At 45.3% G+C, this 143,587-nt stretch overlaps 5 protein-coding genes and 1 long non-coding RNA gene across 8 annotated transcripts in view; 3 read left to right on the top strand and 3 right to left on the bottom strand.

The window, feature by feature from the left end:
- Positions 1 to 13,084: 13,084 nt before the first annotated feature.
- PIGG (phosphatidylinositol glycan anchor biosynthesis class G (EMM blood group)) lies at positions 13,085 to 39,452 on the top strand (the record flags this gene model as incomplete). 3 transcript variants are annotated; one of them, XM_080924713.1, is made up of 13 exons in its annotated part: positions 13,085 to 13,238; positions 14,119 to 14,324; positions 17,147 to 17,356; positions 18,625 to 18,813; positions 19,678 to 19,819; positions 21,055 to 21,267; positions 24,945 to 25,138; positions 25,644 to 25,925; positions 27,662 to 28,119; positions 30,236 to 30,427; positions 33,193 to 33,502; positions 35,401 to 35,564; positions 39,049 to 39,452. In XM_080924713.1, the coding sequence occupies 13 exons, from the start codon at positions 13,085 to 13,087 to the stop codon at positions 39,263 to 39,265; spliced, it is 2,931 nt and encodes a 976-aa protein (XP_080780839.1). In that variant the 3' UTR covers positions 39,266 to 39,452. The 3 variants fall into 3 exon arrangements, with proteins under 3 accessions (XP_080780839.1, XP_080780838.1, XP_080780840.1); XM_080924712.1 differs by having other exon boundaries at positions 24,945 to 25,162; XM_080924714.1 differs by lacking the exons at positions 17,147 to 17,356; positions 18,625 to 18,813 and having other exon boundaries at positions 24,945 to 25,162.
- Positions 39,453 to 57,265: 17,813 nt separating this feature from the next.
- Positions 57,266 to 58,387, bottom strand: TMEM271 (transmembrane protein 271; the record flags this gene model as incomplete). The annotated part of the gene is made up of 1 exon (XM_080925832.1): positions 57,266 to 58,387. One exon carries the CDS (start codon positions 58,385 to 58,387, stop codon positions 57,266 to 57,268), a length of 1,122 nt encoding a protein of 373 aa, XP_080781958.1.
- A 20,254-nt stretch (positions 58,388 to 78,641) lies between these two features.
- Positions 78,642 to 121,050, top strand: PDE6B (phosphodiesterase 6B; the record flags this gene model as incomplete). Its single annotated transcript, XM_080925152.1, has 22 exons — positions 78,642 to 79,109; positions 91,268 to 91,420; positions 91,789 to 91,878; positions 109,025 to 109,165; positions 109,253 to 109,327; positions 109,849 to 109,913; positions 110,753 to 110,819; positions 111,024 to 111,071; positions 112,512 to 112,661; positions 112,905 to 113,048; positions 113,664 to 113,729; positions 114,583 to 114,729; positions 116,121 to 116,228; positions 116,451 to 116,560; positions 116,760 to 116,847; positions 117,273 to 117,373; positions 117,470 to 117,577; positions 117,882 to 117,945; positions 118,159 to 118,233; positions 118,820 to 118,903; positions 120,160 to 120,316; positions 120,989 to 121,050. The coding sequence occupies 22 exons, from the start codon at positions 78,642 to 78,644 to the stop codon at positions 121,048 to 121,050; spliced, it is 2,571 nt and encodes an 856-aa protein (XP_080781278.1).
- Positions 121,051 to 122,766: 1,716 nt separating this feature from the next.
- ATP5ME (ATP synthase membrane subunit e) lies at positions 122,767 to 123,870 on the bottom strand. Its single transcript, XM_080925201.1, has 4 exons — positions 123,779 to 123,870; positions 123,479 to 123,533; positions 123,237 to 123,335; positions 122,767 to 122,851 (listed from the first exon to the last, which is right to left on the bottom strand). Exons 1-4 carry the CDS (start codon positions 123,812 to 123,814, stop codon positions 122,826 to 122,828), a joined length of 216 nt encoding a protein of 71 aa, XP_080781327.1. The 5' UTR covers positions 123,815 to 123,870; the 3' UTR covers positions 122,767 to 122,825.
- A 4,412-nt stretch (positions 123,871 to 128,282) lies between these two features.
- Positions 128,283 to 135,808, bottom strand: SLC49A3 (solute carrier family 49 member 3). The gene is made up of 10 exons (XM_080924790.1): positions 135,665 to 135,808; positions 132,916 to 133,074; positions 132,452 to 132,665; positions 132,231 to 132,307; positions 131,689 to 131,826; positions 131,487 to 131,603; positions 130,978 to 131,130; positions 130,552 to 130,709; positions 130,129 to 130,238; positions 128,283 to 129,344 (listed from the first exon to the last, which is right to left on the bottom strand). Exons 1-10 carry the CDS (start codon positions 135,788 to 135,790, stop codon positions 129,067 to 129,069), a joined length of 1,530 nt encoding a protein of 509 aa, XP_080780916.1. The 5' UTR covers positions 135,791 to 135,808; the 3' UTR covers positions 128,283 to 129,066.
- Positions 135,809 to 141,981: 6,173 nt separating this feature from the next.
- Positions 141,982 to 143,587, top strand: part of LOC308427581 — a 2,202-nt gene continuing 596 nt past the window's right edge. The window contains exons 1-2 of the long non-coding RNA XR_013975260.1: positions 141,982 to 142,140; positions 143,215 to 143,467. This is a non-coding gene — a long non-coding RNA (uncharacterized lncRNA). The remainder of the gene's footprint in view (positions 142,141 to 143,214; positions 143,468 to 143,587) is intronic.

The following is a 143,587-nucleotide window of genomic DNA, read 5'->3' as shown; positions in this document are numbered from 1 at the left end:
TTTTAATATTTACTGCAACAACATTTCTTCAGTATGTTTTCTCTGAGTTTTTGATACGTTTGCTTTATTAATGAAGGATTTCTCCTGATGACTACAGATACTACAATTATCTCTAGATGGTATATAAAAGAGAGTAAGAGATCATCAAGGACTAGGTACAGGCCTTCCCACCCGCCCTTCTCAGAATGCACTAATGAGCCTGGGAAGCTCTAGTCTTAGAATTCTCCTACCATGGTGTACCTCTTAGTCTAGCTTGATGAAAGCCTCAGATTTTGGAATACAGTATCCTATTAATGGGAAATTATGTAAGGGTTTTACTACTCTGTATTATCCCCAACATCGGGACTTCTGATGCCAGGATACACCAGTTTTATTCCTCTATCTCCTTTCTCAATTCTCATCAGATCCCTAGGTGACCTTCTTTTAGATAGTCAATACTACTTTCTCCCAACCCCCTTCTTTGAGACAGATTTTCTCTGTGTTGCCCTGGTTGTCCTGGAACTTCTTCTGTAGACCAGGCTGCCCCTAAGTGCTGGGATTAAAGGTATGTGCCGCCACTGCCTAGCTTTCAACTACTGATTTCCAAATCATATAGCCAACAGTTACACAAACTCCGGCCTATATATCCATGTATTATTTGGTCCACTTTAGAAAATTATACTGCAAAAATCAAGTTGCCTAAAAGCAAATAGTCATCACTCTAAAGCTGCCTTTACTTAGGATTCTTCCTAAAATGACCCTGGTTTTCTTTTATATCTTAGTAAAAAGTTCTTTGTAATTTTTTTCACACAATTACATAACTTGGTACTCTCTGAATGCTAGTTCTTTATAGAAAGATGTGTTTGATTTATGTTGTTATCTACACAGCCACAAAACATCAATACCAATTAGTTATTCAATTAACAAGCACCAAAAGGATTTATCCAATGTATTAACTAATAAATGCTTGGGGGGAAAAAAAACTAGTTAAGAATAGAGAGCAGGTGCAACTGAAAATTTAGAGAAACTGACCAAGATAAAAATCTAAAAGCCCATGAGTACTTGAGGTCTACAAGTTCAAAGAAAATGGGATAGGATTGGGGGGTGGATCAGTGGTTAAAGCTGTTGCCATGAAAGCAAGAAGACTGGAGTTTAAATACATAGAATGACAGAAGTAAAAAATTATCTACCCCCCACCTGTATAGAAACAATGGCCCGGTGGCCCACCCGGCCTTGGCCTAAGGGACTTCCTTGAGTAAACAATTCTCAGGAGAATCGTAAAATGTGCTGACTGATAACCATCTGACCCTCTAGAGAGTCCCAGTTAGGGTCCTGATGTATATGCTCACTAACCAATAGGTTTAAACGTCAGTATGCTTAGCCAATGAATTTAAATTATAACCTTGCTGATGTAACCTTTACCCCTAAAAAGTATAAAAACTGTTTCTAACAGCCTTTTCGGATCGCCCCTCCTCTGGATGTAGGCCACCTCAGTGCACTGGAAGAATAAACTTCTTGCTTTTGCATCGATTCCTGATCTCTCATCTCACTCATGGGAGCCTCAAATAGTTAAGACTCAATTTGGGTCTTACAAGAACTCACATAAATGGTGAGTGGTCTAGTAGCATGCTTCTAATCCAGCCTCAAGTTGACTAGTAAAACCGGCCATATAGGTAAGCTCTGGCAGAACTTTCAGGGCAAGAGCTTTAACCACTGAGTCACCTCCTCAGTCATTTCCCCATTTTTCTTGGACTATTAGACCCCAGTTACTCACTATTTCGAAGGGTAAGTTGGGAGAGCAGCAGAGGATGATTCTCAACATCAGCCTCAAGCCTTCACATGCTTGCACACGAGTGTGTGCATATACACATGTGCCCCAATGTATGCATACACACAGGCACATGAAAAGCCAAAAAGAAAAAAGAAAGAAAGAAAGAAAGAAAAAAGAAAATAATAGAAAAATGGAGGTGATGAAATTGCACGAGAATCACAATAGAAACTATACAACTATGCATGAAAGTGGGAACTGGGACATTGCTGAGACAAGTGTGGCAGGACATCTGCTGCAGTAACCTCTCTAAATCAAATAAACCCGTGCAAAGAAAACACAACTCAATTAATATGAATACAAGCTGCGTGCCTAGATTGGGCAGATCTACCACTACACTACTCTCTTCCCCAGTTATGAGATCCCTTATAACCTGCAGTTTCTCCATCTTCTTCCAACTCCTTTTCCTCAGTATATCCCCTCCCTTCCCCTCAAATTTTTTAGCTCCACCTTCCCCTCCCCTGCCCAATCACTGGCTCTAGCCTTTCTTTTACAAGTTAAAATAGGGAAAGGTTCTGATGAAGTCCCCTGAATATTGAGTAGAGACTAGGCAGCCCTTCTTGGGGAAGTGGAATTAGCATCAAAATACAAACAGCTCCAAGGCAATCTTACTGGGCTGATCCCACAGCTTCCTAGCCTCTCCCTATAAAACACACTTTGACTCAAATGAGGGGGTCTCTGATCTTGGGGATCTTCTCCCATCCATGGCTCTGTTCCTTGCTCTAGCTTGACAATAGCTTCAGGTTTAAGAATACAGTGCCCCGTTTGAAGGAAAGAGTAAAGGACTTTTGTCAAACTGATCATTCAGGTCCCTTGAAGAATATGATAGTTTTAAGAGCTGGAGGATGAAGGGGCCAATATGAGCCTTTTGTTAAAGAGAGGTGACAAGATCTTAGATTAGAATCTTATACCTAAGTAGCACTAACCTCATAAGTATCCACATATTTACTGAGAAAAAACCAACTTGTTCCTGAGAGTTCCTGTAATTCTTACTTACTTAAGAATACAAAGTTTCTGTACATCTCTAGCATCATATCCCAGTCCAGGGTCCTCTGAACATCATCCAGGTCTTGCCACTCCTCCCAGCTAAAGTCCACAGCCACATCTTCAAATGACACCAACCCCTGGGAAAGAACATTTCTTGTCTACCAAAGTCATCAGCTCTGACTCATAAGAACATGAAACATTCATTTCTGGACATTCATTTTCTGAGTGTATTTGTGTTTTACTTAAGATGGTGTCTGTTCTGTGTTTTATATGGTCAGAGAATAGAAAGATACAGACACAGTAGAAATGGCCCACTTTTTTTTTCCTACTAATTTGTTATATCCTCTTAAGAAACTACCATGAGGGCTGGAGAGATGGCTCAGTGGTTTAGAGCACTGACTGCTCTTCCAGAGGCCCTGAGTTCAATTCCCAGCAACCACATGGTGGCTCACAACCATCTGTAATGGGATCTGATGCCCTCTTCTGGTGTGTCTGAAGACAGTGACAGTGTACTCATATACATAAAAATAAATAAATAGATCTTAAAAACAAACAAACAAACAAACCACTAACATGATAAAATTTCCCTTAGAGATCAGGAAATGTCTTTGTCTTCAGGAATTAAACATATAATTAAAAAAAATTCTTTTCCTCTTCAGAGCTCACAATCAGTTAGGACATTAAATATAAACGCAAGCCTGGAATAGAATGTTAGGCTCAATTAAAAACACGTTCACTACAAATTATAGTAACAATCAAGAAGAAAACATCTGTCTGTATAATCAGGTTGTATTCTACTGAAAAATCAAAGATGCCTAAACTTTCCACATGAACATGTTCTCAGAAACATGAGGTAGCCAGAGTCTAGTCAAAACATCACAACACATTATTTTTCTTTCATAGTTTATATATTCCAGCAAAATCTTTCAAGCTGTACAGAATTACAATGTGATTACATTCTATTTTTATTCTAGTGAATGATTATAAAAAATAGCATTCCCTAATACATTCCCATGAAAAACATTACATAGCATAGGTAAAGAAAACAAATCATTTCCAAGAACCTATGTACATTCATAAGTAAGTGATTTGTTACCGATTAACAAAGTGTCAGAAATCAAGGAAGTTTTCTCAGTCAGTTTCTCTTACTTGTAGGTAGCAATTTGTGGTTACGAAGAAAGGGTTAATTATTTTTATTATTTATCTTTAAAAGTAATGTTATAAGAATCTTAAAAGAATCACAATTCTAAACTTTTGTATAAAAAAAAAAAAACAGTCAGTAATTTCTACTTTAAGTCCTCAGAATGTTAATCTATTTATCAGCAAATCTTATTAAACTTTATCAGGAAGCTGAGGGCAAAGTGGGTCTAAGAAATAAATCACAGCCAGTCCAGCCTCAGGGAGAGTCACATCAACCAGCGCTGCCATTGTTTTTGTTCCCTGACCATAAAGGGTCCTTCACTTAACTGATAAGAGTGTGTCTTTCTGAAATTCAGATTGTTCCCTAAGATTTTCTACATCAGAGCCAGTAGCAAAAACATTTTAACTTAGCTTAAAAAAAAAAGATTTATTTACTTACTTATTTATTTATTTATTTATTTAATGTATATGAGTGCACTGTAGCTGTTTTCAGACACACCAGAAGAGGGTATCAGATCCAATTACAGAAGATTGTGAGCCACCATGTGGTTGCTGGGAATTGAACTCAGAAACTGCAGAAGAATAATAGTCAGCGCTCTTAACCGATGAGCCCTCTTAACTTAGCTTTACTAAGAATTTTATTATTTCAAATGCTTCTTAAGGGTGGTGGTCCTTACTGACCATCTACATTTCTAAATTCTTTCCCAGGGTGGTGACTGAATCATTAATCTGCTCTGGCATCGCTGCCGAGCTCCAGCACTGTACTTGTGAGTGCCAGAGACACTGCCCAGTGAGGGGCTGGAAGCCACTGAGAGTTTTCACAGTTCTTAGATTAAGGGGGATGTGAGGGCAGCAAGCAGAGCAGAAATCCACAACAGTCCTTGGGCAAGTAGTCCTAGGGGGCCATTCCTGTCTGAGACTCAGTCATGGGGGTTGTACCACATTCCATGAATTCTAAAGCCATTTGTCATTCCTCTTGCATGGCCCTTAGCAGCTGTGGGATTGTTAAATATTGCTTTGTGTTATGTGGAAGTAGGTCACCTGTATACATAAATTCTTTAGGACTTTTCTCATGAAAGAATTTGGGATTTTTATCAAAGACTTTTCTTTAGCCACTGAAATGATCACGTGTCTCTCTCCATTTACGTGTATACATGTGGTAGAGAGCATGGCTCCATTTGTTGATCTAATCTATGGATCTTTGGATGAAGCAGACTTGACCATTGCAAATGGTCTTTTTGATGTGTTATTTGTTACGCCCAAGTTGCAGGTACCCAAAGACCACCAAGGAGCTGATTCCGACATAAAATACCTAAGGGTCTTTATTACAAACTCTCAAGCAAAGTCTCTCAGATTCTTCCATCACAGCGGGTCAAAGTGAAAGGCCCCAAGTCTAGGTAGGGGTCAGGGTTTTTATTGTGGTAACAGCAAACTTGGGGAATTTCCATACGGGTCAACAAGTTAATATTTTTTAAAAAACTGCATTTCTAGTGTAATCTGCAGAAAACCAAACAGAAGGGCAGAACCACCTGACAAACGGGGTGGTCAGGTTATCTTTTCTCCGCAGAGTGTCTTAGGTTATCTCTATGTACCTTGGCCCTACAATTATAGCCTGGCTGTTGCTAAGGGGTGAAGAGGGGAGGAGATGTCATAGGATGTTTTTCTTCCTGGAATTGGAGTTTAGCTCCTGGTCTCACACAAAATGGAGTTGGTTGAGTTTTACATTATAGGATTACATTTACAAGTATTTTCATTGCAAGTTTTTCTGTCTCTATTCATCAGGGAATCTACCCTATAATTCTACTTTTTTTTTGGTTGGTCTTTGTGTTGTATTGATATCAGGTTAATATTTGCTTTGTAAAAAGACATTGGAAGAGTTCCTTGTCTTCTTTGAAGGTCTAGTAGAATTCTGTGCTAAATCCATCTGACTATTGCTAGGTATAGGTGCACATACATGTGTACATGAGTGTATGGGTGTGTATGTGTGTGTGTGAGAGTGAGTGTAGATTTTAAATTACTGCTTCTATCTTAGAAGATCTGGATCTGTTTAAATTATATATGTCTTTTATTCATTTATGTATTTATTTATTTCATGTATGTGAGTACACTGTCACTATTTTCAGACACACCAGAAGAGAGCATTGGATCCCATTACAGATGGTTGTGAGTCACCATGTGATTGCTGGGAGTTGAACTCAGGACCTCTGAAAGAGCAGTCAGTGCTCTAACCACACAGCCATCTCTCCAGCCCCAAATTATATATTTCTTAATTTTGATAGAAAAAAGGGAAGGAAAAAGAGAAAGTCACTGCAAAGAGTGGAGCAGGCTTTTGAGCATATGCCTTTCCCACATCACTAGCCTAGCCACTAATTTTGTACGATTTCATTTTCATTTATTTCAATGAATTTACTAATGTCTTTTTCTTCTTGAAACAGGGTCTCACTTTCCTTGCAGGAACTATTTCCTAAATGTATTTGTGCTATTATTTTCTAAGATTGGCTCCTTGTGGTTGGAGCTCATATTGTCAGGAGAAAGATGATGGCAGTGGCCAGGACCAATAACAGAAAAAAGATGTCCGGAGTTTTGGCATTAATGTTAGGAAAAAGATGAAGAGAGTGTGGGGGGGGGAGTATCCTCCATAGAGGTGTGGTGAAGCGTGGGGGCAAGGGAGATGCCTCTGGGGGACCCATGTTGGGAATCCCTCCCCCTTGAGGGGTCAGCCACAGGATGTGTAGTACAGAATAGTTTATTCCAGTCATGGGGAGGGAGGTTAAGAGGGTTGTAGGGACTGAGAGAGAAGAGGAGTAGAGAAGCAAAGGCCAGCCATGAGCACGTGGCGAGTGGAGGGGATGCAAATGGGGAGAGCAAGAGCAGTGGGAGAGGACAAGAGACTGAGAGAGGGTGGGGGGAAGCACCCCCTTTAATAGTTTCAGGTAACTGGGGTGGAGCATACCTGGCTATTGCCAGGTAACTGTGGGGTGGGATTTACATAATCCCAACACATACTGTAAATTATTTTTCTCTTGTATATATATTCTCATATATATATATATATATATATATATATATATATATATATATATATATATATATATATATTGTTTAATGGTGCACCATAAAGGTGTTAATAAAACATTACATAAAAAGCCAATTTTACCTCAAACAGTATTTTGGAGCTAAATTTGAATGACCAATGGCCTGAAACATATATTTGCATTAGTTCAAATTTCACCTATATGTTGTTATGTGTATGTGTGTGTGTGTGTGTGTGTGTGTGTGTGTGTGTGTGTATGTGTGTGTGTGCATATCCTATCTTATTGGGTTCTAATATCTAAGACCTTTCCATATCTTATTCCACCTCCATCCCTTCCAAGCCCCTGACACTAGGTTGGAGAGAAAGGTTAGAGGGGAAATGGGGCATAGATCTCTTTATATTACTTCTTGCTAGTTAGAGGATCTCTTAGTTAGTGAACTCTGAGACTGTGTTATTTACTGGGAAAAAAAAAAAAAAAAAAAAAAAAAAAAACCCTGTTTTAAGTTGTGGTGTGCCCCAGCCTTAGCCCACACCTTTAATCCAAGAGCGTTCTGCTTGAATATTGTAAACAGGATTCAATGAAGTCGACCATAGGTCAAGAGGCGGAGCAAGTAGCCAGTTGACAGGAAGTAGACATAGGATTATTAAGAAGAAAACCTAGAGAATGAGAAGAGTCAGGAAATAGAAGGGAGGGTCAATCAGCTTGAATGAGGGGGGGCTTTGAGATGGTTTTTGAGAGTGAGGGGGGCATTGCTGATGGGATGTCAGCTAAGGAGGAAGGTCAGGTGGGTGCTCTCTCTGTCTCTCTGAGACAGCAGGCTTTCACCCCAGCATCCGGATCCCAAGTCGTCATTGGTAAAATGAAATGATTAAGATTTTGTTTTAAACAACAAACAAACAAACACAAGCATTGGGTACTAAGGGGCAAATCAAATCTTCGTTGTCAGAATATCCAGCAATCCAGCAAATTCAGCAGCAAATTCAGAAGGAGACAGGAAGGACCAGTGGTGATGGGGGTGGGGGAAGAGCAGGGGTGAAACAGCTCAGGTGTAGTCCTCAAATATTATCTGATGACTATTCTTAGGCTTTGGGTGGTGAATGTTAGGTGTCTGTATCTTCCAAAGTATTCTTTTAATTGTCACAAAGACGTTGGCTCACATACAAAGGAGGGCAATGAATGGCTGGTGAGGGAACTGAGGATGGTACAAAGTGACAGGACTATGGACTTGTATCCTGGTCGGTTATGTAAACTTGGCACGAGCTAGAATTATCTAAGAAAAGGGACCTTAACTGAGAAAATGGTTCTATCAAGATTGCCTGTAAGAAGTCTGTAGTGCACTTTCTTGATTAATGACTGATGTGGGTTGATTCAGCTCACTGTGAGTGGTGCCATCCTGCGTGTATAAGAAGGCACAATTAGTGAACCAGAGAGACAGCCAGTAAGCAGCACTCCTCCACGGCTTTCATTTCACTCCTAGCCTCCAGACTCCTGCCCTGCTTTGTTCGCTTCTTGCCTTGAATTCCCTCAGAGATGAACTATTACCTAAAAGTGTAAGAAGAAATAAATCCTATCTTCCCTAAGCTGATTTTTATCACAGTGTTTATTGTAGTTTGAATCAGCTTGATCCAGGGAGTGACTCTATTGGGAGGTGTGGCCTTGTGGGATAAAATGTGTCACTGTGTAGGCCTGCTTTGAGGGGGGCTCCTGGTGCTAAAGCTCTGCCCATTCCAGAGAAGCCAGTCTCCTTTTGACTATCTTCAGAGAAAGTTGTAGAACTCTTGGCTCCTCTAGCACCATTTCTGCCTGCATGCTGCCATGATGAAAATGAAATGAACCTCTGAAACTGTAAGCCAGCCCCAATTAAATGTTGCCTCTTATAAGAGTTGCCTTGGTCATGGTGTTTCTTCACAGCGATAAATCCCAAACAAAGACAGTGCTTTATCGCAGCAAGAGAAACCCTAACAGAATTGGTACCAGGAGAGGAATGTGGCTATGGCAGATCTATTTTGTTAGGCTGGATTGTGAAAAGTTTGAGAACTTTTGCTGAAAAAAATCCATTAAGCATTCAAATCTTCACAGGCTATTTTTGTGGGAGCTTAAAAATAGACTGTTGAGGGCTGGAGAGATGGATGGCTCATTGTTAAGAGTACAGACTGTTGTTCTTCCAGAGGTCCTAAGTTCAATTTCCAGCAACCACATGGTGTCTCACATCTGTAATAGGATCTGATGTCTTCTTCTGTTGTGTCTGAAGACAGTTACAGTGTATCCATATAAATAAATCTTTAAAAAAAAAAAGGATGTAAAAAGAAAATATATTGTTGAGAGAAACACAGACAGGGTAGGCTTGGCTTGTAACATTTCAGAAGGAGACCCAAGACTCTATCAGGGCTGCTTGTGTAATATTTTATATTAAGAATTTATAGTGTCTGGTCAGCTGAAACAGAATAATCAGCTGTGATTAACAGGAGACAAGCACCAAGGGAAGCCTTTGCTTTATTGTGTTAATGATACAGTTGATGCGAGTTAGCTAGAGATGAAACATTAGTAGTGATTCAGAAGAACAACCCACTGAGGAGTGTTTCTTCTGGAGAGTGTTCTTCTCAGGTTCGGCACACAGAAACTGTGATCCAAGGGCTAGGGCTGTATCTCATGCTGGCAGCCAAACTTGGTAATGTGTAAGACTCAGCTAGATGGTATTGGTTTTGAAAGCATGAAGAAGTCATGAAGAACAGCTGTGTGGCAGGGCTGAAGGTCCCGAAGAAAGGCCACTTTGGAAGGTCCATCCTTAGTTGCAGTGGATACCCCAGCATATAAGAGATACTAGTTCCAGCTAAGAGGTAGTGGCAAATGCCTTTAATCCAAGTTCTCAAGAGGCAGAGGCAAGTGGGTCTCTGTGAGCTTGAGGACAGCCTTGTTTACAAAGTCAATTAGTTGCAGGACAGAGTGAAACCCTGTCTTGAAAGAACAAGAGATGGGGAGCGCTGGTCGAATGGACTGTGCCACCAGACAGAAAACTGGTAACACTGAGCAAGTCCAAACCTGGTAAACCTCAGAACTGAGTACTACATGCATGGGACGAGATCCCTGCCAAAACCTGCTGTGGAACACGTGACCCCACTGAGAAGTCAACAATCAGTCATGTAAGGAAAACACCAGAAGCCCTTTCCCCATGTGAACATCACTACCAACTCAAACGGAGACAATGGGAAGCATCTACCCCTGGATCCCATCCTACTCCTCAATGTTTATAAAGTCCCTATCAACATGGTAAAAAGTGTACAAATTATTTCACCGAGAATAGTCTGAGTGGCTGTTTTACTGAGCTGAAACACTTTGGGGAAAGATTTTCCTTCACGAAGCAGTCATAATTGGACCTTGACAGGCTGGGCTCACACCCCTGCTGTTCCTGTAGCTACTGCTGCCCTTGCCACTGGCACTGGCTGTGCCACAGTAAAAGGCAAGACCTGGGACCTGGAGTACCTGCCCTGCACTTCCCCTTCTGAAAGCTGCTTCCAGATGGCTGAGAGAACCACAGAACCTCTGAGTACAGGGAGGATGATGGTGGTGGCAATACTATGCTGTGTGCTACGAGTGGCAGAGCTAGAGAAATGGCGCCTTTGGAGCTCAGAAGACTATGAAGTCAAATTACTGCGTTATACTTTTGGACTCAGGGTTTCTTTTTTGTTTTATTATAACTGTTCCTGATTATTTCCTCTTGGAGTAAGAAAGTATAAAACTTAATTCTGATTTTACAGCAGTGCACCATTGAAAGACTTTGAGTATTTTTTAAGAGACAGAACATTAAAATTGTGTGAATTTGGGACAAGAGAGATGGCTCAGTGGTTAAGAGCACTGACTGCTTTTCCAGAGGTCCTGAGCTCAAATCCCAGCAACCACATGGTGGCTCACTGTCGATGCTGTCTTGTGAGTTTTAAAGTTATTTATGTCATATATTGTAATGTTAGTATTTTATGAGATCTTAGGAATAAACAATAAAGGAACAAAGTTGAATAATTATGTATTTGTGTATCAAGTTGTCAAGGGTCAACTGTCTTGGTTGTGAGGGTTTTTTTTTTGGTGGTGGTTGTTGTTTTTCTCTCAACCTGACACAAGCTAGAGTTATCTGGGACCAGGATAGTGGACTAATACTTCTGAATGTAAGCCAGCTCCAATGGAATGTTTTCCTTTTATAAGAGTTGCTGTGGTCATGGTGTCTCTTCACAGCAATAGACATAACTAAGACAGACTGTGACCCAGGATATTTAAGCTGAATAAGCCTTTGCTCCCAAAGATGTTTTGGTCATGGTGTTTTATAATAGCAACCCTAAAACAATGTGTAACATTCAAACTCTATAAAGTCTTTAACATTTTAATAAGCTAATCATTCTTGCAGAAAGTTAAATGTAAGGTGGTATTCTTTCAGGAACTTTTGTTCACAGAAGTTCATGTTTGCGTAAAATGAGAAGTATGTGTGCACTGCAGTTGGTGGTCTAGTTGGACAATAGAATTGTTCGTGTCTTCTGGTTCTTCTCTTCTGCTTAGTTGTCCTGTCTATTATTAACACTAGGATATTAACTGTCTAAAGGTTGTTCTTATATTTTCTATTTCATTCTGTATATATACATGTATATTCCTCTGCTACTTTCTTACTGATATTTTCATTTAATAAAACTGTGTGGTATTGTCATAAAAACACATAAATAAACTATGTAATCAACCAATCACTGACAATTTCAAGAAGGCTACACACACACACACACACACAGACACACACACACACACACACACACAGTAATTTGTCTATGTATTTATTTTGTTTTTTTTTTTTCTTTTCTCTCTGAGAAAGGGTTTCTCTATGCAGCTGTTGTCCTGGAACTTGCCTCGAACTCACAGAGATCCTGGACATAATATTTTTAACACCACTCGTGTTGGGTAAACATGTAGAAGAAAGTAATTGGACTCTTCCTTTACACAAACAGAAATATCAAGTCAAACTGGATTAATCACTAAAATTTAATATCTGAAACTATAAAACTTTTATGAGAAAAAGAAACTTCCCCAAAATTCATGCTTAAAAAAAAAAAGAACCAAAACATATGACACCAAATCCACAGAGGATTTAAAAAAAAAAAAAAAGTATGTGTGACTATGGCAAACTAAAAAACGTATTGGGAAAAAACCCCATGAACTAGATGAAAATTTAGATTACAAATTAAATATAAAGGATGCTTTCCAAGATATTAAGGAATTCATACAACCTAACAGCAGCAAACCCAATAACAGGATTTTTATATTTAAGTCTGGAAGACACACCTTAAAGTCCATCTTGTTCCTGGCTTCCTAGAAAAACAGCAGGCGTGAGAAGGAGTTCGGGCCTTTTGACTTACAGAAGCAAGGTCCTGAAGTAGAACGAGTGTGCGCAAAGGAAGACAAGGCAGGCAGGTGTGTGGACTGTTCAACGACTGGCTTCTGTCTCATTGTATGAGCCCAGGAATATTCCTGCAGTGGTCCCTCCAGAGAAGGGCAGCTTTCCAAAGAAGGGGAGCTCACTCACATCGCCAGTCACATCAGGATCGCTTAATCTGCAAGCCTGCCCCAGACCCAGGAACGAGTATCGACTTGTCAGAAACCTGGAGCCATAATACCAAGAGGAAGTGGCCATGACTAACACCCGTGAAAAACAGCCTGACAAGAAACACCAGCAGCTAAAAACTGCACGGTACTGGACGGCGCCAGATGCGTCTAGCTCGAGGTGCTGGAGTCAAGGGGTGAAGGAGCCGAAATTTGGAATCCTGAGCGGGCGGGGCAGGTGCGGGGACTCCCGGTGGCACCGGAAGCGAGACTCCCGAGTGGACCAGCGGGGGATTCCGTGGGCCTTTGGGCTCTGGAGTGAGCGGGGACTCCCGGGAGGATCACCCCTGGGCGGGTTCGCGGGCAACGTCGTCAGGGAGCGACCGCCGGCGCTCGCCACTTATGACGTATTTCCGGTGCGCTGGCGCTGGCCAGGCAAGCTGGGAGGCAGAACTTGACAGTCCGGGTGTGGGCTCTGGGTGCGGGTGTGCGGCGCCCGCTGTTACCCTAAGTTTCGGGCGGTCCGGCCCAGTGGCTGGGCAGAATGCGGCTGGGCTCCGGGGCCTTCGCTGCCAGCTGCGTAGCGATTGAGGTGATCGGGGTCGCGATATTTATTCGGGGATTCTTCCCAGCTCCCGTTCGTTCCTCTGCCAGACCAGAGCACGGTGCAGAGACCCCAGCGCCCGAACCCGTAGCAGGTATACCCCCACTTCTTCGGTGGTCCCCACTTCCATTCCTCCCCACCCCCGAAACAATTTGTTTTGTTTTGGCGTTGTTTGTGTGTCATACACCTTTTGAGGCTTTCGCAGCCTCCGGCCCTATGTCTACCTGCGTGATGATCAGAGTAAATCCTAATTCCGGAGTTGCATCTTGTTTGCTGCTATTCAGTGATCCGTACCCCTTTTCCTAATAATCCTTTCAATCATTCCTAATTTAGGTTTCCAATTTTGGATCCATAGTACATAACAGGTGATAGTTCTAAAGACCTCTTTCAGCTTTCTACGACTCTCCTCCAGAACACTTCCCGACTCTCAGTGGTTAAGGTCTCTCTGCATTAGGACCCTACTGTCCTCACCAACACAGAAATAAACGCATGATAACGACTCTGCTGCTGTGAAACAGGTCCACATAATCGAGGCAACTGGACATGCAAACAGTTTGTAAGCCCATAGGTTCACTGCCTGCGAGGCTAGGTTTTAGGCCAAGCTCAGGAAGGCACAAGTCCCAACTATATGTCAACTTATGTAAGAGGCCTCTCCGTCCTGGACTCTTCACCATGCTAAGAGCAGTTCACTACACACTACTGGGATACCTACTCATTGTTAACATACTGTCCAGCCTAGTCAGGAGATGCCCTTCTTGGTAGTCTGTCATCTATAGGCTGGTTACAACCCTTGCAGGAACAGTTGTCTTGTTTGGTTTCTTAGAAAATTAATACAACATTGGCTACCAAAAATGGGCCTTCTTTCAGGTTAAAATAGATGTGGTATGTGCTAATAGAACAAAGAAGACATTGAAGGCAATGGGGGCACTAAATAGAGTTTAAAGTTTAATTTCCCCTTTTCTAAACACTTTTAGGAGTCAGTTCGAACTGGACCAAACTGCCACCACCACTCTTCAGTAAAGTGGTTATTGTGCTGATAGATGCTTTAAGAGATGATTTTGTGTTTGGGTCGAAAGGTGTGAAGTTTATGCCCTACACAACGTATCTGGTAGAAAAAGGAGCATCTCATAGTTTTGTGGCTGAGGCAAAGCCACCCACAGTTACTATGCCTCGAATCAAGGTAAATTTAACTTGGTTAAATTTTATGAATCATGATTTGGCTCTTTTGGTTATTGTACCTGCCTGGAGATCTTATTTTAATAACATGGAAACTATTTCAGTGTTGTCAGTGTTGTGGGGCAGTGGGATGCTGAAGGAATCCTATAACAAGATGCAGCCATCTTTTTACCCCTTGTTGGGTAGCTGACGTTTATACCTCATGGAAAGGATAAGGGATTTAGAACCAGATTGTCCAGACCACCATAGCTCAAATGATACCCTCCTCTTTGGGGGACTACTGTGTTCCTTAGTCATGAGGGTTGAGGGAGCCTTTGGGGATATTCAATTTAGTTTAGTAATTATATATGCAAGAAAACATACTCAGTCAAGTTAAATTATTTGTCTAAGTTATATGATACAAAATGATCAAACAAGTATGAAATGATCTGAAGAGCTGTTACTTCTGTATACTTCATAATTAATTGTTCAGTTTGGTGAGGTAGTTCTGAAATGCATGGTGCTTTACCTAAGAATCATGGCTAAATTAAAAAAAAAAAAAAATGGAGCCCTTTCTGTAGATCAGCTTGAAGACTACTTACTGAGCAAGTACTAGGTGCTGATAATGGGTATATTTTGGGGGAAAACTGCTTCCATGGGGCTTTTAGTCTCTATGGATGTACAAAGGCATTGGACAAAAGCAAGCATTCAAAGAAACATATAGATACATTGTGCTGAACACCTGACAGGAAAGGCAGAGGTACAGTTCTGTTGGAGAGACAGAAATGCAACTGAGGCCATGGGTCTGAAAAGCCTGTTTGAGGAAATTACACCCAAAAAGACATTATTAGGAGGAGCAGGAGAGAGAATATTGCAGAAAGGACCAGAAGTGTTTGGAAACCTTCGGCTGCATTAAATAAAAGACTGCATTTTATGTGTATGTGTGTTTTGACTGCATACATGTAGGTGCACCACAGAAGGCAGAAAAGAGTATTGTATCCCTTGGGACTGGAGTTACAGGTGATTATGAGCTGTCCTGTGACTGTTGGGAAGATCCAGGTTGTCTGCAGGAATGTCAAGTGTTCTTACCTACTGAGCAGTCTCTCAAGGCCCTAGAGTTTTGTGTGTATATGTGGTCCCCCCGCCCCACAATTCTTACTTTTACATTTAAACCAGTATTCTAGTGGGCTTCTCTGGTTCAGTGTAGTTCAGGGTCAGACAATGATTGGGAAAAGTTGTGATTGAGCCTGTCACACATTAAGGAATCTACCCAAGGTTCATGTGATTGTCTGGGTAGTTTTCAAGCCTGACCTGCCTATCACAGTATAATCGGAAACTCCACCTCAGCCAAAAGAACTTTTGGTTATTTCTGAGCCTCTCCAGATCCCCAGAAATACATGCATGCTTAAAAACTTGTCCATAGGGCTGGAGAGATGGCTCAGTGGTTAAGAGCACCGACTGCTCTTCCAGAGGTCCTGAGTTCAATTCCCAGCAACCACATGGTGGCTCACAACCATCTGTAATGGGATCTGATGCCACACCAGAAGAGGTGTGTTTGAAGAGAGTTACAGTGTGCTTACTTATAATAAATAAAAAATTAAAAAAAAAAAAACTTGTCCATAGTTGTCTTCCTTCCCAGAGCCCTTTTTCAGATGTCAAGTTGGTTTGTTTGCTTGTCACAGCCAACTGTAATGGAGCCATTATGAGATCAAGTAGAGAAGGAAGGAGATAGGAAAAACCACAGGTACAGTGTCTCCTTGAGCATTCCTGTACAACTTATTTCATGATTTTGGTGACAGTTAAAGTTCCAAAGTTGGCACTTTTGATAGTTTTTGTCAGTTTTCCATTGTTCTTGGTGTGCAGGGGTGGGGGGGGGGGTGTTGGGAGGTGCCAGGCTCCTTGATTCTGCCATTCTGGAAGTCTGGTTGATTTAAATTTACATTTTTGGCTAGTGATAAAACTCAACATTAGAGCACTTGTCTAGCATATGTATAACACTGAGTTTAAGTTCTAGAACCTTAAAAAATGAGAACCTTGCATTTATTTGCCACTGAAAAATTCTTATCAGAATTGTGTAGGCATTACAAAGATTCTTGTTCCTTTTCACCACAAACCTATGGATATTTATATTTTAGGTGGTGGTATAACTCCAAATCATAAAGATTCAGTACTGTTACTGTTGCTTGGTAAGGCTCTGTGGTAAGAGTGGGGGAGAATATTGACCCCTCTCTATATCAGAAAGATAGGATCTCTCACACCCACCATCTATTACAGGGACAGTGTTGGAGGTGTGATCTGATGGTCCACTAACATTCTTGGCCCAGTTCACTTTGAGAACTGTATACAAGCAGGGTTCCTTCTTAAAAAACAAAAGAACTTAGAGAAAGATACTAGATTTCTAGATTGTTAGGGTTTGTTTGTTAATGAGCTTGCTTGTACAAAAGGCAGGTTAAACTTTATGTGAACCGCTGACAAGTATGAATTTACAGGTTTATTTATCAATGTCTATGCACATGAGCAGTGACCTTGTCAGTAGGTCACAGCTTTGTGGCTGGCACTGTGTCCAATTGTTATTTGCCATCCTCTTCACCATCTTACCAATGGAAGAATTGCCTGATTTATGTTCATTAAATAATTAAGTCTTCAATACTGAGTTTGATATATTGGATCAATGTCTGTGTCCCATCTTTTCCCCTCACCTGTCTGCTCGCTGTCCCAGCTCTGACTCTCTAGTGTGGGGCCTGCTGTAGGTTTGTACCCACCTGTTTGACCCCCAACTGGTCATCCTGTCTCTTGTGCTGCAGTTCTGGATCTGTAATCTAAGTGTTGACATGTCTCTTTCTACAGGCCCTGATGACAGGAAGTCTCCCTGGCTTTGTTGATGTCATCAGGAATCTCAATTCTCCAGTGCTCCTAGAAGACAATGTGATAAGACAGGCAAAAGCTGCTGGGAAAAGAATCATCTTTTATGGAGATGAAACATGGGTTAAATTATTCCCAAAGCACTTTGTGGAATATGATGGGACAACATCGTTCTTTGTGTCAGATTATATAGAGGTCTGTCTGTCTCTTTTTCTCTCCTTTTGTCTCCCTCCCTTTGTCTTGCTCCCTTCCTCTGTCTCCCTCCCTCCCTGTCACTCCCTCTCCAAACTCTCATGCTGCCTAGGTAAGGGTGGAACTTGATACTTAGCAGAGGCCGTTCTTGAACTCTTTATACTCATGACTCCTTCTCCAGAGTGCTGGGATTACAGCTATGGACCTTCATGCCCCATTTCAGAAGCATTATACCTTAGGCAGACTCTGGTACTATCACTTAGAGGTGATGGTATTTTTTAATTTATGAAATGGTATGGCAAGGTTATAAAATCATTCATTCCTGTCATTAGTTGACACAAACTGGTGCAGGAGTGAACCAAGTAGGCCCCCAAATGCAAAATAGTCATTCCGACATTGAGGGAGGGTGCCACAGCAGAGGAGATACGTCATTGGATGAGTGAGGACTCGCAGGCAGAGAGAGGCAGCAACGTTATAAGAGGCAAGTGCACACCCATGATATTCGAGACAGGTATCTGACAGCCGGGCCTGCGGCAGAGCGGGTAACACGTGCTATTTGTGCAGCACTGCAGTGAGAGTCGGTTTAGTTTGGGGTTGGGGCCAGTCTTTGAGTGTATGTAGTCTCACCGATGCCTTTTCTAGAGTGATGAACCATTTCCACAATTCCTCAGGGCAGGCACAGTGTGGATGTTCAGTAGCGGCAAGTTTCATACTATGGTATCAGGTGGAAATACTTTATTTTGTGGTACACGTCTTAGTGGGGAGAAAGTAAGCTTACTGAAGACTCAGCGCTATTCCGAATACTAGCTCTATTAGTTGCTGTTTACCTGCTCATATCGCCACGATGTTTGCTCAGAAAAAGATGTTATTAATGTTGTTCTATTTTTTTCCCCCAAGAATAGCCTTTATGTAGGACTGCTACTTATTTCTATCTGTACTGTACTGTCTTGGTGGCTGCCTTTTACCCTTTATTATCTCATGGCTTCTTGGAACTTGTTTAGTTTGTTTATTTCTTCAGCTTTAGTTAAGACCAACAATGGTCTTTGCTAATTTAAATTAGCTGTATAATACATTTGTTTACAAGCTAGAGACACTAAAAAGAATAGGCGTAAGAACTTAGTCTAATACTAATATTCATTTATTCTTTAATAACTTCAGGGCTTTTGCTTTAATTTTGTTGTTGTTCATCAGTTTCCATGAGTTGCCTAAGATTAACTCCTGATGATCCATTGGATGCGCCTTTTATATGTACTTCCTCCTTCCTTTTGAAGGTGGATAATAATGTCACAAGACATTTGGACAAAGTATTAAAAAGAGGAGACTGGGATGTGTTAATCCTTCACTATCTAGGGCTGGATCACATTGGCCACATTTCTGGGCCCAACAGCCCCCTGATTGGTCATAAGCTCAGCGAAATGGATAGTGTGCTGATGAAGATTCACACTTCACTGTTGTCAAAGGTAAGGGTCACCACGGACCATTGCATGGTGATGGAATTCCGTGTGGCCAGTATTTCCTAGGATGGACAGAAATGACTGGGGGCGCTCCATGCCCGTCATCAGCCAGCCAGTCATGCTTTTGCCGTAGGCACCTTCCCGACCTCTGTTCAAGGATGCTACTGTAGGTAGTTACATGCTGGCCAGGAGAGGAACATGAGAAATATAGCAGACAATACAAATGTGCCAAAAAGTAGTTGCTGTCGAGAGAAAGCATGGGCAGGAGGAACCAGCACCCCTGTTTTAGGGGAGGGTGGGGACTATGATTTTAAATAGTATATCCAGGACCATGTTCCTAGAAAAGCATTCCATGTAAATAGAGAAGTGAGGGAGGGGCACACTGTCTGAGTAGATGTGTGTCGGGTACAAAGCACTGAGGGTCAAGAGCCTGCCCAGTAGCACTAGAGCAGATAAGATCAAATGGCTGCAGCTCTGGGCAGAGAAGCCCCATGACCTGCCTAGTGCCCTCTCTGGATGCCATGTGTTACCTTTAAACAATCCTGTAAGATAAATGCCTTTAGTTTCTCTCTTGACAGGAAACTGAGGCAGGAGGAGTCATATGCCCGTAGTTTGGAAATGACAGATACCCTGCTGTTAGTGGTCATAGGCACAATCCTGTGTACTCTGAGCACACTACTCTCAATTCACCTGGAACATGATTTACTTTGACCCTTTGATATGACTGCAACTTCAGTAGAAGAGATTTAAGGCTTTAAGGTGAAGGTCCTATTTGTGAGCTCAAGTGAAGCTCTGCAGTTGTTTCCTTTGCAGGAACACATATTGTCTTAAGAGACACATAGAGCTGACATGTCCCTTTTTACCTTACAGGACAGAGACACTCTCTTACCCAGTTTGCTGGTTCTCTGTGGGGACCATGGAATGTCTGAGACAGGGAGCCATGGGGCCTCTTCCACAGAGGAAGTGAGCACACCTCTGCTCCTAATCAGCTCTGCATTTGAAAGGAAACCTGGTGAGAATTAGGAGTGATTAACATTTAAGCTATAATCTGACACAAGTGATGGCAAACAATGTAAAATAAAAATTGAAGGTGTGATGAGCAGTAAGGACTTATAATTTATATTCTTTGCTCTGATTCTCAAAATTATAAATACTTTTCTGTAAGAATTCTGTTGCAGAAATATTACTAGATAAGTATGGAACTTTTCAAAATTTGCCTTGGGCTGGTGAGATGGCCCAGTGGGTAGAGGCACTTGAGAGCCTGCTCACTAGTTTGTAAAAGATTAAGGTGATGGGCAGAAAGGTCACTGGGCATACTTAACTTACACCATAAGGTTTTTGTTTTGATTTTTTTTTGAGGCGTGTTTTGAGACATGGTTCCTCTGTGTAATACCACTGGCTGTCCTGGACTTGATTGTAGACCAGGCTGTCTCAAACTCACAGAGATCTACCTGCCTCCTGAGTGCTGGGACTAAAGGTGTGCACCACCATGCCCAGCTTCATAAGGTTTTTTAAATAAGATTTTCAAAATTAAAATTACACGGTTCTCTCCCTCTTTTGTTTTTTGCCTTCAATCCCTTCCATGTTTCCCCTTGAAATCATAGTCTCTCTTTTTTTTGTTATTGTTTTAAACACACACGCACACATTTTATGTGTCCTTAAATGTACAACTACAACCTGCTCAGTCTGTTTGGTCTTACATATGTCTATATAATGTGAATGCTGTTAAATAGCTAACTAGGGGTTGATTCCTAGAGAGGACTGTTTCTCCTTCTGAGTATTCCTTAGTTTCCAGTAGGGCTTTGTTTGTGGAGGCTGTGAAGTCTGTTCCTTCTTTGTTGGCATGTCTATTGATATTTTACTTCTTTGGGTCTTGTTTAGGCAACCACATTGTTGGGGTGTCATGGGTGAAGTCTTCCTGTCATTTTTAGGAGACATGATATTATAGCAGACTTCCTGATCCGTGGCCTTTGTCTGGCTATTTGTCACTTCAATGCCCAATGCTATAACCACAATAACTGTATTTTTAAAAATTAGACTCTCTTGCCAGTTTATTATAAGTTATTAAGGGAAAGTGGCATTCAATACATTTATTGACATAAAAATCAAGGAGGTAGTTTCTGTGAATCTACATTTGAGTGGCTTGAAAACATGGTAATTTCACTTATATTAGCTGTTGTTGCTCAAATTCACCATTTTCTGCTTTGTAGAAATCTATTGCTTAAAATGTTTTTTTTTTCCTCCTAGGGGATATTCGACACCCAAAGCATGTCCAGCAGACTGACTTGGCTGTGACACTGGCAGTAGGACTTGGTTTGCCAATTCCTAAAGACAGTGTGGGAAGCCTCTTATTCCCAGTTATAGAGGGAAAGCCGATGAGAGAACAACTGAGATTTTTACATTTAAACACATTACAGCTTAGCAAACTGTTGCAAGAAAATGTACCATCCTATGAAAAAGGTAAGGTAATTAATTAGTAGTTCCAGCTTCTATAAGGGCTTCATGATTCCACGGGCCTTATGTTTTCCAGATGTTTTCTGGTGTGCAATTTGTAATGGAATACTTTGTAGTTGTTACTCTAATGACTGATATTATCTTCCAGTTTTCTTATTTCCTTAACTGTCATTATTAGCAACATCTTTCATATATTTATCAATCCAACAATTATTTACCAAATTTTTGTTTATGAACAAGGGGCACCAGCTGGGCTGGGCATAGTGGTACATGCCTTTAATCCCAGCACTCATGAGACAGAGGCAGGCAGATTTCTGTGGATACAAGGCCAGCTTAGTCTACAGACTGAGCTCCAGGACAGAGAGAAACCCTGTCTCAGAAAACCAAAACATAACAACAACAACAATAAAACAAATCAAAACAAAACAAAAAATCCAAACCAAAAACAACTCAAGATAAGGCACCAAATTGCTGTCCTCAGAAAATCTCTCAGGATGAAGAGAACAAAAGTATTGTGATAGATGGCAGATGGTGACCAGAACTCTAAGAAAAGATTGGATATGGAAGCATAGATGGGTTGATACACTAAGACAAGCCTGGCCTTAGAATCAGGAGGATGTTTTGTAGGTTTGGGGACAGAGGGCACGGGAGATGAGTTCAGACACATTTGTCTAGGTAAGGAGGATACAGTAGTTTCCTGCATTTTTAAAGGTTCCCCAGGCTTCCGCTGTGAGTTCTGCCATATCCTGTGGCAGAGCAGGCAAGAAGCAGCTGCAGTGTTTTGGTGTGAGGTAAGACAGTGTGAGGCTCAGTGTGGTAGTGAGAATTAGGAAGTAGATGTGTTTTGGAGGTAGCAAAACAGTATTTGCTAGCACCGTGGGATATAAGGCACAGAAGTCCTGAGGCCAAAGAAACAACTCCAGGTCTTCACCCAAACAGTGAAGGAGTGGTGACCATGCAGTAAGGTAGGCAGGAGCTCATTTACAAAGCAGCCATCTTGGTTGTTTTTCTATTTCTGCCATAAGGCATCATGACCACGGCAGTTTATAAAAGAAAGAGTTTATTTGGCACATAGACTTTGCAGAAGCATAGAGTTCATAACCATTAAGACAGGGGACCTGGCTTCAGGCACGTGCTCAGTCAGGTAACAGCTTACATCATGATCTATAAGCCTGAGGTAGAGAGCTACCTGGGGATGGCTAGGCTTTTTGAAACTTCAAAGCCACCCCCAGTGATATCTCTAACAAGGCTATACCTCCTAATCATTTCTAAACAATTCTACCTGCTGGGGACCAAGTATTTAAATAAATGGACCTAGGGGACCACTCTTATTCAACCAGCAGGGTAATGGGAGATGGGGGATGTGGGGCAGGAAACTATGAAAAGAGATCAATAAGGAGAAAGTAAGCCACTATGTTGATGCTGTAATCAGGAGCTAACTATTGCTTCTGAGGATATGGAGTCATTAGGGATCGCGGGAGCAGCTCCTGTGTAGTGTTGGGAGAGAGCCTGGTTAGACTAGGTACAGGTTAGGATAGATGGCAGAGTGCTGAATTTAATGACAAAAGGATGGACGGATGTTAGGCGTGTTTTATACTTTATAAATTACAGAATGGTAATAGTTATGCTCAATTTATATCTGAGAGAATAGAGTCTTTTAATTGGACAAAAAAAGGGGGAAATGAAGATTGCTGTCTCTAAACAGGCGAGGGCAGGTGAAAGACAAGGCTGGAGCCTGTGATTGAGCAGTAGAAAAGGAGGGCGGGCTGAGAGCTTTTGAGAAGCAGGAGAGATATGAGGGAGGGGAGGAAGGAAGATGGAGGAAGAGAAAGACAATCCAGATTCCCTGTTGCTTGCTTTATTTATTTATTTAAAAGTATTTTTTAAGATTTATTTTATTTATATGGGTATATTGTAGTTGTCTTCAGACACACCAGAAGAGGGCATCGAATCTCATTACAGATGGTTGTGAGCCACCATGTGGTTGCTGGGAATTGAACTCAGGAACTCTGGAAGAACAGTTAAGAACAGTTCTTAACCTCTGAGCCATCTCTCCAGCCCTCCGCCTGGCTTTAAATAGCCACAGGTAACTATGAATATCTTACAAGGGATGGATAATTATAGAACAACTTGTCTTATGTAGATGGACAGCTTATATCACTTTATATTAATTGGCTTTGAGTTCATTGTGTAGACATTTTGTTGAATGAGGATTTACTGATATAAATCTGATAAATCACAAGCCTCTGGAGTTTTGATTTTACTGGGTTATAGGGATTTGTGACTATAAACATAGTGGGTGGATGGTTGGGTATGTCAGAAGCAAGAGAGCTAGGAGATGGGCTGTCAATGCATGGGCTAGCCATGGAAGTGGTGAGACCGTTGGAGCCAGAGAGTAGCCGGAGTTAACATGGGATGATGGGTTTATTAATATTTCATGAAACAGGCAACAGGATCAGAAAGGTGGACTGTGGTCTAAGCAAATGACTTTGTCTTCAAGGTGAAGATAGTAGGAGCTGTTTCTATGACAATAGGTACTCCATGTCTCTGTGACTTTCTTGTGGAGCCATCAGGCTTCTGTACTTCATGTATAGAGGCAGTGAGGTATAGGTATAGGTGGCCCAAGTCTGTGGCTCCCTGGAAGAGAGGCATGGATTATGAATTGAGGAGGCTTGGGGTGTAGACACAGATTCCCCTACTTTGGAGCGATGTAGCACTGAGGGCACCAGCTGTGGACTTACAGGTACAACCTCAAGTGTTCAGATTCACATTAAGATGGTGTCAATGAACCCTTGTCCTCAGCAATACAATGTCTGCAGGGTTCTGTGCTGCTGCTGTGATGGCGATGCACATAGCTCTGTGCAGCACTGTTGAAGGTGATACATGGATCTGTGGTCCTGATGGAGTACAGGATGCATTTTAAAGAACAGTATCTCAGGAAGAAAAGTCTTGCTTTTGGAACCATTCAGTCACAAGCAAGCACAACACAGTAAAGAATAACAGAGGACTGGGAAGAGGACTGTTAGTTCCTTGCCTTCAGTAGGACTCCCTGTAGACCTAAAGGCAAAGTGCAGCCTTGAGCCTGGGCCATGCCCAGAAGCCAGGCATTCCATACCAATATTGTCACTGGCCGTTGTAATCACTGGGGGGACAAAGGCTACTTAAACCTTTGCATGGTAGGTGGGTAGGGGCTTTTGGGGTGAGTGTACATCATTGACTAGGGCCAGGGTACTGGAAATGCCTCATTAGCATAAGGAGGAATTCCAGGTGCTTCTGGACATGACCTTATAAGGGGAGAGGAAGTTTAACCTGGCTACTAGGCTATGTAACCTCCTGGTTGGGGGCCGATACTTGTGTCAGGACATGCAGGCCTGGGGCAACAGGGGAGTGAGTCTACTCCTGACAGTCTCAGTGCGACATTTCTGGGGTTTGGACATGCCTGGACCAAACTCTTGCTCCCAACCAGCATCCCACCTCTCCCTATCCCTCCCCTACACCACACTCAGGCTCTGGCTATGTTGACAATGGATGAATATACATTATTGGCTGTAACAGTATTACTATGGTGTTGCTGACCCTTCTTGCCTGGGAACAGACTGCCTTTATTAGGTATCAGTTCTAAAGGGTGTCCTAGGAGTAAGTGTGCATAAATCATAAGTCTGTGTAATCTTTTTGTCTGGTAGATCCTGGATTTGAGCAGTTTAAAATGGCAGAAAGGTTGCACGGAAACTGGGTCAAACTGCACTTGGAGGAAAACCATTCAGACATTCTGCTTGGCTTGGGGACCAAAGTACTCAGGCAGTACCTGGGTGCCCTGAAGACCCTGAGTCTGTCCCTGAGCACACAAGTGGCTCACTATGACATCTACTCGATGGCAGTGGGGACGCTCATGGTTTTGGAGGTACACATGCTTGTATTATGGTTCAGGTGTTAAGTTGATTATGCAACTCAGGCAAAATGTGATGGTTTTAAATTTATATATCGTTACTGCTGGGCATGGTAGTATATGTCCGTAATTCCCAAATTCAGTCTACTAAGATGGGCAGATGGCTTCCTCATGCCAGCCTGGGCTACAAGACCCCGTGTCTGAAAAAAGAATATTGGTGTAACCCAGAAAATAGGAATGTTCTTTATTTTTCCATTGTGCATCCAGATTTAAGATTACATGACATATTTGCATGTGGCAAATGGCTTCATTCAGCATTGCTATAAAAGATAAAAATATAAATCAAGCTATGCAGTTTTGACAAGCGACTAAAACTTATTTTTCCTTGAGTCTTTTGTTGTTCTTGTATGAGCAGCAGGTTAGGATGGGTTGGGCTCATTTCAGTGGGCTTTCCTTTACCCGGGTTTCCATATTCACCCTTGATCTTCTTTTTCAGGTTCTCACCCTGTTTCTCCTTAGCACTCCACATGTGCTGTGCAGAAAGGCTGAACTAGATGTTCCTCTGTTGTCTCCTGTGTTTTCTCTGCTCTTTTACTTGCTATTTTTGGTTCTTTCGGCCATTCATGTCCTGGTGTGCACCTCTTCTGAGAGCTCCTGCTACCTCTGTAGCCTCCCGTGGCTGGCAGCAGGGGCTGTGATGGTACTTATTTCTGCACTGTTCTGTGCAATTTCATCTGCTCTCATCAGGATGGTCATTGACGGCACCCTGCTGAGGAAGGTATGGCTAGTTCCTGGGTATGTAATGTGGTCCTTGTGGGTGGGCTCTTGTTTTGTTTTGCTAGCCAATCTTTCATTAATATGAATTGGTTGAAAATCTTGTATGTACCAGCATTGCACATCAAATAGACCGCAGGAGAAAGACATAAGGATGTCTTCCCAGACTTGTGGGCATCTTGTCTGTGATATCCTATTGTGTAGTCAGGTCAGATGGTCTCACTCAGCTGGAAAGAGCTGGACTGGAACAGAGGTGGTAATGGGGCTTCTGGGTGTGGAAGACAGGGAACATGTGTACCACAGTCTCAGAATCTCTGGCTGCAAATGATGGACAGAACAGGTGGCTGCTCAGGAGGTTCCTCAGGAGATCCCCTATTAGTCTGCTGTGCCTCACGGAGCTTTCTTTTCAAGGCTTACGTTTTTCTATGAAATTCTCGGTCTCTGGCAACCTTTGCTTATTAGGTAGGTGATGATGGAGCAGTGTGAAAGAAGTGTGTGGTTGTATTAGAGGCCACAGTATCTAGACCCTGGATTGAGAAATCCTGTGCAGTGACTAGCTCCAACCCAGAATAACTGCCTTTCTCTCCCCTTTCCTATCACAGGCTCTTTCAAGATCCCTTGTTGTGTGTCTGGGTCTAGGCTCAGTGTCAGTCTGTCCCTTTAGGAACTTTCTGGATTCATAGTGTTTCTGTATACATTGCTATACACTGTTAACAGTTACCAGAACAAGAAGTGACAAGAACTTCTTTATATTGAACTGGTGTGTGTGTGTGTGTGTGTGTGTGTGTGTGTGTGTTTGGATACCCCATAGTGCACATGTAGAAGTCAAAGAACAACTTGTGAGACTCTGTTTTCTTCTTCTATCTTATGTGTCTTGGGAAAAAGACTCCCATCAGCAAGCTTGGCGGCAAGTGCCTACACCTGCCAAGTATCTCACCAGCCCTTGAGCATTCTTAAGTTAATAATTTGTGATGCTCATTTCTTCATCAGTGACAAAACAGCCCATATCAGTAATTTAAGGGGGGAAAGATTTAATTTAGCTCTTCGTTTCAAAAGTGTTGGTCCAAGTCTGGTCGGCTCCATTACTATGGGCCTGTGTTAAGGCAGAAACATCATGGTGGGAAAAAAAGGCTTAGCTAAAAAAAGGTCCTTATTCATCCAGCTAAAAAGCAGTGAGAGGACAGAAGAGAGCATGCGAGAGTTGCACTTTCTTATTCTAATCACCTTCCATAGTAGAGGCCAAGCTCATCACACACGGATTTTTCCCCCTTTGTGAGAGAAGTAGTTCATATCTAAATCATAACCTGTTTTATAAGACTGTGTTCTGTTGCTGTCATTTTGTAGTGGCAACTGTATAGTTCTGGGGAAATTGATGTTATACTGAGAATGTGACACCTGGGCCAGGATCTTTTGGGTAATTCTTTGGGCTCAACCACTGCATCGAGGACCTGCTTTCAGTCTCTGACACTGAGCTTGGGACTTGGATTTCTTGTTGAGGACAGCTGACTGACATGTCCGTGTCCTCCTGGTTAGCATAAGAACATCTGAGCTGTGCTGCAGGAAGAGGGGCCGTGCTTCCAATGCCAGAGGTTCCGTCCACAGTAGGCAGTTTGAGTTAGATGGGAAGACAGCAGTGTCTGTCCACGAGGCCTTTTCACTGTGAGCAAGGACATCAGTACACGTAGGATGATACACATAGCTGTCACGTCATCGCTCACATACTGCATTTGCTTCTAACAGAATGCAGCTGATGCCAGCTCACGGTGGTCAGAGATGAACCTCCTTCTTCTTCTGGGCACAGTGGGCCATGTTCTGAGCCTGGGAGCCAGCAGCTTCGTGGAGGAAGAGCACCAGACGTGGTATTTCCTTATTAATACTCTGTGCCTGGCTCTGAGCCAGGAAACCTGTAGGAGTTACTTTCTGGGAAATGAATGTGAACCTCAGCGTCACTTCCATGTGGACCAAAAATGTGTGAATATCCTTGCCTGTACTCTGCAGGACAGCACAAGCTACAATACCCCCGAGTCTGACAGAGCAGGTAAACGGGTCTCCCTATTGGAAGCACCAGGAAGCTGCAAATGGTGGACGGTGCTGGCCAGTCCATGGCTGGTGCTGATCTGCTGTCGGTTGTTGCGGTCCTTGAACCAGACAGGGGTGCAGGGAGCCCATCGCCCTGACCTTAGCCACTGGCTTACCAGGTGAGCATGACCCAAGGGCTGGAACCCTCTGTGACTGAATAGTCTTACAGAATCTTCTTTCTACATTTTGTCCTTTTAAAATTATATATTGACTAAGATAATACTTGAGATCTAGAGAAATAGAAAATATACCCAACAAAGGTGAATAGAGATTAAGTTAATATATTTGATTTATTAATGCTAAATCAGAATGATTGTTAATGATTGAGAACCTATGAGTTTTAAAATGATCATTGTAAAGATGTAATTCTGGGATCAAGTCCATGCGGTTCTTTGTATACTGCTTCCTGGAGACAAGAGGACAAGGTCAGTGGGCAAAAGGTTCTCTCTGGAGCACCTTTGCCTCTGATTCTCCTTCTCTTCAGTCATGCCTTTCTCTCTTCATCCTCAGAGAGCAAAATGTATAGCAGATCTCTCAACATCTCCTGAGCCTTCTACTGGGGGTTACAGAGCCAGAAAGAGATGTAGATAGGGTAGATGGAGAGGGTTTGAAGAGGGACTTGAAGTAAATGAAAGAAACTGAGTCTGACAGAGTCAAGACCAGGCTCTTTTAACTGTCTGACAACAAAGACTCAAGCTAAAGTAAAAGCACAGCAAAATGTTCAGAGGAACAGACAGTTGCAGAACTGTATAAAATCACAATGCAGAGGGTGAGAAGGACTCTTTCTAGTGCTTGGGAAAATTCAAGTTGATATTATATTGTGATTTTCTACCTATATAGTGAAGAGACAAAAACATGATATTGCCCAGACCTTACAAATTCCAGTTTTTCCTTTATTTTTTTTTAAATTTATTTATTTTATGTATGAATACAGTGTTGCTGTCTTCAGACCCACCATAAGATGGCATCAGATCCCATTACAGATGTTTGTGAGACACCATATGGTTGCTGGGAATTGAACTCAGGACCTCTGGAAGAGCAGTCAGTCCTCTTAACTGCTGAGCCATCTCTTCAGTCCCAATTCTGGTTTTTATAACAAAGAGGTTTTTGTGGAGAATTCCACCAAGTATTAACTAGCTTATCAAACTTTTCGTAATCCCACAATTACGACAGGCATCTTTGAAGTTTCTGCCATGTGTCTGTACAACAGCACTGGAAACATACCTCTGTGTGCTCCTTACTTTAGAGTTTAGGGCTTGCTAATAGACCATACTTCCTCAGCCCAGGTGTATGAAGCATTTGATAAGTTAAGGAGTTCCAGGTCCTAGAAAAACATAGTGAGCACTTGTTATTTCTCTGAAAATTTGAAGCATTTAGTGCATGTGTGCCCTGCATGCCTTCTCACGTGTGCTAACGCCCGTTGGTCACCCACTCCAAAGCTGTCTTAGTTAAATATCACGCACGTCTGTATAGAGGTTTGCAGCATGCCAGGGGTGCCTAGGGTGTGCAAGCATAGCAGAGGCTTCCAGAGTGAGACCCATAGTTTTAAATTAAATCATCTCTTCTCAGCCTAGTACAGTCATATCTGTCTTTGTTTGTTTTGTTCCCCCCCCTCTGTGTGTGTGTGTGTGTGTGTGTGTGTGTGTGTGTTTTGAGACAAGGTCTTGTTCTGTATTCAATGCTGACTTCAAACTTGTGATCTTATACCTAAGCCTTCTGTTTGTCAGTATTACAGATATATATCAATCACCATGACCAGTTTTTCACATTTTCTGAAGTCTTTCAATTTTAATGTATATCTTTCTAGGATATATATTTAAAAATTACTATCCAGGTTTTATGAGCATGGACTATGTAAATAATAAAAGGGAGCTGGCCTTGCTAAAGTTCTTGGCTTTAGCAGTGCCTTTACAGCTCTCCTCAGCAGGACAGCCCCTGTCAAGGGTGTTGAGCTGTATGAGACAGCAGCAGGCAGGGTGAGAAGGAAGTAAACCAAGGATGCTGGAGGGCAGACTGTAGAATACCAGCCCTGATACCATCTCAAGAGTAAGAGAATGAGACCTCAGCCTGGTAGTCTTTGTGACATTTTAAGATCCTTGCTTTTTGTTTTGTTTTGTTTTTGGCTTTCTAGGAAAAATCATTTGATTTTATACAATTCTTTTAAAACCCTTTAATATAATTGTAAATTACCAGTTCCATTTGGTAGTAATTTGGGCATTTTCTATCTTATTTCAGCTCTGACCACAAAGTACAGCTCTCAGGCCTGGCTGCCCTTTCTCTGCTTGTAATCTTCATGTTAGTTCAAAAAGGGTGCTCCCTTGTATCCAAGGTGGCCCTAGCACTGGGACTGCTGGGTGTCTTCTGCTACAGGGCAGCCATTGGGATTGTGCTGTTCCCATGGCAACCAGACAACAAAAGCATTTCAAAGTAAGTGAACTAGAGCTATGAAGGTTTACTTTTATATGTTTCAGTGTTTCTGTATTAAAAATGCCATATCAGTCCTTAAGTACTTGGGTCTAGTTTTTATGCATGGTGATTTCATTTGTAGCTATTACATCTTGGTCAAGAAAACCGTATTTGTTGGCACTTTTTTGGGAGATAAGTACTTAGAAGTAAGGTCATTGTCTTTATGTTTTAAATTAATAAATAATTTTAAAATAAGTTAAGAGAAACCTACATTTACTAGGACTTGGTTTTGCTAAGATGTGACTTTAAAAAAAAGGATACTCCCAAGTATAGTAAGTAGATACTCCCAGCGGTTAGGAAGAAGTGAGCTTCCCTCTATTCTGCTTGTAAGACCCAAGAATTCTTGTTGTGTGAATCAAGAGGGCTCAGCCCTGCATCTGGTATTTATGATAGAACTGCTGGGTACCTGGTCAGGGCTGCAAAGGGTGGTTAGCCTTTTCTTCAAAAGTACCTCGAGAATATAGGCAGCTGAAAAAAAGCACCTTCTGTCCTTTGAAACATCCATTACAGTTTAACAAAAACAGATAATTTGTAATTGTTCATCGGTAGTGGGACAATCCTCATAGATACATAAAGCTCTGTTTTCAAATAGAACACAGAAGGGGTCTGTGAAGCAACAGGCTATAAAATTCTTACATGATGACTTAACTTGATAAACATTAATTGTCATATTTAGGACCCACAATCATATATAGGTACCTTATACCTATATATCTAGATTTAACAAATATTGAAAGCCAAGGGCTATATCCAGAGGCTTAAGGGCTTACCAGAAAACATCTGCTGATAGGTATGAGGTGGTACTAAGTTTCTGTAGCTGGTAACAGCAGTGTAGTTGCCTTTACCTGAGGCAGGGAGCCAGAGGAAACATGAAGATGGTGGTTGAGACTGGGAACATTTTCTAGAGACAAAGGCTCCTTTCGGCTTTGGAGTCTGGAGTTCTGGGCAGATAGCAAGGTTAGATAAAGGGCTTTGCTTAGGCCCCAAGTACATTGTGTGCCTGCATTTCTGGTTTCCACCCAGATTGTGCACTTATTTCTGCATTGCTAATCTCAAGACTGCGGCACCCTTGCCTTACCTTCTCTGCTGACAAGCAGCTGGTCTTCTTTCATGTCCAGAAGATAGCCAGTGTGCTTTCTTTTAAGCATTCTTCTTCCTATGGAGTCATCCATCCCTCACCTTGTCTATCTTGATTTTTAAAAATACACTGGTTTCAGATCTACCTGGCTTCAAAGAGGCCCAAATTCTGAACTCATCCTGATCTATCTGGTTCTGCATCCACTATGATTCTATATTTACCAGATATTCAAGACCTTTAACCTTTCCTTTCTCCTACACTCAGAAATCCAAGCATGTCTAGGATTGAGATTCATATAGTAGCTCTAGGAATGACAAGTAGTGACTGATCAGCGCAGGGAACCTGTCCAGACATTCTTCCTACTGCCCTTTCCTGTTGACTGGCCCTGGTGTCTACTCAGATGAGCTTCTTCTTCAAAACATTTTGATGGCTTTCACATTTGCTGGATTCTGCTTTATTGGAATCCACATGGACCTGACTTTAGCTTTTATGTTAGGAATCGCATGGTCAAAGATGTACTAGGTTTTTAACTCCAGATTCTCAGCCAGGGCCACACCTCCACAAGTAACACACAGTATCAACACTGAATTAAGATAGTTGTCCTAAATGGGTGGGTCCTCTGCCTCTACCTCCTGAGAGCTGGAGTTAAAAGTGTGCACTACTGTATGCTACCATCTATAAAATCTACTTAAAATACTTATTATGCATAGTCTTATAGCTTATATCCTTTATATATTTAAATTGAGTGACTTAGTTCATAGCAGTACTTAATATTTATTAATCATGTACTGTGTGTAAATACTTTGTGTCTATTTTTATACATATATAGTTCCTAGGATAACCATGTGATATATAGAAACCACTTTCTGTTTTCAACTTAATGAAGTTGATTGTCAGAGTGTTAATTAAATTGTGCAAACAACAGAGCTCGTGAGCAGCAGAGCCCAGGCTTGAACAGTTTGGACCACTGCACACTGGTATTGTCCATTTTAGACATGTCAGCATTCAAGTTCTTTCTAAATCCACTTGACTGAACATGTTCAGTTGCGGTTAGCATTCTTGAACTTGGGAAATGTCGGATACTCAGGCCTTCAACCAGCATAAATGCGTTCCACTTAGCTGTGCAAAGTGTTGTTAAGAGTATAGCTTTGGTCTTGCTGTCAAATGGTTCTTGGATCACATAAGCAAGTTTTCCCTAAAAGCTCCATCAGGATGAAACATTCCTGCATAGCTGTTGGCCTTACTGGCTGCTTCTCAAGGGCACAACTGTAAAAGCAGACATGCCTTTTTTTTTTTTTTTTTAAATTAGTCATGGCTTGTTTAGCTATATTGTCGTATTTAGGTATTCTCCAAATGTTTTAAACACTTCTTTAAAATATTTATTTATGTTATGTATGTGAGTACACTATTGCTCTCTTCAGACACACCAGAAGAGGGCATAGGATCCCATTACAGATGCTTGTGAGCCACCATGTAGTTGCTGGGAATTGAACTCAGGATCTCTGGAAGAGCAGTCATTGCTCTTAACCACTGAGCCATCTCTCCAGCCCTAGATACATCTTTTAAATGGGAAAATATTTACTTGAATTTTTCTAGATGGTACAAATAAATGTAACATTTTACTTTTTATTTTTTAATTTTTTTTTAGGGGAATTACTGAAGCTCGTTTTGTTTATGTCTTTGTCCTTGGCATTCTGTTTACCGGTACCAAAGATTTACTTAAAGCACAAGTCATTGCAACAGACTTCAAAACCAAGACTGTAGGCTTGTGGGAAATACATAGTGGCTTAGTTCTTCTGGCAGCTCTGCTCTTGAGACCACACAATCTTCCCGTGTTAGCATTTAGTCTCTTGATTCAGACTGTAATGACTAAGTACATCTGGAAACCCCTGCGGCATGATGCAGCTGAGATCACTGTAATGCATTATTGGTTCGGTCAAGCATTCTTCTATTTCCAGGTAGGTTTTCATTATTATCATGGATAGAAGGCTACTGTGATGGTGTTTATATATGCTTGGCCCAGGGAGCATCACCTTGTTGGAGTAGTTGTGCCTCTGTGGGCTTGAGCTTTAAGATCCTCATCCTAGCTACATAAAAGTCAGATTTCTCCCAGCAGCTTCCAGATGAAGATGTAGAACTCTCAGATCCTCCTGCACCTTGCCTGCCTGGACACTGCCATACTCCCATCATGATGATAATGGACTGCACTTCTGAACTTGTAAGCCAGCCCCAATTAAATGCGGCCTTTAAGAGGCCTTGGTCATGGTATCTCTTTGGAGCAATAAAACCTAAGATGACTAGTAACTTTTTATGTCGCCTATCTTAGTTTTTTGCAAAAAATGTTGTAAAATAGAAAGGTATATGTGTTCAGTGAAAGAACTTATGATGCATAAAAAATTATACTTAACTCTTATGTGTATTTTATTAGATAAATTACAGTCTGTCATTTTTAAAGGGCATGCTTGACCAGGATTAGTGGTGCATGCCTTTACTCCTGGCACTGGGGAAACAGAGACAGGTGAATCTCTGTGAACTGGAGGCCAAACTGGTCTACACAGTGAGTTCTAGGCCTGCCAGAGGTACATGGTGAGACCCTGTGTCAAAAAACAGACATTCTCATTGTGGATACATCTAGATATTCATATGACAATAGGTTGTTGCTTTGCAGGAAGGATTAAATAGGAACTGATTTATTACAAATGGTAAAGGAAACACATTAGGTTTTTTTTTGTTTGTTTTGTTTTTTGTTTTTTGTTTTTTGTTATTGGGAATGTCATAATTACACTTCCACGTACCTTTGTCCCTGGTACTGAGACTGTCCATGCTGGGAACTATTGGGTATCTCTAAAGCTATTATTCCCCTAAGGCCTGGAGGATCATAGGACTTTTTTCCTAGGACTTAAAGAGCCAGGCCTGCCTTAGTTTTGGTGTGTAGAAAGATGCCTGGACAGGTAGTGGACCTTAGAAGGATCTAGTCTTCTTCCCAGCCATCCCAAGGAGGGTGTGTAATGTATTACCATAGCCTCCTCCACAGTCCACTTCACCTCTTGTGTGTGTGTGCTAGCCTCTCCTCTTATCTGTCTTGTCCTCATAGGTCAGGCTCTTATCTGTGTTCTTCCTTTGTTCTTGGTTTTATATGTCTCCCAGCCTCACCCAAGAAGCAACTCAAGCTTATATGTTTGTCCTTTTGACCCCAAAAGCCGAGAGTAATTGGCTTAAATTAGAAGAATCTGTAATTCCTTAAGTACTATGACCAGACTGAGACCAGCCTTGGGCTCAGTTGGCTGTGGTGATCTGACTCTCTTAACCCTTTCTACCCTGGTCTCTCCATAGACTAGCAAAGCTCTCCCATAATAGGTTTTAGACCTGTGAATTGCTTGGGCACGTGGATATACTGATAGAATGTAGGCATCCCCCAGATTGTGTACTGTGTCCCATGGGTCCTCATGTACCATGTGCATTTCAGCAGGTCTAGGATATATAGCTAACCTCTTGGCTGCAGTAGAGAAGTTGGTATTTAATCTGACAGCGTCTAGGAGATGTGCTCTATGTTGTGGGCCTCCTAGGGCTCCATGCATCATCCTCAAGTAGAGGTCTTCAACAAAAGGTCCTTGCAGCTGATATGTCTGGGGGAAGGTGTGAAATTGGTGTATTGAGTCAGAAGAGTGACATATGCAAAATTCTTCAAAAGACTCATTCTGTATAAGTATTTTTCTACGACTTCCTGGTCTGGAATAAGATGGCACAGAGAAATATGACCCATCCAGAACCAGCTGCTCAATGCCTCTTGCACCTCTGATTATGTATCCATGTTGGCATGCAGAAAGAACAACCTTGTTTTTCTTCTGTGTTCCAGGGTAATTCCAACAACATTGCTACCATCGACATTTCAGCAGGCTTTGTGGGCTTAGATACCTACATGGAAGTTCCAGCCACACTCCTCACAGTATTTGGAACATATGTAGGGCCTGTGCTTTGGGCCAGCCACCTTGTGTATTTCCTGAGCTCAGAAGGAAACAAGTAAGGCTCTTACTTTGTCTTTCAGAACAAATGTGATTGCAGTTTGTCTGTTTTTGAGAGTAGTAATATCATTTTATATACAAAGCATCTTAATTCCAAAAGTTGGAGAGTCTTTTTACTGACTATAGATTAAAGGCCTGAGTCAGGTCTAAGGGACCTGTTGACAAGGTTTTTCAGTTCAAATAACACAACAAGAAAAAACCTATAAAGAAAGCCATGTGGCAAAACCAGAGGAGAAACAGAGCCAGCCACCAACTGGCAGAGGCAAGAATGTGCAATCTTGAGGTTGCTGGGGTCAGCAGAGGAAACCTAGAGATAGCCCACAGCAAGAGACACTCTTCTGACCTAGTCAGGAATGGGAATGGGGACTGGGAAGCTCTAAGCTCAGCTCGGAGCCACTTTACCTTCTACTCAGTCTTCTATTCTGAGGGCAAGGAGACTAAGGACATGGGCTGTGGCCTCCCAGGATCCCTTTTGATGATGCAGGAAGAATGTGTTAGGAGGAGCTGCTGACTGAGTCAGTGAACAGCCAAGAGTGCTGCCTCTTGACAGAAATGATAGCTCAACAGGAGTACAAGGTGGGACACAGATTCAGGTACAGGTGAGTGCCACTCTTTGCTTAAGCCAGTGTAGGCTCTTGTGCCCTCCAGTAGTATGGAGGCCCTTCCCAGGGTCTAGCTTGCTCAGGGTTCCCACTGTTGGGGTATGTATAGCTCTCCAAGCTTGATCAGCACATTCTAATCTGTCTCTGCCAGTTTCCTCTGTAGTATCCCACTGTCTCATTTTTGCTTCTCGTTGTTGATTTATGTGTTGTCCTTCTCTGAAAGAAGGTTCCATGAGAGGTTCAGTGTTATCTAGAAGTTCACTACCACTGCTACTAGCCATATATTCTTGGACCCAGCTGTGCCTATTTACTTCTTAATGTGCCTGAATCATAGAAGGCTACCCTCCTTCGGTGACCCTGGGCCTGCCTGTCATACAAGGGATGGACATAGCTCTATCAGCACAGAACCTTACTCTGTCTAAAGGTTCCAGGCTTTTCAAGTCCCATATCCCAGCATACAAGTGAATTTGGGGCTTCCCAGTTCCCACCCTTTGCCTGTTTGGATTAGAAGTGTGGTTCAGCTGTGGTGACTGTCAGGGATAACCCCTCCTGGGCTGTGTCTAGGCTTCTGCTCGCCACAGAGAAGTGCAGGCTGCCTACCCTTGCCCCTGCCAGTGTCACTGTGGCTCTGCTTCTCCTCTGGCTTTAATCCTTAGCTTCTCTTGTGGATTTGTTCTCAGTCATTCATGTCCATGGCCCAGGGTCTCTTCTCAGCTGCATACTCAACATCTAACCTCCTGTTGGCATCTCTGTGGAGGGACCCAGATAGCACTGAACTCAGCAAGCCCAAGAACAGAGTGACATACTAATCCACTGGTTCGAATTTCCCTCAGGTAAAGATGCTCAAGCATTAACTACAGAAATCTGTCAAGCTAGACAAGAAACTGTAGTGACCTCAGCCAGAAAGAAAAGCATCCTCCTTTGTAAACCACATTTGGGTTGTAGAGAGAAACATAACTTCCCACAACTTGATACTTTGCTATTCAGAGAAGGATACTTATTTTATTCAGACTGTGAACTTGAGAACAGGAATGCTTGAACTTTACCTGGAGATGTTCCACGCCTGTACTTTGAGGCAGTCTATAGACAGTCCCTCTTAAATTATACAACCTAGATGTGGTTTACCAATATAATAATATACATTACATGAGGCTGTTGGGAACAGAATTTGGAAGTTGTTCATTGAGCTGCCTGCTTGCAACAATGCAGAAATGCTGTGCTGATATTATAGGAGCAATATGTATAGTATTCTACATGGATAATGCTAAAATCTGTCCTACAAGTCAGTGCCTTGTGGAAACCCAGTCCCATGAGCTGTCACATAAGAAAGAAGTTCCATTTATTTAGTAGACCATTGGCTCAGCACAGATGTTCAATTTATGTTCACTAGAGGGGAGCCAGTGCTCTTTGTCCACAAGGCTTGTGCTGAGTACTTACTTTTTGCTACACTGGTGTACTGTTTATGAGACAATGGCAGACACTTGGCCAGGTACCAAGGAGGGACTAGTAATTCAAGCATGAGGAGTAAAATAAAGGAAGTGCTGGAGCCATCTACAGAAGGGGCCAAGTGTGATCTCTCAGTTGGAGAACTAAACAGGAGATGTATCAAGACCAAGATGGAAGCCAGTGAAGACTGGTGGTGTTATGGAAGAGAGGGTAGCTAGAGCAGTGTACCAGTGACCCCAGATGAAAAGAACGGGGGTGCTTGGTGCTCAGCACTGTCTTGTCTTGCGGCCACTGAGTAGTTCCTGGTGCCCAGCACTGGATAATGAGCATAGAGATGAGTCCTGAGATAGTGGAGATGCCTGACCAACAGGACTGAACATGCCTTACAGAACGTGCTCACCCCGGTGCACACACTTGTCAATGTCTCTGAGCGCACACCCTAGTAAGGCATGTCTTGCCACTTGTGTGCTACGTTCAGGCACATCATTCCTAACATATGAACGTTTCCTTTTTCTTTTAAACTATCAATTACAGGCATTTCATGAAATACACTTTATTCTCATAAGTCTGCAATAATCTAAGATTTTAAGTTCCATAGCCTCTGATCATTCTGAAAAGACTTGTATGCATCTTACAAATCCTCAAAGGTCAGGTTTTCTGTACCCTGCCACAAACTCCAATTTTGCTGCCTCCTACGACCCTGTATTGAGTTGCAGCTTATCTGTGGCCTTTCAGATTTGTTTAGTTCACGTTGCTGGTTAGTTCCTCTGGGGCATGGACTCCACTGGCCACAAGCAACTTCCAGTGTGCTTACATCAGATGATCCCCATAGGATGCAAAGGTGGAGAAGAGAACTGACGTGAGGTAACAGCTTTTAGTAACTAACATAACTGCACAAGAAATGAGCCCCTGTGGTTTACAAGGGTTTGGTGCCATTTGTAAGAGCTCGAGGGGCAGATGTTCCCTTTACTCTGTTACATTTACTCTGTTTTGTTCTTGTTGCTTTCTGTATTTTACGAATTTATTAGGTCTTACCTCTCCCTTCTAAAGGAATAATTTCTAGTCTTAAATTTTGTTACATTTGTTTATTTTGTGTGTGTGTGTGTGTGTGTGTGTGTGTGTGTGTGTGTGTGTGTGATTTGACACACACATAGGTTAGAAGACAACTTGTTAAGAGTCTGTTCTTCTACTATATGGGTTCTAGGAATTGAACTTTATCAGCTTAGCAGCAAGTGCCTTTCTCCCTAGTTTTGCCTTTGCTTGTACACAGGTAGGACAGTTACCCTCATGTCTAGTGACCCGACAAGCACGCAGCAGAGCGGTTGTGATGCCTGCCAGTCAGGAAGCAAGTGTCCACTGTGGTTTTTAAAGCAGAGGTGTGGGTGGAGTGTTCTTGTGACATGTTCTGATGTGTGTTCTCTGTTTTGTTAACAGTGCTCCAGCACTGAGCCGTGCCTGCTTCTGCTATGCCCTGATTTGCTCTGTTCCCGTGGCCGCGTACATCGTTCTGGTGACAGCTCTGCGCTACCACTTATTCATATGGAGCGTGTTTTCCCCAAAGCTTCTCTATGAAGGAACACATCTGCTCGTCACGGCTGCCGTTTGTGCTGTGTTCATGGCCACAAACCAGACTCGCCACACGAGGGCTTAGGTGGAGACAGAAGTGTGGAGCTGATGAACTTTTCAGTAACTGTTTGAGTGCTAAGCTGCTTACACACATTATTCTGAGGTGGAACGAAAAGGATGTGAAGCCCGTGAAATGACTGGATAACTTAGTTTTACTTAGATTTAAATAAAAGATCATTTTAAATACTTAGGTATAAACTTTTCCTATTGATAATCACTCTGAAATTTCAGAAATTTCAGTTTCCTCTGATTTGTGACTATATATGCTTAAACTGATGGAAGAAAAAGTTCTGGACTTTATCATATGTTTATCTCAGAGAGCCCAGGAGCCCTGTAGGAGGAGGTGTGTCTGCTACAGGGCTACATCAAAAACCTCACAATTCTTAGAACTCTTAAGATCAGAGTTAATAGCATTTGAAATGAAAATTAAATCATTTAAAAATATTATTCATGTGAAAAATAATCTGTTAGTCACAAGGTAGAGCACACTTGCATTATCCTAGTACTCAAGAAGGCAGAACCAAGAATATTATGGTTTCCAGACTGCTTAGGCTACATAGGATGACCAAATCTCAACTCCTCTCCACCCCCAATAAAAACTACTGCATATTAATATAAAAATTATTTTTTTCAAAACAAATATTTAATGATAAAATATTTTTTCATGTTTTTAAAAGTGTCTTAAATGACTCACTCAATTGAAGATAGTTGGAATCTACATTTGATCTATTGTAATTTATGTTGAAAAACTAAGGAATCTATCTTCACTCAAATCTGTTGTTGGAAAAGTGTGAAGTATCTTAATACCACCTTTTCTCTGTCAGCTTGAATACTGTGCTTTGATACCCAAACAAAAATTAGCAAGTAGTACATAGTCCTTTATTGTTGTTGAGACAAGATCTCTCAAATTTTTTATCCTTCCTCAGTTTACCAAGTGTTAGGATTACAGGTATGCATTACCATGCCTGGTTTCGGATGTTAGCTCTTCCAAGTTAGTTGGAATGAAATTGGGGAGGGAGATAGTCTGTGTGTGCAGGTTAAACTAGTGATCTGGTTAGGGTCTTTCTCACAGTTAAGACGTATTTCAGTCATGTCATATTAAAGAGGTCTATCCTTGAGTCAGTAGAATTGTTTCTACATCATCAAGGACTCTGCTGACACAAATCTGATCTGCCAGGCAAGATATGCCCCTAATACAATAGTGGCATGAATGTCATGGTGGGAACTAACCATTTATGGTTGGATTTGAAGACTCATCTATATTATGCTGTGAACCTGGTCAAAAGCTCATGGCCAGAGAGGTCATAGGCTCAAAGAAAAAACTTACTAGTGTTTTTCAAAATGGATATGTTGTCACACTGTCTTTGAAATGTTTATTTTTGCCTCTCACAGATTAGGGCTGCTCTTAACCTTGGTTAGAAAAAGCTGACAGTGGTTAATGCAAAGACATAATTTGTTAGTGTGTGCAGAATGATTGACTTTGGAATCTTCCGCCCAAAATGAGCCATCTGTCTCTCTGTTTCTATCCCTCTCTGTCTGTATCTCTCTCTCTCTCCCTCCCTCCCTCCCTCCCTCCTTCCCTCCCTCCCTCCCTCCCTCTCTCTCTCTCTCTCTCTCTCTCTCTCTCTCTCTCTCTCTCTCTCTCTCTCTCTCTCTCTCACACACACACACACACACACACACAGACACACCCCAATAATCAAGTAACATTGTAGAAGAAGAAACAGAAAGAACGAAACTGGAGAATGAAGATAGGTGTTAGGAAACCGAGGATGTCTACCTAAGACCCGCACAGAATTTACATCCTCGACATTTTAACATGAATAGGAAGGGGCCCCTGGGGTGCCACCCCTAGCTGAAGAGCTGTTGTTAGTTAATGGCTGCTGGAGGGGGAATCATTTTTAAGTTGCCTATGATCTTGTAAATAACCACATATACATCTCAGTAACCCTTCTTAAACCCTGTTACTAGGGGGAAAAAGCAGGAGGAAGAAGAGCTCCAGAGGAAGTAGGAGGGTATAAGAGGAGGATGGGGTAAAAATGACCAAAATGTATGATATAGATGTATACAATTATCAAAGATTAAATACTATATTTTAAAAGGGTAAGTTATGTTAAGTCCATGTGTATATATACTATAGCTTGTGAGTTTAAAGAGGGAAAGAAAAATCAATGTATTTAGTTTCATAAAAATTATAGTTTTATTTTCTATAGAAAATACATAAAATGATTTTTTGTTGTTTAGACATTTAAATTCCTTAAATATTTCAATAAAAACAAGCTGTATAACCCCAGTGACATTAACTTTTGTCTGTTTTCTTTTGGCAAATGCTAGGGGTCAAACTTCAGACCTTGCTCATGCCAGATGAGCACCAGACCTAAAGCCAGGGCCTCCAGGAACAGTGGGGTAACTGGGAAGTTGAAGAAGGCTCGGGTGCCCCAGTCAAACAAAGCTATTCTGACATGCTCAGTGTCTAAACCCTCTTCTTATTTGTCGGGAACTTCAGGATCAGCCTTCCTAAAAGATTCTTATATTCAGCCAACTTCAGGGTTTTTTAGCCAGGGTAGAGCGTGAGCATCTCCTCCTTAGGCCCGACAGACTCTCCCTCTCCTAATCAGGCCGGCTTCCTCCTCTGATGCTCTGCACTGTTGCATAGCCTCCATTTCTGCTTCTTTCTTCTTCACTGTACCTAACGCCGGGCTTTTGGAGATAATAGCAGGGAAGGAAGTTTTAGGTATAAAAGGACAAATTTTGGTAGAAGGAAGAGGTAGGTGGAAAAGCACCCATAGCTTTTGTTCCTGTTCCTTTCGGTGTGTGAAAATGAGAAGTAAACACGTACCTCTGCTGTCCTTTCTTTTACACCGCCATGGCCACACTCTGCCTTTTATTCTTGTGAGCAGGGACACACAATAATGGTAAAGCTGGGTGTGTGCTGTACGCCTGTAATACCAGCCCTTGAAAGACCGAAGTAGAATACTCAGAGTTTAGTTGCTTTTAAAGAGTTCTATTGCCTTTAAAATGATTTGTAGCTGTGTCTATCTGTCCGTGGGTTTGTGCGTGTGAGTGCAGGTGCCTGTGGAGACCAGACGGTGTTGGATTCCCTGGAGCTGGACTTGAAGAAGATTGTGAGCCACCTCATATGGGTACTGAGAACTGAACTCGGGTCCTCTGAGTTACCTTTTTAAACTCTGGTCAAAAGTTGTTTTCTTTTTTTGAGACGAGGTCTCGTTATGTAGCCGTGGTTCGTGTGTAGACCAGGCTAACCTCAATACCGTACAGATTGTGATCATAAGCTCTTCACTGCCCCTCAGCTCCTGGAAACCAGCTGACGTCATGAGCTTGCTATAAAACTGAGCTAAAGGTGAATCCAAACAGATAACATTACAAAATGTAGGAAAAACGCAGTATTTAATCTTTAAACGTTGCTTTCATAATACAGTTTATTTTTAATTACTTTCTTCGCATATGAAATGGTTTCCATTTTGACATTTCTACAAATGTCACAATGTGCTTCCTTCATATCCATCCTCATTGCTTTCTTTGCTCCCTTCCCCTCTCCTGTTGGTCTCTTTCCTTACCACAAGATAATCTCCTTTATGTCAACCAACATAACTTAAAAATAAAGGCCTTAACAAGTGGGGTTCCACAGACCTCCCCAAAAATAGTAGGCTATTGCCATTGCTTTTGTTGATCCCTCAGAACTTGATAGTAAGATCCCATTACTGATGATACCACATATTTGAGTCATAAACATGGAAAAATCAAGTGTGTAGTGACTAGCTTCCATAGTGCTGGAAGATGCTATGCGTGCTACTAAAGGAGAAAAGTAATTATCACTCTCACCTAGCCATGAAAGCTACAGTAATGACTAGCTTGGCCCACTGGTGCAACAGCGGCATGAACGTTTCAGGAGTAACAAACCTTGTGCTGACTACACCTAAGGCCTGCACCACAAGATGAAACCCATACCCAGCATGATTAATGAGGCCAAGAACTGTGGCTAAACAGGTTTTGGTCCTTAAGGGAGAATTTACTATGATTATTTTGTTACATGGACTTAATGCTAAAACAGTCCCTGAGAACTTATGCTATACCCATAGATCAGTACATCTCTCAACACGCAGTGGAGAACCCGCTTGTGATAGATGACAGTTAACACAGAAACCCACAACTGGTCAGTGTGCAGAGACTAAGACGCGGAGTGCTCAGCCCTAAGTGGAACATCAGCATCATACCCCTCTCCCCAAAGTCAGGGTTCTTCATGAAAAGGGGTTGGTGACCTTTGTTAGCTCAAGCCAGATGAAATGCAAGTGTGGAGGACTGAAGGGGACCCAAAGTTCCACCCGTAGGTGAGCGTTGAGGCTATTGATGTTTGGTAACTTCCAGGGAGGGAGACTCATCTTTACTGGTGTCACCTTGAGTCAGTCAGACTCCAAAGTAGGACCTACTCCCAAGGATAGCTGGGTAATATAAATTAGACTTTTTTTTTTTAAAGTAGGGGGGAAAAAAACAAAAACATGAAGTTGGGTGGGAAGAGGGTAAGTGTGGATCTGGGAGGAGTGGGGGTGACTGTAATCAAAATACTGGAGTGGAATTTGGGGGACTGGGGAGATGGCTCAGTGGTTAAGAGCATTGGCTGCTTTTCTAGAAGACCCAAGTTCAACCACATGAAAGTTTATAACTGTTACTCCAGTTTTAGAAGATCTAACACTCTTCTGGCCTTTGTGAGCACAGTACGCATGTTGTACACAAATATTTGAAGGCAAAACATTCATACACATAAAATAAAAATAAGTAAAATTAAAAATAAAGACATTTACAAAGACTTAAAATAATACTTTTAAAAAATTAGGCCTTAGACAATTTTCTCATGAATGTCATCACTGGAGATTAAATTGTACTTTTTTGTTATTCTGTTACTATAATAAATAAATAAATAAATAAATAAATAAATAAATAAATAATAAATAAATAAAATAACACCCAAATTCATTAAATAAATGGAGGAATGGCTAAGTCAGTAATGTGCTTGCCCTGCAAGCATGAGGCCTCGAGTTTGATCCTCACAATGCATGTGAAAACACCAGGCATGGTGGTACACATCTGTAATCCCACTGGGGAGGGGCAAACAGGGTCTCTGCAGTCTAGCATGATTGATGAGCTTCAGGCCAATATGAGGTCCTGTCTCAAAGAAACTGAGCAACCTACCTGAGGATGGCATCCAGGGTTGATCTTTGTCTCTGTGTGAATGTCCATATGCATGTGGCCCACAGGAACATACCCACACACACAAACACCACTGAGCTGGACAGTAGTTATGCAAGCAAGCAGATCTCTGTGAGGCTAGCCTGGTCTACAGAGTGAGTTCCAGGACAGCCAGGGCTACACATTGAAACCCTGTCTTTTAAGAAACAAAACAATGACAAAACAAAATGGAAAAAATATTGATAGAATTCAAACTCAATTTCTATTTCTAATTGGCAATAATTATGTTAAAACTGAGCAAGCTAACGTCAGAAGAAACTTCCTCAATTTGTTTTAGAGGGTCATGATGGCTAACCTCAGTGACCTTGGGCCTGCATACCCTTGCCCTCTCTACTCTGGTGGGTGTAGATTCTAGCAAGTCCAGTGAAACTAGAAATACACTGAGGGTTTGGAGGGCAAGAAACAACTATTACTACTCATTAGGTATAGGGAAATCGATTATTAAGAAGACATTTCAATAAGGCTGCTTATAAAATCTGTACAGTCTTCAAATAGCACCAAAAAACAAAACAAAACACCGACAACAAAAACACCATAAGATGTAAACAGTGACCTAGATAACTGCAGACAGAGCTATGGAGAGATGAAAATGTTCAAGTGTCCAGAAGGCATTTTACCCACAGTAGCTTAGGGCCCACTCAGTTCCAGGTTGCCCAGACAGGGGACCATGAAATTATGGCAGTCTTGTCGATGTAGGGATGTGCCAGGATCTCTAAGAACTCTTCAAAGTAGAATCAACTGGATTTCATTAACAACAAGTCTAAAGGAGAAGATGGCACAAGCAGCTTAGAAATGAGTTTTGTATTTGTTTATTTTGTTTTTTCAAGACAGGGATAAGGTCATGAGGGCTAATCCTAAGACTTCATTGCAGGAGTGCGTTATTGTTGAGATGGAATATCTCAGCATGGGTTAGTTATTTCAGATGGGCTAGTTATGGCACAGGTGAGCTAATTGACATAAGGTGTGGGGTTTACTTACTATAAGATGTGAGTTAATTATTACAGAACATGGAGGTTACAGTGTTGGTTCGTTATTATGGTGTGGGTTACTCACCACAGGAGTGAGTTCCTGATAACAGCAAATTGGCCATTTGCTGGCTTGCCTTTCTTCTGTCTACAATGGATTGAGGGCCCTCTTCAGTAGCTGGTACCTTGATCTGGGATTTTCTAGTCTCCAGAACCAACTGATCTATTGATCTATTGTTTAGAAAGCACCTCATCCTAAGTATCCTATCCAAGAAACAGATTGAGGCAAGTTGCAAATCAACCTGTGGTGGTTTGAATGATAAATGCCTTAATGGGGAAGACTATGGGACCTTTACAAGATGGAGCCTTTCTAGAGGAAGCATGTCACTGAAGGCAGGCTTTGGGGTCTCTCTCTCTCCCTCCCTCTCTCTGTCTCTTTCGTTCCCTCTCCTCCAAACCTTCTTCCCTCTCTTCTTCCTATACGCACAATACAATGTGATCAGCCAGCTGTATAACCTTGCTATCATACTAGGCTTCCCTGTTATTATGGACTCCGTCATATAACTGGCACTGTGAGCCCAGATGAAATTTTCCTTAAGCTGTTTTTTTTTTTTTTTTTTTTTTTTGGTTTTGGGGTGGGTTTTTTTTTTTGTGTGTGTGTGATATTTCTTTTAATCACAACAACAAAAAGGATATAACTGATACAGCAAGTTCTATAACTACTACAGAAGTCTTATTTATCAAGTGGAAAGAGAAGCAGTTTTTAGAAAGCTAGGAAAAGAGTATAAAATACACCAAGTGCTCAGTGAAGGCATTTCAAAACACTTAGACAATAAAAGGAGGACAAGACACCACTTCATAGCACCCAACAAAATGGTAAAGTTGCTGAGGCCAGGAACACCAACTTCCGAGAGAGGTAGGAAATAGCCTTTCCTATGTCTCCGTGTAGAAAATGTCACTGTGCACAGCAATCCTGCAATACCTGGTGGAGACAAACCATACACACCCTAACCCTCAGCTCAGTTGTGACTCAGGAGAAAGCTTGGCTGTAGCAAGACCGTGAACAAGAGTTTTATTGTCTCCTGTTGCTATGGCAAAATGCCTAAGGCTGGATATTTTATGCAGAAAAAAATGGTTTATTTGCTCACAGTTTTGCAGACTCAGGAGTGTGGTACTAACATCTGATTAAGGCTTCGTGACTCCATCACAGTGTGGCAGATGGCTTCACGGTGAGTGAGTATACAAAAGGAAGAGGTCCCATGGCAAAGCAAAAGCGTCACATCATCAAGGACCACACTTGTAAACATAAAACTGAGAGACACTAATCACATCCAAATCCCAGTGGTTATCTACGGCTTCTTTTCTGTCTTCTCTTTTAGTTCTTTAAGATTATTTTGAGGGGATGGAGAGATGGCTCAGTGGTTAAGAGCACTGACTGCTCTTCCAGAGGTCGTGAGTTCAATTCCCAGCAACCACATGGTGGCTCACAACCATCTGTAATGGGATCTGATGCCCTCTTCTGGTGTGTCTGATGACAGCTACAGTGTACCCACATAAACAAACAAACAAACAAACAAGATTATTTTGAATGCTCTTTGAAGCAATTTAATAAATGTCCATTTATTTGACACCAGTTACCCAAGAATTAATGCATTCCTTTTGAGGGTCAGCCTGTATTCTGTTAAGAATTTTTGCATTGAGGTTGGGAAGATGTCTCTTGCCAAAAAATGCAAGAGAACCAGAGTTCTCAGGATCCATGTAAATGCCAGGTGGGCATGGCAGTCTGCCTGCAATTGCTTCCTTACAGACAAGAAATCTCTAAAGCAAACTGACTTGCAAGACCCTACCTGAGAGAAGAAAGTAGTGATTGAAGATTCCAAGCATCAACTTCAAACTTCCACATGTGCATGCACATATTTGTACCCACACATGAACACATACATACATATGCACACATACACATATAAAAAGAAGAGAACTTTTGCATTCATGAGTTGTACATGTGCACTTTTCTTTCTTGTGATGGATGTATTTATCATGCTTTTCTCTGCAAGTAGAGCTAGCCCCAGTGAACATGTTAGGTTGTGTTTCCCATTCTGAGATGCAGAAGAAAATCACACTTGGTTTCTCTCACAATACACAATGCTTCTGTGAGCCTCAGGTGTATGTGGGATTTTACCCACACCCCCAAGCAAGCAATACCTTGTGCAGCAGAGATCAGCAGACTGTCCTCTGGTTCAGCTCAACTCTGACACTATCGTCTCAAGGGATGACTCTATAAGTATGTGCATTTACAGCTCTTGTAAGGAGCTATGTTCAATTCCCAACACCCATGTTAGTCAGCTCACAACTGCCTATAACTCAATTCCAGGAAATCTGATACCCTCTTCTGCATGCACATACATATACACATACAATTTAAAACCCTGAGGCTAAGCAGTGTACAGGGAAAGCTGGCACCATGCCCTTGTCATAGAAGTTCAAGGGCATGGTGCCAGCTTCTCATCTCTTATGAGGCTCCTTGCAGATGGCCTTAACATAGCAGGAGTGCAAGAATGCTCATATGATGAAACAGGAAGCAGATAGCAGAGGACCCACTTTTGCTCTTTAATGATAGCTCACTCTTGTGGGAACTAATTCATCCTGCAAGGCCAGCATTAATCCTTTCCAAGGGCAAATCCTATTGACTTCTTTATCCTGCAATAAACCTGTCTCTTAAAAAGTTTCCTCACCATTTTGATGCTATTTTGGGAACAAAGCTCCTAACCTAGGAACCTTCAGAGGATGCACTCCAGCTATATCCAAACTGCAGCAGCAGGTGAAAGGACTTTTCCTACACCACTGACTATAATAGAGAGAAGAGAGACATAAACACTTCAGCGGAGGAATCATAAATGGGCTATTGCCTACCGATGCAATGGAACAGAATGTTAGGAAAAGTGAGCCAGGTTAAATACTGTCATATGTGAATCTCAGAAACATGAGAACAAGAAGCATATTCACAAAATCTAAATACAGCATGTTTATGTAAAACTTTTAAATATGCAAAAGAAGATACCATACTGCATATGGGAACGTGTGAAACTTTGTACTACCCCAAAAACATGCTTAATCACTGTTCTGTTGCTGTGAAGAGACACTACAGGCAACACTTACAAAAAGAAGCATTATATTGGGGACTGGCTTACAGTTTTAGAGGGTTAGCCCAGTATTATGGCAGGGAGCATGGCAGTAGGCATGACAGGCATGATACTGGAGACATAGCTGAGAGCCACATCCTGATCTGCAGGAAGAGCAAGAACCTGGGCCTGTAAGGGCTTTTGAAATCTATCAAAGAGTTCTACTCCCTGGTAACTAAGCATTCAAATATATGAGCCTAGGAGGGGCATTCTTATTCAAACCACCACAATGGTAGGTTTATATGTTTAAATACTTTGTCATCACTTGGTGGAACTATTTGGGAAGGATTAGGAGGTATGGCCTTGTTGGAAGAAATGTATCACTGGGGTGGGCTTTGAAGTTTCAAAAGCCCTCACCACTCCCTGCTAGCCCTCTCTGCTTCACACTTGCAGATGCAGTCTGAGCTCTCAGCTATGGCTCCAGTGCTATGACTTGCCTGCCTCCTATGCCACGCCCCCACTGTGATGGTTATGGACTCTCCCTTTCAAACTGTAAAGCCCCAGTAACTCTTCTTTAAGTTGCTTTGGTCATGCTCTAACTTCACAGCAATAAAAAGGTAACTAAGACAGGGATGACACACCAGGTTCAGGTAATTGGTGTCTCAGAGGATCAGAGGGAAGAGTTACAGAAGAGCTCTGAATCTTCCTGAAAGTTTATGTAGGAATAAAAGAAAGAAATAAAGGTGGACTGAGATGAAGGAAGTAATTTAAAACCAAACTTTAACTGTTTCTTCTCCATTTTTTTTTTTTTTTTTTTTTTTTTTTAGTTAAACATTTAAACATTTTTGGGCTGGAGAGATGGCTCAGTGGTTAAGAACGCTGACTGCTCTTCCAGAGGTCCCCAGTTCAATTCCCAGCAACCACATGATGGCTCACAACCATCCATAATGGGATCTGATACCCTCTTCTGGTGTCTGAAGATACAGTGTACTCATATACATAAATAAATAATTCTTTTAAAAAGTAAAATAATTTTTTGTGCTGTAATATTGATGGCAGTGTAAATAGGACTCAGTAGGTATATTTGTGCTGTAATATGTTCCACACCTGTCCTAATTTTCAGTACAGGAAGCATGTAGAAAGGGGTGGTTCTAATCTCAGAGGCTGTCAACACTACTATCCAGACCCCTAGCGTCTGTCTAGACTGAGCTGTGCTAGAGCTGGCTGGCAGCTGCTGCTGACTTGAATGAGCTCAATTAGAAGTGGGCCACAGGGGGTCGAGCTGAGGTATGTAATTTGAGAGAAGGGTACATTTGAGAGAAGGCGTGAGGGACCTTGAACACATGCTGTGCAGACAGCTGTACGGCTGACCTTAAGAACAGTCGAGGCTGTCCTACTGTCTGTCTACCCGCAATCTGGGCTGAAAAGCTCCCACACTTGTCATACAAAGACCCGGGTCCCAGGAAGACCACTGACTCCCCAGTGTGTTTCTGGAGGGAACAGGCAGCTCTAATCTGAGTCCAGAAGTCCTCAGAGTGGCTGTTTTTAGGATGAAGGCCTGTTCACACACTACCACCACCTATCTATGACTTTAAGACCAATTAGCCTTCACCTGAAGCAAGGCCCCCAGCTAGATCTACACCTTAACCGGGTGACAGGTAACAAAGGGATGACCATTTCATCCCAGACATGCTGTTGTCTCCAGAGAAACATGAGGTGGTTCAAGGTGGGAGCCCAGGAGCTCTGAGCCCGCGCCACCCTGCAGCAGCGTGAGTAGGTGGTTGCACAGTGGCAGCTTCAGTGTGGGAGAGGCAAAGTCACGCATTTAAGGAAAAAATAACCTGAATTACACTTTAAAAAGCAGGAGGGGCTGTCATGGCCAGGCCCCCGCAGACCCTCCTTCAGGGTAGTTCCTGTTCCTATGGAAGTATGGTGTGTGTGTGTGTGTGTGTGTGTGTGTGTGTGTGTGTGTGTGTGTGTGTTGTGGGGGTGGGGTGCCTGAGGATTGAGGATTCAAAGACGACCTCTGCTGGGCAGAGATTGAGGTGAGCAGGAGGGAAGACCTTCCAAGGTCCTGAGAAGAACAGCTAGGGAGGTGGTGTTCTGAAGGTCCTGATGGAGCAAGCGGAGAGAGCTAAGAAATTTGCACATCACCTTTCCTGTAAAAGCAAGTCTCTTCTCTAGACAGGCCCTTTGAAGGCTGTGTAGGACAGCCCCTCTAGAAAGAGGAGTGATAAGTACCAGCCTGAGTTGTAAAAATACTCAGTTCTGTGTGGCTGTCTTATCAGCATTGCAGAAAGACAAATGTAAGCAAGTTTCAGAAAATGTCCTCCCCTCCCCCACAATTGCTTTTACTGCTTTTCCTTCAGGCTAGTCACGTGGCATGACTTTTCAGACCTGTGAGCACACATGACCTACTGTGCGCTTGGCCTTGTTGCCAAAGGCTGGGACAATTTCCTTCCTGTCTGTATCTCAGAAGTTGGCTGGTTCTACTGGAGGGAAAGAATGCTTCCTATGGAGGGGCGTGGCCCAGTTCCACAGAGACGGAAGTAGATGTCTGCTTCCTGTGCTGACCTTGGTCATCTCTATACTCCCACACCAACACTGAATCTGTACTGAGTAAGCACCCCACAAGTGCCCTCCATGAATTCATAAAGGGGGATGCTGCCAGCAATAAAATTCCCCAAGTCCATTAAGCACTTGAGAACATCAGGAAGTCCATCCCTTGTCAGTGTTTGTCCACAGCCCCGCCCATCTCTTCAACCAACCCCCACATCTTCCTGCACATTCCACCTCCTAGGTGTTATTATGGGCGCACCATTGTGTGGGCTCTACCGTATGCAGTCATTGGGGATATTCGAGATACATGGCAAGTTCTGCTCATGCAGAAAAGGGGCCCAGCCTACTTCTGGTTCAGGTCCAAGGCTGGTCAAATATCAATGACTCCACCATTTCTGCCTATGAGGTGATAATTGCTGTGACCACTCTCAGCTGGGGTGCAGGTGCACGTGAGAACATAGCTCCTCAGGAGGCATGCTTAGGCTGACTTGGAACAGAACGTTCATGTTTCCTGGATGAAGAGCATGAAAGGTACTCTGAGTTGAACAAGGGGCAGTGGAGGAGGAGCTGGACGTAGATGGCTTGTGTTCCGGGCTATAGGAATATGACTTCGGGAAGCAAGCCAAGAAGGGCTGTGTCATGGTGGTCCTGCTGTGACAGGTAGACATATGATAGGGACCTTGTCTGTGCTTCCTTCAGGGGCGTGTGTGCTGGGGTCCCTAAGTGCCTCTGTCTTCTTTCTACAAACCAGATGTTAACAGTATCAGGGCTCAAGAGGATGTGTGGTATAAATGCTGTTCTCAAGGCTCTTCCTGCCTCCTAACTACACTGCTCTCCCTAATGCATGCCCCTCGTAGAGGAAGATGAAAACAGCCCCTTGGGATGCCATCAGGGCTCAGGCTTAGCCTTAGCAACAACCCACTATCTCTATCCCTTCCTCAGCCCCCAGATGCTGTGATTCCTCCTTTGACCCAGATGCTCACATCTGATAACACACATGGCCTTCCCTCATATACACCACCGGCCCTTTATTTGCCAGGAATATCGTTGTTGGTCCCCACAGCTATTGAGAAACTGGATTGCCCATTGAAAACCTGCATCAGCTCTTCCCCAACCCTGGGCAAACAAAGTCAAGATGTTCCTCTCCTTCTGAACTTCTGAGTAAAGCAACATGACATAACACAGTTTCAGGAGTATGTTGCATCAAAAATAGAGACGAATGCCAGCCAGTTGGTGGCCCACACCTTTAATTCCGGCATTTGGGAGGCAGAGCCAGGCAGATCTCTGATAGTTTAAGACCAACCTGCTCTACAGACTAATGTCCAGGACAGTCAAAGCTACACAGAGAAACCATGTCTTAAAACACCAAAAATAAATTAATAAATAATAAATAAATACATAAATAATAAATAAAATAAAAGAAGAAAGAGAAGAAGAAGAGGAGGAGGAGGAGGAGGCATCTAGGTGACTCAAAAACTACTTCACAGGATTATCACAGAGGTTGCTGGCACCCGGGGACTGGAGAAGCAGGCCTGAAAAGCAGGAGGCCTGCCCTGCTCATTGCTGTGAGGAGGCCCAGTGAAGGCCCGGGAGAGCCTGTGACCTTCTGCCTTCTTATCCGGCTCCTTCCCTTATCGGAATTGGCCATGAACAAGAAAGTGGCCAAAAAAAGCATACGTTTTGTGGAGTGTCCTGTGTTTTAAAAGAGATTTTATTGATCCAACAGTGACATTCCATTGAGGATCAATGGCTGATAAAGTAAAATAGTACAAGATCTGAAATTTTCTGAGGGACAACCTCAAGTATAAAATATAAAGCACAGAGACTGTGTTGAACATCTCTGCCACAGGACGACTACCCTTGACTGCCCTCCTAGCCAAACAACTTGCGTCTTTGGAAGTTTGTCTATTTCTGCTTGCAAAAGACCATCTCAGTTGGGCTTGTTGACTTTGTCTAGTTACTTCATACTGCCCACAATATGTAATTCTGCCTTAACTGCACACGGCCCCAGGGAGGGGCTAGACTATACAGGCCAGGGAAGATTGGCGGGGGGGGGGGGGGGGGGGGATGTCCACTGATGTGACTCTGGGAAAGCCGGCATCCCTGCTGAGTCAACACTTTCCAATGGGGCCTTTTTGTGGGAAGCACCCGTAACTTTCACCTACGCTTTAGAAACTCAATAAACTTGTTGTTTCCTCAGAGTGAGCTCTAGTAAATCATACCTCAGTTTGTTGTTGGGACCTTAGGAGGAGAAGACATTGGTTTATGTCTCCCCCTGGGAAGGAAGTTTAACAACAGAGTCACCAGGTGTCTCCTCTTATTCCAGCACTTGCTTAGAATTCAATTTTGAGAAAATAAGGATAGTTGCTTGCTGCTATTCTAAATTAATTTCTTCCTCCCTTTCAGGATTCCCCACCCCACTGTTGATTAGGCAATAAACCAAGCTGGGACACTGGGCCCTTGGAAATTACACCTGTTGACTTGAGACTGCAGCAGGCCCAGGTGGAACGGGAGTATAAGCTGCTCGTTCTTAACCACACGCGCGTGTTGGTCATAAGGTCTCGGGTCTCTGCCACTTATTAGTCTTCGCTGAGATCTTAGTAAGAAGAAATACTTTGGATGATGATGACTTTGGGGGACACTGTAGGATGAGCCCATCTTCACAAGGAGGTGCCAAGCGGCCAACACTGGAGTTGCATGCAGCACCAGGCTCTGAGCCTGGGAATTCAGCCTGAAAGCCTAACCCTTGCCCAGGTTCCAGAACATCCCACCATGAGCCCACTGAGGTGCCCTGACGTTGGAGATGGTCCTCTCTGTTTGCCTGTTCCCACTTAGCTATGGCCTCAGAGGGCCCTGCATGTTCATCCTAGAATATAATACAGCATCGGAGAGAAAAATATAAGATCGGGGCCAGCCCACAAAGCCAAGACTGGATTCCACTCTGTCTCTGATGCTGCAGACTTCACTTATTTGGCCTGTCCCTCAAATATGCAAGAAACTATATGTTCGTGTTCATGCAGATATGCACACGTGTATGTGCACTCATTAGTGAGTACGAACACTTATGCACATATGACTGTATGTATTACTCATGTTCTGTTGTGCGGTATGTGTATACATACCTATTGTATACATGCATGTACATATGTGTGTGTGCATAAGGATTCAAGGTTTCCTCCTTACTGCATCAGGTTCTCAGGCATCAGCACTTTGAAATTCACAGCCAATCATTTGGCTGGTTAAATGGTTGTTAAGTGATTGTTTAACTGAATTTTCATCCAAAGGCTCAGCTGTGTAGCATTACTTCATGTCACCCAGAACAGAACATCCTTCTGAGGCAATGCATAAAAACCCAGGCACCAGTGTCCACTGATTCTATAATAAAACATGGCTTGTTTTGCATTGGCCCAAGACCATGCCGTGTCCTAGCCTCTTAAAACTAATCCCCTAGCCCTAAGGGCAGCGAGCTTCTCCTGCTAAACAAATACTTAGTGTGAAAAACACTAAGATATGATTGTGTCTAACTTTGGAAGAAAGGCCAAGATGCGACTTATTTCCCAAGTAGCACAAAGAATTAACTTTGGGCAACTATTTAAAATTTCATCAAAGGAGAGCACACGTGACTGAAACCGCTGAGTCGGAATGCAAAGTGAGGCGTTTACAGCTTCAAGATCCTCTGCTCATGACAGGGTCCCTGACAACTGTTCTTTATAGGAAACAGACTTTTAACAATAGTGGGGTTCTTTTTCTTCAGTAAACTTTGAAAGTGAAACTTTACTACCCCACATATCTCATATCCACCTTGGAAAAATGAAGCTAGCAATATTTATGTACTTGGGAGTTAGGAGCACCAAATCTTGAAACACTCATCTAAGTCATTAGTCTTAAGAGACTGAATCACCTCACACACCCCTGTCCCCCTGTTGCCCTGGCCAGTCAGCATACACAAATGTCACAATGCTCTGCCTTCTCTGGTATCTGGGTTTACCCACCCCAGTCCTCTCTACTAAACTTCTGTTAATTTTTTTTTTTTTTGAAATGTAAAGAGGCTACTAACCTTAATAGACAATTTAAAAGACTCCCGAGGCATCTAAGATTTAGAGCTATGTGAAATGTGCATGACTGAATGTCTCAGGGGGAAGAAAATCAAAGGTCCTATTTGGATGTCAGTGCCTTTATGCAGCCCAGAGAGCCACTCCATCTTGGCTCCTTGTGCTCATCCACAAGGCTTCTGAGTGGACGCAGGAGAATGGCCAGTAGCCACCCGAGAGTTCTCTGCTCTCAGTTGTAAGCGTCCATCAGTAGCACATGTTTGGGTCTGGGTAGATAAGAGAAAGCATCTTAAGTCAATGTATGCTGCCCTTTGCAACATTCTGCTTAAGCAGGAGAACTGGAGTGAACGGACAACAGCAGGAGGTTTAGCCTCTTTTTCCCCTTGCCCCAAGACATCAAAGGTCAGATACAGGTGAGAATGGGAAGAGCTAGCCATGAGTGAAGGCTTCCTTGTGGGTGCTTTAAAATACAGCTGCCAGGGCTGAGCTTGTTGACGATTTGATCAGATCCTCAAGCTTCGATGGAAATGACTAAGCCGAGGTTAGACCAGTCCTCACTACCACAGCTTGGCCCATGGCTGGTGTCAGACCTCACTTGCTCTTCATGGAAATGGGACTGGGCACCCTCCCCCTCTAGAGTCCTAGCTGTAGAGGGCAGCTAGCCAGGTTGTAACAGGTAGGATGCTTACAGGTCACCAGGGATACAGGGGAGCTCTGGGCAGGGCATTTGAAAGTTGAGGAAAGGCCTTATCACACAGCCTGTGATGGGAACTGTGCCTCCTCCTTAAACAGTAGGTTTCTTCACAGAAGTAGCATTTTGCACACTGGAGACACTACCCAGGATTTCCATTACTTCTCTAGTGATGCTTGATACATGGGTATTTGCACATCTGGAGGAACTGTTCCCCTCCTCCACATGCAAGAAGCACCTTTTGGGTCAGAGCTCTGCTCCCATCTAGTCTGTGAGTGACTACCTGTCTGGTCAGATCATCTTTTCCCAAGACTTAAAGCTGCTTGGCTCCCAGCCAGCCCACCAGAAGGACGGAGACACTCCAGTCATATAGAACTCATTTCATATTGTGTGTAAATGGTTACACGCATATTATACTCACTTAAAGGTATGTCCTTCACATTCATTAAGGCTATTAGAGTGGTGTATTTAAATGAAATGCTATATAGTTAAAACCACCAGATTATTGAGTTAACAGGAAAATTATTTTGCAGAAAAACTAAGACTTTGATTTTTTTTTTTAAAATAGGATTAAGCTGTTCATATGTATTAACCAAAAATAAAGCCTACTGCTTTGCAGTAGAAACCACACAACCAGTCTCCAAAAACTGAAATGCAGGGGTCTGGCATCAGTGTCTCTCCACACAGCTGTTAGCTCAGAGACAGGCTGGACCTAGTCAACCAGCTAGCAGAACACAGCTGTTCTAGCTCAGCATTTGTCTGTCCCAATTCAGCCACTCTCCCCCATGCTGATTTGCATGTAGACATCCTCCAATTCCAAGCTGATGGACATTCTCCAATAACATAGCAATCAATTTAATAAAGGAACTCACCAATGTCAAATTGCAATAAATTTACCAAACATTTTCACTGTTTATGGAGAGCTTTACAGTAAGAAAGTGTCGACAGAAGCAGGCACATCCGGGTACAAAGTGTTGCTGTTGGTTGTTCTTTACTTCTGTTCCTACAGTTCCAACTGCTTTGCACTCTCAGTCAGAGGTCCTCTACATGAAATCACCTTTGCTAGGCGTTCTGTTCTTGCCCATTCGACCCAGGACCTCCAAGCACAGTCCTGGGGTTTGGACTTGCCTAAGAGAAGTGTGACCGGCGAGCCCACCCCAAACATTTATTGTAAACTTTAAATGGAGTCCGGATATGAATGACACAGAAGGGAGACACCTCCTCACACAGAAAGGAGAATACCATATAGTGTCCTAGAGTCTCGCAGATATCACAAGGCCGGGCCAGAATAAGTGCCAAGCCTCACGCAGGCACAACACCAAGCAAAGCCTGATTGCTACCCTTTGGGTGTCTCCTTGGGGATCGGGCCTGAACTCAGCAGGCTCGGCTAGGCTCCCAAGGGCGCGCCATCTCACAGGGCGGCCGGCAGCAATAGGGGTAGGAGGCGTTGAGGTCGGGGTCCGAGGGCGCATACCCTGGCAGTTCCACCGACGGGTGCCCGCCACAGCACACCTCCACGCCCGCCTCGTCAAACGCGTGGAAGACGCCCACGTTGATGTAGGACACAGCGTGGTGCGCCGCGAAGCTCGCGCAATCTCCTGGGGTGGTGAAGTCGGACTCCTCCGGGGATAGGATGGAGGCCTCGCTGGGCCGTGGCTGCAGCCGCCGCCCCCTTTTGCCCCGGCGGCCGCGCCGGGTCCGGGAGGCTAGCGGTTGAGCGCGGAGCCCCGGTCCGCCCCGCGGTCGCGCCAAAGATCGGTTTGCCCTCCGCCGGCCCCGGCGACCACGCCGGGCCTGCGACGACTTGTAGTTCTTGACCAGCAGGAGGCTGAGCAGGCCCAGCAGGCACTCGAGCGAGTTGAATACAGTGGAGAGCACCAGGCCGCGCTGGTAGTCCTTCAGCTGGCGGCATTTGGCGTCCGTGGTGTTGTCCTGGTTGCGGGAGCGCTGCGAGCTAGTGCCCGGGGCTACAGAACCAGTGGCCTGGCCAGGGCTAGCGGCCGGCGTGCGCGGGGGCAGGCAATAGTGGGAGTACTTGCGTTCCACCAGGGACACTGTGTCGCCGTCGATCACTGCTCCCGCAAAGGCGCTGAGAACCCCGAGCATGAAGACCAGGACGCCTAGGAGCAGCAGGTTTTGGCTGTTCACCGGTCCCGAGGGCCCGGCAGCCACCCGCGCTTCTCCAGGAGAGGGCTCCGGAGCGCCCGCTGGAGATGCGGGGACCCCTAGTCCCGGGCCCGGCCCGGCCCCTGGCCCGGCGAGGGGCGCCTCCCGGGGCCCGCAGCACAGCAGGGCGGCGCCGAGCAGAGAGAGGCCGGCAGCCAACAGCAACCCCGAGTAAAAGGCTCCGGCGGCTGCCCCTAGCTGGAACGGCTCCCCGCGCAGCTCCGAGCCCAGTGAGAAGCACTTGAGGCCGACGGCGGCGGCGCTGAGCGCGCAGGCGAGCAGCAGGCAGGAGGAGAGCGCGGCGCAGGCCCCGCGGACGCTCCACTTCATCCTCCGCGCCGGAGCCGGCCCGCACCCAGCGCGCCCGCCGCCGCCCGCCGCCGCCCCCGCCGCCTGCGCCTCCTCCCGGCGCCGCGCGGCCGGACCGCCGGCCTCCTCTTCATCCTCCCGCGTCCTCCCGGGCTCGCGCCGCTGCCGCCGGAGCCCGCATCCTCCGCCTCCCGCCGCCGCCGCGACCCCGCACCGGGAACCAAGCCGGCGCGGAAAACCGCAAGGTGCGCGCGCCCCCTCCCCAGATCGCGGCGCCGATCCCCGGACGCGCGGCCCCCCCACCCGCGGCCCCGCGCGCCTCTCTCCGACACCACCCTCCGCGGCCCCCTCCCGACCCTCTGGCCCCCAGGACGCCCCTCCGGCCCTCCCCTAGGAGAGGGGGCCCTCGCCAAGTCTCCGCCTTCCTGCCCTCCCCCCGTCAATGCCGCTGTCCAGGGCTCGCCGCCTTACAACGCTGCTCCACCGGGGCCTCCTTCTCCTGGGACCCCCTGGGCCCCACCCCCAGGACCTCCCACCTCTGCAAGCCCTGAGTTTGCTTTTCTGCAATCCACGGGGCAGCTCGTCTCTACGCCCACCTGACTGGACTCGGAAAACCGAAGAAGTTAGTGGGGATTCAGCAATAGGAATAGGTATGACGGAGAGCCTGGAGGAAGACATGGGGAGTGGGGAAAGGTTCAGAAGGAATGGAGGAGAGCGAGCAGGGTATTCGGGGATAGAGGGCCAAGTGTGTTTCTTTGCGAAGTGCTGGCGTGTAGGGGTGTTTGTCGCGTACATGTATGAAGGGTATGCATAGAATGTATAGTAAGGGGTTTGAGAGGGTGATGTACACGTATGTGTTGTGTGGCGGGGAGCGGTGTGCATTCCGAGCTGTGCGTAGGGTGAACACAGTGTATGTGCAATGTCCAGGTGTGCAGTGTGTGTGTGATGTGATGAATGTGCAGGAAAAGGCATTGACTTGAGGTGTGGGTAGGGTACTGTATGTGCTCGGGGATTGTGAATAATCATGGAGCAAGGCCAGAATGAAGTCTTGGGGAGAACCTCAGGTGAGTTCAGCTTTGAGTCCAGTGCCGTTTTCAGATCTGGCAGAAAAATTCCCCACACTCAGGTGAATAAATTCGGCCTGCGCTCGAGTGCGCCAGAAGGGAGAATGCTGTGGTGGCCCAAATCCGGACTTGGACCACTGGAGGCCTCCCTCCGGCAACCCCGCCCAGACCCACAGTGCCCGGGTGGGTGATTCAGACCGCCTGCGCAGCAGCCTCGGAGCCGCCGGTTGCCTTGGCTGCGCCTTTAGCAGGGGCTGGGAGAAGCCGGGTCCGAGCGAGGGAAAGAGGGAGCGGTGGGGAGAACGCGCCTGCGCACCGGGCCTTCCCCCACGGCAGGTTCAAGTCAGGAAAAGGCCTAGGGACTTTCCTATTTTTTGCTCCTTAAAGTCAAGAGACCCTCCCCAAACGGAGCGCTGTATTGCCTGGGGAAGCCGCGCCCATGTGCCCGAGGCAGCTCGGAGGCTCTTGCCCACCCTTCCGGGAAGCCACTTGCTAGTGGGTGTATGGAGGCTTTCCAAAGACTCCCGGACGTTTGCGTGGGTTTCACTTCGGGCCATAGCTTCAGAAAGAGCGAGCCTGCCTCTCTGTATTTTTAGCAGGAGGAGCAGAATTTGAAACAGCAGCATACCGTCCTGCGCCTGGTGAAGGATGACTCGCCAGAAAGCAAAGGCACAGCCCTACCTCCGCGAGCTTGGCGCGTGGCCCAGGAGGCTCCGCGAGCCCTCGTACGTAAGGATCGCGGCGCCCACGCTTGAGAGCAGAGCTCACTGCAAACTTCCAACAGTTCTTCCAGTTTCCAGGGAAACGAGATTTGGAGCTACTGGGCGTTTGCAGAGCTGCCTCTCTGCTCCCCCCACCCCATGGGACCCCTGTGGCTGGCTGGTCTGGGGGAGGAAGGAATTGAAGCCACCTCATCCATGAAGACTTGAGGTCCGATCTTAAGATGGAAGAATTGGGCAGGGTTATCTTCTACCCCCAGAGCACTCATAGAAGTGCTGTTCTGGGTTGTTTCTCCTCTAGATGGGCACAGTCACCCCTAATGATCTTTCCATTTCTATACTCACCACAGGGCCCATGAACATGACGTTTCCTCTTTAAGGATATATTCACACTCCGTAATGATCCTCACCTGACACTGCCTCCTCGTTTCTCAAATTTTATTGTTATATTTCTTAATTGCCTCGGTTTTGTCTGAAGTCTGTCTGATCCGATGCATCTAGTACTGAAAGCTTTCAGGAACTTTCTTTTACTCACTTCTCAGGACAGCCTGTGAGGTAGGTCCCCTGTTATCCCCAGTAGGACTTCCCATTAGTAGATCAGTGACTGGGATTCGGACAGAAACCCAGGCTCTGTGCACAAGCTACGCTTCCCCCCCTCACTCCCGCCTTCCTGATTCCAGTCCCTGCAGAGTTTTTCCTGTAGTACAAATATGCCTTTCCTAGCAGGTGGTACTGGAAATGGCCGGGTAAGGGCAGTTCCAACTATTTCTGGGGGTAACTGAGTTTGTACATGTGTCTGTGATGCAATAAACGTCTATCTAGTTCTTTGGGGAGCATGGGGGCGGAGCCTGCAAACAGGGGAGCTATCTGCTCAGTGTTGGGGATCAAGAAAGGAGCTCAGAGAGGGCTTAGACAAGATGAACCAATTCAATTTTATTCTGAGGGAAGGAGCACAGAGATTTCAGGAGAGCATCCCAGTGTGTAATGAGGAGGAGCTCTGCTGCTTGGAATCTAGGGGTGCTAGAGGAGCTCTCTCTGTTTGCAGTGTGAAATCACAGGTACTGGGAATCACCCCTCAGCTTCCTCTCAGCAGTCTTTCTGAAAGGATGGGGAGTCAGCAGAAAGTGGGAGGGGCAGTCTGTGGTCCCATGACAATGAAACATTGAAACTAACCCGTGTAGGAGATGAGAGCAGATTGAATTGCTTTATTCCAGGATCCTTTCACCAAGGAAGAGCTCACCATGTTCTGCTGTGAGCCATCCTCAGCTTCCACTTGCAGAGTCCTCTTAGCCTTCCATGCATACCAAGGAGGGGACCAAGGGTAGCTGCAGTCTGGTCACGTGATCTGGAAGGGGTCAGAGGCAGGAAAGGAGAGAAACTCCGGAAAGAACCTCACCAGCTGGGAGTAACTTTGATACTTTCCCAGGAAAATCACATCATTAGCTACTGAGCAAGTTCCTACAGAGGTCTGGCAGTCTCCTGGGGCAGATATCACTCTCCCACACTAAAAACAAGGAAGCGGCTCTAAGCCCAGAAAAGGCATGGCAGAAACGCAATAGCAACAATGGGTTATGCAATATTGTCACTTTTGGGTCTTATTTTAATATTTATGTGTTTACTAACATTCAAAACTGCATCTCCTAGAATGATGATTTAATTAACTGAGCTTTTAATTTTTCTAATCCATCACTGTTTAAAGAATTTTATTCTTCATTAACATACATCTTAGTCTACCTTCTCTTCCTGTAACTGAATATCATAACATTTACGAAGAACAGGGTTTATTTAGCTCACACTGCAGCAAGAAGTGCTTGCAACTGTGAAGTCCTTGTGCTGCATATGGTATGTTGTAGGGTATCACGTGGCAAGACGACAACCAAAGAGCTCCTTCCACGACAGAACTAATTATATCCCAAAGGTCCCACCAAACACCATGAACATATGACTTTGGGGGGTCATGTTTCTAGCCCATGATGGGGACAAGCATTCATGCATCATAACTGACCGAATAGTTGAAGTTTTCATTGTTAATCCTCACCTCCCCCTTCCCGTTTTTTTTGTTTTTGTTTTTTTTCCTTTAGGAAGAGCCGTGTTAACCTGTCCCTTCATACAGGCAGTGCAGGTATCTCTGTGCAAAACAGCCAACGGTGAGTCTTCCAAAGAATTCATGAAACCACAGCTGAGTTCTCAGAGATACAACAGTGTTTCTTATCATGTCAAAAGCTTTTGTCTTATAGAATGTAATCACAGAAAATATTATATATGCATGTGTTATCTTCATGACATAGAAATAAGCATTTGTCTAGCTTATGGAAGATGGAAGAGGACACAGCCCGGAACCTGTCAGCCCACCAGAGCTGTCTTTCTACACTTGCTAACATATCTGTTAGGAGGACTCCCGCTCCTTGTTGTTATAGTTGGCTCGGTCTGCTTTGTTTTGTTTGTTTGTTCATTTGGATTTTTAATTTTACAGAGAGTCAGAGAGCATGGTTCTCCATACCTGGCTTCTTTTGCTCCATGTTTGTGAAGTGTGTGTACACAGCTCTTGCTCACTCACTGCTGGTGACGAAGCCCTGCCACAGCCATTTTACTGCAGGAAACGCACACTGCCTTTTGTTCTCAAAATGTCTGGAATCATTGAGACATGCAGTTGAGTAACCTGGGGATGAAGTTGCCCTGTCTTTACTTTTCCCCTCCATTTTTGTGTTGAGGTGCAATTTATGTACAATAAGAACCATTGGTTTTAACTGTACAATTCCGTGAGTGCTGTTACAGCTTCTGCAAATGCTAAGCTCAGCCTTTCCCCACTCCAGGTCCACGTGGTATAGCTTTCATTACAGCATCTCCTGTGCATGGACTCACGCAGTAGGCAGTCTGTTCTGTCTGGTTTCAGATTTGTCCAAACTCCTGCACGGATCAGTTGATTGTACTTATTGCTGAATAGAATTCTAGTGAAAAGTGTTTATCCATTCACGACATGATGAAAGTTCTAGCTTTTTCTACGGGGTCACTGGGCTACTATCCAAACGTGGTATCATGCAGGTTTAAGTCATGAGTGTGTTTCCAACTCCTTAGGTGTGTAGACCACTGGGCTGCATCACACCTGAAGAACTTTAAAGAAAACAGAAGATTGTTAACTAGAATCCTTTCTCATCCCCCCATACCATATGTGTACACTCCTGGGTTGCGTTCTTAGCAACACAAGGTGCTGTCAGCACCTAGTATGTTGGCCAGCGTGGCATCCATAGGTGGGTTCTCACGGTGGCTTTAATTTGCATTACCCAGTTATGAATGCTATTAACACCTTTACTTATCTTTAGTAAAGTGCTCACACACACACACACACACACACACACTGTTAGCTTTGGAAAACATTATGTGGTCTCTTTCTAATTTTCATTTTATCAACAGTGAATGGAAGCATGGCTGGTGTGTACATTGGCCCAGTGGAGTCTCCTGTAATCGCCCCAGCACAAAATGTGCTTCATTCAGCCTTGAAAACTCATCACTACTCAACCTGTCAGTTCAGCCAGACAACCATAAGTTCTCCAGTGTGGGTCTAGATTTGTGTCACAGAAGGACCTCACAGTCTTATAATGTTCATTGCTCCAGAGAGTTCTACCCAATAAGCAGCTGCCTTGGGAAAGATCTTAGGGGTTTTTAAAAAAGTATTCACTGGACAGCGTGCCTCTAATAAAGATCTGCATTGTAGTGGTTCTGGGCATCCTATTGTGGGATTTGGAAGTCAGATTCCAGCTTGCTTGAAACAGATAGGGAATCTGCCTCAGAAGTGTCATCTCAAAGGGGTCTTTAGAGGTTGAAGTCTTGGGTGAAGCTGGTCATGCCCCGGTAAAAATAAGTTATATAAATCTGCAATTAAATATATTAAAATACAAATACTTAAAGCAACCATTATCTGTCTTTACCATCTATCTTACCTGTTTTCTGAAATTGCATCAAGTTAAGCAAAAATGTCTATTCTGTCTCTCCCAACCCCTTGCTCAGTGGCTCTGGGTGATGGCTCGTGATTTGCATAGCAGGAGAATTTATACCACAGAAATGAGTAAGTGATGCAAATCTGGCCAGGGCTGCTTGTTTAGCTCCCTTCTAAAGGGAAGGGCAACCTGCGTGGTGCAGGCTGGATGGACACTAGGCGGCTATGACCGTCATTTCCAATTCTGAACACATTTCTTCCAGTGCTTTGGGAGCCAGCACCTGTTCAGTGTGCGCATTGTACGTCTCCAACGACATGAATCCCTCTTGTCCTCCACAGGCCTCATCAGCTCATGTGAGAACAGCACACACCATCCAAATCAGAGCAGCACCCTCTTGTCAGCGACGGGCGCAAGCATTCTGCTGAGTCAGATGTAATCAGGCTTTATTCATGTCCTAATTTTGCAATACGGTTGTCAGTGGTAGAGTCACAAAACAGTGGGTTTTTGCAAGAAATAGCCAGTCACATTGAAGTTATAAAATAAAGGGCAGATAAGTGCTCTCGTCTGAAATGTTATTTCCAGACGAGCATAAGAAAATGCTAATGAAATATTTTCCACTTTTAAAATTGCATTTACTTGCTCATTGTGCTGTGCATTCCCATGTGGGAATGTGGATCTAATGGGGAAGTTGTAGAGGTCAGAGGACAACTTGGAACACTTGATTCGCTCCTTCCACCTTGGGGGTCTAAGGGACCAAATTAAGGTCATCAGTCTTGGTAACAAGTGCCTTTACCTACTGAGCCTTTCACTGGCTCATTAAATAGCTAATAAAAAAAATTATGTTAGCTAAAGTAAGCACACAGCTTTAATAAGGTTATAGAGCTGTTTTTCATATTTTGATCCACCAAAACAATACTTTCTCACCTCATTTTACATGCCAGACAAGTGAAAATAGATACCAGAAAGAATCATGTGACCTTCGGTCCTGTGGCTGCTCATTTACTAGTGACTTAGCAGACCACCAAGATGCTCCAAGTGTCTGGGAATAGTTAGTGGGGAAGACATGGCTCCTGCTTCTTGAAACCGTTTGGCAGGAGAGAACAAAACATCCTTTAGGTAGCTAAGGAAATGGCTCACTACAGGCTGAGGTCTAACACAACAAACACGGGTCTGTGGGAAGGGGTGTTGAGTCAAGCAGATGCTGACAAGGCTCACCTCTGTCACCCAGCCTCGTGGTTGTAAGAAACAAGCTGTTTACTGATAGGTCCCAAGCTATAGTTCACATCAAACCTTTCCCTGGAAGCCGAGGTTAGACTCCAGCCCCGTCTTCATCAACCATACCAAGGCCTCATTTTAGCACATCGAGATTTTCTTTGTATCTCATCTTTGAACAAAGACAAGCCTCATCCCAACCTCTGCACTCAGCTGACAGAAACTCCTTCTTGCAGCTGCTTTGCTAAAACTGTAGCACTGTCCTCACTGTCCACACCCAGACCCTATCCAATAGCAGACGGATGGGAAGCAACTGCTCTGGAGCCACATTTCCTCTCTGTGCCTACAGCCATCTTTCTAGTCCTGAAGGAACAGCCAACCTTCGAAGTGAGAGTCACTCACAGCAGCTGATCCTCAAAGTGGTTTTGGTTTCCTTCAGAGTGAACAAAAGCAGTTTTGTGTGGTTATCCACTTATGTCTCTTACTCCCTGGCTTACTCTGTTCCTGTAACTTTGTTCAGGGTACCTTCCTGTCTTTTCTCAAATATGTTTTCTCACAAAAAGTTGACTTAAAAAATGAGACAGGGTTTATCAATAGCCCAGAACTCACCAAGTAAACTTAACTATTTGATCATGGAGTCTCAGGGACCCAAAGATGGGGACCTGTTTGTTTATTTATTGTTCTCGGTGCCAAGAGTAGCATCAGACACACCAGTAGATGGTCCATGAATATTTGTGTAGCTAGTTTTAAAATTTTACTTTATTAAGGTTTAAAGAATGTAAACTATGACTTAATCACCACATGGTCTATAGTTGTGGCTCCCAACCTGTGTGTTACAACTTTGCATATGAGATATTTACATTATAATTCATTACAGTAGCAACATTATAGTTATAAAGTAACCATGAAAGAATTTTATACCTGGGAGTCACCGCATCATGAGGAACTGGATTCAAGGGTCACAGCATTAGGAAGGTTGAGAGCCACCGGGCTATAGCTTGGAATGTTCTCAGGAGTTTTGCTGCACTTGAGTCTGAGCGTGCTAGATTTCCTTCTCACAGTGTGAGAGAACATTGGAATGAACAACATTGGGAAATTATACAACCAGATGGGTCACTTTAGAAAAGGTTTCTGGTCATAGAGTAATATAGTCTGTGGTGAAAGCTGCTCAGGGTTTAGTTCAGAGAGGGAGGGGGAGGATAGGAAGAGGGAGGGAGGAGGGAGAGAGAGGGAGAGGGAAGAAGGGAGAGAGAGAGGGAGGGAGGGAGGGAGAGAGAGAGAGAGAGAGAGAGAGAGAGAGAGAGAGAGAGAGAGAGAGAGAGAGAGAGAGAGAGACTAGGCCTGGCTTAGGATTTTGAAACCTTAAAGCCCACACCCAGCAACATATTTCATTTCCTCCAACAATGCCACACCCTAACAAGGTTATGTCTCATAATCCTTCTGAAAAAGTGCCATTCTCTGATGACTAAGCATTCAAAAATATGAGCCTATGAGGGCCATTCTTATCCAAAGCACCACATGGCCCCTGCCTGGGTCCCTAGGGCATTCTTGGTTTGATTTCGGACCAGCTAGTGAATTCCTGCTGCCCTCCCACAGATCCTCTGACAACATCTTTTGGGACTTAGTCCTTTTAGTCGGAAGTTGAATGCTGGAATTTAAGAGGGACATACCAGTGCCACTGGTATTTGTCTTTCTCTGTAGAGGAGGCTTTCCTCCAGTGTCTCAGAGAATGATTCCTACAGTCTAGTCACATAGCTCCTGCCCTAATGGAGTACACTTCCCACCAAAGGACTGTCCCCAGGGGCCATATGCCCTAGAACCCTTCAAAACCTCCTTGGCTTGTTATTTCCCATCCTTGAGCACCAATAGCTCTACCTTGCCAAGAGCTACCTGGATAGCTCTTAGCAGGGGTTCAACAAGAGCATCCAACACACTGTGATGGATTCAGGAGATGCTCAGGTGGCTGTAGGTCTTACCTACCAAATACAAGTTCATGTTTGCCTTTTGAAAGTTTTCACTTAGACCAGTCAGTTGTCCTGCCTAAACCCACCAGAATGGTCTCCCAGAGTCATGCAAATGTAATCATAACCATCTGTTGGCTGTCCTGGGCCAACAGGATGGCAGATTAGGATCCTCAGGGCAAAGTCTCTGTGGTCCTTAAACTCATATAGACCATGATCTTTCTGTCTCCTGATCCAGGCCTCTCACTGGAAGGCTGCCATGTTTGCCACAGCTGCTTAACTAAACAGTCATTCTGCAAGGTGGAGCCATGGGACATATGAGTTCATCCTAGCACTAACTCTCAACCCACAACAAAATCCTATACACGAGAGAGACTAGGACAGTAACTTTTGAGGTCACTGCTTCACCAAGCACAGGTGGAATTTGGGGAACAAAATATTATGTCCAGCCAATACTGTTGCCAGTCTAGGGACACAGAGACCTGAGCTTTGGATGCTATCCTAGGCCCCAGACCCAGGCAATAAATCAGTAGAATGAGTCACACCATTTATGAGTAATGCCAACATGGAAGGAGATACTGTCCTGAGAAGCATGAGAAACTCCTCTTGAATGGACCTCACAGACTTTTCACATGTCTTTCAGGGTCTCCTTTGGAGTCTAGCTGAATTGCTTAATGGGAATCCACCTAATTCTCTTTTGACTTCTGTTTATGATAGTAAAGAGCCCAGGTAAGCCATGTCAGGGGTAGACAGGGCTGCCAGTTGTCCATATCTTAATGAGATCCGGAATCAGTGGGACATGTCTGTCAAGAGAGAACTGTTATTCTGCATCTCTGTCATGAGGACAGTGCTGGACCACCGCTGTGGGAGCTTGCACTGATGCTACAAAGTACAGAGACCCCCTTCTCTGCTTTGATTTTCTTCAGAAACCATCCTGGCTCTATCTTCCATTACTCCAACTGGGGTGAATTTTCCTTCTACCTGTAGAACACATCAAAGAGAGTTCTTGTGTTTCCTGTGCTCATTTCCTCATCTGAAACCTGCAGCTGCTGTTTACCACATCATCTCCTTGTATTCCTAGACTTCCAAAACGAGGGCTGGACAGTCCAGATGGAGCCCTTCTACCTTAGCAGACATTAGTGGGCACAACAATCCTGTAGGTCGAACAAGAGCATGGTGGTTGGACAATCGCTGCAGATTTTCAAATACACCCTCACAGAGATGCTCAGGGATGCTCACAGTTTCGTCTGGGGCAGGAAGTCGCAAGCAAGAGATATCACATTCCATATGTGGCTCCAGAATGAAAAATGACATGTCACAGCCATCCTATAATGACAAAACATAAAGAAACCCAGAGGGAAACAGAATAATGGCTGTTATAAGCCAAACTCATTTGAGGTTACAATCTCTGCACAAGGCAAACTATTGACTTCCAATTTTTATTCTAGTTCTTGTGATATCATCTGTGGTCAAGGAATAAGGACAATGGCCCCACACCAATACAATTTAGAAGACACTTTTTGGCTTTCCCCTAAATTATTGTAACAATGCCACAGGGCAGTAGCTTAAGGACAGTTGCATGGTAGCAGTGACTCCTCACTGAAATGTCAGCACTGCTTCAATCACACCTTAGACATAAGCCTTTTATCCAACCCTAGAGCCTGAGGTCTCCTCAACCCCGACCTTGGTTTTCCTCATAGGGGGTGGAGTCAGAGCATTTCACCTTTCAGAAAGCTCCTCTTGGTCTTGGTTATTGTGATGACTCTACATTTCTGTATCACTACTCAGTGTTACTCTGGGCCCCGTAATTCTTTTCTTTTCTTTTTCCTTTTCTTCAACATAGTATTTTTATTGATTATTTAAGATTTTACATCATGCACCTCAAACACACTCACTTTTTAGTCCTCCCATGTCCCACCCTACCCTTGTGACCTCCAACCCCAAAAGAAAGAAAGGAAGGAAGGAAGAAAGAAAGAAAGAAAAGAAGGAAGGAAGAAAAAGAATAGGAGGAGAAGGAAGAGAGGGGAAAGTAAAGGAAAAGGAAAAAGTCCAATTTTGTGTTGCCCAAATAATCACTGGAGCATAATCACACTCTCGGGGGCCAGTCCCTTAAGGAAAACTAAGTTCTTTCCCACCCACACATCTGCCAGAAGCCGTAAAATGGGGAGAACTATACTTCAGCATCCTTATCACAATTTTTAAGAGTTTTCTTTGATGGCTTCCTTTCTAGGCTGTTACTTTGGGATGGGTTTGGGGGAGGTTAGGGGTTGTCACAGAAGCCTTCTATATCCCTTTATCTCAAATGTCCATGTGCAGTTACTGCAAAAGTAGCTTCTAGCCAGTGGTAGCATCAATACTGGGCCTCTATATGGCTCCTAGCAACAGCATGGGCCACAAACATCCACATGGTCTCCAGGATCATCAGACAGCAAGAATCTCTGCGGGGCCTCTGGCGGGTACACAGACCACAGACATCAACATGGCCCTCTGCTGAAGCAAAGGCCACTGATACCATCATAGCTCTTGGTGGCAGCACAGGCTAAGGACATCAACACGGCCTCCAGGGCCACAAGGGCCATGGACACCAACATGGTGTCCGAGCTAGCCCAGAAAATAGACATCAACATGGCCTCAGACAGCAGCACAGATGGACCGCAGACATCAGTATGGCCCCACGTGGTTCCACCAGCCACCCACATCAACACGGCCCCATGTGGCAGCACAGTGAACACACAACAAAATGGCTTCAGGTGGTGGCACAGACCAAGAATATGTGTAGGGTCTTAGGTGATAACATGGCCCCAGCCACATCAGGACCACCATGAACCCAGACAGGGCCCATGAAGGCAGCATGGACCACAGATACTAATGTGGCCTCAGGCAGTGAAACAGACCAAAGACAACTGCACGGCCTCTGTAGCAGCATGGGCCTCAGATGTCAACACAATCTCTGCATAGATGGACACCCACATGGCTTTTGGGCTTCATCATGGCCAGGGACCCGCTGTACCTGGAGAAGGAAACTCCAGATACCTTACTTTAATGCTTTACCCAAACCCTGTATCAGCACATGCTGCCGAGTTCTAGCATAACCCACCAGTTTTGTGCAGAGGATAGGTTCTACCCTCAAAGCCAGGGAGGCTCCCAGCCTTCGACTTTAGAGACAAGACACTGTCTCCAGATTAACAGAGGCCGCAGGCACACTGGCCCTTTGGAAACAGGCTGTGTGCAGCTAAACCTGCATGGATCTGGAGCCACATTCTGCTTTCCTGCTGAACAAGCTGCAGGCATCCATCCATTCCAAGTCCTCACAGTAACAACCTGGCTCTGAGCAGTGTTTCCTCACCAAGAGAGAGAAAATGAGCTGACAGCTCTGGGGTCATCTTGGGGTGGGTTCAGAGCCAAGGTCTGGCTACCAAGGCACATGTGACCTGTATGGGTCCTTCTCAGAGCATCGGAGAGTTTCCTCATACTGACCAGGTTTCCTGTTGGTGGTTAAGGTGGTGGCAGCAGGATTATTAAACAAAAGTATCTCCTGAATCTGCAGTCCACATGCCAACTGCCTGAGGCTGAGCCCACTGAGTATGTCTTAGCTAAGGCTTTACTGCTGTGGACAGACATGATGAACAAGGACATTTAATTGGAACTGGCTGACAGGTTCAGAGATTCACAGTACATTGTTATCAAAGCAGGAGCGTGGCAGTGTCCAAGCAAGCATGGTGCAGGAAGAGCTGAGTTCTACATCTTCCTCTGAAGGCTGCTAGGAGAAGACTAGCTCTCACATGAGTAGGATGAAGGTCTCTTAAAGCCCATGTCCACAGTGACGCACTACCTTCAACAAGGCCACACCTACTCCAACAAGGCCACACCTCCTAATAGTGCCCCTCCCTGGGCCAAGCATATTAAAACCACCACAGAGTGGCTCATCCTGAGGGAATGGATACCACCCAGGGACACAAACATCACCTAGCCATGAGTATATAGAGTTATATGTCACAGGATCAGTGTACTATTTAATTTCAATTCTCAGTTCATCATAACCTGACCTCATCTGAGAAGGGAATCTCAATTGAAAGATTGTCTAGATTGGCCCATGAACACATATGTGGAGGGTGGTCTTGACTTTAACTAATACATTAGACCCAGTCCACCATGGGCAGCACCATCCTATAAGCTGGGCCCTGAACTATATAAGACTTAAGAAATCTAACAAGCAGGCTATATGCATATTTAATTTCTTTATCTTAACTGTGGATGTGATGTGACTAGCTTCTTCAGTTCCTGTCTTGATTTCTCTCAAATGATGGACCGTAACTTGGAATTGTAAGCTAAAATAAGCCATTTCTCTCCTAAGTTTCTTTTTGTCAATATATTTCATCACAACAACAGAAATAAAACTAGGACAGTCAGCAAGACACTTGTTCCCACTCAGGAACTTGGTAGAAGCTGATCACAGCTTTTTGCAAAGTCCTCTCTGTCTCACAGCAGTGCAACTGGAAAAGCTGAAGGACCCACCAAAATCATTACAGCTTCCATCAAGAGCATCTCTGACCATCAGCAAGTCAGCTCTGGTTTCAGCTGATTGACTCAGTCAGTCATCAACACCTTCCCTGCTTTTCTTCCATCTCCACCTCTGTTGTGGCTCATGCCTAGCCATCGTACTGGCTACTCAAGGGCTTTATTGAGTCTATAGCCCTTTTTCTTTTTTTTTTGCATAAATATGATTATTTATTGTTGCAATTTTAGAATTTAGATAAATTTTTATTTTTAAATCAATTTTTATTTTGACAAAAATGTTTACAGATATGTTGGGATTCATTTTTTTCCATCTGGTTAGTAGGTATTTTTCAAACTGTAGTTTTTATTATCATCATTATTATTATTATTATTTTAATTAATTTATTTTTTTAAATGGGAAATTTTATTTATTTACATTTCAAATGTTATCCTCTTTCCCGGTTTCCCCTCTGCAAACCCTTTATCCACCCCCCCTTTACCCTGCTTCTATGAGGGTGCTCCCCTACCCCACTCCTACCACCTCACTGTATCAGCATTCCTCTACACGGAGGCATCAGGCCTTCACAGGACCAAAGGCCTTCCCTCCCATCCCACCGGGAGAGAGCTGGACTCCCAGGAGTGCTGATACACCCGAGTGCACAGGTAAGACCACCACTGCTACAGCCCTTTCTTTGGGAACCATTGTCTAAGTTATTTTTCTGTGGCTGTAAAGAGGCAAAATGAGCAACATATACAATTTATAAAGGGAAACATTTAATTTGAGGGCTTATGGTTCCAGAGGATTAGAGGCCATGATCACCATGGTGGGAGGCATGGCAGTAGGCAGGCAGGCAAGGAACTGGAGTAGTAGCTGAGAACTACACACTTGATGCACAAGACAGGCAGAGAGGTCTAATTGGTAAAGGGGGGTAAGCTTTTGAAATGTCAAAACAACCAACACCTCCAACAAGGCCATGCCTCCTTATCCTTCCCAAACAGTTTCATCAACTGTTGACCAAGCATTCAAATATATGAGCGTATGAGGATCATTCTCATTCAAACCAACACAATCATTGACATAACAGACTCAGCAGACCTCTCCCAAGTCAGTGTCTCGAGAGGCATCCAATTCCTGGACACATCATAGCTCTTACTCTTCACTCATCAGATGTCACCATCGCACACATCAGTGCACACATACACAGACATAGGGATGTTGTGCCTGAGGACTCCTCTGCTCTGTTCTGTGCTGTCTCCTTGATGAACCTACTAGACCAAAGACATTAAGCGTGCATATCCTATAGTAATAATTTCCTACCTTCTTTCTTGTGTTTCATTGACTCTGATCTTCCTAGGTCAATATTCTTCCCAACTTGATGTTAACTACTGGGATTCCAGCACTGTTCTCTTGTTTTCTTTTCTTTTTCTTTTTCTTTTTCTTTTTGTTTGTTTGATTGTTTAAGACTCCAGCACTAATCTTAAAGCCTGCCAGTTCTAACTTAACGGGATATAAATCTTCAAAATAAGGGAGGGAAAAAACTCTCCTACATTGGCAGGAAAGGAATTAAATTCTGTGTTGACAAATAGGACCTCAGGGGCATACCTGTAAACCTAAGTTCATACAGAAGTGTTCACAGCAGCTAGAGTGTGGAGGCAGCCCAAATATTTGTTGAAGGATAAGAAGAGGGGCCAAGTGTGGCCCATCCACATCATGGACTATTTCAGTCTTGAAACAGAATGAGATTCTGACACATACTACACAGCATGCATGTGAGGATACAACGCAGGGTGAACTAAGGACACATAATTTGTGGGCACTACTGAAATGAAGGACCTAGAGTTATGAAAATCACAGAGACAACAGTAAAACGTTGTCTGGGACAGAATGGGAATCGGTGTTTAATGGGAATGGAGTTGCAGTCTGGAAGGCGAGGTACTGCTGCAGATAGATGGTAGTGATAGCCCATGATATTCTTAACCATGCCCCATAAGGGAACTCCATTTCACATGGACAAATTGCACTTTGTGCTCATTTGTGAATTCACACTACAGAGGAGCCCTAGACAGCTGTCTGCATCACAGCTGCTGAAGCTGTGTTTTCCCAAATGCCAAGCTCATTCACAGTCCTTGACATTTGAAATGGACTTTTTTTCCCCACTCAAGTTTAAATGACCGTGTATCTTCTTTAAAACCAAAAGGAAAACAACAACAACAACAAACCCCACTGTATGTATAGTGATGGTTGTAACTGCAAAAACCTCTTAATTGCAAAATTAAAACAACTCCTTCTGTTGTTCAGTTCCCTGTTTCTTCTGGATGCTGGTGCTATAAGGCCCCATCCCAAAATGCATGGGACCAAGAATTGTGTATGAACTTGAAACTTCCCATCTGTCCCTAGGCCTTGGCTCCACCCTTCCAAACTGTTCTTAGTGGCATTTGTCATCATCTGCACAGATCACAGCATTGAGGCCCTTGGTTCCTGGAACATCTGTTTCTTGTTCTGTGCTCATCCAAACTGAGGCCATCATTTTGACCTGCCTGTCTTCCCTGCTTACTGCAGTCAGAGATAGCCTGTCCATGCCATGTGAAGCTTACAGATGTTCTTCCAGGGCCTTCTGTGCTCCCAGGGTATCTCTGCTGAGCTCAGGGTCCTTTCTGTACTTTCAAGTCCTCTGCTACAGAAAGTTCTGCTCTGTTTCCCAGGATGAAGCCTCTGTGGCATGCATGAGGAGACCTGGTGGTAGCTGCACAGGTCTCAGCCATGTTGTTCAGTTCATAAGGAGAGTCCATAAGCTCCTGAGGTATTGAAAAAGACCCCCTCAAGAGCTCAATCCATCAGAAAAGGACGTAAAAGACAAGATAATTACTTTCTTCAGGAGCTATGTGAAGAGGTGGGGCGTAGCCTAGCATATCAGATGCCATCCCTACTCCACCGAGGGGAGTCAGTGCTGTACTTAACACCAAGACTGAGACCAAACAGGTTGCTCTTACCCACAGATGACCCATGACTATGAAGGGTCAGCAACATGTCTTTTACTTACTTGAGGATCAGCCCCCACCAGCTCACTTTCGGCCCTACTTTACCAGCTTCAGCATTTCTATCTCCTTCCTAGGCAATTAAAAAGCCACAGGAGGGCCACCTATCCTTAGAGGTGATGCTTTCTGCTCTCCTGACACCTCTGTTGTTCAGAGTAGGATGAATTCTCATGAGGCGCCCACCAGGTATCTCCATTCTATCGTATTGGTTTAATGAGCAGTTCTGGACACATCTGCAGAATTCTATAATGCACATATGTTAACCCATTAGATAAATGGGCCACATGAGACCAAGGACAGTTAGTGAATGTTCAGTAGGAAATTCTAACACCTTGGCCCAGAGTTCCAGATAAAACAAAACTAATGAATGAAGGGTTCCCACCAGGGAAACATTGAGAAGCTTTCTAAGGGGAAAAAATGTACAAATATATGTGCACAGAGAAACTTCCATATGGAAAAAGTCCAGATGCCAAGGACCCCAGCATGGCTTCTAAGCTCCCCTTGGATACTTGGGTGGACAAAGGACCCAAGACCAGCAGTAAACATGCACTATGCTTCTTGCCTTGTGTGATCCTCCTCACTAGCAAGCATGTCCTGGCCGGGCTCAGGAGGAAATTCATCAGAGGGACCTTCCTAGTGCCACCAGCCTGTTCTGAGCCCTGCAGCTGTATTCGAATAGCAACATCCAGTGCTGGCCTTCTGTGTCACCAGTAGGAGTATGAAGTTGATCCCCCACCTTTGTAAGAAGCAGGATTACACTGCACTTGGACAGCTAAAGAGCTGTTTTCAGGACACTGTTCCCCAAACAGCAAGCAAGGACCTGCTTTCTCCATTTTCATGATCTAACATTTTCTGTCCAAACCTGCTTGTTATGAAAATACCTCCTACAGATCCATTCCAGATCTCTGATGGTGACCTGTGTTTTTTGGATACTGGCTGGTGCCTATGGTCTTTCTTACCTTGCCCCCAGGATCTCATCCTGAGACGCATATATCTGTTCCTCTGTTCACAGACATGATTGGATTCTGGCTGTGAGCTCTAAATTCTCCCCACTGCTATCTCTTGCCATTTTCTTTTCTGACTGTTTAATTTTAATTCCAGAACATACTGCTCCTTGTCTAATTGTATCCTTTCCACAATTTGGTACAAGAAGCCAGATTCTCTTCCCGTAACAGCTGGTGATGACACATTCCTGTTCTAAATGACTCCCAGGATGTGTGACTCATTTTAAAATTCCACATTATGATGAGGCAAAATTAATAGGAGACTGGTAAACGGAGCTGTCCCATCTCTCCTTAAGCATCCCCCAGTTGCATGTGTAGAGGAGTCACCCGGTGAGTCTAGTGGCCCCTTGAGCATGCCTGCATGTTACAGGTGCTGCTCACAGGTGTAGCTCATGGGATGCACCTGACGGGTATGCACCACAGTGATGTCTTACTGGTAGGCCTCACAGGTGTGTCCCACAGGTGTGCGCTTAGGACTTTGCCGAGTCCATCCTGGTCAGAGACCCCAAGGCATCAATAGTAGATGTTTAAGAAAGTGAGGTGGGGATGGACCATCAGTATGGTCCCTTGAGACATTTATGCAGAGGTCCTATCCACATGGGCCTAGGCTGCCTCTGGGGATTATTGAGTTCCTGACACCCCTAAACCAGCATGCCTATAGGCTCCACGGCAGCACCACAGGTGGGTGTTAGATGGGTTAAGGTTAGAGTAAGTGAACTATAAGCTAAGTTTTTCCTGTGACCATTTATCCTTTCCCTTGTCTATGGTTTCTTCCATGGGCCCCACAACTGTACAACTTTTCTGTGCTACTGGAGCAAAATGGTGGGTCTCAAAGTGGAATAATACAAACTTGTGGGCATTTTCCCTCATCCAACATAAATAACACACCAGGCCGGTTCCAGCCATTCCAGGACTGAATGCCAGGCAGGTGGCGTGTTACCCTGAGCCCAAACCTCAGCAGAGCAGTGTCTGCCCACACACCTGCCTTTGTCCCAAAGTCCCTCCCCTGATTCCCTAATCAGGATTCACTGCTTTTAGAAAAATGGCAAGACCTCCAAGCAGATTCATGAAGGGACACTTGTCTGTGACTCAGCAGAGACAAGAATTTGCGGGTACAGGGCCTTGTCACACTCAGCTAGGCCCAGTGCATACACACAGCTGTGAGGTTAGTTGGCCTCTCTGGCCTGAAAACTTGCGGGTGCCAGCACGAAGCCAGAGAGAAATAAAGACAGAGTTTTATGCTGAGAAGTCACTAAACACGGACACCAGCTACACCTTGCTGGCTGATGTAGAAAAGTCAAAGTTACCTCCAAACATCACACCCCAATGGAGGGTGCACACGGAGGCAAATGAAGAAGCTCCAGGTAGTCCCTGGAAGTCCATGGCCTTTTCTGGTCTCACCTGGAGTGAGGCCCAGAAATCCTTCCAATTAATGCATCCACTCTCATCTCTGAGGTTGGGCTGGATGCCCTGGACCATCTCACACAATGGACAGACTTCTTTATCCTCTGATTTCCCTCCGTCTTCAGCCCTGACATGTTCTCATGCTTAGGTGAGCGTACCTGCGAAATGCAGACAGCCTCTGCAAGATCCTCAGTGCTTAGTGACCAGGGCTGGCTACGGCAAACTAGACAATGACCAGTAATGAATCAGAACTATACATCTTTCTTTATTTTTAAAGATTTATTTATTTATTTTATGTGAGGACACTGTAGCTGTCTTCAGACACACCAGAAGAGGGCATCAGATCTCATTACAGATGATTGTGAGCCACCATGTGGGTGCTGAGATTTGAACTCAGGACCTCTGGAAGAGCAGCCGGTGCTCTTAACCGCTGAGCCACCTCTCCCACCATACTTCTTTCTATCATTACATCATGACCACCATAGAAATCTTCACCAGGACACCTACTGTTACCCAGATTCATGGGTCCTCACCTGCCAAACAGGTTTGCAGGGCTGTAAAAACGGGGCTCACAGCACAGCTGTGGATGGATGGATACAGCACAAGAGTCTAGCAACACGAATAAATGTGCCCAGAGTAAGTTTCTAAATTCAGGAAAGTAAAAAGCATTCCCATGTATTTGACTCACTCAACACTCTTGAGCAATTCCACTGTGTCAAACGAACTTTATGGACCCTGAGGGAGAATCTCATCCATGAGAGAGAACATGTGGGTCCAGGAGCCTGTTAGCTGGTGACATCAAAAAGGAAAGTCCCGAGTCTATAGCAGGCAGCTGCTCCTTGAGCCACAAGACTGCAGAGTGCAGTTACTCCCAACCTGTGCCCCTCATAGCAAGGGAAGATCAAGAAGTGAGAAGCGACTTCTATCCAAGTGTTCTAGGGACAGTCTGCCTTAAAATCTTTGTGTTTGTATTTCTCCCAGGCAGGGACTCCATGCCTCAGAAGTCAACAGAAGCACCAGAGAGCCAATGCCCACCACCTTCCCAGGGTACCTGAGCCAAGGAAGACCAGGGACTTTTTATTGGACCAACCCACATTTTTCAGCGGCTCCTCAAGCAAAGAGGGTTATAGTTGTGTTTTGTGGAATTACCTAGTCTCAGGGCCTGTTTCACCAGAAGTGACATTCCTTCCCTTAACTGCCCATAACTCCTGCAGCAGGCAGGAAGCCCACCTAGCTTTACCCCAATAAATACCCAGTATTTCCAGGGAGCTGGGACTTCCGGGCCTCTGAGAAGGGAGAGGTTGGGCCACTCATGTGGTATGAGTCACCGGCCTCCCCTGGGCTCCCTAATCATCCCTAAGAAAGACTTTGCTGACACAGAGTTTGCAGAATCCATGTGTACCTGGGGGTGGAGAAAGCCTTGGGCACAGCCGCAGGAACATCATGAGCCTCAGTGAGGAACAGGTACGCAGCTTCCTGGATGGGAACCCCACCTTTGCCCACCAATACTTTGGGAAGAAACTGAGCCCTGAAAATGTGGTCGAGGCCTGCGAAGATGGTTCGCTGGTGGACTGCGGCAGCCTGCGAGAGCTATGCCAGGTGGAGGAGAGCGCAGCGCTCTTCGAACTGGTGCAGGACATGCAAGAGAGCGTCAATATGGAACGCGTGGTCTTCAAGATCCTGCGGCGCCTCTGCGCCATCCTGCATGCTGACCGCTGCAGCCTCTTCATGTATCGCCAGCGCAATGGCATAGCTGAACTCGCTACTCGGCTCTTCAGTGTACAGCCCGACAGTCTCCTGGAGGATTGCCTGGTGCCCCCTGACTCTGAGATCGTCTTCCCACTGGACATTGGGATTGTGGGCCATGTGGCTCAGACCAAGAAGATGATGAACGTGCCGGATGTGGCGGAGGTGGGTGTCCTCTAGCTAAGGTGTAGAGGCGTGCTCTGCCTCCGCATCCAGACATTTCACAAGGACTATGGGGGCAGGGCCAAGGTTCTTGCAGCTCTCTCTTCCCTGTCCCATCTCCTAACATTGCTTTGCGACCTATCTTTCCCTTCCAGGACTAGACTTTCACTTTTCCATTTTAAAAGGAAGGAGGGGTTCCAATGGGATCCCTCCGTTTCTCCCCCATACTGCCTAATTGCGGCAGAAACACTATTTAAGAGATGTTCAGACTCAGCCTCTGGCCTTGCCAAGGTCAGGCCTCCTTTACGCATGATAAGCGCAGTGAGGACCCAGGGCGGCTTCAGTGGTCTTCAGTCGTGAGGAGTCTCCCATGGATGACTATGGTTGTCCGCATAGCGGTCTGAAGTGGTTAGGCCGGGGCTGGTGTCGAGGCCGGATGCCCCAAACACGCAGCCATGGCAGAAGCAACTTTACCCACAAAGGAAACCACACTGGTCCTGGGTGGGAATGGAGTTACAAGAGATGCAGGGTCCAGGATGGGAACGGACTTGTTGACATAGACGTCATGAAAGCTGCAGGTTTGTGGCAGGTCTAACCAGGACAGAGCTTCTGTGGGTGGGAAGCACCTTAGGACACAGTGAGTGAGGCACCCACTAGATATGGGTGTGACAACAACCGCGGAAGCCCGGGAAGGGTCAGAAAGTATTCCACGGATTAGGAAGCTCACGGAAGGCTTGGAGGATAGTCTTCCTCCCTCCCCCAGCCTGTTCTGTTTCTCTTCCTCGTTCTTCCCCCGAGGTACCCAGGTAGCCTCAGCACCCGCAGTGGGGGAATCCCAGAACGGGAGAAGGTCCCCTCCTGGATAGATTCCCCAGAGGCAGTCTGCTACCTTCCCTCCTGGCCCAGTGGGAAGGTTGGTCAGGAGGGTGCCACAATCCTCTTAGCCTTATCTGTTATAAACAGGCACGGCCAGCGACCTGGATAGAATAATCTGCAGGATTATCTTGGTCTTCATTTTGCTTCCTTTTAAAGAAATGGGTCATCCATGAGCCAAATGGAGCATACATGATCAACAAAGCAAGAACTCTGGTATAGAGGGGAGGCTGTGGCAGAACATTAATACTCCAGGGCTCAAGGTCCACCCACCCTTCCTCACTTTTCCACACTGTCTCCTGCCTTCCTTCATTCATACCTGAGCTACCCTTTCTTCCTCCCTCCCACCCACCTTCAGATAACCCTCAAAGCAATGCCTACTCATAGCCCTGAGCTTGGGGCAGGTTCTTTCCTTCCTATTGCCCTGATCCACACCAGAATAATGATGCTTCTTGGAGGTAAGATCAAGTTGCAGCCTTGCCCTTAATCCTATTCCCATGCCTACCCGTGTCCCACAGCCCCTCTCCAGAGTTTCTAGTCACTCTGTAGCCTAAACGATACATCTTCAGAGGCAGGGACACCATGCCTACTCTTAAGATGGTTCTGTAAAGTGCTGCCAAAGTCAGCAAAATGCAGATTTCCACCAGTGGCATCAGGACACTCCACTTCGCCAAGGGTGTCACATGCAGGTTTTCCGAAAAGAAACGGACACAGTCAACAGGATCTCCCCCAACACACTTGTAAATGGTGAGCCACATGGTGAGCCTGTGCAGGTGGCTGTGCTGTTTTATAGTGTGATGGATGCAACAACACAGGACTGATCCAAAGTTTCAGTTGCCCACAGGTACCACTGCACCTGGACTCACTGGTCTCCACCTCTTGCTGGGGAAAGGATGTCTGCCTCACCATGTGGCTGCAGTACTAAGCTTAAATAGACCGTAAGCATATATACATACTGAACACATTTAAACCATGAGCTTAGGAACAGGCACACCATGAATACAGGAAGACCTTGGAGACCCAAGGATCACGAGGACAGGCAGAACATGAACATAAGTAGGACATGCACACAGGAAGGACATGATCATAAGACAGAATACACATAAACTCTGCTTGGAGCAAATGCTAGCAAGTAGGGGGAAATGGGCTCCCTTGAGCCATGAGTGTATCAGACTGCTAACATTTCTGATGTGAAGTCTGTCTCTGAAGCCTCATCTTCCTGCCCCCTTCTAACCAGAAGCATGTCCCGGGATGTGGAGGGAAGCTCTGCTTGAGACTATGGTCCCACATCCAGCCTGTAGGGCATGTGGTAGTATCGGGATGTGTAGAACATACCTATGAGCAGAGAAACTGAATCCATGGTCTGTCTCATGACCCCATAACTTCTTCATATGTAACACATCTTTCCTCTAGGAACAGAGGCTAAAACCTGAAAGGCAGATATTTTACTAGGTCTCAGGGTCATCGCAATCTCTCTGGTAACCAGTTCAGAATAGAATAAGCCCTTGTATTTCAAAATCATACATCCAAAAGCCCAGAAAACCTGAAAGATAGAAGCTGGGCTCTCTGTATTGCTCTCAATATGTCATAATTCAACAGAACAGCATGATCATTTGTCCCGCCTAACTGTCTTCTAGAGGGGTCTGTTAGCGTGGAGGAGACCAGGATTGCACACAGGATGTCAATCCAAACTACAAGTGGGGAGAGATTCACCAGAGAATAATATTTATTTTACAATAGCAAATTACTACAATAAGTATCCCTATGTCTTGGCAAACTATTAACATATTTAAGGAAGTTGGAGCAAGAGGTAGATTTCAAAACCAAAAGAGAAAAAAAAAAAGTAAGTTGCTTCCATAAAAAGTTCACTGGTCTTAGGGATCAAAGGCAGGAAGTGACAGCAGCTCTCTGGTGGAAACACCATGCTGGACAGGTATTCTCTTCAGAGTGTGATAAATGAATTGTTTATATCTTAGGGACCATTAGAGATGAACTGAGTAGGTGTGGTGGTGCATGTCTTTGATCCTATAACTTTGGAAACAGAGGTGGGCAGATCACGGTGAATTAGAAGCTACTCTGGCTCCAGGATAACCAGGGTTATAGGTAATAGCCAGGCTCAAAAAAAAAAAAAAAAAAAAAGATAGATTTTTTTGTTATAGAAACTTTTGCATAGGTTGGAAAGCATGGCAGAAGAAATATCTCTGGGGTCTTTGGAAAATCCTTTAAAAAGTATTTGTCACCTGGATGGCATTGGCACACACCGTTAATCCCAACATGCAGGAGGCAAAGGCAGGTGGATCTCTATGGGTTTGAGGCTAGCCTGGTCTAAAGAGCAAGTTTAAGGACAGCCAGGGAAGTTATACAGATAAACCCCGTTTTGAATAAAATATTTCTCAAAAGTATTTATCTCAGAGAAGCAAACTTGAGTGTGCTCTCCACCCTCATATTCCTTCATTACATCCTGAATTATTTCTTGGATATATCAAGAATTATTCATTCTTTAATCATTAATTTTTATGTTTTCCCCTCTGATCAAGAACATTCTTCAAAATCATTGCTGATCAACTAACATGCAACTAACACTGTATCCCTTGATGCCGAGAGTCTGTGTGTATGGGTGAGTTGGTCGGCTGTTGAAGGAGATTAACAGCTAGACCTCAGTGTCAAGACCATTTCGGTCCTCTTTAGCCAACAGAAATCCAGAGGGTCAAGCTCTCAGGACTGGTGCATGTACTCTGTCACCAAACTCCTCAGGTGATGGATATCACCTCACTGGGACAACTGCCATTTTGTTAGAAGCTTAACTTCTCTCTACTCTTGACAGACAGCAGGTACAATTTTAAAGTAATTAATACAATGTATTGGTTTGTTTTTTCTTCTTTTAGTTGTTTTAGATTTATTTATTTATTTGAGTACACTGTCACTGTCTTCAGACACACCAGAAGAGGGCATCAGATCCCATTACAGATGGTTGTGAGCCACCATGTAGTTGCTGGGAATTGAACTCAGGACCTCTGGAAGAGCAGTCGGTGCTCTTAACCACTGAGCCATCTCTCCAGCCCTCTACAAAGTATTGTTAACAATAATGTGACAACTTCTGGTTCATGTTTTTTAATGGAGAAAGGTTTATTATTTTATTTTTAATAAAATGCAGCAAAATAAATATGAATAGGACAAAACAGACCAAAGGAAAAAAAGAGCTGAAGAAAAGGCACAAGGGGTGCATTAGATAGAGACAGATGTGTTTGCACACACAGGAGTGCATTAGAGACATGTGTTTGCACACATAGGAGTGCATTAGATAGAGACATGTGTTTGCACACACAGGAGTGCATTAGATAGAGACACATGTGTTTGCATACACAGGAGTGCATTAGATAGAGACATAGGTGTTTGCACACACAGGAGTGCATTAGATAGAGACACAGGTATTTGCACACACAGGAGTGCATTAGATAGAGACACAGGTGTTTGCACACACAGGAGTGCATTAGATAGAGACATGTGTTTGCACACACAGGAGTGCATTAGATAGAGACACATGTATTTGCACACACAGAAGTGCATTAGATAGAGACACAGGTGTTTGCACACACAGGAGTGCATTAGATAGAGACATGTGTTTGCACACACAGGAGTGCATTAGATAGAGACACATGTATTTGCACACACAGGAGTGCATTAGATAAAGACATGTGTTTGCACACACAGGAGTGCAATAGATAGAGACATATAATATATATATATAATTATATAAAGTCATAATATATATGCAAAGGACCTGTAAGGTTAAAAAATAGATTCTGACTTAACATTATGAAACAAAGAACCCCCAAAGAAGCTGTTGGGTTCATTTTCCATTGGCCATCTACTGCCAGACATGAGGCCTACCCTTAAGAATGGTTTGCTTCCTCGGCAAGACTCCCTTGGAGAAAACTAAAAATAATTTTTCATTTGCAGTGGCTATCACTTGGAGATAACTTCTGGGCTAGGAATGAAGGACTATGTCCTCTTCTCCTTTTAGCCCTAGGACTCCACTCAGGAACAGACCCACACAGGTCCTGTGCATGCTGACACAGTCTCTGTGGGTCCATATGTGTGCCAGCCCTGTTATGTCTAGAAGGTCTTAATTCCTTAATACCCACCATCCTTTCTGGGTATTACACTCTTTCTACCTTCTCTTCCACAAGTTTCCTGAACCCTTGGAGGGGAGGGATTTGATGGATTTAGAGCTGAGCATTCCAAACACACACACTCTCTCTCTCCCTCTCCTCTCTCTCTCTCTCTCTCTCTCTCTCTCTCTCTCTCTCTCTCTCTCTCTCTCTCTCTCTCTCCCTCCCTCCCTTCCTCCCTCCCCCCCTCTCTCCCTCTCCCTCTCTCTCTCCCTCCCTCTCTCTCTCCCTGCATATTGTCTGTGGGTCTCTGTATTTGTTTCTATCTGCTGCAGTTTTCTCTCATAACTGCTGAGCAAAGTTCAGGTCCACAAGTAAATCAGAATATTGTTCAGAGTCATATTATGCAAACCTAAGCTTAAAGGTAGCCAGTCAACACGTCAGACCACAGAAGAGTGTGTGGGACTTACTATGGTAACTGAGTCTTTCCCTTGTTCTGTGTAGTTGGGTTTTAACTCTCCTGAGGAGAAATCTGGAAACAGACTATAGTCTTGGCAACAGCACAGACTTTCCCTCATCCAACCAATAGCTGGTCTAGCACAAATTTACCATTCATCATCCTATAATTATGGAGGTATCATTTGAAAGGGTGAGTTGTGTAATTTTGAGCAAAAACTTGTCTTGGCGATGTTGCCAAAGTTACTCACTAGATAAACAAAGGTTCCTTGTATCAAATTCTGCCAAATTATCCAAACTGGCTATTGACTGAATGTATATCTTAACAATATCATCACCTTTCTGACAAGTAAAGTAACGTTAAAAGCCAGAATCTTACAATATAGTCTTATTCTGCCTGTACTTTTTCATTCCCTTTGCCATTTCTGCCTTTGCCCCTCCCATCAGACCATCTTAAAGACTCTGTATTTGAAATTTGCATAAAGTCGTACATCTTTAGCTCATAGAGCATTAGAAAAGAGTAATTGTTAACTTCAATAATTAAAAGCTGTATTGAGACATGAGAGAAAAAAAGAATTCACAATCTAGTCTAATCTACAGGTAGTCAAAAAAAAGAGAGAAAGCAGTGAACAGTTATCTATGATAATAGATATTTTGTTTTTCTTCAGATGTAATTCTTTAGTTACACTGATACCTTTTTCGAAAGGACTTGTTAGGTGAGTTTCATTTTATCAAATTTGACTTACACAAATACACAAATTAGAGAAGTTATTTCCCATATAAACAATCTCAAACATAGAGAGCGTGAAGCAAGAAAGCCAAACAGAGACAGAAACTAAATATAACTATATTCCCCAAACCCCTGGTCCCCAGACCTACACTATAACTTGTAAATTGTAAATGTAGGGTCCTCAAAGCCAGAATCCTGTGCACAATTTAAAACGTGTCATTCAGTGAAAAGACAATTTCTCTAAGAACACATTTTACTGACCCCATGCAAAACAATCACAGCACCAGAAGAAAATAAATACCTACAGGTCCTTTTTAAATTTTGGAGAGATGGTTAGAGGCTAAAAGCACTGACTGCTCTTCCAGAGGTCCTGAGTTCAATTTTCAGCAGCCACATGGTAGCTCACAACCATCTGTAATGGGATCAGATGCCCTCTTCTGACCTGCAGGCATATATGCAGGCAGAACACTATATACATAGTAAATAAAAAAATCTTTAAAGAAAAGAAAATTGGAGGACCCAAATGAGGAAAAAGAAAATGCCTCCACCATTGCTCATAAAAAGTCGTTCTATCAAATTAAGAAAGTTTTCTTAAATCTAGAAAAACATCTAAGAGACAACAGTGTTTCAAATAAGACATAAAATCCACTGGAAGTGTTGGCACACACCTTTGGCCCCAGCACTTAGGAGGCAGAGGCAGCAGATCTTTGGGTTTGAGGCCAGCCTAGTCTACAGAATGAGTTCCAGGACAGACAGCCCTATGCAGAGCAAGAGAGACCCTGTCTCCAAGCAACAACAAACCTTGCTAAAAAACTGTTTTCCTATGTAATAGAAAACTAAAAATGATACAAACACACACACACACACACACACACACACACACAGAGAGAGAGAGAGAGAGAGAGAGAGAGAGAGAGAGAGACAGAGACAGAGACAGAGATAGAGACAGAGACAGAGATAGAGACATAGTCACAGAGACACATAGAGAAATTGTCTTCACAAAATATAAGATCCCTGTTTCCTAGAAAAGCTATGAAAGGAGAAAAAGATCCTGCAAAGTTGGCTACATGTTGACAGGAAGTAATTAACAGCACAGAAGATGCACGGTGGAGTGGTATGGGAGTCATTAGGTGCTGGAGGAGCACATTCAAACTGCATGTTTCTACCAAGGATGCAAACCAAGGTCAGTTGCCTTGAGCAGGGATGTGGTAGGGCCGTCTGGCTGCTCAGGGTTCTCACATATTAGGGAAAGTCCCAAAGAAAAACTTGCATTCTGGACCTTTAAAACAAACAATTTTAGCACCCCGCTACACTATCAGTCAGAATTGAGGCAGTGGTGGGGAGCTGATGGGAAGCTGAGTCAGTCGCCATGTTAGTTATGAACTTAGAGACTTAAGGGCATGGAGAGAGACAGACAAAAAATGATCCAAATTTTAAGAAACAATTCAGAACTAAAAACTAACCTCCTGAAAATCTGTACCAATCAAATCAATAGTGCTAGAAATGTGTTATCTTAACGTTGTGGGTTAGACTCTGGTTTTATGATGTCTTTTAGGGAAATCTATCAATGTTTTAATGACAACCCACCTGTTGACACAAAGTTTATTTGTAAGATTAATCTATCAGAAACCTGTAGACTTCTTTAGCTCTTGGTCCTCCAACAAAATTCTTTCTCATATGAAAAGCTTCCTTTTGGTATTCTTTGCAGATAAAACTAAATATAACCAAGATATTTTACCCTTACTTTACTCTCTACTAAACTAAAGAGGTAATCTATGAAATAAAATATTTTAACTGTTTACCATGTACTCATACTTCATGAGACTTTTAAAAACACTTATTGTCTATGTACATCTGAATACAAGAAGGAACACTTTTTAAAGAAGTATTTATTTTATTTATATGATCACATGGTAGCTGTTTTCAGACACACCAGAAGTGGGCATAGGATCCTATTACAGATGATTCCATGTGGTTGCTGGGAATTGATCTCAGGACCTCTGGAGGAGCAGTCAGTGCTCTTAACCTCTGAGCCATCTCTCAAGCCCAAGCACATGTTTTTACACACATACATACACACACAGACATACACACACACAAATGTGTGTGCATTTGCATGCAAGCAGGAGAGCATGTTCACACACACAAATGTGTGTGCATCTGCATGTAAATAGGAGCAATGTTCCTCCACACAAAAATAATGCAGAAATGCATGTCCAATATGATGAAGATCAGAGGACAACTCGAAAGCATCACTGTCTCCTTCCACCATGTGGGTTCCAAGGATCAAACACAGGTGGTCAGGCTTGTTAGCAAACACCTTTACCCACTGAACCATCTCACCAGACAAGGAAATATTTTAGAGTTCCAGAAACATGTCCCCTCATAGGGCAATTGATGTATTTGGTGTTTTAAGTTACTCAGAAATGACTTGGACATTATATTGGAGTGCCAATTAAATCCAGATTGCATAGTGTAATTTTGGAATTACATTGAAAGCTCTTTATTAATTATTCCTTTTACCTAATTTATTTATTTTTTGCTCTTAAATCTAAATTGCTTATGACAACTGAGGTATTAGTCTAGTGTAAGGCTCATCTTTTGTTGTTGCTTGGTTTGTTTTCAATATATTCCAACTGCACTTTCCCCTCCCTCCACTCCTCCTAGTCCTCCCCCTCTTCCACCCCCCCATCCACTCCTGCTAGTCCTCCCCCTCTTCCACCCCCCCATCCACTCCTCCTAGTCCTCCCCCTCTTCCACCCCCCCAGATCCACTCCTCCTAGTCCTCCCCCTCTTCCACCCTCCCATCCACTCCTCCTAGTCCTCCCCCTCTTTCACCCCCCCATCCACTCCTCCTAGTCCTCCCCCTCTTCCACCCCCCATCCACTCCTCCTAGTCCTCCCCCTCTTCCACCCCCCCATCCACTCCTCCTAGTCCTCCCCCTCTTCCACCCCCCCATCCACTCCTCCTAGTCCTCCCCCTCTTCCACCCCCCCATCCACTCCTCCTAGTACTCCCCCTCTTCCACCCCCCCATCCACTCCTCCTAGTACTCCCCCTCTTCCACCCCCCATCCACTCCTCCTAGTCCTCCCCCTCTTCCATCCCCCCAGATCCACTCCTCCTAGTCCTCCCCCTCTTCCACCCCCCCAGATCCACTCCTCCTAGTCCTCCCCCTCTTCCACCCCCCCATCCACTCCTCCTAGTCCTCCCCCTCTTCCACCCCCCCCAGATCCACTCCTCCTAGTCCTCCCCCTCTTCCACCCCCCCATCCACTCCTCCTAGTCCTCCCCCTCTTCCACCCCCCCATCCACTCCTCCTAGTCCTCCCCCTCTTCCACCCCCCAGATCCACTCCTCCTAGTACTCCCCCTCTTCCACTCCCCCATCCACTCCTCCTAGTCCTCCCCCTCTTCCACCCCCCCATCCACTCCTCCTAGTCCTTCTCCTCTTCCACCCCCCATCCACTCCTCCTAGTCCTCCCCCTCTTCCACCCCCCCATCCACTCCTCCTAGTCCTCCCCCTCTTCCACCCCCCCATCCACTCCTCCTAGTCCTCCCCCTCTTCCACCCCCCCATCCACTCCTCCTCTGTTTCTGATGGTCATCTTCTCTTTCTGTTGAAGAAATGCCCTAACAGAGAAAAAGTTAGATCTGTATTATACTTAATGTTGGCAACAAAAGATATATTAGGGTTAATTAGGCTAATGATATAATATTAGCCTCATTTATCAAAGACCTACACAAACAGATACCTTTACAGTTTAAGGCTTTCTTTTCTGTCAAACCTATATAAAGTAGTAAACCCAGATGAAAACATGCTGACCACTCTGAAGACTTCAATTATGTTTTACCAACAGGTTTTAAATCAGCTTACTTATCAAAGATGTATTTAAATCATGTGAATGAAAAAGCATCTGGATTAACATATTTTTAGCAAGCTTAGGTGTACTCAATTTATGAGGATTCGCTTATCTCTAAGCCAATTAAAAATTCAGCTCTTATAAATCCAAGGTAGAGAAAAAAATAAATCCAAGGTAGAAAGCAATGAGTAGGTGAGATTCCTGAGTGGAAATCAGGCCAAGAGAAGGAGATAGGGAGGTCCCACGCCAATCTACAGTTTTATTTACAAAATGAGACAGACAACATAGAGATAAAAATTGGCGATAAAGTTAAGTGTCAAATGTAGGTTGAAATGTGGTAGAAATCAAGTCAGTAAGAAAAGCAAAATGAGACAACTACCAAGTATAACTTGTGTGTCTTGCACATCCTCTGACAGTCTCATCTGTAGATTTGTCGGCCTCGTTGGAGAATCATGTGCACTTCATCTAAGAGCAGCGGCTCTCGCCCTTCCTAATGTTGCAGCCCTTTAATACAGTTCCTCATGTTGTGGGGACCTCAACCATAACATCATTTTTCTTGCTCCTTCATAATTGGAATTTTGCTACTGTTATAAATCGTAATGTAAATATCTGATAGGCAGGATATCTGACATGTGACCCCTGTGAAAGGATCGTTCAACTCCCAAAAGGCTTCATGACCCCACAGAATGAGAATTACCGATCCACGAGTCGGATATGTGAACCCGTGTGACCCATCTAAGGATCAAATATGTGTATCTGTGTGCATCATATGAGGATGAATGTAAAGATCTATATATGCCATCTGAAGGTAATTTGTTGCTCTATGCAGAAACATTTTGATACGCCTGGGTATAGAGCCTCAAGACTACTGTAGAAGCAACCTGCAGATCAGGATTAGCCTCTAGCACTAATGGTTAGTCAGGAGACAAGTGTATGCAAACCACCAGGTATACAGTGACCCCAGTGGCAAACCATGGGCAGCTACCTAGGATATGCCCAGAGAAAAGGATATTCAGGTAAATCTCTTCCTTGGGAGGATGTACTTTGATTTAGCCAGAAAATGTTGGTGATCTGCTGTGAGAAGATATCGATTAGTGTTTATCCCAGTAATGTCACCTCTGGCAGGCTTTACTGCTCACCCTCCTTCCCCACTATCTTCATATGTTGATTTACCTTCATCTTAGTGCCACATGGCAGCCAGGTGATAGTTGCTTCTCCATGAAGGAGAGAGGGAAGGGGAGGAGTTGACTTTAGGCACCTCCATCCCACTGGGAGGGTAGCCAATCTTCAGACTCCTAGCAGGCTCCTATGCTAAAACCATGGCCTTGCTAACCTGCTACCTCAGTGACTATGCCAGGTTAGATTAGTCTCATGTAAATAAAAGAATAACCAGAAAGCAGAGAGGAGAGCAAGATCATGTGTGTTAAGAACTACCTGGCTCTAACTTAGTTCCCCTAGCTTAGCTCAAATAACCTGTTCCTTTCAGGGGCAAGACTAACTTCAGAGGCATTAGATGGATGTAGGAGCCCTTTCTGAGTCCTCCTTGAATCCTCCCTGAGCCCAGAGATGGGCAAAACTCACCATGTCACAAAGTCTCATGGTGGACAATGGTCTTTGGAATATAGCCCAAACATAGGGTTGGTGGACAGGTCCCAAGGTACAGGAAACTCTTAACTCAGATCCCCAGCTAATTTGTCTTTGTGATAGTGTCCCATTACAAGCCACCAATCACAACAAAGTCCATCCTTCATTCAGTCACAGGAAGGGTGTACAGCAGGTTTGGAGGAGGCTGGAGGTAGAAGTCAGGCACCTGGGCTAAAAGTTATGACGGTAGGTAGTGGGGAAGACTTGAGCATATAGGAGGCCAACTCTGCCAAAATTAGACAGAGGACCTTGTAGGGGCTATTTGGAAAACCTGAGAGACTTCTTAGGAATCAGAGGTTAGGTGAGCTTAGTAGAACCCCAGGAATAGGGTGAACTCTCTGCCCAGAGACTGTGTCCTGAGTTCAGAGGTAGGGCTACTTGGCATCACAGTGCTAGTCTAAATGGTGGCCACCTAAGCATAGCCCCTCTGTAGAAACCTGGGAGCACCAGAGTGCAGACCACAGCCATAACCTCTCTCTCCCCACTGCAGTGTCCTTACTTCAGCTCATTTGCCGATGAGCTCACCGACTATGTGACAAAGAACATCCTGGCCACACCAGTCATGAATGGCAAAGATGTTGTGGCTGTGATCATGGCAGTGAATAAACTGGATGGCCCATGCTTCACAAGTGAAGATGAAGATGTGAGTGTTCAGATGTGAAACGCTCAGCTCTTCCAATAGGTTTACCCATTGTGTCTGTGTATGTAGTACCTCCCAACATGCCTTTGCTCATCTGCATGCAATGACTTCTCTGTGTGTCTCTGTTTATCTGGGTGTATGAGCTATGCCCCAGCCATTCATCTTTGTGTATGTAAGTCATGTCCTTCTGTGTGTGATCCGTGTTCCTGCCCCGGGTGCATGTCCACACCCAGGAGTGCTAACCATAGCTTGCCGGTATGCTTGCCTGTGTGCGGCACTTCCTCTAGGACCTTTGGGGTATGCCTCTCTTCTGTGCACGTGTCCCTGAACGTCTGGATTTGTGACTCATGCTGTTCTAATTGTTATTTCAGGTTTTCACCAAGTACCTGAATTTTGCTGCATTAAACCTGAAGATCTATCACCTAAGCTACCTCCACAACTGTGAGACACGCAGAGGCCAGGTACCTGTCTGCCCTGGTTGGCCCTTCCCCATCCTTCCTCCCTCATAGGCTGCTTTGTCCTCATGAATGGCCAAGACACTGTGATGTCCAGTCAAAGCGTGACTCCGGCCTAACAGGACCAGATGTTCCCATCCATGTCATCAGCACAAAATTGAGTAGGGGCAGAGTTGCTCTGTTCACCTAGGCAGACAGGCTGTGAGGAAGAAACTGGGAAAGCCCTCTGCTCATTACAACTGACCTAGTAGGCACAGCTTCCTGCAGAGCTACAGACAGGCTCTGGTCTCCTCAGACATTGCCTCAAAACTTTGCAGGAGCCAGAGTGAATGTCAATGGACCGAACACAGAATCTCCCTGTGGGATTGGGCCTGACTGAAACATAGAATCTGTTTACTTTGCATGAGATAGAAACTCGAGTGTCCAGCTGTAAGTATGGGATACAGGTGACTGTAAAATGTGAAAATGTCAGAGAGGCAGGGCCAGGGTTGGGGGCCACTAAGCCTATCTTGGCCATAACCATCGCGCAAGTGCTCAGAAGAGGTCTCAAGGCAAAGTGGTTCTCTTATCTGAGTCTCACCCTGTGGGAGCCTTTGAGAAATTCCAAATAACCTGGGTATAACAAGGTTTGTCTGTATCCCATCACTCAGGAAGCACCCCTCCCTCGCTCTTCCCTTTCTTCCTGTCCCATCCTTCCTGTCCCATCCTTCCTGTCCCTCCCCCATTCTTATTTATACCACCACACAGTGAAATCACAAGTTTGAGACTAGCCCGGGTTACACAGCAAGACCTTGTCTTAAAGAAAAGAGATCAGGGAGGAAAAGAAGAATGAAGAGAAAGGAGGGGGAGGAGGAAAGGAGGACGAAGGGTAGAGGAAAGGGATGGAAGGAGGGGAGAAGAAGAGGAAAAGAATAAGAGGGGAGGAGAGGGGTAAAATGGAGGAAGGGAGCTATCTTGAATAGGTGATAGGACATTCTGTGTGAATACTAGGAAAACCAGCCATACACAAGCTGGATGTTGGGAAATACTAGAGGGCAAGTTACTCTGTGCTTTCCAGACTTCTTGTTCCACCTGCGAGTGGTGTCATGCTTTGGCTACCCACCGTAAAAATGTGAAGATGTCAGAGAGGAGAGGCAGGGCCAGGGTTGGTGGCCACTGAGACAACTTGTGTCCATGTGGTGATGGTCACTTGCTAAGAGATCTCTATACAGATACTTCAAGTCCAAATGTATGAACTATACAGCCATGGGATACAGGACAACATCCAAGTTCAGTTGCAGCTTGGTCCTTGTTTAAAGGACCCAGGAATGACAGTGAAGAGAGAGACAAGTGAGGGAGAGAGAGAGAGACAAGTGAGGAGAGAGAGAGAGAGAGAGAGAGAGAGAGAGAGAGAGAGAGAGAGAGAGACAAGTGAGGGAGAGAGAGATGAGGGAGGGAGAGAGAGATAGAGAGAGAGAGACAAGTGAGGGAGAGAGAGATGAGGGAGGGAGAGAGAGATGGGTGAGGGAGAGGGAGAGAGAGGGAGAGAGAGAGAGGCAAGTGAGGGAGAGAGAGAGACAAGTGAGGGAGAGAGAGAGACAAGTGAGGGAGAGAGAGAGACAAGTGAGGGAGAGAGATGAGGGAGGGAGAGAGAGATGAGTGAGGAAGAGAGAGATAGAGAGAGAGAGACAAGTGAGGGAGAGAGAGAGACAAGTGAGGGAGAGAGAGAGACAAGTGAGGGAGAGAGAGAGACAAGTGAGGGAGAGAGATGAGGGAGGGAGAGAGAGATGAGTGAGGAAGAGAGAGTGATAGAGAGAGAGAGACAAGTGAGGGAGAGAGAGAGAGAGAGAGACAAGTGAGGGAGAGAGAGATGAGGGAGGGAGAGAGAGATGAGTGAGGGAGAGAGAGAGACAAGTGAGGGAGAGAGAGAGACAAGTGAGGGAGAGAGAGACAAGTGAGGGAGAGAGAGAGAGAGACAAGTGAGGGAGAGAGAGAGAGAGACAAGTGAGGGAGAGACAAGTGAGGGAGAGAGAGAGACAAGTGAGGGAGAGAGAGAGAGACAAGTGAGGGAGAGAGAGACAAGTGAGGGAGAGAGAGATGAGTGAGGGAGGGAGAGAGAGATGAGGGAGGGAGAGAGAGAGACAAGTGAGGGAGAGAGAGAGAGACAAGTGAGGGAGAGAGAGACAAGTGAGGGAGAGAGAGATGAGTGAGGGAGGGAGAGAGAGATGAGGGAGGGAGAGAGAGAGGAGTGAGGGAGAGAGAGAGAGAGAGAGAGAGAGAGAGAGAGAGAGAGAGAGAGAGAGAGACGAGTGGGGACAGAGGCAAGGTCTGTGAAAGGACCACAAAGGAGAGCTCCAGTTGGGCAGGAGCAGTAAAATGGAGTCGGGACTAGTTGGGGCTGTCACAGGGCTGTGGCGATGGTGAGACCAGTAAGGTAGGCTGACTAGAGGAGTCAGGACTGGAGGCAAGAAGCTCAGACCTTTCTGAGAGGGGGACACATGGGAGAGAGTAGTTCAGACAGGGGAAATGGTGCTGGGCTGTTTGGCAAGGAGAGGAATAATGGCTTGTTGGAGGTGGTCACAGGGGTAAGTGGTCATTTGTAGTTCTCAATCTTCATTGTACTGTCCGAAAAAAGTAGAGAAAAGCACCAGAAATTTCCAGTCCACCAAACCCACTACTTAGCCCATAGCCCATCACACTCACACACACACACTGTAGCCCATGTCAGACATACACATGCAAACACATATACATACCCCATAGCCTATCTACACACACACATACACACACACACACAAACCATAGCCCATGACAGATATACACAAACACACACACACACACACTTACACATACATACCCCAGAGATAAGCCACCCACAATTCACCACAACATACATAGCACAACCACACCATGCACTATACTTACTGTCTATTCTACACCGTCAAAAGCACCACATATAACCTCACCATTTGCATTTCAGACACAAATCCTGTGCACACATCATACATATTCATCCCCACACGGCTCTCACAGCTGCAGAGGCCCGCTTTCTCTTGCTCTCCAGCCCCAGAAGAGGTTTTTCCACCTCCCCATCCCCCATCCCAGTTCTGAGTCAGTGTTCTATTGCTGTGAAGAGAAACTATGACCGTGGCAACTTAGAAAAGAAAGCATGTGGGACTTGCTTACCGGTTGAGACGATTAGTCCACTATCATCATGGCAGGGAGCGTGGTGGCGCACAGGTAGACATGGCACCAGAAAAGTAGCTAAGAGTTTCGCATCTGGATCCTCAGGCATCAGGAGAAGAGAGCCGTCGTGGGCCTGGCTTGAGTTTTTGAAAGTTGAAAGCCCATCCCCCGTAACACACTTCCTCCAACAAGAACACACTTCCTAGTCCTTCTCACATAGTACCTCTTTCTGATGACTAAACATCCAAATATAAGAGCCCATGGAGGCCGACTCATTCCGGCCTCCCCAGAGGTTGTGGAAGGTGTCCTGCAGTACCCCTTCCTACCTGCACTCACAATTATTCTTCTATAGACGTGGATGCTGTCCCTGTCTGCTGCCCAGCCTTCTACATATATAGGTCTATCTCCTGTTAAAGAAGGCCATTGCTCACTCTGCCCTTCCTCCACCCTCCCCATAGACTAAGCGGCTTCTGGAACTTTAGAATTAAAGCATTCCCCCTCATGATGTGGTTATTTGTGTCTATTTGAAATTGTGTGACCCTAATTCACAGCAGAGGTTGCTCTAGAAGAAGCCACAGTGCTGAAGTCATACTTCACCTTCACCCTCACCTTCACCCTCACCTTCACCTTCACCTTCACCCTCACCTTCACCCTCACCTTCACCCTCACCTTCACCTTCACCCTCACCTTCACCCTCACCCTCACCTTCACCCTCACCTTCACCCTCACATTCACCTTCACCTTCACCCTCACCTTCACCCTCACCTTCACCCTCACCCTCACCTTCACCATCACCTTCACCTTCACCCTCACCTTCACCCTCAACCTCACCTTCACCCTCACCTTCACCCTCACCTTCACCCTCACCTTCACCCTCACCTTCACCTTCACCCTCAACCTCACCTTCACCCTCACCTTCACCATCACCTTCACCTTCACCCTCACCTTCACCCTCAACCTCACCTTCACCCTCACCTTCACCCTCACCTTCACCTTCACCCTCACCTTCACCCTCACCTTCACCCTCACCTTCACCCTCACCTTCACCCTCACCTTCACCTTCACCCTCACCTTCACCCTCACCATCACCTTCACCTTCACCCTCACCTTCACCCTCAACCTCACCTTCACCCTCACCTTCACCCTCACCTTCACCCTCAACCTCACCTTCACCCTCACCATCACCTTCACCCTCACCTTCACCCTCAACCTCACCCTCACCTTCACCCTCACCTTCACCCTCACCTTCACCCTCACCCTCACCCTCACCTTCACCCTCACCTTCACCCTCACCTTCACCCTCACCTTCACCCTCACCTTCACCTTCACCCTCACCTTCACCCTCACATTTACCCTCAACCTCACCTTCACCCTCACCATCACCTTCACCCTCACCTTCACCCTCACCCTCACCTTCACCCTCACCTTCACCTTCACCTTCACCCTCACCCTCACCTTCACCCTCACCTTCACCCTCACCTTCACCCTCACCCTCACCTTCACCTTCACCCTCACCTTCACCCTCACCCTTACCCTCACCCTCACCTTCACCCTCACCTTCACCCTCACCCTCACCCTCACCCTTACCCTCACTTTCACCTTCACCCTCACCTTCACCCTCACCCTCACCCTCACCTTCACCCTCACCCTCACTTTCACCTTCACCCTCACCCTCACCCTCACCTTCACCCTCACCCTCACCCTCACCTTCACCTTCACCTTCACCCTCACCTTCACCCTCACCCTCACCTTCACCCTCACCTTCACCGTCACCCTCACCTTCACCTTCACCCTCACCCTCACCTTCACCCTCACCTTCACCCTCACCTTCACCCTCACCTTCACCTTCACCCTCAACCTCACCTTCACCCTCACCCTCACCTTCACCCTCACCTTCACCCTCACCTTCACCTTCACCCTCAACCTCACCTTCACCCTCACCTTCACCTTCACCTTCACCCTCACCTTCACCTTCACCTTCACCCTCACCTTCACCCTCACCTTCACCCTCACCTTCACCTTCACCCTCACCTTCACCCTCACCCTCACCTTCACCCTCACCTTCACCCTCACCCTCACCTTCACCCTCACCTTCACCCTCACCTTCACCCTCACCATCACCTTCACCCTCAACCTCACCTTCACCCTCACCTTCAACCTCACCTTCACCCTCACCTTCACCTTCACCCTCACCTTCACCTTCACCTTCACCCTCACCTTCACCCTCACCTTCACCTTCACCTTCACCCTCACCTTCACCCTCACCCTCACCCTCACCTTCACCCTCATATTCACCTTCACCCTCACCTTCACCTTCACCTTCACCCTCACCCTTCACCCTCACATTCACCTTCACCTTCACCCTCACCTTCACCTTCACCTTCACCCTCACCCTCACCCTTCACCCTCATATTCACCCTTATCTTCACCTTCACTCTCACCACCCACAGCCCCAGATGACACTGACAATTTTCTGTCACTATCCTTTTGCTTATACTGGATATTTCGTCCAAATTTTGTATGCTACTGTTTCCTGTTGTTGTTACTTTATGTTGGTTATTTGTGCAGGTGGGCTCACGCCATGACATGAGTACAGATATCAGAGGACTACTTGCCAGAATTTTCTCTCTCTTCCTACCATGTGGGTTCTGCAGATCAAACTCAGGTCACTTGTTAGTGATAAGTATTCCCACCCACTGGGCCATCTCACTAGCCCCATTTTATTACACTATAATCTCTTTTCTGACTATTTTAAAGTAACAGAGTTGAGCTAAATTTGTATCGCCCTCATCAACAAGAAGTTTTTTCCATTTTGACATCTTTCATTGGTGTCATGAAGCTACCACAACTAATGAACCAGCAGTGACTTACAACATTGTTAAATACTGCACTTAGTTGAGATTTCCTTAGTTTTTACCTTTTCCTTCTGTCCCAGAAGGCCATCCCAGATCCCACAGGATGCTCAATTGCCACAACTCCTCAGACCCCCCCTTGACCGAGAAAGTTTATCCTACCGGCTTGTTTCCCATGACCTTGACAGAGAGACCTGGCTAGCAATGTTCATGGTTTTGGCATTATTCTGATGTCATTCTTGTGATCAGACTTTGTCACTGGGCTTTAGAGGCTAAAAGCCTTTCCATTGCATCACAGTGGGGTGCTGCCATGGGGCCCACCAGAAAACCAGGAAACAGTTTCCATCCACCCCACTCTGTCAGTTTCTCCACCGTAAAGTCACCTGACCTTCTATCCTTTGCTTTCTGAAAAAAGTTGTTGCTCATTTCATGCTTAGGAATGGGAGGCACACTCCTCCTTCAGAGTAGAACACCTATAAAATTAGTACTCATTAATTTAATAATTGATTCATGTCTAGATTCATGGGTATTTATTTTCTGTTTTAGGTTGAAACCCAGTATTATTGTATTCACTACATTCTACGGACTGTTTTAGCCCTGGCCCTTCACCTGGCTCCTGTGCCTTTTAACACATTTCATCACTGTAGAATCCCGGGGTCCTCCAGGAAGCTTCCTGCCCTAGTCCTAGAACTTGTCATTTCTCTAAGAAGCCCTGACCCACATATTAGAGAGCTCTATTGAAAACTAAGATCTGAGTATTATTATAGTTTTTGTTTCTCCAATGTCCTCTCACCCAACAAAGAAAGATCAGGTGTGCTAACCCATATGTGCATACACAATAGGTGTATCACATATAACAACCATACTGGTATAAAATTAAACATAATTTCTGGTTGATGTTCCTAGCCCTGATCTATTACCACAAAGATTCTTTTTGGTATGTACCCTTAACAGAGAGACTCCTGGCTCCCCTCATCTACCACCCACTTGCTAAATGTGAGAATTTTTAAAATCAGGGATGCTAATCTTTACTCCCTTGAAAAACTCAGAGCACAGAGATTATGCAACCCCCTTTGCTGGCTGTCCTAAAAATAAGTCAGCACTTTCTCCATGACCCTAAGGTGCATTTTACAGTTAGATGCTCTTGGTATACATTCTTTCTTGTTTAGTTTTAAGGATAGATAGATAGATCCTCAATAGCTTAAAATAAGCATTATTCTTTCAGACAACCTGAGTTCAGTCTGCAACTGCCTATAATCCTATAATTTTACCTCTAGGGGAATACAGTGCCTCTGCTTTCTGTAGGCACATGCATTCACATAAACATGCATTTATATGCACATATCCTCAAGTAGATATATGTTCATACATATTACACACACACAAACACAACACACACACACACACACACACACACAATACACACACACACAAACAAAATATGGTTGTAAGGCTTATAATCCCAACATTCAGATGACAGATTCAAAAGGATCATCCTAAAGTTCCAGATCATGCTTGTCTACACAGAAGCATAATGAGCTCTGACTAGTCCATGGCTTTATAGAAACACCATGTCTCAAACAACAATAACAAAAAGGAATATATTTATATGTGTTTTGGATGTAAGTCCACAAGTACGTTTTCCATGTATTTTCTCCCCAAGTGTGGCCTTTTAATTCTCTTAATAATACATGTGGCAAAACAGAAGTTTGACATTTTAATAATCCCAATTTATTATAGCCTTCTTCCTAGACTCTTATACCTAAAACCTCATCTTTAAACCCAGGATCACTTGGGTCATCTTTCAGGTCATGTCCTAGGAGTTTGAGTCTTGGATTCTTGTCAATGTAAATGTTGCTTTTATTTCTTCAGATGAAGGAAGGGATGAGATGGGAGCTGTACCCAAGTTGTGTGAGACACAGCTTTGGCTGAGGCCAAAGAGTTTCTTTCTTTGCACTAACTGTCCCAAGGCCGTGGCCTGGAAACTTCAGGCCTCCTTACCATCTAATCTTCCAAGCTAACTGATCCAATCTGGCTTCTCCTGGCTTCTGACTAAATTGCTCTGCTTGGCCTCATACTAACTTTGGCAATATGTTCTAATCTTGTGTCTCCTCATTCTCTGGCTTGTTCCATCTTCAGCTGTATCTAACATGTGTCTTTAAAACTGTCCTGCCCAAACTGCATATACACACCACCATACCACTCCATCTTCTTTCTCTCTTGCTGCTCTTAAGTAGCCTCTCTCTTCCTCTGCTGTTCTCATGTGAGTTGGACATATCCTATCTCCGACTCATTCTGTCAAATCTTTCTCTGATTCATCACTTTATCTATCCTTCTATTAGACATTACTTTCAAACTTGACTGCTTCCTTCTACAAACTAAATTACCTTCATTGTTAAGGATATGTGTAGGGAGCCATTTGTGCCACACCCAAACATGGCACCGGCTTCCCGCCGAGAACTCAGCAAACAGAGCTGTTGCCCAGCCAAGAGACTTAATGTGCATGCACCACATACTTCATAGCCCGCTCTCGGGGCATACTATCGAGTTACTGGAGAGCGCACCAATCAGGTAGCGACATGAGTCTCCTAGGCATATATAGCAGTGCATTTCTCCCCCACGTGGAGAGGGAGATAGTGGAGAGATTGCGGGAGACCCCACGTGGAGAGATGGCAGAGAGATCCCACGTGGAGAGAGACTGGGCAGAGAGATCGCACGTGGGAGACTGCACATGAGAGGTCGCCTATACAGCAGACCCCAGTAGGGAGTCCCCGGCTCAGAGAGAAGTTTCCTGCTCAAGAAGTCCCCTGCTCAAAGTGCTGTACAATAAAGGTTATCCGCAGAAGAATCTGTTTGTTGCACGCCTGTTCCTATCGGCAGGAAGCGTGGGCGCGCGACAGATGTGTATACTAAGGGCATGTCTGAATTTCAGCCAGATTATACTGTAATCCAGGGTGAATCTGTATATCTTTGGATATGATCCCTTGCCAGGGCAGCCATGTTGCTGGATTAAAATTTCTTTAAAGTTTCTGATTTTGGGCTTATTATTAGTCTGATAAACATTATAAAATCTATGGGTCTAGATTCACTTTGGCATGTGGATGTCAAGATTTTCGTCATTTGTGAAAAGACTTTTTTTTTCCTCATGAACTGTCTTTCCTTGTTGTTGAGGTTTAGTTGAATACATTTGTGGAGATCTATTTTTTTAATTTTCCAGGGATTTTTCCTGATCAGCCACTGTAATTCTGGAGAAAAATCTTGAGGATGATAATGTCAGTCTATCAATATTGTTTTCCTTTTTCAGAATTGTGTTGACTATTCTGGGTATTCTGTATTTCCACAAACTTTATAGTCAAAATTTCGAGATTCATAGAACGGTTTGCTGGTATAACTTGGATTTTTCTAAATCCATATACCAAGCTGGAAAAATATTATCTTAGAAATAGTGAGTCTTCTAGGGCAAGGATGTAACTCATTTGGTAAGAGTGCTTTCCTACCATTTCTGAAAACCGTATTCTGTTCCCAGAACCACATAAAACCCAACATTGCAGTACATGTTTGCAATCCTAGTACTTGGGAGCTGGAGACAGGAGTTCAAGATGATCCTTGACTATATAACAAATCCAAGGCTAGCCTTGGCTACATGAGACTGTCTCCGAAAAAAAAAATCCACAAACACTTAAACATCTCCATATAATTTTGATGTTTTATCTCTTTAATCAAACTTTTGAAGTTTCCAGGAACTAGGGAAACAGTTCACAAGCATGAGAACTTGAGTTTGTTCTACGGGACCTAAGTGAAAAGCCAAGTGTGGTAACTTACATTTATAATCCCAGCTCTGGGAAAGTGGAGACAGGTGAATGCCCTAGGGACTCATTGATCAGCTGACTTCCACACATATGCATATGCACCTTCGCACATATGCAAAATATTAAAGTTTCTGCATATAAATTTTATACATATTTTACTAGATTTATACCTAAGTGCTTCATTTTGGAATATAATGTAAGTAGTACTGTGTTCTGATAGTTTCATCTTCCAACTGTCACTGGTATGAAGGAAAGCAATTACAATGTTAATCTTACAGTCTGTAGCCTTGCTAAAAATTACTTACTAGTTTCTGGGTTTTCTTATTGATTCTCTGATATTTTCATATAGATAATCATATCACTTACAAACAAAGATAGCTTTATTATTTCCTCCTTACACACACACACACACACACACACTCCATTCTTCTGGTCTTATTGGACAAGTTAAGACTTTGAGTTGCAATGTATTATATAAGAATAGAATTTATTTTCAATAATAATTTTGAAGGATTCCAAGTGAACATTCCTTCTCATTCCAAATATTAGAGAGAAAGACACCCTGTTTCTTTTCATTAAGAATGATTTCACAGCCCTCTGTCATAGGGTTGGTGAAGATCTTTTCCCAATCTGTGGGTTGCTGTTTTGTTCTATTGACAGTGCTCTTCGCCTTACAGAAGCTTTTCAATTTTATGAGGATCCATTTGTCGATCTTAGAGCATACATAAGCCATTGGTGTTCTTTTCAGGTTCCTTCTCACTTTCTTTCCTATTATTTTCAGTGGTTTTAGTTGGAGGTCCTTGATCCACTTGAACTTGAGGCTTTGTATAAGCTGATAAGAATGGATCAATTTGCATTCTTCTACGTGCAAACTGTTGAACCAGCACCATTTGTTGAACATGCTCTTTATCCCCCCACACACTGGATGGTTTTAGCTTCTTTGTCAAAGATCAAGTGACCATAGGATTTTTTTTTTTTTCAAATCTAGTTGAGGAAATTTACTATATTTCTTGTTGCTAAGGTGCTCCATCTTGAATTAAGATTGAATGTTATGAAATAGTTCTGCATCAATTGATAAAATTATGTTAATTTTTCTTTAGTTTGTTCATTTTAAGATTATATTAGTTAATTTGGGGGTTTGGTTTGTGGTGTATTTATACTGAGTGGTGGTCTTCCTGCATTGTACAGCTAGGTCTTCAACTGCTGGGCTTCAGTGGTTCCCTCACATTAGTCTTTTGACTAGCTGAGACCAAAAATGCATGCCACCATTTCTAGTTTATATTAACCAAATTGGAAATGCTGAGCCAGTCTTCTATAGTATTGGTCATAGTGTGTCATTATTCGGTAAGCAATGTAATAACAATGGGGTCAACGTTTACTAACAATGACATTATTCTTACATTACAGACTGGTTTTGCTAATATTCCTTTTCCCCCTTAGACAATGACTTGTTATATAGTTCAACTCACGACGTAGCTCTTACCTCCAAACTCTTAGAATTATGGGTTCATCTTACCAGGCATGGTAGTTTTGCCAATGATCAGTTAAGAATTTTTGTATCTAGAGCCAGGCATGGTGGTGCATGCCTTAATCACAGCACCTGGGCGGGAGAAGCAAGTGGGTTTTCATGATTTCAAGGCTAGTCTGCTCTACATAGTTAGGTCTAGGGCAATGAGGGTTATGTAGAGAGACCCTGTCTCAAAAATAAAAAATTAAAAAGTGAGCTATACAGATATATAGTTTTTCTTTCTTGTGATGTCTTTTTAAAAGTATCTTTATTTTATTTTATGTGTGGTGTAATGTGTTCACAAATATGGTTGCCTGAAGAGTCCAGAAATGTTAAGATCTCCTGGATCTGGAGCTACCTGACATAGGTAATGGGAACTGAACTTCTTCTGCAGTAGTAGAACATACTTTCAACCCCTCAGTCATGTCTCCAGTTCTAGCCTTGTGATGTTTTCATCTGACTTTGCTATCTGGTTAGTGCTGGCCTCAGAGAGAATTTTAGGCAGCATTCCCCATTCTGAGACACAGAAGAAAATCAAACTCAGTCTCTCTCAAAAAACACAATGGATCTGTGAAAATTTCAGCCACACTTCAAACAAGCAATTACTTCTCCATCAGACATCAGCATAGTGCCCTCTGCTTTAGTTGAACTCTAATCCTATCTACTTGGAGATAGTTAGATCCCACAAGTGTAGGGCTCAGTCCAAAGACTGTCCACTTCTGATGCAAATGCCAAACTCTAGTCTGTTTCCTGAGCTTCTGGCTGGTCAGCTACAAGGCAAATATTATTTCACTTTCTGCTGCTATAATAAATTACCTGAAGCTAGCAAACAAAGAAAAGAAATCTACTTCTGCTTGAATATCATGAAGTCCTCCTGGTACTGTTCGGCTCAACTTGGGGATTTGAGAGAACCATAGCATTCACCCATAGCATTTCTTTGGCTATCATTTTTTTATTGTTGTTGTTATCTAGGTTTGGGTGTGTTTTTTTGGGTTTCTGTTTGTTTGTTTGTTTGGGGTGGAGTGTTTGGTTTTGACTTTGCCATACTGGCAAAACATACTGAGTAACATGGCAGACATAGCCTACGAATTTGTTGTCTGAGCACAGAAATACCTGAAGGGCAATGTCCTCCATTCAAGCTAGGAGGAGCCACCCAGCCTGAGACAAGGGCAGTCCTATAAACTGATCATCTGAGTCCTTTGTGGAAGGTCATCCCAGCCGTCTTCCTCTCGGCTACTATCTGAGAGGCCTTAGCAGTGTCTGCTCCTCCATTCCTTTTCTCCAAGGAATGAAGGAAGCTACCAGAACTCTAGCCTAACATTCAAAGTCAAGTCTACCATATATCAGGGAGCTTTCCTGGGATCACCCTGTTTTGTAATACTCCCTTCTGTAGATTACCAGAGCCTTGAATCTCCAAAAAATCAGACTTTAGGATGAGAGGAAAAGCTGCCCTGAGACTCAGACTCTAATATTTGCAGAATTCTGCCTCGTACCTCTTCGTTTCATTGATTTTGGGAGTGCTGGAAGTAGAGCCCAGAGCCTTATGCATGCTAGGTAAGAAGGCTATGGGATCCCACATGCTGATGTTCCCACACTGACCTGCCACTTGGCCCCCAGTCAGATACAACAGAGAAATTCTTTCTGCTCAGGACACCAAAGACCCTATAACCTCTACCTGCTGTTTGCATGGCAAAGGTGCACTGCTTCATCCTAAAGACATGAGGGGGGACTTATGGACACAGAGAAGGGGTAAAGACAGGGCCTTCTCAGGGTCTCACATTTTCAGTGAGCAGTAATGAGGAGCCAGCCTGGAATGTCCTCCATGCTGTCCCTTACCCAGAATGAGAAGACAAGAGTTGTGGTTTCCACATTATTCATCAGGAGTTACTCAAAAGCAGAGGCCAGAACAGAAAATAAGGATGGATGAGAAAGGTGGGGAGTCTGAGTTCTTATTAACTTTTTCCCCCTCTTGAAACTGTCTTGTGCAGCTCACATTGCTCTCAGTCTCACTGTGTAAGCGCTGGCCTTCATTCTCCTGCTTCCATTGCCCAAGGGTCAGGATTATAGGCACGAGCCACCATACTTGGCTTTATCTTGGTTCTTAGTATAATGTTTCAACGTATACACTTACACAATTTAATTTTAATGACAACAGTGTTTTTAACACCAGACTCTCAGAATTCCTAGATATTTGGTAATGAGTTTTTAGTTCACCATGAAGTAAAAGTCTCAATATTGATGCTAGAAAACACAGGCATGGCAGTAAGAACAGCTGAGAGCTTATACCTTGATTCATAATTAAAAGACAGAGAGAGAGCAAGAGAGCGAGCAAGCGAAAGAGAGAAGGAGAGAGAGAGAGAGAGAGAGAGAGAGAGAGAGAGAGAGAGAGAGAGAGAGAGAGAGAGGATGAGGACATGAAATCACACAAGTCTTTAAAGCTCCTCCCCCAGTGACACATCTTCTCCTAGCCCATACATCCTAATCTTTCCCAAAGATTTCTACCAACTGAAGAAAATAAATATGTTCTACTGCCTTATATACTTAAATATATAAGACTGTAGGCCATTTTCATTCTTAGGAGATCCAGAGTTCAGTCCTATGAGAAAACATTCTTGAACACAGGCTTCCTGTGGGTAAGTTTGGCTAGAGTCACAGATTGTTCTTCTGTTCAGGGTCATTCGAGAGAATCGATATCATGAAGATGTAGCTACTAAGGCCCAGAAACACCACTCCTAGATCCCTTGCTGCTCAGTCATGTGACTCATACCAACTATAAATTTCAAAATATATTACAAAGCTATAGTAATCAGAACAGCCCAGTACTGTTATAAAAACAGATAGCTCAATCAATAGGAAATAGGTCCAGAAATGGAGCCAAACCAATTATTTTTCTCCACAAAAGTACCAAGAGCACACAATAGGGTAGTGTTATCTACATACTTCAGAAAGAAAACAAACCTAATCTCAACTCTTGCATAAGAACTAACTAAAAGGGGGATTATAGAATTAATACTTGGACCTAGCAAACATATGAAGAAGTTTCTGATAACTTAGTCAAAACTTTCATATGGGTCTGGTTTTCTAATGTCCTTGAAAGTCCAAGTATTCTTATGGTTTTGTTCAATGCCTCTCCACCAAGGCTCTGGTACTGACCTGGAACATGCCTCTCTTGCTTGTTCTCTTTGGTATCTGTGTTGGGATGAGCCTGAGAGAGACTACCCAAAAGAAGTGTCTGGGTAGAAAGGAAGTAAAGGCTGGCAAGGCTAAGGCCAAGGGCCCCTCAGGCATGGAGTGGAGCAGAGGCCTCAGTGGTAAATGCTCACCAGTCAAGGATGGGGATACAAAGCCTGAGTGCTGTCCCCACAGAAAGAGCCTCTGAGAGGGATGCTGTACCCCAACACAAAAGCTGCTCCTGCCCCCAAAGCATGCTTTGTGAAGCCAGAGTAACTACATTCAGAGGCTGCTGACATGAAGCCCCAGAGCATCGTGATCAGAGGCCAGGAGGGCTGCCATGCATGCCGTGAATGTTGGCTACAACAGAGCAACCCTGGGGTCCTGTTCTGACCCATGCAATGGCAGATACTTGGTCATCAATGATTACTGTGTTTGCCAGAGATCATTGGAAAGATTTTTAACAATGAAAACAAGGAATGAAGAACAGAAGGCTTGCAAGGATCTCAGTCGGACCAGCTTGGACAGGCTTTGTCCTCTCTGGGCCTTCGTTTCCTCAGGATCTCAGATCTTTCCCTAACTGGGTAAGGAATGATGCCATTCACAGAAGAGCCTAATTGCTGAAAGAACCAGACCACAGAGGAAAGGTGGTAGGAGGCCTCTACAGGGGATGGGAGAAAGGGAGGCCACCAACTGAGTACCGTGCTGTGATCTCACTCTGATGTGTCTCTGAGAAAATAGTTTGAACTATCAACACTCATATGACGCCAGCTTCAAATATGTGGCTGAATCTACCTGCACTGTAGCAGGACATCTAGCAGCTGTGGTAAACACACTGAACACTAGTGAGGGGTTGGGACTGGCTACATAAGAAATAAAGCTCGGGGGCTGGAGAGGTGGCTCGGCAGCTAAGAGCAATGACTGCTATCCCAGAGGTCCTGAGTTCAATTCCCAGCAACCACACAGTAGCTCAAAACCATCTGTGATGGGATCCAATGTGCTCTTCTGGTGTGTCTGAAGACAGCTACAGTGTCCTCATATAAATAAAATAAATAAATCGAAAGGAAGGAAGGAAGGAAGGAAGGGAGGAAGGAAGGAAGGAAGGAAGGAAGGAAGGAAGCTCAGCGAATATCTATGGGACAGAGGCATGAGTGACTCAAAGACCTGCTCATTTGATGCACACTCAGTGCTCACACTCAACACTCATGGACTTACACCCACACAGCCACACATGCATACAGGCTTACCTTGTTCTTTCTCTTCACACACACATATAGAGAGAGAGACAGAGGAAGACAGAGACATAGAGGAACAGAGAGACAGAGAGAGTCATCAAGAGAGACATCCACACACATAAACATTAAGAGACACACACACACATGCACACACACACACACACACACACACACACACACACGGGGACAGAGAGAGAGGGAGGGAGAAAGAGAGATGGAGAGAGAGATTCACACACATACAATCATCCAGGTGTCCTGAGACATAGCAAATGTTACTGCTCTTCCTATCCGACATCCTAAGAGTAGGAGTCCATGTTCCTTTCTTTGTGATAGTCCCAAGACTCTCAAAGCAGAGTGGCTACACTTCCAGGTTGTAGACTTGGCTTTGTCATGGGGAAGCATGAGGTATATAAATGGTGACCAGAAATCACCCATGAATGAGGCAGGGCCTGAGTGTTAGAGGAAGAGGTGACCCTGGGATAGCCAGAACCGGATCTCAGGGATGAACACTGGTGGTTTAAGATGTCCAGGGCTGGGTTGCTGGTGTGAAGGTGAAAATGCAGTCCTGAGACTGTCAAGATTCATGTCTCCTGGAAAATTGCAAGTAGTGTGGAATGTATCGAGCGTGAGCATGTGAACACATGGGAGCCATAGGCCAAGGTGCAAAGATCGATAGGGGTGCTTCTGCAGCAATGAACGCTGAGTCACCCCAGGAAGATGGAGACTGGGAAAAATTACTTCCTATTAGGAGGACTATAAAAATATGAGTTCATCAGGTCCAAGAGGAAGTAACAGGAAGAAGCCACCAAGGAAAGCCCATGGAGAAGGGACCTGGCCCAATGTGAGACTGAGGACTGGTGGTATACATTGTGTGAACATGTGCTTGAGAATCATAGCCTAGGTTTGTGAAAGGAGACTCCTGAACCTGGCCTGGCCAAGGACCTGTGTAGGTATTAACAAAACAGTCACTTTCAAACTCTCCCTGCTGAGACACAAAAGAATCTGCTGGTGACAGTGCAAGCCACGGTGCTCCCTGGGCTAACTGCAGAGTGGGGAAGAATGGTTACTTGGATCTTTGCCTTTTAAGCTCCCAGTGACTTCAGTTTCCACCCATTGGCTCATTCACTGAGCATGAGGCCAGTACTAGGTAGTAAGAGTCACGGTCATGGCCTAAGCAAGCCTGGAGAACTCGCTATTCATTGAGTTTCCAGGGTCTCTCTGGATCAAGACACAGGTAAGGGTGTTCATAGCAACCCTTGAGTAACACACCATCAGTCAGTGTTCTCCTGGGTACAGGGCCAGTGGGCACCCTGTAAGAATTAAAGTGTTTATGGTACCAAAACTGAGTGGACCCCAGAGCTTCTGAGGCCAGACAGGTAGGGACACAGGCCAACATGCATTTCACCCCTCCAGGTGCTTCTCTGGTCAGCCAATAAGGTATTTGAAGAGCTGACAGATATTGAAAGACAGTTCCACAAGGCCTTCTACACTGTCCGGGCCTACCTAAACTGCGACCGGTACTCAGTGGGCCTCCTGGACATGACCAAGGAGAAGGTGAGGTCTTGAACTCTAAGGCACCTGCTCCCCAGTGTGACCCAGCTCATAAGCTGAGTGTTCCCTTCTTTCTTCTTCTCTTTCCAGGAATTCTTTGATGTGTGGCCTGTGCTGATGGGGGAAGCCCAGCCATACTCAGGCCCACGAACACCCGATGGCCGGGTAAGTCAGGCTGATAGGTGGCAACTACCCCAACCATCTGGCCAGCCTGTATTTAACTCCATAAAGAGGATGGGGAAATGGTGTCACCCCCAGCACTTATCTACTCTCATCAGGTTGCACTGCCACAGTGATGGTGGCTTCTCTAGATTTGCTTCAGCTTGACAGGGCTCCTATAAATACTGTGTCATACTTGCACATAAATTTTAGTGTATGTGTGGAGTATGGGCCCAGTCGGTATGAAGTTAAATGGGATACAGGAAAGGCAGATCTAAAAACCTGGGTTTGCAATGAGTATGAGTGCCAGAGAGAGAGAGAGAGAGAGAGAGAGAGAGAGAGAGAGAGAGAGAGAGAGAGAGAGAGAGAACACACATAGACTGTACACTATACATGTAATTACCGGGTGCTGTACATATGTCATCTGTGGATATGTATCTTTGTGCATGCATATGTTGGGGTGAGTGCTAAAGACTCCATCAAGAAGCTGACCAGGAGTCCCTACATTGATGTGTTTTGTTTCTCAGGAAATTGTCTTTTACAAAGTCATTGATTACATCCTCCATGGCAAAGAAGACATCAAAGTCATTCCGTAAGTGCTGGGGTTTGACAGGTGGCTCACCCCAGAATAGGACATTCACAAACACAATCTCTGGAGTAGCCATCTCTGGGGCTTTTTTTCAAAAATGATTTATTTTATTGATATGAGTGCATTGTAGCTGTCTTCAGACACAGCAGAAGAGGGCACCAGATCCCATTACAGATGATTGTGAGCCACAATGTGGTTGCTAGGAATTGAACTCAGGACCTCTGGAAGTGCAGTCAGTGCTCTTAACCACTGAGCTATTGCTCCAGCCCATCTGAGACTTTTCTATAGAGCCAGCAGGGCCTTCCCAGAACAGTGAGAAGGGACATGGGCAGATGAATAGAGAAGTGACCAGCCTAAGGCACTTAGATATCTGAAACATATCTCAGGAGTCAGGTGAGCTGTACTGGTAACCACCTCAGCAGAAGCTCAACCAACCCAGTCTTGGCAGGTGAAACCTCCAGAAGGTGATGCTGTCATCACACCTCAAAGAAAAGTCTAGCAGAGAGCTCTACCCTAGAGGGACCTTAAGTGACCAATGACTTCATGAACATCTCAACATCTCAAACAGGTTCCAGGCAGGCAGTAGGATTCAGGTATCATGAATGAAGAACAGGTAGCCAGCCCTCAGTCTCCAGGGGCCAACTGAAGTCAGGAGTCTCCAGTAGGGAAGAAGACCCTTCAAAAGAGTTCCAACATGGCAGAATGGGAGGAACCTCCTCTGGTCCTCATCAGCTTCCTAGCCCCATCCCACCTGAGTTCAGAGGGGCATAAAGTGAACTCACATGTTGTTTCATCTAACAATCTAAGCATCCATTCCTTTAACCTCTGTTGTTTTCCCACAGCACACCCCCAGCTGATCACTGGGCCCTGGTCAGTGGCCTTCCAACCTATGTGGCAGAAAGTGGCTTTGTGAGTGTCCTTCTCCAGGCTTTGGCCTGTTCTTGAAAGTGCTGCAGTGCAGGCTGGCCTGCTGCCTCCTATTAGCCCTTCCCACCAGCTGCTGCTCACTCAGCCCAGTTAGAAGCTCCTGTGTTATAGGCACAGCTAAGTAGGTTAGTGCTTGGGCTCGTGTGTTTAGTTGCTCAGAGTAAAACTACTTCTCTTCCTTTCCAGATCTGTAACATCATGAATACTTCAGCTGATGAAATGTTCAACTTTCAGGTAATCTGCCTACTCATTTAATGAAACTGAATTTTACTAGAAAAAGAGGATATTTTGTTTCAGAACTGATGGATTGAATTGGGTTTTTCCACTTTAAAAAAAAAAAAAAAACCGCTATGTGGGGAGGCTAGGGAGATAGCTCAGCAGGTAAAGTGTTTTGTATAAAAGCATATGGATTCAGCACCCACATAAATAAAACCCAAGCACGTGTACCTGTAATCCAAGTGCTAGGTTGTGGGGGATGAGAAGCAGACAAGACAAGATGATTCCTGGGCATATAACCAATCAGTGAGCTCCAGTATCTGTTAGAAACCCTATCTCAGAAAATAAAGTGTCGAGCAATAGAGGAAAACATTCAACATGCACACATATAGGCACACCAATATATGTAGCATACACACATAAAACAACTTTGCTTACACCTGTAATCTATCACGCAGGAGAGGCAGAAAGATTGCTGCAATTAGCCCAAGGCCAACATGGGCTGAAGAGTGAGATTCTGTCTCAAAAAGCAAAAGAAAAATAGAAGAAACAATTTCAGTCTTCGTGACTGGGAAACCATACAAGAAATGTATTTGTACTTCCAGGTCTACAGTTAAGCTGACTTTATGTGGGCTTGGTTAGATTTAATTGATCTTGGATGGACTCAGGCAGATCTTGTCTAGTCTCAGTTGATCTTATCTGATCTCAACTGAGCTTATCTGGGCTAGGTGGCTCCTGTCTGCTCTCAGGTGACCTTGGCTGGTCTTAGTTGATCTTCACTGGGTTCATCTGGGTTCAGTTGGTCTTCACTGTGTTCAGCTAATCTTTGGGCTCAATAAATTTTTGTAGTACTCAGAACTTTATTTGATATCACTTGATTGAACTTGATATAGTTGAACTCTGCTGTGCTAGAACTATGAAGGTTTAGAGTTTCTCTGTCTTTCTACCTGTCCTTACCTGGGGTTTGGACAAACATGCCTATGGCTACATAGCACTTTCCTAAGGGAGGTTATGTTAATGGGAACACGTCACTAATAGCCTCTTGGAGGAACTGGCCAAAAATACCGTCAATATTTCATATTGGAAGACAGAATGAACCAGCTACAGAGTGTTCAAAGTCCAGCATAATACAGAAGTGTGTATACATTTGTTGAGCAGTTAGTAAGTGCTTTGAGCAAGGCTTTTCAATTCTTCTAATGAGTTATTCTTGGGAACTGGAGCCCTCACATGCCCAGGAAGTCTGCTGTGCTGCAAAAATAGCCTCCTCCAGCCCACAAAATTATGACACAAAGCCCATGAACATATAAGTTCACAGACAAGTGAAAGTGAAGAATTGGCATTTAACCTATTAGCATGGGCTGAGGACAGAAAAAAAAAGATGTCTAACCCTGTCCCTAGTCACCAAGTCCTTACCAGAGCACACCGTGAACAGCCTTGTTCTTTCTCTGCTCCCTGCAGGAAGGGCCCCTGGATGATTCAGGGTGGGTGATCAAGAATGTTCTCTCCATGCCCATTGTCAACAAGAAGGAGGAGATTGTGGGGGTGGCAACTTTCTACAACAGGAAAGATGGAAAGCCCTTCGATGATCAAGACGAAGTCCTTATGGAGGTAAATATCTAGCATCATACATGGGCAGAGGGGTCCATCTGTCACGTCGTGGGACATCAGCAAGGATTATCCCTCTTCACATACTTTTGGATCCTCAGGGAGAGGGGGACAAGGATTGTTCCCAAAGTTCCATCTTGGGAGCACCCCCCCCCATTGAGAGGCAGCCATTGTAGTGTAGTAGTCTGGGAAACTGGCTCGCCAGGGTGCAGGGCTAATGGGGTGACAACTGCTGTCTATCTTCAGTCTCTGACACAGTTCCTGGGATGGTCAGTGCTGAACACAGACACCTATGACAAGATGAACAAGCTGGAGAATCGTAAGGACATCGCCCAGGACATGGTTCTGTACCATGTGAAATGTGACAAGGATGAAATCCAGGAAATCTTGGTACTATTCCTGGCATGTTATGGGGCCCCTCTCACTGGGGGAGGCAGAGAGTTCAGTGATAAGGACATATGTCTGGTGCCCAATGGCTAGGTCTAGCCCGAACACTATACACTGTAGTGTTTATTTTATCTCCTTATTTCACCTACAATCCATATGTGTCACTAAGGACAACACAGGGAAAGGAATGAACGTCAGGGTCCCCAGGAACTTACCACTTATGTCTGGAATTGAGGATGTCTGAGCACAAGGGAAACTGCTGTCCTTCAGTGATTGCCCTGTGTTCTGTGGTGGCACACAATCATTCTGTTACACTCACAGGGTAAGGATAATGTTGCCACTGTCACATGAGTAAAAGTGATACCACCACTGACACACTCATGGGTGGGCATGGGTACTGCCATTCTGTCAGTCATAGTCATAGGTTAAGGTGACTCTATCATCCTGTCCCTTGTGGGGGAATGGTGAGGTCACTATGTCATTGTCACTCTGTTATGCCTGGGGTGAGAGTGATATTGCCGGCTACCCTATGGGGTGTAGGTAGAGCTGTTTCTCTGTTATATAGGGTGAAGTGACACTATTAGTCAGTCCCACAACTCACCTGTTACTCTGTGTTAGCCAACAAGGGATCGCCTGGGAAAAGAGCCTGCTGACTGCGAAGAGGATGAGCTGGGGAAAATCTTGGTGAGAATCTACTCCCAGTGGAACATGGTGCTTTCACGAGTGTCAGGAGAGAGCCTTGGCTTACACAGCATCCTCTTACAGTGTTAGTGCTACCTGTGTAGGCATGTCAACACTCCCCAGCAGAGACGACAATACTGGCTCCTAGAGCATTTCTGCTGAGTGTCTCTGTCTGCTTTCCTGTCTCCTCTGTGTTTCCTAGAAGTGTCTGTGTTTTAGTTTCTGCATGCACAATTTAGGCCGCGTCCATCTGTGCTGCTTCCCTTCAGGAGTAGGTGCTGCAGTCTCTAGTTTAGATATATCTAGGTTTGTGTGTGTGTGCACAGAAGTAGGTGCATAGAAGCACATGCCTGTGTGTCTCCCAGGGAACACCTGTACATCAACTTGAGAGTCATGGGACGCCTACCTTTTTTTTCTGTCACCGGTGTGACTTATCAGAATCACCAGAGCTGTTTGCCTTACTGCATAAGCTTTGGAGTTTATTAATACCAACAAGTCCTAAACACCAGTGGCTCTGTGTGTTGTAAATGTACACATATGTGCTCATGTGTCCATATGGGTAGGTCTGAATCCATGAGTGTGGCTCTGTAACTCTTCATGTATATATCTTTATGTTTGTTTTTCCAACATCTCTGCCACCAAGCCAGGCAAGCTTCTCACTGTCAGGTTATCTGGTGCAAGGAAACAGGAGGATAAGACGAGTAGTGAGTGACCTAGCTATAACGCTGAGTTACTGGAAGGCAGACATCACCAGAGATACCAGGGTGTGTGCCCAGACAAGGGTTCAGAGAAAAGAAAGGTTAAGAACCTAGTGTGTGGTAGACCTGCTTCTCTCAGCTCACAATCTCTCTTACAGAAGGAAGAACTTCCAGGGCCTACCAAGTTTGACATCTATGAGTTCCACTTCTCTGATCTGGAGTGTACCGAGCTGGAGCTAGTCAAATGTGGCATCCAGATGTACTATGAGCTGGGTGTAGTCCGAAAGTTCCAGATTCCCCAGGAGGTGAGGAGATATGGTTGGAGGTTCCAGAACAAGAGAAAGTGGAGGCTAAGGGATAAAGGTCCCCTAAGAGGTGAAGTGTGTATGGTAATGTGTGTCCACGAGTCCTACAGAGAGTGTTGGTGGGACAGCTATCACAGTGAAATACAAATAATTGGATGGATGGATGGATGGATGGATGGATGGATGGATGGATGGATGAATGGAAGGATAGATGGATGGATGGATGGAAGGATAGATGGATGGATGGATAGATGGATGGATGGGTGTATGGAAGGATGGATGGATGGATGGATGGATGGATGGATGGATGGAAGGATAGATGGATGGATGGATGGATAGATGGATGGATGGATAGATGGATGGATGGATGGAAGGAAGGTTAGATGGATGGACGGATGAATGGATGGATGGATGGATGGATGGAAGGAAGGATAGATGGATGGATGGATGGATGGATGGATGGATGGATGGATGGAAGGATAGATGGATGGATGGATGGATGGAAGGATAGATGGATGGATGGATGGATGGATGAATGGATGGATGGATGGATGGATAGAAATTTTGTTAGCTAGGTGTTCCAAACAACATTTTTATTAGGACATCACAGAGAAATATGGAGTTTGTCATAGGATCTTTAGGAATTGCAGCAACTGCTTGCCAGAATAGAAAACATATAGCACCTTCTAGGTTTGCCCACAGGAGAGCCCCTCAGGGACCACCACTTGGAGGAAGAGAAGAGCTCAGAGCCCCAGTACTCTGCTCTCTCCGTGGGTTTCTCCCTCCATCCTGCATCCACCTTCATACCTCTGTTCCCACAGCCCACATGAAGAATAATCTCTCATGCTCCTCAGAAAACAGGAGCAACAGGCTGGTGTTTCTGAAAGAAATTTTACTAAATGCTAAGGGAAACAGAAAAAATTAGAATAAGAAATATTTCCAAATAATTACTTGACCCTAAATATCATAATGGAAGAAATAAAGCCTGCATCCTCTTGTTGAAGGAGATGTTGAGGTGTCCCACTTTCCTGCTTGCAGGCCATGCGTGTGACCCACTCAAACATTCAGGCCTTAAACTGATGGGTTTGCTTGGTTGGTTGATTTTGGTTTTCTCAAAAGATCTCACAGGACAGGGGTCCTCTTTCCATTATGAGTCTGAACTGTGGGGGAAAGGGAGGCATCAGATTTCCAGTGTCTGAAGTGTGAGCGTCCTTCCCAAACAGGAAGGTGGCCAGCAGGAGCAAGAAACAAGGGCTCTGGGGCCAACAAGATGGAAGTAGGGAAATATGTATAAGAGACTACTGCAAGCACAGGAGAGGCTGCGTGGACTCTCACGTGGTGTTGTGTAGACTCGTGTGGATCCTAGAGCCCACATGTCCTCTGCTCCCCAGGTCCTGGTGCGCTTCCTGTTCTCTGTCAGCAAAGCCTATCGAAGAATCACCTACCATAACTGGCGCCATGGCTTCAATGTAGCCCAGACAATGTTTACGCTACTCATGGTGTGTGTGTAAATGGGAGGGGCATGATAACTGAGCGGGCTGGGGCAAGGACCACAGCGTCTGGCCCAAGGATTGGGTGGATCCAGTCCCAGCCATGGGTGGAAGGAGCCTGGGTGGGCGAAGGGGTAGGTTTGGGCCGCCCCGCATTCCCTTCAACCCCTAACTTCTGGAGCCAGAGAGCTGGGCCAGTGGCAGGACTCAGGACTGAATCTATCCTCACAGACGGGCAAACTGAAGAGTTATTACACAGACCTAGAGGCCTTCGCCATGGTTACAGCTGGCCTGTGCCACGACATCGACCACCGTGGCACCAACAACCTGTACCAGATGAAGTAGGCTGTGGGGAGGGCAGGCTCTTGGTGGGCATGGGAAACCATAAATCACGTGACCTCGGGGCGAGTCTTTGTAGTGTGGCAATCAGTGCTGAGATGGACTACCTTGAAGGCACAGTGCCGGATGGGTCAGACCTCATCCTGCTCCCTTCTAACATTGTTTGTGTTGTGTGTTCTTTTTAAATAAAATATACAACAGATCCCAGAATCCTCTAGCCAAGTTACATGGCTCCTCAATTCTGGAAAGGCACCACCTAGAATTCGGGAAGTTTCTGTTGGCAGAGGAGGTTTGTTCCTGATTTGGTTCTGGGTTCTCCTCTGGGCTTAAGTAGACAAGCAGGAGGCCCTGGGCAGCATGGATTTATCAGTGTGAGGTACCGAGGGACAGGCTCACGGCTAGAGAAATTCCCACATGGAGCAGAATTGCATTCATGAAGGCAGTAGCTAGGAATGGCCACTAGGGGGTACAACGGATCACGGAAACGGGCAAAGGTATCTGACCCAGGACTCTCCCAGGCAGAGGAGTAGACAGCAAGGGAAGAGAGACAGGGATGGCTATCTTTGCTTGGAGGAGTAGCCTAAGACTGATCGAGACATAAGTGAAGGCCAGGTTAGAGTGAGGAGATCAGACACAGTAGGCCCTGAGAGTCAAAAACAAGGGTACCACAGCCAACATCTGCCACAACCCAACACCAGCTGATGGTCCCCACAGAGCCTGAACATCTTCCAGAACCTGAACCGCCGGCAGCATGAACACGTGATCCACCTCATGGACATTGCCATCATTGCCACGGACCTGGCCCTCTACTTCAAGTAGGAGTGCATCAGAGGCTGGAGGTGTGGGTAGAGCCCTCGGTATATAAACACGACCAGTCGGTCACCTACTCTTCCCCTCCTTCTCGGTATCAGGAAGAGAACAATGTTCCAGAAGATTGTGGATGAATCTAAGAACTATGAAGACAAGAAGAGTTGGGTTGAGTACTTATCCCTCGAGACTACACGGAAGGAGATAGTCATGTAAGTAGCAGGTCTACTCTTGGGCAGTCGGTCCTGCAGACCTCCCTAACCCCAGGGACAGGAGATCACAAGTGTAGTTCTTTCTAGATTGAACAAAGGCACTGTCCCAATCTGTCCTGAGGTTCATAGGCCTCAGCACAGAATCCAGAATCTTCCTTAGCGCCCTTGACCTCCACTTGCTTCAACCTCAGCTCCCCTTCTTTACCTGCAAGATGGTGACTTGGGACAAGCACCTTCCCTAGGACTGTCCCACAGAGCTGCTGAGAAAACAGAAAGAGAGATAGTCTGCTCTGTCTGTCCACAGGGCCATGATGATGACTGCATGTGACCTGTCTGCTATCACCAAGCCCTGGGAAGTCCAGAGCAAGGTCAGGACTGATGACCATCTGGACCCAGAGTAGCCCTTCACAGGCCATCCTGGGTCTGTACCTAGGGAGCTACAGGGAAATGGTGTTGGTGTTTGAAGTGATGCCTGGGTACAGCAGTGAGAGGCACCACATGAACACTGCCTGTAGAGCCTTAAAGGGAGGGCCTGCTGTTCCTGAATATAGAGCCCCACTATAACTTTTATGTGTGCTCAGGTTGCTCTTCTGGTGGCTGCTGAGTTCTGGGAACAAGGGGACTTGGAGAGGACTGTCTTGGATCAACAGCCCATTGTGAGTGTTGCTTCCAGAATCTTCCATCTTGACATATGAATTAGAATGTCTGGTAGTGCTCCAGATCCCTGTTATTTAAGATCCCAGAGTCTTAGCCTTGATTTGTGGGGCCCTGTGGCACAACTATGGGTAATTCTGCATCTTGTAGAAGAATGAAAATCACACAAAAAAAATTGGAAGATCGGGGTTGTAGCTCACAATCAAGAGCACCCATTGTCTGGGCAGCTTCAGAGGACATCCACTAGGCAGGACAGTCCAGGGAGGTCAACTCAAACAAGGGCAAACCTAGGGAAAGACAGGGAGTAGTGGTAGTCGTCCATGGCAAGATAAGACGAGGCAGTTACAGTTAGGGTTAGGACCCTCTGCTAACACCAGAGATGGTGTCTACATTCATAGCAACTGTTAATTATATAAGGTTGTTCTGACCACTTATCTTCCAAACCAGCTCTAGCTAGTGAGGAAAACTGTTTGGAGTAGGCTTTAGGCAAGGTATAAACTCAGCAAGAAAGAGGTTTTTGCCAGCAAACAAAGTCTCATAGGGAGAGACAGCACCCACATCATCTGCCTGTTTTTTTTTCTTCACAAGCCCATGATGGACCGGAACAAAGCAGCTGAGCTCCCCAAGCTGCAAGTTGGCTTCATCGACTTCGTATGTACTTTCGTGTACAAGGTGCGCAGCAGAGGTATTCCATGTTGGCTGGGGTAGACTGGCTAAGAATGGGTAGGGAATGAGCTGAATCCAGCAGGGACCTAACAGTGACATTTGTGTGGTCTCCACCCTTATCTGATAGATGAGGGAAACCACAATATCCATCTCAACCTGCCCAAGCAATGGTTTGTCCCAAAACTATGGCTGTCCCTCAGAAGCACCAAGTATATTCCCTAGAATGTCCTTACTCACCCCGAGGTCTCACCTTAAACATCCCCACCTCAGAGTGCCCCTTTACCCACAATGGGCACACCATCTTCAGGAAAATGGCTGCAACGTATCTACTAGGTATCTGAAAGTGTGAAGGCAAGCCTGAGTCTTGTCTCCAATGGTATACCCCAATACAACCTGAAGAACATGACAGCAGCCATGCTCCCACCAATGAACTGCTAAGTGTTTGAGTTCTGCCATTTGATCAGAGTAGAAAAAATTGACGAGACTCAGACAGGCCTGACTACAGTGTCCCCATGTGATGTACAAGACACCCAAGCTCCACACTACGCTGTACTCAGTGGTGACGGACCCCACATTGTAAAGTAGATGCTGTGTGATTTCAAGTGACGTCAATCAGAAGCACGGGGGAGGCAGGACGAGGTGGCCACTGTGGGCGCCACTGTTCCTCTGCTCACTGACATCACCCGAAAGCAGCTGTAAGGCTTGTTGGAGCTTCCAGTCCTGCAGGTGACATTCTCTGCTCTATTCTTGGGATAGTCATCCTGCTAGTACTATCTCATAAATACACCCAACAGCTCCATCTCACAAGTTACTATCCTGTTCTCCTCCTAAGGGAGCTTCTGGAAAGGGGACACCTCAGTGGTTCTCTCCTATGCTGGTTAACTGTAGATGACATTACCTGGGGCGAGTCAATAAGCTAAGGATTGGGAAACCAAGCCCATGCTAGGCCTGTGGTGTGGTGTGGAGCCATAGATCATATGACCTGGAGATCAGTCTCTGCAGCCCGGTGACCGGTACTAAGAATGGTCATCTTATATGCACGGTGCCAGGGAGTGTGAAGCCTCATTTCACCGTCCTTATGACGTTTAGGATAAATAGGCCACAGATACCGGAATCCTGTAACCAAGATATATAGCTCTATGATTCTAGAGCATTCTCAGTCTGATGAGTTTGGTGGTAGGGAAGCCTGAGGCCTTGAAGAGCTACCAGTTGAGCCCTCCAGGATCAGTGAAACAGCATGGTGACTTCTCAGTTCCCTCTAGGAATTTTCTCGGTTTCATGAAGAGATCCTGCCCATGTTTGACCGACTGCAAAATAACAGAAAGGAGTGGAAAGCACTAGCTGATGAGTATGAGGCCAAAGTCAAGGCCCTGGAGGAAGAAAAGAAGAAGGAAGAAGACAGAGTAGCAGCCAAAAAAGGTCTGGGCCCCTCTGAGGACTGGGATGAGTCAATGCTGTAAGATGCAGGGAAATAGCAAAGCAGCAAGGCAGCTAATTCAGACAGCCCGACAGCTGAGACAGGGTCTGGAGACAAGACTACTAGTATATCCATTCCTATACAGGGGGAGGAAGCTCACTGAACTCCTATCAGCCCTTTTGTCCCACTAAATCGTTCCTTGCCAGATGTGGTAGCATACGCCTGTAATCACGTACCCTCTTCCCCAGCTACCCTCAGAAACATGAGAGAAAACCTGAATCAAACAACAAAGAGGTGAAAACAGTGAGCTAAGCAAAAGTTAAGGAGGCACAGTGCTTACCCTGTATCGTGTGAGTCAGCTGAACAAGCCAATGCACCGTGGATCAGAAGCCCAGTGACACTATCTTATCTTTTCCAGGGTTCATTTACCCTGGAACCTGGGTTCTCCAGGGCCATTTTAAGAGCACATTGAATAAGGCAGCTTCTGGGTCATGGAAGGTCAGGACTGAAAGTCATCAGGGCATAGTGACTGAAGAGGCTCAAGTGCTAAGCAAGGCTCAGCATAATCGGCTTGGGTTGGCTACAGACCTTGTTCAGCCCCTGCAGGGAAACCTACAAGGATAGAGGGCACTGGGTATAGAAGACAGAGCCTCACACTCTATCTTCTTTTGCAGTGGGCACAGAAATTTGCAATGGTGGTCCAGCACCCAAGTCCTCGACCTGCTGTATCCTATAAGCCCTGACTCATGGCTTTGGGTCCCTCCTGCCACTCACCCACCGGATACGGACTCTGCCTATAGCAGTTTGGTATAAGACATTAGGAACAGGGACAAAAATGATCGAATATAACTTTGGATGTTTTGAAATGTTAAAGGTGTTTTTACAAACTAAAACCAACTATGAATAAGTTAAATGGTGTAGCCCATAACATTGATCTGGTTTGATAAAGTTCCCACAGAGATCTTTATAAAGGATCTGTGAAACGTGTCTGGAATCAGAGCTCTACTACCGAATGTATGTATTCAGTCCTATCTGCTTCAGCAGAAATGTGTGCTCAGAAGTCAGAACAACGTAGAGAAAATAACTTCCCAGTATTAACACATGCTGACCGCATTGGAGGCCACATTGTATTTGGCCCGTTGAGAAACTCTGCAGGGCCAAGGATGTGAGCAGAGCTGAGATCAAATGGAAGTGGCCCAAGTGGGAATTCCCTGAACTGAATGCCTGGGTGGAACCTAAAGAAGGGAGCAGCCAGCAGCTCTGACTGCTGCAGCCATACAGGGGGCCTGGGAGGTAAAGCAGAGGTCCAATGGGACCTCACAAGACTAACCTCTGAAATGGGCACTATCTGGCAAAGAGCAAACTCATGAGCATCCCAAAAAATTTGCAAGACTAATTGGATGGGGCCATTCCTGGGAAGAGAATACATCCAGCAGTCTGCCTTTGGCACTATGGGGGATGGGAGTGGCAAATTTAACCCTCAGAGCCCCAGATAGTGGGAGACCATTTGGGGAGATTAGAAGGGGGGGAAGCAGCTCTAAAACCAAACAGACAGCTCTGAAGTATACACATGCTGGTTCTCATTACATTTTTAGATCACCTCACTTTTAAAAACAAAACAGGCTCCAAACCTAGAAAACGTATTCAAAACACAAAACTGAGGAATCAGTAACGCGCCCAGGTTTCTCTTGATTGTTGTGATAACCATAACTAAGAGCGACCTAGAGGCTTTGCTCTATTTGGTTTACATGTCTCCATTAGTCTACCACAGAGAAAAGTCAGGAAGCAACTCTAATCAAGCAGGAGCAGAGCCAGGAATCATGGGAGAACACTGCTGATTGGCTCACTCATTTTGCTTTCTTAGAGGACCATCCCTGGCCAGTGGGCTGGGCACTTCCACAAATTAGCCATCAACTAAGAAAATGCCCCACAGACATGCCCACAAGCCAATCTGATAGATAATTCCTCAATTGAGGCTCCCTCTTCCCAGGTGTCTAGTTTGTGTCAAGGTGACAAGAACTAGCACCCCAGTTGGACACAGGAGCCCGGTCATCCAGGCATCTAGGAATAGTTCAACTTTAAGTCACTTTCTAAGACCCAGAGAATTCTGAGTTGGAGGCACAAGACCCATGCTATTATGAAGGCATTAACACCTACCTGTCCTGTGCAGGGTCCGAGCTGCTCACATAAGCAAAAGAGCCCAGAGCAGAGCAGAGCAAGCTGTATCCAGGAGGCTAGGCCTCTCTATTACCCTGGCACCCCTGGAGTGGCCTTACTACTGCACCCTTCAGTACTTCTGACATGCTTCTGAGCTTCCCTTTGCATGTGTGTCAGGTAAAGATCACCACCCCAGCCCTACCCATGCCCCTACCAGAGGAAAATCCAGGACATGACCACAGAGCTGGTGCCTAGCAGCAAACAACCAAGGCAGTAAAGAGAGGAAACCAGAGCATCAGACAAAGAAGCTTTATTCATCCTCAACGACTAGAGAAAAGCAGGCTCACGGACGCCTCACTTGAGAATGCTGTCATTTTGAGCTGAAAAGTGAGAGGAGACCATGTCACACATTATATACAGACTCGGGCCACCTTAAGGGGGCTTCAGTTTTTAAACAATCCAGAATCTAATTCCAAGAGAACCTAACGTCATCACTAAAACCATCCCTTGCAACCCCAACTGCCTTCTCCATCTGACTGGAATCTACAGGAAGTCAACAGAGGGGTCAGAGAGCCTGCTCAGCAGTAGCCTCTCTCAAGGCAATTTACAGATGCCACCCAAGAGAAGGGGTAGTATGCCTCCCCCACTCCACTGGGCTCCACGGCGGGCAGCACTGGACAAAGCGTCATGGGATGAGGGGCAGCCCCCGGACCACTCAGCAGCAGCTACATAACTGGGAGTGTTGGGAGGGGCTAAAAGACATACCTTCTGCCAGTTCTCTCTCAATCCGTTTCAACTCATCTAGTCTCTTCTTTTCCTCTGCTGCTATTCTCCTCTCCTCCTCTGCCCGGGGTTTTAGGTAACCTGGGGAGTGGAAGCAATTAACTTCTTCCCTAAAAATGCTGCTTCATGAAACTCCAGAATCTCCGGATGGCTGTCCCCACCGGCTCCCGTCTGGACCTAGCATCTCTCACCCGGAATCCCGTTTTCCCAGTCCCCAAACTCACTATAGCGCTTGGCGCCGTATGCCATGCCGAGGATCAGAGCGGAGTACCGGCCGAACTGCAGAACAAAACGTTAGAGCTGAAGGAACACGAAGGGGGGACGCGGGGATCAGGGGTAGGAGATGGAGGAGTACGGGGAGAGGGAGCACGGACGGGTGTGCGTGCAAGGGTTGCAGGCCCGGGATTGCTTCGAGACCACTGCAGGCCGGCTCGGGGGTGGGCAACGCTAGGTCAGGGGAGGGGAGAGGAAAGGGGGTTATACAGGGGCTCTGAGCACCGCGCAGGGACGTGAAGCGGATTCACCTTGATGAGCGGAGAGACCTGAACCGGGGGTACCATTTTGTCCGTGACCTTCGCGCCGGAAGCTCAACTGGGGCGGAAGACAGTAGAACGCAAGACGCCTCCTGAAGCCAGGAAGGCGCATGCGCCGCAGCGAAAACGCTGCCCCCTAGCGACTGGAGGATAGCAGGGCGTTCCCACCGGGCTGGTTACCGCTTCCCGGTGCGGTGTCTCTGGGCTGTTAGTGTAAGATGGCTTTCAGAGAGTGGAGATGTAGAGCCTCGTTACTTCAGCACCGACGGGTAAAGAACGACCAGCCCTGGAATCCGCCGCCCTCCTGTTGTGAAGTGGAGCACGCAAACAGTCCCTTCGTCTCTTGGAACAGACTGCACACCTTGCCGACTCCAGAGGCCCATTGGGTGCGGCAGGGCGGGTCAGGAGATTACAGAACTTGCATTGGCCCTTCCTGAGAGGTCAACAACCTTCCAGGGCTTTCCTGCAACTTCCAGCCCTAGACGCATATGTCCTCTGGCCAGTGTTTTCTCGCCCTCTTCTCCAGGCCTCGTGGGGATGAGTCATGAAGCACCCAGATTGCCAAACTATCTTTCTGCAGTCCATATCCCCAGAGTGGGTGCCTCTCTAGCTCTAGACCAGCAGTTCTCAACCTGTAAGTTGTGATTCCTTTGGCAAACCCTTATTTAAAAAAAAAAAAATTACATTATGACTCATAACAGTAGCAATATTACAGTTATAAAGTAGCAATGAAAATAATGTTATGGTTGGGGGGGTCACATAAGAAACTGTATTAAAGGGTCACAACATTAGGAAAGCTGAGAATCACTGACCTAGATGGAGATCGACCAGGGATTGGGTAAGCAGGAGACAAAGTGATTACCAGCTGTATCCATTATTGGCTAGCAATGTCTGCAGACATCTGTCATGAAGGTTTGGAGCCACCCACTGAATGGCTGACTTTACCCCGATGCGCCATAGTGTCTTGAGATCTCACTTAGGCTGCTGATTGAGCCATCCTCCTCGGTTTTGCATTGAACCAGGACATGGAGGGTACAGTCTGTAGGGATGGGGTATCTTTTCCTGACTCTTCATTAAGTTCATGTTTATAAGGGGAACATAACTATAAATATAGAGTGGATAAAACTCCCAGACTCATAATAGGTGCCTAGCTCTCCTCCGCCATCAGAAGAGGAGCCACACTGTCCTGGGTCCTGGAACTGTGCCTACATTTGGTCTGAGTCCAACCCCTGGACCTCCTCTGTTGGAATCCTAGAAATTTTCCTAAACTGGGAAGAGGACGACCCAGGCCTTGTGCCTCAGGTGCACCAAATACTCTTATCTTGCCTTTGGTACGGCTGAGCTTCAGTCCCTCACCCCCACCCCTTCCTGAGCCACAGTGAGATTCCTTCTGACTCACTGCTCCCCGAGGGAGCTGCAAAGCATGCTGACCTACAAGGCACCAAATAAACTCCCTCACCCTTGTGGCTGTCTGCACACTGAGCCCTCTCCCTTTCCTGATCTTGAGCAATAACTTTATGTGACCAAACAGGTTTCCCCCACTAAACCTTAAGATAAATCAGACTCCTTAGCAGCTCAAGCTTCCAGAAGTGACTCTGGGGTCCAAGGGGAGTGTGGACTGAGGGCTGGGTGCACAGAAGCTACGTGGAGTAAAGGCAGAAGAGGTTACACACTACACACACTGGCTCAAGCTTATACACAAATGGTTTGGCATCTCCATTGGCTCAGGGTCATTTATAGGTAGTAGAAGTGGTTAAGGTTCCACATAGCTTAGGATACAACTTGGAGGATTCTGCCCCTGTTGGAGACAACTGTGCTGCTACCTTTAGTGCTGTGCCCAGGCTCGGCCAAGATCCTCCCGGAGGGCTTGACATCTCAAATTCAGAGCTTACCACCCTTGTAGCTGGGCTAAGCCCAACCAAGACCCTTTACTCTCAACTATTATACCCACACCTGGACAAACTCCCACCTGCCTTTGGCCAGTAATGTGAGATGTAGCATCCTTGGCAGAACAGAACCACCTGGAGCCTTGGCTTAGAGAAGGGGTAGCTGTATTACCATAAAGCTACTCTGCAGTTGTCCAGTCCTCTGGGGTGGCAGTCTTCAACCCATCCTTGTAGGAAGTGGCAACCAACATCTGACTTATGGGAGCAGGCGCCATCTTAAGACAGGCATAAGCTAGATCCTGGGCGGGCAAGACTCAGGCATGGTGAGCAGGCAACAAGAGAGGTGCTGGGCAGGGGTATCCAAGTGTATGAATGCACTTACATGGCTATCTTTGTGTGTTTACACACGTGATCATAAAGAATGGTTGTGGGTGTAGAGATACATGCCCCGCAGCTGCCATGGTGACAAATTGGGAAGAATGAGGGAGGGCCTGGACCTTCAGAAAACTGGATGCTACGAATGAGCCCATCCTTGGAGTTCATTTACCCTGAAGTCCTCTAGGATTGGACATAGTGGGCTGCTTGGACCCTCAAGTACTACAGTTCCCTCATCCTGTGAGTTAAGGCTCTCAAAACATGGGCTGTCCCTGAGCGTTCCTCCAATTGCCTCAAAGCCCTCGTCTTTGTCACTCCTGTCTCTCAAGACAGCAGGAAGACCAAGAAGATGGAAAACAGCCCTGCGTTTTCCTGGACAACCCTGTGTCCAGAGGGTACTCTCCAATGTCTTCTCTGAGCAGACCCAGATCTGGAAGTTCTAGGAGCTGAGTCTGCCTCTGCTCTTGGGGAACTCCTCACACAGCTGGTGCCTGTGTTGATGGAGCAGAGCCAGGTGTGGGGAGTAAGGGTAGGAGCCAGGGCAAAACTAGGCCATCAGCAGCACAGTAAGTCTGGCATTGGCTGTCTCTCAGCCCTTCACACTCGTGGATAAGGACAGAGACAACATCATTGACAAAGACTCTGTAGCACTTCCCTGAGCATGTGTGATTTCTTCCTCAAATAGAGCAAGGGTATTCATTCCCTAAATGCTGATACATCCTCTTATTTGGGGGGTGTTATTGCCAATTCTAGGTTTGTTCAGTCTCCCTTAGCTATTCCAAAGGACTCTACTCTCAGGGTCTTGGGAATTCAGCATCCTCCGCAGAACAAAGTCTCCTGATGCTAGGGGAAGGAGTATCTCTGTCACTTCCAGACTACCTAGGCTCACTCTGCCGTCCTTGCACAAAGTCTCCACTAGACATCTGAGCTGTTCTAGGGGACAACTCTTGAGAAACCTCTCTCAATAGTTCCCAAGCCTTATGAGTCCCAACACATCTCCTATCTATCTGTCTGTCTGTCTACATGTAGCCTCTGTCAATCAAAGCCCTGGCCCCCAGATGGAAGCCAGGGCTACCCAGGGGTACCTGAGAATCTAAGGCTTCCCCTTAGAGCAAACAACAGGAGTTGTTGGGACCCTGAAACAGGAAAGACTCCCCAGAAGGTACAGCAAGACTAAGCATTTGAAGCTCTAGGACAAGACAGAACTCTAAAAGCCTTCTTGTGGGAAGGCACAACTACAGAGATCTAAATGTCTTCAGGACGCTTGGTCCTGAATAGTGAGTGCTGGTTTGGGGTCTGCAAAACACTTCCCCTGAAAAGAGACATGGTGTCTGGGCCCCAGGCGGCCTCACCAGCTCCTCCTGAGCTCTAAGTCTAGGGCATTAAATAGCTACCCTGAGACCCTGAGAACAGTGTCATTCGAAGTAACTGATTCCTGCCATGTGGGCCTTCATTACCCAGAGTGCCACTGTCTATCCATCTATTGCTGCCTTAGCCTCTATCATAGATGGATTACTACACACAGCACTAGGAAAAAGAAACATTCTGGTATCCCAGGCATTTGCCTCTTACCCCATCAGGTATCTGCTGTGAGTCATGACAGGCTCCAGGGGCCAGTAGGCACCTGGGCTTTGGTGGCAGGTAGGCAGGACATACATTCTAAAAGCCCAAGCATATCAGAGGACAGCTAGAGGCAACATTCCTCGAAAGGGATAGATCACCACCCTGATGCTGGCTAGCTCAATAATAGAAGCAGTAGTAGAGACAGAGACAGACTTTTTCAGACCTCCCACAAGAGGAGCCACAGTAGGAACCTTCCACTCTTCCTCAGAGCAGCCTAATTGGCCACTTTTCCACCATCAGCATCAAAGGTCTCCTGATGTTCCCAGCCAACAAGACGACTGAAAATAAGATCTGCCCAACCCCCAGCCCCACTCCTATGGCTTTTACAAACCCAAGCATATCAGAGAGCAGCAGCTAGAGGCAGCATTCCAGCAAGAGGCTAGATCACTACCCTGCTGCTAGCTAGATCCATAATAGAGGCAGCAGACTAAGAGGCAGGAATAAGGTCCAGGTTTCCAGCATGTCTATCCCATTTATTTACCGCTCCCACCAACACATTATTCCTAGTACCCCACCCCTTTCTTCCCTCCATCCCCCTCACCCTTACACTTTCCCTTCTCCCACCCCTCTCTGCCCCACCTCCTCCAATCCCTCTTCTGACTTTACTTTGCATACATTCCCAGCCCTTCCCCTGGACTAGCCCTTGGCCCACTGAAAAGGTCAAACAGACTCAGGAACCCACTGAAAGGAATTTGGTGACTGCAATTCACTGTGTCTGGGCTGCTGGAGCCCAGGAACCTTGTCTTTCCTCCTCCTCCCAGCACCAACATGACTTCCCCATGGACACCCCCACCTAACTCAGGTGAGCCAGATGCTGGAGTTTGTCTCCATCCATGTGGCTGGCAACCTAGACAACAAAGTGCAGAGCTGCATGCTTCCCATGTGGAGGAGGAAGTATACGCTGCTCCACCGTTCAGGCTGCAGCCTGCAGCTAGTTCAATAAAGTTGGACACACAAACTTTCCTGTGAGTGTTCATTGCAGGGAATATGGTCCCTACTCTGCTCAGACCAGCTCACTGCCTTCTGTGCTATTTTAGAATCAGGCCCAGTGCCCAGTCATACAGTGGAGACAAGTTCTTCCTACACTGTCTACCTCAGACCGGTCTTGCCATAGCCTTCAGAACTCCCCCAGTCTAATGCCAGGAGTCCATAACTCACTTCCTCTGGCCCTGCACAGGCCTTCTTGTAGTAGCCACCACAAATATGGCTTGACCAGGGTTCGCCCTAGCTGACCAGTATCCATACAACAGCAGTTATTTTCAATTCCATCATAGTCTTCCTGAGGACCAAAAGGCCATCCTGTATTACCCTGGGTCTGCTAAGGACATCATGTCCCTATCAGAGCTTTTAACATGGCTGGCACAATCAAAGAGACCCTAGCAAGCCTCTGCTTTACTAGACGTCTCTGGTCATTATCTCTGCCCATTCTGAGTGTCCCTTGGAGACAGAAGCAGGGCCAGGAGCTTCCTTCAAGGCCTCATCTGGAGGTGTCACACCAGGAGTCTCAAGTGGTGGCGCTTGGGTGGGGCTTATATTCCTTGGATCCCTGGCACACATTGTGGGTGAGGAGGTTCCTCTGGACTCAGCCTCCAGACGCCGGTACGGTGTGTTGAAGAAGATCACCAGGACACAGGTGAAAAGGGTACAGAGGCCAGCCAGTAGCAGCAGGGACACTAGGGACACAAGCACAGGCCTGTCCCTCAACTGTCCAGGCAGCCATAGCCCCCAGTTCCCACCAAAGTGAAGCCTTGGTAGACCTGACCCAGCTGACCCCAGTGATGGTGACCACAGAAAGGTCTGGAAACTGAACTGACCTTAACCCTCAACAGTTCCCAGGATGTTTCCAGACCGAGGCTCCAACGGTGAGGAATCATGAGTTGTGGGACATTGGTGTACCTCTATTGTTCTACCCACTGTCATCTCCACGTCTCTCTGCCTCTGTCCATCCATCCATCTGTCTGTCCATCTGCCTGCCTGCCAGTAGCACTCTCAATCCTCCTGTCTCGTTGTATCTTGGTCTCTATCCCTGTCTATCTCTAGTCCACCCACACTGCCCCCCTTTTTGTCCAGGTAGACTCTCTTTATCCCTATCTGCCTGTCCACGTCTCTGTATTTCTATGTACATTCCTGTATTTCTCTGCATTTCTATTTCTGTTCCTGTCTCTTTTTCTCTCCAAGATCTCTTCCCCTTTCTGTCTACGATCTTAGTCTATTTTCCTGGGTTTTGAAACACCTCACATGATGCTGGATTTGTGTCAGGGTCTTTGGGCTACACCCACAAGCAGGGCCCAGGCAACTGACCACACTATTCCACACTTAAAAACCAACTGGTGCTGCCCTGGGGGAATAAAGAGGAGCCAGAATCAAAGTCCTCAACTGGGCCAGGCCTCCTAATAACCTTATTTTCCTGGTCTTGTCTTAGCTCTCTAGGGCCAAAGCCTAGGCACAGACACTGACCTGTCCAGTCCAGAGCGTCCTCACCCTGCCGGCAGGTAGAAAAGGACGGACCTGTTCGCCGCACAGTCAGCGCCGTCAGCAGCAACATGATGAACACACCCTCGGCCTGCCTGGATACACAGGGCCCTCTCTCAGCCTGGGCAGAAAAGCTCTCTGTCCACCACGTTTAATGTTGTGTGGGCAGGGAACAGCATCTGTGTCAAGCACCACAACACCTGTTTCTCCTGGGGCAGTACATGGTCCCTGTCCACATTCCACCTTACAGCTGGCTCAGGCTTGCACACAGCAAGTACATGCTGATTCCTGGCCAGGGAAAACAGGTTCCTAGCTTTGTGGATCAGGAGCCCTGGGCATGTGGTCCAGGCAGGGTAAGGGAAGGAGTCCATGCTTTAGGAGAGGAGGTTAGTGTAAAAGGATACTCACCCCAGGACAAAGATCAAGCCAGCAGAGGCACCCTCACCCACAGGAAATGAGCATTCAACTGCTAGTTCCATGACCACGGGTGCCACTGAGAAGCCAAAGAGCCCAAGGAGGGAGCAGATGGCAGCCAGTGCAAAGGTCTGCCCCTGCAGCTGGGATACCTGGTGCCAGCAAAGGGATAGAGAAGAAAAAGTGGGAATGGCACTGAGATATACAACACACACACTGCCCCCACCCATGAGTCCCTAGGTTGGGTGACATGATTGTGGCAGTGAAGCCACTTCTACCCAGGGCTGTCCTCAGGCAGAGAACATGTTTGACACTGAGGTACCTTGGCAAGCCACCACCATACCTGCTGCCCCCTACCCTCCTGCCTGCCACAGTATCCCTCCGTCCTGGGTAGGTAGTCTTCGTTACTAATAGTCTTACCAGAGCAAAGGCCACAAAGGTCATGGAAGTCAAACAGAGGCCTATCTTGGTGGCTTCAGTGAAGTGCTTGGTCCGATCGACATACAGGCCTAGGAGCAGTGCCCCCAAAATTCCAAACACGATGAAGAGAGCCCCACAGAGGCCTGAAAACTCCTGGGAGTATATAGAGGAAGCTGAGAACCACCAGGAGTCAGGGGGCCTCCAGAGCTCCTTAGGGTGTACATCATCATCAGGGCAGTTGCAAAGGACCAGGCTAGACAACCCTGTCAAGCTGCCTCCTAAGATGGATTTTCTGCAATGTGCACACCACTTAAAGGGAAAAGGCATCACACCACAGACCCTGGGTTCATGCCTATATCCCATGAAAGACCTATACCCACCAGAGGTCATGACCCAGGGATACTTAAGTAGCCATGGCTGCCACCTCCCTGAGAGGATGCTGATCTAATCTCTATCAGGGGTGAATATTGAGTACTCAGAAACATTCTTTAGGCAGGGCTACTACTTACATTAGAGTAGCCATTGGCACAAAAGATCTGTTCCAGGAGGGCTGAGAAGCTAGAGAAGACACCAATGCCACCACCAAAGCATATGGCCAGGATGACATAGGCCTTATTCTGTATGAGCTAGAAGGGAAAACAGCCCTTAAGTCAGAAGCCCTGGCAGGCTTCTGACCTCAGCTTCCCTGCCCCCAGAATCCACATTACCCACCATTTTGAGGCCCTGGAGGAAACTCTCTGAAGTAGAGCTGGAAGCCCCTGTGGATGGTGGCGTAGGAGGCACACTCTCCCAGAGGCAGACAGTGGCCAACAGACAGGCCAGGGCAGCAGGAACAATGTAGATGCCAAGCTGGAGAGAGGTTCTGAGTGTCACAAAGAAGTCCCACTGACATGTGCCCCCACATGTCTCAGTCTGCTTTGCCCACCTTGCTAGCCGTGTCCTGCCTTTAAACTCCAGTGAGTCAGCAAACCCAAGCCCTTTGGGAGGCTATATTATTCCACCCCCAGCTGTTCTTCATGTAGAACCTAGCTTTCAGAATACCACTCAAGGATGACTCCCTTCTTGATGACTCCAACCCAACTTCCCAAGGCTCCAAACTTATCCCCACATAAGGAGATGATGCTAACACACTCAGGTATGTAATACCAACAAACATGAGTATATACTACACGCAAGAACAACGACTTTATGTACACAGGTATATGTACATATGCTCACACAGCACACACCCAAGATCATCATGAGACCCTCACCATCATAGGGATGTCTTCTGCTTTCTTGACTAGGGCAGGGGACAGCACATTCGCTATAAGGATGCCTAGAGGATTTGCTGGATAGAAAAACAGTTGCGTCAGATCAGCTGTGGCAAGCCATACCCCAGTCCTCAGGGTGAACTCCTGGGGTGCAGATTACAGACATCCAGCAGGGCCTGTGAGCCGAGCCCAGGTTGCAGAGGTCCCACCCCTGGACTCACACATGGTGCCGATCATGTTAGCTGTGGCTCGCTGGTGCTCTGGAAACCACAAGGCAGCCAGCTTGGCTGGAGAAGAGATGACCAGGGTCTGGGCCAGGGCACAGAGGCTCTGGCCACTCATGAAGAAGGCAAAAGGACTGGGGATCCTGACAGCCAAGCATGGCACAGCACGTAGCAAACTCCCAGAAAAATTCAACCATGCACCCAGGATAGTCTGCAGGAATGGACAGTTAGAGACTATATGCTAGCCTAGTGCCTCAGCATCCACATCTCCAGATGCCTCTCCTTAGCTTACAGGCATATCTATCCCCCAAGATCTACCTGCTCCCCCAAGCTGCTTTGCTGGGGAGCCTAGCAGATGGGGCTGGTGGAGTCTAATCTGAAGAGATCAGGTTTTTGCATCCAAAACCAAAGGGTCCCAAGCCCACCCACCCCACACAGGAATAGAATGAATTCTGACTCACCGCTCCACGGAGGCCAACAGAGTCCAGAACCCAGATGGCCGCCATGCCAAATGGGATGGATAACACAAAGTATATTAGTGACAGCCAGTTGACCTGCTCCATGGACAGGAAGAAGCGCTGTGCTATGGTGTCTGCCACAGGTGCAAAGCTGAGCCAAAGCTGTGGGATACATAGAAGTCAGCTACAGGCCACAGACATCACCTCGCCATCTCTGCTCTGGATAAAGCCTAGGATCTCCATTTGGCTGGCTCAGGGTAGGAGCAGAGATGTAAGGGTCAGACTATAAAGGTTATAGGGACCAGCCTAATAGACATTCTGGGTTACACTGCTAGAGAACCGCCTTTACTTTGTTACAAACCAGGAAAGCAGACAGGCATGGACTACAGCCTAACCAGCAGTGGACCATGAACCAGCCTGGAGGCAGATACAGAGGCCAAAAATCTGTCCAGGGACTGCAGGGCCATGAATCTAATTAGGATTGATTTGATTCTCTGAGGAGGCTGAAGTCAATCAATGGGGTTAGTGTCCACTGCCTGGGAGGCACCATGTCAAAGGTGACAGAAAGAGGAAAGCGAGCAGCCTGGGTTTGGCTTTGAGTAGTGAGACAGAGAAGCCAGAATCTCACTGGATGGGATATCCTGGACACTGAACAAGTCATCACACTTGAGAACACAGTGCTGGGGCACACAGTGTAAGAGGGGGAGAAATGGACATCAGAGCAGATGGTAGCCATGGCTCCAAATTTCACGGCTGAACAATGCGCTGAGACAAGATGAATAAGGGACACATTCCGGGGAGACTATGAGGTCTGGTGTGCGGTGGCAACACATCCATGCCAGGCATCTAGATGGATAATAAAGCCTTAAGGGCTTGGGGCATACATGAGGACCAAGGAGGGGGCAAACAGAGCCAGGGGCAGAAGAGCTCAGAGCCTAGGACTTCTTTATAGATGGGATAGAATCAATGGTATCTCTCTGCACACATTCCCCCATCCTAGGCATCACAAAATATAGGAGCTCTGAGTCCCAGCACAAGAGTGCAGAGCGGAGGACTTTTTTTCTGGAAGAAGGATGGGAAGCTGGGTAGAAAACATGGCTCTATGACCCAACAAGGGTGTGTCCCAAATCAAAGTTCATGATGAACCTTACTGAGCCTGACAGAGGGTCACACCCTCCAGAGCTGAACAGAGAGACCCAGGCTTCCCCACCACAAAGCCTCAAGAAACACCAAGGTTGTGTAACAGCTGCATTTTCTTCCTTTTTTTTCCTCAGGACAACATAAGGAACAGATCTCCCAGGCTTAGAAAGAAGTTGACACAGGCCTAGTTGTCTCCTGCCTGGCTACATAGGGCAGACGGGGGACCAGGTATGCTTCCAGAACGTGCTATGTTGAACAAGAAAAACAGAGCCCATCTCATGATTCCTACAGGGTTGTCCTTGCTCCTCCCAGAGCTGTGGCCCCACATAAAAGTGGGCAGAGAGATCTGTAGCATGTGTAAAACAACAGATCGGTGGAGGGGGAAAAAATCCATCCCTATCACTGTTAACAAGAATAAGAGAAGACCATCAACCAGCTCACAGTCTTACCCCGACTCAGCCCCTGATCTCCCTCCCCCCCAAAACAGTGGGCCATCTCTTGGTCTCACGTAAGCTCTATTGTGCCAGCCCCCTCAGGCTGCTTTCTCGGAACCCTGGCACCCAGTCACTAACTACAAATGATCAGGGACTCCAGGGACCATGAGGAAACATGAAGCCCACTGGTTATAATGGAGACCCAGCCAGCCAATTCATAGCATCAGGGTAATGTTCTAATCTCCATAAGGACAACAGGACATCACCCAAGTGTCTCAGGAAGTGTTGTCATATCTACAAAAGGTTAAACTCGAGTAGATTTCTGCGTGTGTCCTCAAACATATACCCCATGTTTTACAGCATTAGAAAGGGGGGCCTGTGAGCCAACCCATGGCAACAAGTCTCAGCCAGGGTAGCTACCAGGAGAGAAGTTTCTGATATTGCCACAGTTAGAATACTCCAGGCTCACCACCTATATTCACGACCCTTACTCAAAACTGTCTCTTCACAACCAGCACAGCAGGGAAAAAGAAAAGGCCATGCGAATCAACTTACTGCTGGTTTCACATGGAATGCCAGCTGGGAACTGAACTCATAGCGACACCATCCACACCTGATAGTAATTGTCACGATTCTGGCTGGGTCTTCAGTGTGACCAGTGGGCTTCGTGATCCCACATGCTTGGCACTGTCTGAGCTATATGTGTTACAATTTATAGCTGCAAGCTCAAATGCTACCCATCCAGCTGAGTGGCCACATGTGACCCAAAGTTCCTTCACAGGTACTAGAGAGATCCAGCGCCAGAAAAGTTCCATCTCTGAGCGACAGATGGTAGCGGCTCCAGGCTCTCTCTCCACTTAAACTCAGTGCTGTGTACCTGTGCCTCGGGGTGGGGGTGGGGGTCACTTGCAGTCCAATTGTGCCTGATGGGATGAAAAAGGCCCCTGCCATCAGCATTTGGAGGCTAGGGACAGTACGAGAAAGCAACATGTTCAGGGCTCAGACCCTTGAGCCTGAGACCTGTTTCCCTGGCTGAGCCATACCAGGCAGGACAGGCATTTGCATCTTCTTCTACAACTTGAGCCAGAAGGAAGGTCGGTTTTCCTTGACTGAACAGAAACAATCTGGCGCTGGGGTTGCTGGAAAGACCCCGCCCCGCCCGCCCAGCACCCTTGTACCATCGCGTTGGAGCAGCTCAGGAGGCTGACCACCAGCAGAAAGACCCAGCGGCGCGCATATACACGGGGACCAGGCAACGCGTCTCCGGCGGTCCCAGATGTTCCCGGGTTGTTGCAGGCGTCCATAGTCCCGGCTAACCCAGGGTTTGCAGGCCGCTCACTTGCTTTACACTGCAAAGTGCTGCGGCGGTGGTAGGCAGTTCCAGGAGCAGGGCGGGGCGGAATAATCTGGTTAGTCTCCGCCCCGAAGGACAAGTTCGGTGAAAGAAGCCAGAATTGCCCTCCGGCAAAAGACCGAAGTGGAAACCGGAGGGGGAAAAATCCTTTTAAGAGGTAATGTGAATACAAGTGTGTGTGGCTTGTACCAGGAACACGTCCGCCGTGGCAGGTGCGGAAAAGGGGTCTCTACTTGAGTAAAGTCTGCATTTCCTTAAAGGGCCTCTGAATTCTTGAGGTCCTAAGAAGCCAGCCTGGAGGAGGAGACAGGGAACTGTTCCAAAAAGCCTCCAATCCAGGCCTGTCACTAGACTCCTCCTAGAGGCGAAAGAGGTGGGGTGGAGGGCGAGCTAAGGCTGAGCCTTAGCTACACCACCCCTGCCCAGGAGTAGACAGCTTCCAGGGTAGGCAGTTTTCAGCCCCACTTAAGGCTCTTTAACTTGCCCATGAGTCACCGAACTCTGTCCTAAGCAGTCGACAGGAGTCATCTGACACTTGCCACTGTGTCTGGTCTGGCTTGTTTAAAAGAAGGCCAGTGTGCCAAAAAACCCGATTCAGACTAGCGCGGAATGAGGTCGCTGAATAGAAGGACTGGCCAAGCAGGGGCAGGAGGTGACTTTCTCTCAGTGGAAAGGCTTTTCCCCTGATGGTCTTGCTCTCAGAATTACTATTCCTTTTTGTTCATTTCTTGGGCTTAGGGATTTGAGTTTTGAGCAGGAGTCTCACTGGTGTAGCCTAGGCTGGCCTCTGCCTTCCAGTCTTCCTGCTGCTTATCGTCAATATTGGATGGTATCACCTGTCGACAACGCGGGTCTGAACAAGTGTGGTTCCAGCCTTTGGTGTGTTCTTAGTGGGGCTGTGTGCATGTCAGACGGATTCTCCCATTTGTAGGTGAAGTCCTGTCCAGTAAAGAGAAAATTACCAAAACCTGGCGGTTCCCTGAAAGGGGCCGACCCACTCTGAGACCCATAAGGCCTGTGACCCTTGCCCTCTTCCAGGCCCTTTCTTTCACATCTGTCTAACCGTAGCTCAAGCTCACTGTGAAGACCTACCCCCACCCACGCCCTTCTATGGCCTGGAGCTGCCTTGGGCTGGGGACTTTGATGTCCCTATTCTACCTGAGAGACTAAGAGGGTGGTTCAAGCTTCACTGTTCAGGGCCCTAGCTTTAGGTGGGAACCTGCCCGCCACCAGCTTCCAGTTTAGGTAGTATCTCCGCCCATCACCAAATGTGGCCATCACTACAGCTACCTCCTGTGTTGCCACAGCTCTAAGTGATTTGATCTGCCTCTAGCCACACTCTCTTTGTGTGCTATGTAGGTGAGTTCAACAAATTTATCAAGTGTAAGATCAGTACACAATCAACAGCTGCCTTCCTAAACACTCTACCAATGTGGAAGATGTGGAAATCAAAAAGGAAAATAATATATTTATGATCTAAGTGTGGTTTAAAAAAAAAAATACTCAGGAGACTGGAGAGATGGCTCAGTGGTTAGAGCACTGACTGCTCTTCCAGAGGTCCTGAGTTCAATTCCCAGCAACCACATAATGGCTCACAACCACCTGTAATGAGATCTGATATCTTCTTCTGATGTGTCTGAACACAGCTACAGTGTACTTATACATAATAAATAAATAAATCTTTAAAAAAATACTCAGCAACCAGGCTGTGGTGGTACACACCTTTAATCCCAGCACTCGGAAGGTAGGTGGATCTCCGTAAGTTTGAGGCTAGCCTGGGCTACAGAGTGAGTCCCAGGACAGCCAGGGCTACACAGAGAAACCCTGTCTAAAAAACAAACAAACAAAATATATAAAATACTTAGCTATAAACATGTAGGGCATTTATATGCTAAAAATTGAACAACACTTATGAAAGAAACCAACAAAAGCCTAAAGAAATTGACAAGTAAACCTTATTCACATACTAAAGACTCAGCATGTTAGCTAATCTTAGTTTTCTCTGAATTGGCCTGTAGGGCTAAATGTGGCTTCTATACACACAGATTGCAAGAAAATATTTGCAAACCACATATCTAACAAAGGACTACTACATGGTGTTTTTAAAATCCAATTTAGGATATGAGCAAAAGACTGAAGAGAAAAAAACAGATGGCAAATAAGGCTTAATGACTAACTTTATTAGCCACCATAAAAATTTGAAATAAAACCACAGTGATCTCCGGATGGTGATGAAGCATGCCTTTAATCTCAGCACTCAGGGGTTGGTGAATTTTAGTTTGAGGTCAGCCTAGTTTACACAGAGAAACCCTGTCTCCAAAAAACAAAAGACAAAACCAACCAACCAACCAAAGGGGAAAAAAAAAAAACACACACACACACACAATGAGCTAACACCTTATTTCTTTTTAGAGTGTTAAATAAAAATACTGACAGTTCTAAATGTTGTCAAGGCTATAGAAAACAAGTTGGCAGTTTCTTATAAAACCAAGAATGTAGTTATTATCTAACTCAGCCATTGCAATCACAAGTCTTTATCCATGAGAGATAAAAACCTGCAGCAGTGGGGCTGGAGAGATGGCTTAGTGGTTAAAAGCACTGACTACTCTTCCAGAGGTCCGAAGTTCAAATCCCAGCAACCACATGGTGGCTCACAACCATCTGTAAAGGGATCTAATGCCCCCTTCTGGTGTGTCTGAAGACAGCTACAGTGTATAATACATATAGTACATATAATAATAAGTAATAAAATGAATAAATCTTATTTTAAAAAAACCTGAAGCAGCTTTATTTGTGATCATCAAAAACAGTGTAAACACCCAGGTGTCCTTCAGTCGGTGCACAGTTGAGTAAGCTGCAGTATAGGCATCATGGAATATTACTTAGGAAAGAAGTTGGACAGGCAGAGTGAGGGGACAAAAGCCATCTCTACAGGTTATATACTGTGTGCTATGATCTGGGTGTGTTTTTGTGCTAGAAGCCTTGCCCTCAAAAAAAAAAAAAAAAAAAAAAAAAAAAAAAAAAAAAAACTATTATTTAAAAAAGAGAAGCTTGGGTGCTAGGGACTCAGCTCAGTGGTGGGATGCTTGTTTAGAACAGGCAAGGTCCTGAGGTACTGGAAGAAAAAGGGATGGGGAAGGGAAGAGAGGAACAATCTTAGCCCATCCACTCACTATGGCTTCCTGTCCGCCAGTGTGATCACTCCCTCTAGAAATGCTCCCTTCATTGTGACGCCATTCCCCAATAGATACTCACCAGCATTGTCGTGATGGCTGTGCCAAACGCATGGACCTCCAGCATTGTGTGCCAAACAAAAGCTCTTTTATGTAAGGTTACCCAGACTCAGGTGTTTCATCACGGCAACAAAATATAGACCAACCCAATATCTATATAACATTTTTTTTGTGTGTGTGTGTAAAGACAGCACTTTAGAACTGGAGAACAGATTAGTAGTGGGTCAGGGACTCGGTAGGATGGAAGAGGGTGAATTATGAAGGTGCAACAGAAGGGCCTTTGTTATGTTGATGTTACTCTTTATGTGACCATGAAGGTGGGCACACATGGGAACACATAGGGTGCAGCCATGGAAAGCTAAGTTCAGAAACAAGTAAAAGAGCAAGAACAAAGCCAGAGAGGCTAAGGGGGATGAGTGGGTTACCAGTGACCTGTCAAGGCTGTGACATTCAACTCTGTGTCCTCTGAGCTGTCACCCTTACGAAACAACAGAAAGGTGCTCCCCTGCCCCACCCTGTGTGTGTGTGTGTGTGTGTGTGTAGAATCTACAAATATTTCAACACAGCAAATTTAATTATAAGAAACCCTGTGACATAGGACCTGCATTTGTTTGTAAATGATGACTTTTTATACTCTCCTATTCAGTGTAACCATTTTGCTTAAATCTCAACAAGTTACCATCCTCACACCTTAGAGAGAACTACATGTGGGAGATGTCCTTGGCAATCACAAAAGAAAGCCTGGCATCTTCTTGGTAGTGATCTTCAGGAGCTTATCACTCAACCTCTAGTCATGGTGGAGTCTACGTTCAGTGTCTTTCCCTTCATTTAAAGCCAAATTCGAATTTCTCCCAGCACCTCAAACCAGCATTTTTAAGCTAGTTTGTCTTCCCCAAATACCATCTTATCAAAACCTAAGTCACTGCTACAGTTGGAGCATGAGGCAGGCCCCTTTGTTCTGGGATACTCACAGGAATGATGCTCTGTGAGATGAGATGAAACCAGGAACCCTGCCTGGTTATGTACTTGGTGTTCATCTGCTCCTCCCAGAGAGTGTTGGGGATGTTGAGGGCAATCACCTCCATCTGTCTATCCCAAATGTTTGGGTAATAACTCGCTTTATCTTGGACAAACAAGGGTGGAGGGAAGACAAACCTGTGGGGCATTCCTCCGCCCAGGCTTCCAGACTCCCACATACAGCTGTGTAGAGCCTCCCAGACCTATCTGGTTCCAACAGCATGCCTACCTCCTGTATCTATCCAGTGACTCACCTGTGCCTCACTAACCTAACCAGGACTCACCTGCTAGAAAACCACACACGATATCCACCCCCATATGTCAGCATATCAGGATCCAAGCTCTCAGGTACCTCAAACTGACTGACTGTGACATCAGCCTCATGGCCATGGAAGGGATCCGTTGCTAGAACATAAGCCTTTTTTTCCTTTTTGTTTCTCTGATCACTGTTATGTGGAATATATTTGGATCCTACAGTAAGGCCCACAGATGTCTACTTCTTCCTTTTCCCATCAAGCTCCAGAGCTCATATAAGCCTCAGAGCTCATATAAGCCCCAGAATGGAAGCCAGAAAGTGTCTGTAGCCCAGCTTGTAGCCCCCACCCCAGGACTGCATGGCTCTAGACCTATTATTAGTCTCTTAAAGAAGTGAAATCTTGGGCTGGAGAGATGGGTCACAGGATAAGAATGCTGGCTGCTCTTGCAGAGGTCCTGAATTCAATTTCTAGCAACTACAATATAGGTGGCTCATAACACCTATAATGAGATCTGGTGCCCTCTTCTGGTCTGCCGCATACATGCAGGCAGACTGCTGCATATACATAATGAATAAATAAATACACATTAAAAAAATTAAAAAGCAGTGAAGTCTTTGGTTTTCTCATTTGTATGTGTAGTATTAGGAGTTTTCTGCTTAAGTGTGGTGTGATGTAGTATTGGGTGTCTGTGTGTTTGTGCTAATGAGGGTTAGACACAGATCCTTGTACAGGCCATGCTAATCTCTGTACTGTGTGGCCACACCCCCAGCTTCTGTATCTTTCTGTAATAAAAGCTGATGTTTACACTGTGCATTTATCTTAGTCTGAAACTGGCATTTCGTTTGTGCTAATGTATCATACCCGGGCATAACATTTAGATTTCAGTATATAATGTGAGATGGGTCTGTCCTTTGTGCACATAGAAATGACTGTCTGCTTTTCTGTTTATTATGTGTTCAGGGGCTTCTAGTTTTCAAGAATAAGCAGATATAAAGAGTGTCTCTTTAGGGGTTGGAGAGACGGCTCTGCAGCTAAGAGTACGTGGTGCTCTTGCACAGGACTCTAGCTAGTACCTAGCACTTCCACGGTGACTCACAACCATTTCATTTCAGGGTATACAATGCCTCTTCTGACTTCAGCCAACACCAGGCATGCATGTGATGCTCATATAAACATACAGGCAAAACACTCTGACACATAGAATAAAATAAATGAGACCACAATTTAAAATTATTTAAAAAGAGCGCCTCTTTGATGTGGTGTCGAATGAGCACATGTGAAATGAGAAATTTGGAGGGTCTTGGTTTAACCGTTCATAAGCCCAGATAGCTGCCAGGGTCTCACACATGTGAGTAATAGGGAACACAGGAGTCCTAGGTACGAATAAAACAACTGGCGTTGTAATGGTTCCTCAGCTGCTCTGACAATGCTTGCATATCCACTGGGGTACATTTCAGGAGAATCCTGGTTGGAACAAGGATTCTTACTGTCCCCCAACCTGGACTGCAGTGACCTCCTTATCTCCCTTCCAGAGGGAACCTGATTTATACTCTGACATCTATGTCCTCTTTGTTCCAGAGGGAAAGGGCAATCTCCCCTTAGCTCTGGTAACACCTCATCCTTACTGTGACAGAGTCTAGTGAGCAAATACTGCCAACCTGGATGAAACTACCCTGTTGTGAGGAAGGGGATGTGCCATGGCCTGAGGTGATCGTGCAGAGCAACTTTCTGAAAGGATCTAATGTGAACTGGGCATTGAATTTTCTGTGTGAACATGGCTATGGCCGCATAAAGTAAGCTGTGTGTATGGTGTGTGTGTATGTCTATGTGTTATTTAACTTTATTCTTGTTTCCATGTGTGTGTGTTCTTTAATTTTATTTTTGTTTCCATGAGAGTAAATCAACTTGATTTTTTAAATCAGTCCTAAACATTTTGTAGTTATATATATATATATATATATATATATATATATATATATATATATAATATATTTATTTATATATATATTTATATATATAAATATATCATATAACATATATATCTATATATATATATATATATAAAAGAACAGCTCTACTGAGACACAACTAACACAGAAGTCACTTAAAGTACCCACATAGAGCCAGCAAGGTAGGTAAAAGCCCATGAAAACCCGAGTTTGGTCCCAGAACCCATGTTAAAAACCCAGAATTGGTGGTGTATATCTGCAATCTCAGCACTTCTGAAATGATATGGGAGGTAGGCAGGAGCACTGCTCAGAAGTTCACACGCTGGCTAGCCTGAGGTATGCACTGCAGCATAAACAAGAAAGACCCTTTCTCAGTCATGTAGAAGCAGAGAACGATCTCCTGAAAGAAGTTGTCCTTTGGTCTCCACACTGTCTTCAGACACACCAGAAGAGGGCATCAGATCTCATTACAGATGAATGTGAGCCATCATGTGGTTGCTGGGAATTGAACTCAGGACCTCTGGAAGAGCAGACAATGCTCTTAACCACTGAGCCATCTCTCCAGCCCTGAACATTTAATTTTAATAGAGTCATTTAGTATGTGGCCTTCTGTTATACTTGTGTGACTGGCTTCTTCTGCTCATCATAGCACCTAAAGGTGCTATATTGTGGCAGCCACTTGTCATTTATTGCCAAATAATATTTTAAGTATATGCCACATTGTATCCGTTCACTCCCTCCCTCATTCATTCACCAGTTGATACATGGAATGTTTCCACTTTAGGAACACTGACAATGTTGCCACTCTGAGTACTTATATATAGGTTTTGTGTAGACATTTTGTCTTCATTTCCCCTAGTTCTATATCTAAGAGAGGGACTGTGGAGTCTCATGCTTATCTTTTTTTTTTGTTTTTAGGTTTTCTTTGTGCATCATGGCCTGAACAACTACTGGATTCTTGGACTGTCCATCGAGACACAGCCCTACTAGACAGCTTCTAGGCCACTATATGTGTATATATCCCATATACATAGATTCATTCTGTCGATTCTGTTCCTCTATTGAATCCTGACTTGTACACTGGGTTTGGTTCCCAGTGCACATACCATTTGTAACTCCAGATCCCAAGTCTCCAACATGCTCTTCTTGGTGTACAGACACATACATGCAGGTAAAACACCCAAAATACACAGAATAAGGAGCAATCTAAAAAAACCAAACCACTTTGTCAGTGCTTGCATGTGTAGTCTCCCTATGCATCCTATATGTTTTCTATTTGTTTCATGTGGGA

This window comes from Micromys minutus (assembly GCF_963924665.1).
Source record: "Micromys minutus genome assembly, chromosome: 11".
Taxonomy (NCBI): Eukaryota; Metazoa; Chordata; class Mammalia; order Rodentia; family Muridae; genus Micromys; species Micromys minutus.
Note: the sequence above shows the minus strand (reverse complement) of the source record. Positions and strands in the feature narration are given on the sequence as shown.

Excerpts from the sequence above, each read along its gene's own strand:
- ATP5ME (XM_080925201.1), bottom strand. The coding sequence starts at position 123,814 with ATGGTACCCCCGGTTCAGGTCTCTCCGCTCATCAAG. Across the intron at positions 123,534-123,778 it reads AGGTCTCTCCGCTCATCAAG|TTCGGCCGGTACTCCGCTCT; the intron begins GTGAATCCGCTT and ends TTTGTTCTGCAG. Across the intron at positions 122,852-123,236 it reads TGAGAGAGAACTGGCAGAAG|CTCAAAATGACAGCATTCTC; the intron begins GTATGTCTTTTA and ends CTCACTTTTCAG.
- SLC49A3 (XM_080924790.1), bottom strand. The coding sequence starts at position 135,790 with ATGGACGCCTGCAACAACCCGGGAACATCTGGGACCGCCGGAGACGCG. Across the intron at positions 132,666-132,915 it reads CTGTTGGCCTCCGTGGAGCG|ACTATCCTGGGTGCATGGTT; the intron begins GTGAGTCAGAAT and ends CCATTCCTGCAG. Across the intron at positions 130,239-130,551 it reads GGCTTGATCTTTGTCCTGGG|GCAGGCCGAGGGTGTGTTCA; the intron begins GTGAGTATCCTT and ends CTGTGTATCCAG.